This window comes from Ischnura elegans, chromosome 6 (genome assembly GCF_921293095.1).
Source record: "Ischnura elegans chromosome 6, ioIscEleg1.1, whole genome shotgun sequence".
Classification (NCBI taxonomy): Eukaryota; Metazoa; Arthropoda; class Insecta; order Odonata; family Coenagrionidae; genus Ischnura; species Ischnura elegans.
The window spans coordinates 35,502,484-35,646,662 of NC_060251.1; the positions used below are offsets into that span (position 1 = coordinate 35,502,484).

At 38.1% G+C, this 144,179-nt stretch overlaps 4 protein-coding genes across 4 annotated transcripts; 3 read left to right on the forward strand and 1 right to left on the reverse strand.

The window, feature by feature from the left end:
* Positions 1-38,305: 38,305 nt before the first annotated feature.
* Positions 38,306-64,125, forward strand: LOC124160339 (FERM, ARHGEF and pleckstrin domain-containing protein 1). The gene is made up of 9 exons (XM_046536177.1): positions 38,306-38,574; positions 40,653-40,870; positions 42,730-42,834; positions 43,404-43,626; positions 44,086-44,209; positions 45,987-46,074; positions 47,945-48,100; positions 60,960-61,120; positions 64,047-64,125. Exons 2-9 carry the CDS (start codon positions 40,697-40,699, stop codon positions 64,123-64,125), a joined length of 1,110 nt encoding a protein of 369 aa, XP_046392133.1. The 5' UTR covers positions 38,306-38,574; positions 40,653-40,696.
* A 3,773-nt stretch (positions 64,126-67,898) lies between these two features.
* On the forward strand, positions 67,899-73,451 carry LOC124161352 (serine/arginine repetitive matrix protein 1-like). The gene has a single exon (XM_046537666.1). The coding sequence runs from the start codon at positions 67,899-67,901 to the stop codon at positions 71,460-71,462; it is 3,564 nt and encodes a 1,187-aa protein (XP_046393622.1). The 3' UTR covers positions 71,463-73,451.
* A 1,445-nt stretch (positions 73,452-74,896) lies between these two features.
* On the forward strand, positions 74,897-110,982 carry LOC124161353 (FERM, ARHGEF and pleckstrin domain-containing protein 1-like). Its single transcript, XM_046537667.1, has 16 exons — positions 74,897-74,912; positions 78,106-78,304; positions 84,428-84,569; positions 89,979-90,068; positions 91,500-91,636; positions 91,724-91,808; positions 92,009-92,195; positions 95,929-96,038; positions 100,027-100,170; positions 104,717-104,883; positions 105,938-106,042; positions 107,012-107,145; positions 107,625-107,836; positions 109,005-109,112; positions 109,576-109,727; positions 110,877-110,982. The coding sequence occupies exons 1-16, from the start codon at positions 74,897-74,899 to the stop codon at positions 110,980-110,982; spliced, it is 2,094 nt and encodes a 697-aa protein (XP_046393623.1).
* A 22,051-nt stretch (positions 110,983-133,033) lies between these two features.
* On the reverse strand, positions 133,034-139,136 carry LOC124161354 (piggyBac transposable element-derived protein 2-like). Its single transcript, XM_046537669.1, has 4 exons — positions 138,931-139,136; positions 137,947-138,081; positions 137,038-137,823; positions 133,034-133,317 (listed from the first exon to the last, which is right to left on the reverse strand). The coding sequence occupies exons 1-4, from the start codon at positions 138,956-138,958 to the stop codon at positions 133,034-133,036; spliced, it is 1,233 nt and encodes a 410-aa protein (XP_046393625.1). The 5' UTR covers positions 138,959-139,136.
* Between the last annotated feature and the right edge of the window lie 5,043 nt (positions 139,137-144,179).

The window sequence follows — 144,179 nt, forward strand, 5'->3', positions numbered from 1 at the left end:
CCCCCTCTTGGCGTAATCTGCACCCGGGTGCCATCAATTGTGGAGGATAATGGGTGTCCGGCTGATGCGACTGGTGCTCATCAATTGGAAGCACTCGGCTAAGACGGAGAGGACATCGCAGCGCTTAGTTAGTGGGTGCGGCGTTTGATTGGTCCTCTCTCTCTCAACCGAACGCCGCCGCAGAGCTATGAATCGTCTCATCTGCGGCCTGCTCTTCGTCCCCTTGGAGACGGTGTCGCATTGTCTAGCATAGACAAAGACGCGTTTCTATCTACAGAGTGGCATTCACAGTAAAGGGCGCGTCCTGGACTGAATTCCATGCGGAGAAAGGTCGTCTATCCTAGTAAAGATAAGCAAGAGCAATCGAGTTAGTTGCGCAGGAACAAAATTCTGAGGTTTGTGTGGAAACTCCAAACTTCGTTGCTACTATTTTTGCAAATGGAAAAAGGCTGGATTGAACAACACAGTGTATTTAAAAAAAAATAAGTTGTAAACTTTCCATTAAAATCCTGGCATTTCTCTTCGTGAGTCCTTAATGAAGTACAACTCGTCAACTTACGCTTTTAAGGAATCAGCCAATCAGTCACATCGGGGATCATGAGATCTGGAATTTACCATTTCATTCTTCGTTGCTTGCGCTTGAAAATCTCTTCTAGATTCTATCATATTCGATACCGACAGGCGTACCGTTGTTTATCGCAGACGTTTTGAATTGACTACAAAACGAGCGTCTTGTAAACAGAAACCGCGGTATTTATCTGTATTTCTCCCTTTATTTACCTTTTAGCTCACGTATGGCTAAATACTGTGTGGGCGATTAATAAATTTTAGGGGTATTTTACCGCGTCATTGTCAAGTGGCCCCAAAGTTTCCCGACCGATGCTGGTCAATTTTTTCCTGTTCGCGGTGCGGCGTAATAACCCAAAAAAAATTAATCACCAGGACGGCCACCAACGAAATTTTTAATGAAGAAAACAAATACTGTATTGTTAACTTCGTTTACTTGAAGTAATTTTTCGTGCGTTCGAGTTAGAAACGTGAATTTCGAGACAAATGCAACGGGAAGTCGTATATCTGTTTTAAAACTCCCGGTATTAGACCAGTTCTTTTGCTTCCACTGCCATAACATACGCATGTTTTCCCTGTCTTCATTTTTATGCGCAGATGGTCTAAAGTAACCGGGGTTTTCATTAATTTGTTCCCAAAATTTTGTAATTAAAGTGAACCCGCCCCTTTTTTCGCTCCCTAACGTGTTTTTCTGACCCTGTGAGATAATTTCTAAATGCTAACAACTTTGGCGCTCAGCTGGCGGGGTCGACGCGTGGTATTTGAGTTGCTGTTGAGAATACCTCTCGCACGATGGATGTTGTCCATTCGTCAATTCATCTCCCTTCCAACCTTTCCTCTTTCCTTGCGCCCACACCCTCCTCTGGCCGACTCACAGCTTCCCATGCTTCGCCCTAATGAACCTGACGGCTTACGCGAAAACCCTCAAAAAATTTCTCCCCTACCCGACTCCTCCTCCATTCCAACGCTTAATCTTTTAACACACATCTACAGAACTTTTTGAATTTCTCGTGAGTTTCTTGTATGACTGTCTATTACTTATACCACTTCTTTAATACAGAAGTAATTTCTACTTTTAATTTGACTTCTTAAATAATAATTGAAAAGAAATGGTATGAGTAATAGACTTCCAAGAATGCAATACCACGTTGTTGAACATGAAATAGTGATTTTTTTATCCGGAGTGTTAAAATTTAATAATTGTGAAGTTGGATTAAAATAATATTTGGGTATTTCTGTACCTAACCTTTTGGAAGTTCCCCAGGATAAAAAAATAGATTTTCCTAATGATTTAAAGGCACTAATTGGAAAATTGTTGGAAGTTATGCATGGATTATTGTTCGCTTTTAAATCAGTATTTTTTTATTATGCCAAAAAATGGCTTTTTAGTCATATAAAACGAGGACTAAATTTAGTGCTCGACCGAAGAATTGCTCGTTGTATTTGTGAACGCATATAAAAATTAAGATTCCTTACATTGTCAGTTAATTTATTTAAATAAACGAATTAATTGCCAAGATACATATTTTTTACAGGTGTCTCAACTTTTGAGGACACTGAGGAAATTTTAGTTCTGAAGACGCACACCTCCCGCTCGACTGGGCGTATTTTGTCATATTTCTTCATGCTGTACTGGTTTGAAACTTTACTCTCTATGGTATCAAAATAAACATTTTCAGGGTTCAGGCTTTGCCTGCATCTCAAATACGCTAACTGTACGTGCGAGAGTAGACTAAAGTAAAATATTCTAACTTTAAAAGTAGGCAAATTTTAATTAGTCTACTCCTCATACCTTGAAAAATCAAGATGACAGCGTGAATTTGAAGTAATTCGAAACAAAAAAGTCCATTCGACCGGGGATGACGTGGAAAGATATTTATCTCCCCTGAATGTGGAAAGATATTGTGGAAGACGTCATTCGTATTTAGCTAAATTAACTGGTAAAAAAACTAGAAACTCACTTTACATGATACAGGCCCAGTGATAGTTTTCGTGATTCTCCAAAACTCCTACTTCGTGAGTTATGGGACTTGTGTGAAGGGGTTTTTATGTCCCGCTTGTTATTTAAATGACACTTTGGACCATATTCAAGCAGTTGACGCCTTACCCCACAAATTTAGCTGGACACAGCTCGTGAGAGGCTTATATAATAATTATTGAAGATTTTTTGTTCTAAATAAAAAAAACTCGTTCATTTTTCGTATATTAGAATATTTCGTTTCGCATTACTTCATATTCACGCTGTCATCTTGAATTTTTCAAGGAATAAGGAGTGCACTGTGTTTAACATTTGCCTATTTTTAATGTTTGAATATTTTATCTCAGTATTTTCTCGTATGCATCGTACATGCTTTCCTCAATATCAAGGAGAAATGTCATTTATATTTCTGAAAACGTATTGTTGGGACTTACTTACTGGCCTAAACGAGGTGAAAATTAAGTTCGGATAAAATCGAACAAAAACTTTTCTTCCTACAAATTAACTTTTAATCGTCGACTAGTTTCGATACCCTGTACCTTCTTCACGACTAGTGATGAAACAGTGATATTGATGATACAGTCAACTAATCCGATACTAGTAGGAAGCAAAGTTTTTTCTTAATTTTCCAAACTTGACATTCTAAAACGTAAACTATTCAGTACACAAGGTGAAAATTGTCACGGCTGAGAAGTTTATGCGTATCGTGATGTATGGATTTACGTTTTCTTAAACGCTCGCAGAACCGTCGGCAGAATCGGTGAGCAATTTTCCTGCTAATTGGAAAAGAGAAGCAAGGAATGCGAGCGATGGTGTGGACGTGAAGTCTCGGTTTCGCTCGAGAAAATAGGGAATTTCACACGTCATTAGGCACAGGGGCTCGGGGATAGAGGCGCCCATTGCTGTTTCCACCCACTAGGACCAGGGAGCATGGCGTGGAAGCCGAAGATGTTTTCGAAGATCCAGCGGAACCGACCAGGGCTTTCATTTTTAATTTTATTGAGAGCTTTTACCAACCCTTTCAAGAAATGATGCTTGTTGAGTAGTACTCGACTCCCTAATGTAGTCACCAAGATTTTACGTAATACATAGGAATTACGTACATACATACGTAATACATCCGGTGTTTTTAGTGCCCAGGGACCCAGTACTTAGTGAAGTGAAAATAATTTAATTGTTAATGTATGCGTAAGTGCGTAGACCAAAAACATAGTGAGAGCGCATATCCCAGCAAACACTTTTACACCGAAGTGATTAATAGGCAAGTGTAATATCCTTCCATGATTTCTTTTTTGAGCAAGTTAAGAGGTGTGCCTTCCCAGCAGGATTCACCATGGCAGGAGTTGTCTGATATGACGTAAGAAATAGCTGTGAGAAAACGTCGCAAAGGACGCGTCAGACGCAAGCGAAAGCAGCACTACGAGGTTTAGGAGCCTATTCTTATTTTGAGAGGCCCACTTTGGTTGCAATCCCTGCTGCCGTATGGAAATGTATTGCGGACAGACAAACAGACATCCTCTTTTATATATAATATAATTATTATATTATATTATAAGTAATATTATAATATATTTTATATATAAAGTTTTAACACGTGTCAGTATCCTCTTCAGAACTGAAAGTGTATTTTCCGCAGAAAGTTAGCGTTTGCCTCATTTTTCTACAGAAGTAAAATTGAAAAATATTAATCCGCTTTAAAAAAATTTTATATCTTATGGAATGTATAGGATACGATAAAAGCGGGCGTCCAACACTTTGAGACACTCAGATGAGAAAATGATAAATTAGCAAATATATCATACATGATACCCTGGTACTTAAAAGGGTGTAGCAGTCATTACAAATTACAGTAATCTTTAGTCGGATGATTTTCAGGAGATTTTTCATCGAAAGAGAAAAAAGCGTTGGTACTTGTCCACTGATTTTAACTAAGCGTTTCAGTTCCAGATTTTTTAACCCGTACCTGATTTTTGTAAATTCATAGGTAAATTCATTGATATTACAACACAAACAGTAATAATAAGAGTGGAAAAGCATAACATTTTTTTGTTCTTTCGGTGATGAAGTTCCCTGTGCTGCAGCCTGTCTCTGTCAATTCCTATTTATTCCAAATACCTATTGTGAGAGTTTTTCTTATGAAAGTTTATCATAATGGTATCCTTAATGACTCAGGAAGCAATATGCCCGTATTTATATTTCCTGCATTTCCTTTTTCATATTCAATTGCATACTTATTGAGAGTTTAATTTCGGTGAGGATGAGGACTTAATTGTGTGCTTCATTGGTTCAAATTTTTCATTATTTTACATGAGTTCATAGCCCTTACGGTGCAAATAAGTTTATGGATTAAGAATGAAAAGAGTAAAACAAATATGACCAATGAACAATGGACAAATTTTCCCCATGCTGCCATCAACTTTATGGACTTTTATTTTTTCGTGTTTTATTTCTACCTATAAACTTAAAATTTTAATCTCTATCATTATCACGTACCACTTTGTAATGATTCAATTTTTCGTAGTTTATTGTTTTTTTCCACCTATCTCGAGAGCGCTGAGTTATTTTTTTACCAGAATCTCTTCATTTTTTCCTTCCTACGTGTTCTCCACTCTCGGATCATCATGACTTTAATACGTTACTTTAATACTTTACGTTTAAAAATACGTTTAATACTTTACGTGAGATACTTTGTGCTCCTACCTTCCTGTATTTTATGGAGTAGGAGAAGATGATAGGCTCTTCCTAGAAACTTCTGCTTTAATAATGTCGCTACATGGAACATGCAAGCCTTCAAAGATTTCTTGAAAATCCTGCATAAAAAGGCATGAGGCAAGTTGTTTGTGAACATTATAATATGAGATAGTAAATTAGGAAACGCAAACTTCAACCTTTTTTAACTATTAAAATTACTTTCAACGCTTATTGCGTCATTGTCAAGTATTGCTACAGGTAGAGAGACCAGTATTTGTCAAGTTAGTGGAAATTGATATAACGATAACCTTCTTTTATAGTTTTATTTTGTAACCTAGAAATGTTGGAAAAGGAGATTTTTCTGGAAATGATAAGACGAAGGGGCAGTGACGAACTTCCTTAGGATTCCAAAAGAAAGATATGTAAAGCAATATTCACAACTTATTATGAGTTGGAGTAAGTTATGATAGTTGATTCATCATATTCTGTGAGATAAAGCACCATTATTTATTTCCAGGAATTTTATCGTTTTCAGTTCGTAATGTTTGTGATGTCATGAGAGCGGAAGTTATTGGGGGTCCTAGTGCTTACTTATGGCTCCCACTAATGATAAATGACGGCGCTGCGTCTTATCTCAGCTCTTCTGCTGCGCAAGTATCTTATTGCGATAGCGTACGAGATAGCTCTTTCATCAACTTAAGACAAATTGATGGTCAGTTGGCCATTAGATTCAATGGGGTGCAATTGATCGCTCCCTAAGTCAGTGGCTCGTCACGTCATGTGTGTTTTTATTTTCAACCTAATGGAGGAATTTTATAAAAATATTAACAGTGGACACGGGGGAAAATTATGTCGTTGAATCCGTCGGCTACTCTTGTAAGTCTTTCCGATAATTACAAAGTCTTGTCTATCAATTAACGGAGTGAGAAGCGAAGGGATAGGTGATTTTTTTCTCTAACCAGAGTGAGGTACAGAAATTGATAGAAGAAGTATACAAAAACTTGGTGGCCAAGGGATACGAGTGAGTCTAGGGTCTGTGCTGACATCGAGTGGTAAATCAAATGTATTACTAAATGATATCTATTTTATCTCGTTTGTTGTGTTCGCCTAATTTCCGTACCTAACTCCGTTCAGAAAAAAATTACTTATATCCCTTGGCTTCGCACCACCTCAATGGTATCAGGGAAGGGAACAGATAGGCGGACTCACAAAAAGGACCCAAATGTGTGTACAAAAGAACCAGAGTCAAATACATTCTACCACCTTTGAAACTTTTATAGAGGTGATCGGCCATCAAACACCACTCCATTCACTAGTTTAATGTTTAAAATTAATCTAAATTTGGAATAAATTTGTGACTAAGGTTTGACTTTACTAGCTTGAATTTATGGAGACTTTCCGTCGAAAGGATAAAAAGCGTTTGTAATTGCCACATTTTTTATTTTTCGAACGACGCCTATCAATTCTAGATGTATTCACCCGTACTTGGTGATGATTTATCGGTATTGATACGCGTCGCGCATATAATAAAAATCGTGGAAAAGTTTAAAATAGATTAGTTCTTTTGGTGAACTACCGTCACGGACCTATTTTGTTTCGCGTTTATTTCTTTATAGACCCTTGAAAACTTAATCTTTGCTATTACCACGTACCACTATTTGATTATTGTGATATTCATTATAATTTTGGAATTATTGAAGAGTTCGTCGATATCCTATGCTTTTGGATTTAGCCACTTTTGAGCGCTCCTTTATACTCATAAATGATTTACGGGAGACGCCGCAATTGGTGTTTGTTTTGGAAACTATAATTTCAAGCAACATCGAAGCTTTTACGCAAGCATTTTGTGATCGTGGAACTCTCTCTCGCTTTTTTTGCCTTTTTTTCGGTTCCACCCACGTTTTTTTTAGTCATCGCGAGAAGCGCTACACGAGAAGGCTATCAGCGTCCCCAGGATCCCCAGCCCTCCAGTGTGAGTGCATGGGTGACTGGGAAAAGGGACACCACTCACCGTAATCACCCTCTCGCAATTCCCGGCTCATCAATTACGTCGCCATTCTCAAAAGAGGGTGGGGAGGGGGAGGGAGCGAAGGGGAAATAGATAGAAAAAAGAAAGTCGAGTAGCGTTGTAGCGTCGCGAACGGGATAGTCGTGTCGAAGCCTCTGAGATATGGAGGCCGGCCCATTCTTTTTTGTATATTCTTAAGGGGATAGTATGGATAATTTTAGACATGACGTTATTTGGGCTGGCAATATTTGGTTTCCTTATGCCTGAATCATAAGATCATTTTATCACTCATTTCCGAGTTATCACTCGCAAATGATCGTCGCCGGCAATTGTTTTTCCCATCCCATCCCATCCCAAGGATTCCCATCACTTTTTTCATCACTTGTTCGGTCGCTTTTTCCGTCGCTGATACCGTCACTAAAACGCCATATCAGCCAATCAGAACGCATTCCCGCATAGAGCGATGGCAGCGCAACGTTTGACAATCGTGGGAACGACATAGATAAACAAACACGCTGTATATTTTCGTTATGCGGGTCCTATGACAACAAGCTGTGATATCGGAAGTGATGCGAAAGGCGTCGGCGGGAGGGACCGTGTGATTCAGAAAAATGATCACTGGAGCGGTCACTTTTCCCGTCGCGACGAAAAAAATGATCGTGTGATTCAGGCTTTATAATAGTTATAAAATTTATCAAATAATCGCTTCTAATTGATCATGGCTCGTTTTATGTGATTTTTATCCATTATATTAGCAAGTCGTTCAAATCACGTCCATCGGAATTTTTTAATAGTTGTTTGTAATATTGGATAGAAATAAATAGATGATAATAATATAAATTAATAATATCGCGTTAAGTAATTCTAATGCTTTCTGTTGTCGCACGCCTAATTTCCAGAGACTATTCAATTTCATCTAAAACACTAATGCAGTCGAGAAGTCTGTGGTATTATATAAGGGTGGATTTTAAGGTATTTTTACCATACAACAATTTTCAGTTTCGTCGCTTCCCGCAGCATCCTTTATCATCCGATTCCAATGGACGTGGTTTGAATGACGTGCTAATGTAATGGATAAAAATCACATAAAACGAGCCGTGAGCCATTAGTAGCGATTGTTTGATAGATGTCATATATATTAAAGTTTATTGAACTTTGTCATTGGAATGTCATTGGAAACACTTTTCCCGCGCTTCACGTAGGCTGTCTAAATAAAGGCGAGTAAGAGCAAAACTTAGCTATCTGGAAGCGTTATATTCTTAATTTTCAATCTTTCAACTTTCTTTTGGTACATTTGCTATCCTTTCCGGGAAGAAGACAAGTTTTCTACCTTATGAGATCGATTTATTGGATCTTTCCTTGCTTTATTCAACCATCTCCTCGAAAACAAACTTCTACTACACCGTGAAAACAGTAAAAAATCAACTGAATTGAAAAAATAACTGATAAAAATCCTGTAAAAATACCTAATCTGATGTAAAAATGAATGCAAAAGTACGCCTTAACAACAGTAAAATACTTCCCTAAATTGAACGAATGACTGACAAAAATTCTGTAAAAATACATTTTGTGCTGTAAAAATATTTGAGTAAATTAAGTGGAATATGAGGAGGTTACAGGAGGTTGTGTTCCAGCCAGTTTTATCTTGGATGCTCCAGCTGTTTAATTGTGACAAATCGGCCTTAGGCGAGAACCGCGAAAAGGGGTGATCACTTCTTATCTCCCCCCCTGTTTCTCTCTCGCAAACTTGCGGCCTTTCTCCCTCTTCTGTTTCAGTTCCCTCCGTCTCTCGTTACGAACCCCTCTCTCATCTCCCACGCAATCCTTAAGTGTTCTTGACCACTCTGTGGGTGGGAGTCATTGTTTCATCGTGAGCCGACTTGATGGAACGGTCCTCCTCACTTTCCTCAAGTACAGTTGCGCGGTGGACTCAAAGTAATATGTATCTAAAAATTTTATTTTTTTTAAAGACGTATACGCAGAAGAAAGCTTAACAGTCCTCTTGATAGCTTACGTAGTATTCGACGACTTTTGTATTGAAAAAGATTATTTTCCAGATACATGTTGTCGCTGGTGAATAAGTGGCATTGAAGGAATAATTGGTACGGTTTTCTTTGCCAACTACATAATTCGTCTTATGAATCCAATGGATTTTGATGCACCCAGCTAATAACCGCAGTTAGTTATTGAGGGGGTGGCTCGTTCCTTGGCGGAGTTGTGAAGAAGCCGGGGAATTTCAACTACAGAGTTAATTGAGAAATCACATTGTCTTCGAAACTGCATGCGTGCATTTAAGCTCCAAACATGATATTCTCGATTTTTTTTCATTTTTATAAACTATAGATGTAATGCTGTTCGATCACATAAATTAATAATGTATAATCTGCGTGCAGATCAAGCATAAAATAATAAATGCCATAGTGGTTTACTATATTCTGCATTAGATATATGTCATGAAATTTTTGTATTTTTTTATAGTAATTCTTTTGCTGTGTCCAATTTCATAGTAAAAGTATCCAGTCGGGTAGAAATATCTTCAGAATGCCTAAGAAATTTATGTTTAACTTTTACAGTCAATTTGTTGAGGTATTCCTTCGAAGTGGTTCCCAGTGGCTGAACCATAGCATTATGTTGGATAAATATATGAAAAAAGAATGTTTTATGTCCTCGGTTTGGTCACTTCCCGTGGAAATCTCATTGGAAAATGGATATTTATCAGCTTTTAATGGAATAAATTTGCTACTTTTTTCCTCGCAGCCAACTTTCAGCAATATATTTACTCTGATCTAATGATAGCACGCAGTATACTTCTTCCTTCTTATTGAAAATTAAATATGATAGAAATTAAATGTTCGAAGTTACAGGGTTTAAATATGGTCTATTTTAAAGGAATCTATCCACAAAAATTTTCCATTTTCTAGTCAAGCCACGGAGTAACTGATAGGTTAGGAGTATGTTCAATGCAAATAAAAATTCGATCGGAAATTTTGTTTTTAGTTAGTGGAACAGTCACATAGAAGGGGAAGTATCAGTGGCGCCGACTCCATGGGGTCTGAGGGGGCCCGAGGCCCCCCAAAAATACGTTACAGATGTGAGGAAAAAATGTGTCAGGCTAGTCAATTTTCCCCGGAGTTTCCAAACGTCGAGATTCGAGTGCTCAGGGTTCTTATGTTGATCATATAAACTTCTAGAATGCTTAAAAAACTTAAAATTCACTACTTATAAAATTTACCGGGGCAAGGTCCTCGGTTTGGGCCCCCCAATATTTTTTGTAAGTCGGCACCTGGGAAGTATCAGGGTTTTTATGAAATATATTCATATGTATTTCTTTTTCTCACTTTTTCAACTGCCATAATGTTGATTAATGTCTCGGAGTATAGTTCTAAGAACGATATGCAAAACTTTTTTGCCAGCACATCGATGTAATTTTTATATCTCTCTCAGGGCTAGGAATTAATATGATTTAATATTTTCATGGTATTAGGCTCAACTATGTGGAAGTTAATACACGAAAATGAAAAGGAGACTTCGTTGATTTCCACTGATTTATTTCTTCCGGCGATTTAATACATTTTTTTTAATTCTGAGTAAGATATAAATATTATATCGCAAAACGTTGGCAAAACATTTTGTATATCCCTCGTAGACGTATACTCCGAGTCGTTAATCAACATTAAAATATTGAGGTCAATAAAAAGAAAAAAAAATCAATCGATTCGCCGCAATGATTCTGCACCTGGGGTCTTTCTACTTCACCTCTCTTTTTGTGTTACTGCGCGGTCACCTTGAGAGCGATATTTATTTACTTAATGAACCATGGACAATCCCGAGCATGCGATGCATTCCCTCGCGGCGTACACGATGACGTCATCCACGCTCTCAGCCCCGCGAAAGCATGCCATCTCTCGGATAGCGGCAGGCAGACTTGCTATTTCTTTTTCGCTCCGCTTGCATCTCCACTCTAGGGCGCGCGGGGTCGGCGACCCCCTATAAGTCGCTACACAAGGTGTATCGCGGCGTGTCCGTCTCGTAATGCGACGGCGTATATGGAGAGACCGATGACACATGTGCGCGCCCCTTTGGCATCTGTCCTTGGCGGAGGTTACGAGAGGCATAGGGGCACGTTTCGATCGCAGTAATCGAGTTCAAACGGTTAACGAGGGCGGCCGAGCGAGACGTCTGGCCGGAGGATTAAGCCCTCACGCTCCCGGTCGGACTGGACGGCGACGGGTGACTCTTGCACAGAGAGAGGAAAGTGACAGTCTCCCTTCGAGACTTCAGCGGTGATCGTGAAGGGAAGGTAGGGATGGAATAAAATGTGCGGGGCGCGCCTTGAAAATTTCGCCATATATACGATAGGTCCATGTCAATATTTAACTGTACCTAAAATTTGAATTTTTTCCAATTTTCTCAGATGTAATCAAGACACAATAAATAAGGTCTATTCTCTCTCACGAATTGATTCAACCAGAAGGTTTGTTTGTTTTAGTCAGTATAGAACTCATTTCTAAGTAAGTGATAAGTTTGTGAATTTCTCGCTTTCTATAGGTATAGGGGCCAGTTTATTTTTTCCCCTGGGTCAACTCGCTCTTCGAGAATTTAGAGATTTTTTAGCAGATACCAAGCGCTTTGCTCATTGAGCTAACACCCTCCATAAGGTCTGTGTCACATACCCGAGAACTTTCAAAATGATAACGAAAGTTTTAAAAAGACGACCTTACCAAAAAGACTGGTCGAGAGAGAGAGCGATGCCTCATGAGATGAAATATCAAAGTTTTGTGGGTTGCGGATTCTGCAGGCGCTAAAAAAAGTATACATCGCGCGTAGGCTTGTGCGAAACAACGCAACTTGGCCTATTCTGACACTGTTCAATTTGTAAAATAATATACCCGTTTCACGTTGTTCTGTTCATTGTTCATGAAATCGAATGGTTAAAATATTATCAGAGCTAATTACAGAGCTCCCACTCAACCGTCACAACCTTAAAGACGTGAATTTCGTCTACCGTGAAAAAAAAACCTGTGATAAGCCGTGAATTTCGTCATAAAACCTTAAAAATCCCTCAAAATTGATTGTAGAACAACCCGGTACGCTCCAATAAGTAGCCCAACCCATTGTACCACTACGCTCTCCTTTCTTTTAATGCCCCATATGTTGATATTAGCAAGAGTCAACTTTATTCTAGAGTATAGAGAGATTAATTTTCCTCTTCTATTCTTGATCTTGTTTAATAACTTTTTATGATATTTCTTGGAGTTTAACTCCAAGAAATATCATAAAAAGTTATAGAGAGATTGGAGCAATCTCGTGAGACACTGTCACTTCTTGCCCTTGAGCCCCTTGAGTTTTGGATATTGAAGCAAAATGGGCATTTGAGACAAGCAAGCTTTTCCATGACAACACACTCCAGCTCATTTTCTCAGTTCAACGTTCTGTTCAGCGGATTCTTGAAAGCTTCCACCCATAATCCACAACAAAACAAGGCGGTGGCTCTCGTCTCAAGTGACCGTTGAATACATTTCACCAGGATGCCGGACAAGTGCGAAGGGTCGCCCGATGTCCGGGAGGAATGGAGTAAGTTGGTGCGCGTCCAGGTGATCGCTTTATCACATCATTGGGCTATCCCTGGCGTAGCTGGAAAACCATACTAATATAAGCGGAGTGTGGGTCTCATTAGGAAGCGTTTGTGCGTTGGAAATGTTTTTCTGTAGTAATCGCTTAACTTGAAGCGCAGCTTTTTCTTATGAACATCTCATTGCATTACTTTGACTAGGTGCTAACTGAAACCACAAACTTTTCAAGAAAAGTTTATCTATCTCTTTCTGTTGCTCCATCTATGGCAAGATACAATTAAAGTTTAGAATCATAATTTTACTCTTTCTTCTATTTTCCTTCGTACTGCATGGGAAAAAAACAATTTTTCATCATGATTTTGCTTCAAATAAAGTTTCTTCATGTAACGCCACTTACAACCGAAATGTTTGTTAAGAAATCTGTCAAAAAAACCCAAAAAAATTTATCTAAAGGAGATGCTCGCCTATTTTACATGGTATAATTCTGTATTCCACGCCATCACCTGGGTGATATATGATGCGACAAATTGCTTTCTGAATTTCAGATACTCTCGAGTCTTTTTAAAAATATGTATTGTAATGTTTATTCAATAGTAAGCATTACAATATATATTTATTATTCATTCAATTAATAATTAAATTTTTATACGCATTCAATGACTTCTCTGCGTGGCACATGGCCTATTTTTGCTACATACATTGAATGATATCTTTAATGTGAGCATTATTTCGAACATTCACCGGACGTAACCAGGAGGGTGGTTAATTCCTTGAAGAGCCAATGAACGTAAGCTTATGGTATTTATGAGGTCATTTCTCAATATCGGCGACTGCTCTCAACAATAAAAAAATGTATTTTGTAAGGTAATGTCTTCCATACTATTTTTAGTACTTAGCACGATGGGGAATTCGAAATTTCCACGGATTACTTAAAAAAAGAGTTGAGATGGGTTGAATTTTCCTTTGTGCCATGTGCACCGCTGGTCCCGATACGCCGGTGTCGTTTATTGCACTCCGTCCGGTATGTTTTCACGCTCTCTCCACGAGATAATAAGGGCCGCAGAAGGGAATCCAGAGTTCCCTCAGTTCTCAATCTTTTTGGCTTGTGTTCTTATCTCGGCCGTTAGATGTGGGGCTCCAATTGTCCGTTAACTAGAGCTGTGCTGATAGCCCTTGATGGTGGTCGTCAGACTCCGGCTCGGAATTGTTGCCAAAAAATTCCGGCAACCTGGGGCCCTATCCACTAAGGCAATCTCTCGGATAGTTCGTGGTTGGTTCTCGGAAAGACGTCATAATTTCGGAATGAGCTATCCACTGAGGTCTATCCGAACTTTCCGCCTCGGAAACTTGTCCGAGAGCGGCCGAAAGGACGGAGAGTCTCGGAAAAAGACTTTCCGTTTCTCGGAATCGGAAAGTGATGCGCCTGTTGATAAGTTATGGAATATTTTTAACGCAAAAGTGCTGCTGCAGAAGCTGGTAAGAAATCACAAGTAATTTGCAACACTGGCACGGTATGTGTTTTAAAAATGAAAAGAAATGGATGATTATGTGCGTAGTTAGGAATCAAATAAAGTTACAGGCGATACCAGTTAAAAGCGTTATAGCCTTGAAAGGCATTGACTATTTTCAACGATGCAGTATAGTTGGCATAATGGATAGCATAAAATCGCCTCCGAGTGACGGAAACGGAAAGTTCGATTCCGAAGTCTCGGAAACGAGGAGACGTGGTATGGATAGGGCTCAACTACAAGTCAGTGGCACAACAACACCCGGAATCACGAGGCGGAGCAAACTCATTAAAATATCTATTCAAGCTAACAAATCGGGTGAAGGAGAGGAGGAAAATCAGTAAATAAAATTCCGCCCAAATAGGGGCGAGCGTGATCGTTGAGCGGATGGGCAAGTTTCTTTTCAATGATTTCTCGGCATATAAATAACTTGTATTCCTTTTTATGCATGTAGATGCGGTTACTTCCCATTCACGTATATTTTAAAGCATGTAAAAAAAAATTTTCTTCCAGTACCCTATAGGAATACTTTCCTCGTAAGACAAACATCTTAACAAAAATCTGTGGCGCGGCAACCACTGGAATCGCGGAAAAACTCATTGAAATATTTATTCAAGCTAGCAAGGAGAAAAGACGATAGCCGCCGCCTTGTTTTGCTGTAGATTATTCGTGGAAGATTTCAAGAATCCGATAAACAGAACGATGAACTGAGAGAATGAGCTGGAGTGTGTGGTCATGGAAAAGCTTGGTTGTCTCAAATGCCCATTTCGTTCCAATATCCAAAACTCAAGGGCAAGAAGCGAGAGTGTCTCACGAGATTGCACTAATCTGTCTATACTCCATCAAGACAACTAAGAAGTTTCATCTTCTCCTTGCGATATTTTCAAAATCAGTGGGGAAACGCTGGGGATGCAGGTGCAAATATTTTTTCAAGTCGGGTGATGTCCATCATGAAGTGAACCATAACCTCCGATTTCCGTGGCGTGGTAGCCCACTTTGCAATCGTGCTTGAGGTCCCCTGCTCCCTCGCTATCTTCGAGTTGTTGCGCCCGTGCTACAGGGCGTTGAATGAGAGTGTTGTCTTTTTTACGGATGAGCACCAATGATAATTTGAGTGTTTTGTATAAGATTTCAAATTGCTCCAAATTAGCTCTGGTAGTGCTACGTGAGAATGAGAACGTTTCAACTGCAAGTTTCAACATGTTTGAATCTGCAAAATGCGTATTTGAATTACTGTATGATGGTTTCGATCTTTTTACCTTTTTTCCGAGCCGTGCCTGGCCCCAGGGCGATAAGTCCCCGGACGACCATTGGGATTTTTCAGCGACTTCTATTTCCCTTTGACCCTGAAGTATGGGCGTACCTAGCGAGGGTAGCAGGGGGCAGCTGCCCCCTCTTTAGGAGAACGAGTAAATTTTGTTCAGAACGATTGTTTTTTTTATATCCAAGAAAAGTGATATTAGTATAAAGCATGTAATTTAAGTAAACATTTTTTTTCTCGAGCAAATTAATTTAAAAACTAATGAAGGACTGATATAATTTTCTTGAAATTTTAGTTTCCTTAACTTTTTCTGTGTTTCAACTCCAACGACCACGGCTTGCCCGCTTCTAGTTTTGATCCTGGGTACGCCCTGCACTGAAGCGCGTGAACTATAAACTGAAAGAACACTCGAGACCCCTTCATTCTAACCCCCCCCCCTCCTAGGTTTCGTCATAAAAGCTTACTCGCCTACTACCCAACTATGAAAGAATTTGGTGGTGAGCTGCGGTAAACCAATATTAGGATTCTTGACTAGTGATAATTATGACCCAAATGTATCTTCTCACTTATTTTGAGGGGTGGGGGATTTGCTCGTCGGGGCCCTTTGACAACGATCCCGCCGGGGCCCTCGGGTAACCAGTCCGCCACCCCTGGCTGTGAGTAACGTTTACTCTCCACCTGCGATTGATCCTCCCATCGCCCGGCGCGCGGCGCGGCGTTTCGCTCGCTAAGTTTGCATTGAAACTTCCGCGGGCGGCCGCTCTCGTTGTTATCTCGCTGGCGCCCCAGTCGCATCCGTGTGGCTTCCTCCCACTCATTCCCCGGCATTCCTATGTCTGAGCCACCTCCGAGCGTGGATTAGCCGACTCGCAGCAGTGCTACCCTGTCGCCTGGAGGAATCGGACATCCCTGTAGTGGTTGCGCCGGCAAAATTTCTTGTGATCTCCGCGGTGGATTATTAATGCCTCTTGTGTGACATGTTCAAGTGCGTCCTGAAGGAGTTACTCGCTTATGTTCACTTGAGGAGAATTCGGCCTACAATTTAGTGATAACAGTTCATCTTATAATTTGCCGCATGCCGTTGACCGTTGCGGCACTGTGCGTTGGTGTGGTGTTTCTAGATTTGATGTCCCGTGCGCCCCTGTGTAGTTGACGATGAAGATGCAGCACGATTCCTGGGCAGTCTTTGTCTCAAAGGAAAGTCAACCGACAGTAGTTGATTCGCCCGTGTGAAATCGTTATCTTCAGAGTCTCCGGCCGAAAAGTGAAGGATTGAAGGTGGGAGTGGAATGTTTACAGGAGATAAACTCGAGGAATTTTCATTTATTGGATGATTTGCGTCCGGAATCCTCTTGGTGAGTCCCTGTCACTACGGCTGTTTCTGTAAACCATGTCTTGTGTGATCTTTCTAGTTATCAATAGCTATCAAGGGCTAATCCAGGATATTTTTCTGGGGAGGCACAAGGGCCTGATAGGCAAACTATCCTCTCATATTTGAGATTAAAAACAACAAAATTATCATGCAAAATATTCTCTTTATTTTAATATGGAAGTTATTAATATGAAAATTGAATGATTGAGGCTCCGTAATACACAAAACAAAACGACCGTGATTATTGTATCCTTTGAACTGTATTAAAAATCTTGTCTTCTTTTTGAGCGTCTCCGGGGGGAGGGGGGAGAACGTGCCTCCGTGCCCTCCCCTCCCAGGAATTTCGTTCGGGGGATCCAAAACCAGTGGAGAAAATTTTTGAAAAAAAATGGTACTAAGTAATGAGTTTTGAACTAAGCTTAACACTTTTCATGACCGAAAAACTTTATTTGTTAAAGAAGTATTTTGTAAATTCATGATTTTTCATTATTTTTTTTTCTTTTATGGAGGAAAATAATTGTGATTGTATATTTCTGGGGGGTCCGGACCCCCTGGACCCCCCTGGCTACGCCGCTGCTCCCGTAAAGCCGCCTATGATAGCTACGTATAATTCGATTGTGCGATAATATTCATCCATGTGGCACACACTGATTAGCCTCTCCCATGAGCACTATTAATCTACAGGAAAAACATGGTGGTATCTATCTTATTTGAACGAGCTATGAGTGAAACTCGTTAGGTTCCGATTTTTTTAAAGTCCATCCCTCGTCTTCCTTCCTCAATACTTTAATATCGATTGGTTCACCAATTAGCAAGTTGAGATACTTTGTAGCGATTTTTATTTGCATCACCGCTGATTTTAATCGCTTTGGCTTGATAAAAATCTAGAATTTGCTTACTTTGTGACAATTTAATTTTTACAATACATGTTTTTTTCTTTTTTACTCATCTATTGCCAATGCAGTACGACAATCGTTATCGTTTTGTACTCTATCACTCAGTATCTATACTCAAGTTACTCTATCACTCCAGTTGTTTCTATAATTTCCATAATGATCGTTTCTCACATGTTATAATTGTGCAAAATTTACCACTTCATTTAAACACTTTTTAGGTTATCAGTACGTTCGTTTTGTTTTGCGTATTACGCGGCTCAATCATTTAATTTCATCTATGAATAAAGAGAATTTCTCGTACAATAATTGCTTTAAGTTGTTTTTAATCTCAAATATGAGAAGACCATTGCATGTCAGACCCTTCACAAAAAAATCCTGGATCCGCCCTTGGTAATGTCACTATGTTAGGTTGGGTATCTCTGTAAACCATTTCCTCTGTGATATTCTCACTTATCGATACCGATTATTCGATTGAGCGATGATAATTCATCCATGTGGCTCACACTGATGAACCTTTCCGATGAGCACTATGAATCTACAGGAAGAAAAATCATGGCATCTAATTTATCCAAGCTATCGATGAAAATTGATAGGTTATGACACCAACCGTCTCGTCTTCCTTTCTCATTGCTTTAATATCGATTGGTTCACCACTTAGCAATTTGAGGTAGTTTTTATCGATTTTTATTCGCCTAGTGCTCGTTCACTGCTAATTTTAGGCTTCATAAATTCTCAAATTTGTTTACAATGTGACAATTTTATGTTGATATCCTTTTTTACTGATCTATTGGGAAATTATTACGACAATAGTTTTTTTCTGAGTCACTCTATCACTCTATTTTTTTCTATAATTTCCATAAAGTTCGGTTCCCACTTGTTTTAAACGTTTCAGCATTTCTCTTTCTCACTTTATAAATGCACCACTTCATTTGAAGCTATTTCATTGGATGCTAATGGAGTACTTTGGAGCAATTTTGTGGTTGTTTAAAAAAATTGGAAGGGTGATCAACAATTTTATGAGGGTGTTTTTCGATTCACAGTTTGTACATGATTATAATTCTAAAACTGAAGCTATCCTGTAACTCATTTTGATTTTCAGTGGTTATTTAAGTATTTTAGTTTATTATTAAAGCTCTTGACTATGTAGAAAACCTTGACGGAGAAAATTATATTCTTTAGACGGTAAAAGAGGAAGAGAGTTAGGCTAAAATCTTTTGGATCATAAGTTTTTTATCATGGTCAATTCATTTTTGGACAACTATTTTTTGATTGGGTGTGGAAATCAAGGAAAAGTGTGGAATGTTGAAAATGAACCTTTTAATTATTACTTGCGGTGTGTGAACGCACGGATCATTGGACTTTTTTTCGACCCTTTTAGATGGCAATAAAATACGGATACGACCTTTCATTAAAATGCATATCATCTATTACATTCCCGGTCACTCACCCACCTGAAGAGGAGAATTCTCCTGACACCTTCTGCCAATGCTCCCTTATGTCTCCCTTATGTGTGTCTTGGAGATGCGGCTGCAAGGTCATTAACGGTGGAAATTTCTCATGCTTTCGGAGGGGGAGACGGAGCAGGGTCTAGTGGTGGGGCCTGAGCCTTCTTAATCATCCTTTACCCCCGTCGTAATAATTAACTATATATTATTTAATAGATATTTAATATTTATATTCAGGGTTCCCACTCAACCGTGAAAACCTTAAAACCGTGAACAAGCCGTGATTTCGTCAACCGTGAAAAAACCTGAAAATAGTCGTGAAATTCGTCGTAAAACGTTAAAAACCTCTCAAACTTGATTGTAGATCTACGATTGACGGATCAAAAGAAAAATCGATATGTGGGTCATATTTAAGGTCAGTCACTCGCAGACACTGTCCACGCATTTATCCCCACACGTATATTCGAAGTGCAATTATTGGTCCGTGTGCCATGACGACACATTGATCTTGAGCCTGCGATTGGAAGACCGGTAACCAAAGTGCTCATTAACCCTGGCGAGAAATCAGACACCTCTTCACTTCCCTATCACCCTCCATTTTCTCACTCACAACCTTTAGCCGGCCCTAAATTTTGCTAACGATAGGCGACGTCATAAGAGCACTTTCATTGCTGCGTTTGCATTCCTGGCGTTTATCGCTTTCGCTATATTTTTCGTTGACGTGCGGCCAGTGATTTGTATGTGATCAATATTTCTTCCTAAAATGGCTTATCAACAGACCGTGAATTTGACGCAATTTAGACCGTGAAAACCTGGAAAAAACCGTTATAATTTAGTTAGGGTGGAAACCCTGATATCGTTCCCTATAAATTGGGCTAAAATTATGAAAATCTAATGACGAGCAAGACTCATCATTTCATCGTGAGGGGTTAATTAAAATGTATCTCATCTATTGCATTCGCGGTCACTCAGCCCACCTGAAGTAGAAAGATCTCATGACACCATCTGCCAGGCTCCCTTGTGGTGTGTCTCGGAGATGTGGCTGCAAGGTCATTAACGGTTGACATTTCTCGTCTCGTCGGGGAAGACGAAGCGGTGTAAAGTGGTCGGGCTGAGCCTTGGTCATCTCCCCTTACCCCCGTCGGAATAATTTACTTCCTCCCTTTTCTCAGACCCTTCCTCCCAAGACGGCAAATTTGTACGAACTTGTCCGTCTTTGTCTTGGAGGCTTTTCTCCCTTCTTCCATCCCTCTCGCGTCAGCCCCGCCCTAGCTTTCTCCCCCCAAATTTCACTTCCTTCCGTCCCTTACCACTATTCGTCCCTTTTACGACTCCGGCAGAGAAAGTTTTATTATTTCTTCGTCTCCGCCTTCTCCATCTCACCCCCCCCCCCCGAGACCTTTTGTCATCCACACGTTACTACTGTTTTCGCGTTTTCTTCGTCTCTTCCTTCTTTTTTTCGACTCATCCCGGTCTTTAAATTGGTTTTGTGAAAGTATCTCTCGAGTCGAGCTCTCCAAACGCTGCTGTAATACTGGAGGCAATTATTGTTTAGTACTGAACCGATAAAAAGTTTTAATTTTTCCGGCCTTCGCAAGCATTGAGAGACAATATAACATTTATTTTCTCGACAAAAAAAGGTCCAATTGCAATTGAATTCCCTGTGATTTTTTTTAAGTAGAGGCATTAAGTTTTTCATATGGACTATTACAGTAAATAATGCGTACTTTTTTGGCTTTAGTAAATAAATTCAACTACATATCACTTTCGTATTATATCTTCAAAGACAGCTCATTGTTGCGTCTTCCTTCTATTCAATGCAAAATTATTGCTTCTCTTCAGAGACCTCCTTGCTGAAAAATCCACGATAAATTCATAGATGGTGTAAAAATTGCCGCTGGATATTAAAATGGATATAATGCATTAAAATAGACGTGACGCGTTGCGAAAGTCAGTATGTGAAATTTATAAATGTTTCTCTTGTTTTTATTGTTTCTCTCGGACCTGATAATATGCTGTAATACTGGAGGATGTCCTAATATAATGTACTCCGTGTCACTGTTAGAGGTGTTTGTTCTTAATTACTCGAGCAATCTAGGCCTAGCACGTATTCTTCGTATTTTTAGCGGCTCTCAGCCTATTTGGTGTAGGGCCTGTGTAATGCTCTCTGTTCGCTCGTATGTGTGTAATGCTCTCGTTCGCTTCAATCCGTAAAATATCTAGGAGTTAGACTCAATAATGATCTATCGTGGAATAAACATATTCGGGAAATAACCGGTCAAACTTATCGTAAAATGGGTTTTGTTAAAAGAATATTAGGAAAGTGCGACGACAAATTGAGAGAAATTAGCCACTTTTCCCTCGTTAGACCCCATTTAGAATACGCTGCCAGCGTTTGCGACCCTCATGAAAAAGGCATAGACAGTTATAACGGTTAGAACGCGTGCAAAGAAGAGCTGGCAGGTACGTGAAAGGTCGTTACTAGAGTCTTGTGAGTGTAACTGACCTGTTAGATATACTCGGATATGAATCTCTGTCAGACCGTGAACTGAAAAATAGACTAAACCTTGAAGATAAATTCAAGAGCAGTGTCTTTTGTAACGAAGTTAGCCATGTCTTACGGACGCCAACATACTTCGGAAGATCAGTTCATACAAATAAAATAAGAGAGATAGACTGTATAACAGACAGATTCAGAATCTTTTTTCCACGTTCAATAAGAGATTTTAACGGCAGCGATAGAACTCATAAATAGATTAGATGTCTTGTAGTGGAGCCTACTAACCTATGTAAAACTTAATGCATGTTTCTTAATTTTATTATTATTTACGACAGCATACGGTAGTATAATTTGTTAGTATGCGTGACATTTTTTGGACTCCGTGGTGTGCATGCGGGAGTCCCATTGCATGCTGTTGATTGATCACCCCCTGCCAAACACCCTAGAGGTGGCTCGCAGGGTATTATGCAGATGTAGATGTAGCTGTGGTTAACGGGTCGCTCATATTTTCATTCTATTTTATTTAATATACGAATTGAATCTTAATCCGAATCTGCGCCGGATCCCATATGCTTGAGTATTCGAGGGCCTGCCTGACGAGTGCAAAATAGCGCCTCTCATTTTTTTCCGATGGCCTTCCCGCCAGGGGAGCAGCTAGGAATTAAGCCTGGGGGGGGGGGGTTTAGGTGTAACTAATACGGGAGTGTGTGGGGGTATGGAATACCCACCAGGATAAGCGGTAGGTGCGAGATTAATAAATTGTGGACATTTAAGATAAATGATTCAAAATGGTGAGTTTTACAGCTTTCCGAGGGATGTTTATTAATCCTTACACTATTCTATTAGTAATATCAATCCAATTAAGTAATATGGATTAAAGTCAAAAATTTCTCTGAGCTCTGGGGGGGGGTTTATCCCCCAAAACCCCCCCTCGCTGAGACACTGCTTCCCACAACACGCTTTACGAATCCTAGTATCTTTGGGAGTCTGCCATAAATATATCTTATTGTCATTCCACAGTATAGAGTAGTAGCCGTAGGTTCCGTTCCACAACAGGCTTGAATTTATTTTGAATCCCAGATATTTGACTTCATCACTCCCCAGTATATGAGCTACGTCCACAACGCATATATGAGGGTTGTTAGATGTGAAATGCAAAAACTATTCTTCAGTGCATATTTTAAAGTATACCGGGACTAGCCGCGGTGATAACTTTTACGGGAGTCACCCGCAATGCACAATTGTGCGAAAGATCCACAGAGAAAAAATCGTTCGCCTTGACCGGGATTCGAACCCGGTCAAGGCGAATGATTTTTTCTCTGTGGATCTTTCGCACGATTCAGTGCATATGCTGATTTTTAGTTCATCCTCTGTGCTCCACGCATGAACGTTGTTTTGATGCGGTGAGAGGATTTTTTTAGCAAGTCTTCGCCATTTCGCGATAGATGGCGGCATTCTCATCAAATAAACCTGTCGCACTGCTGATTCGAGAGCTGATGTCATATATACGTACGCAGTGTATTTAAGCCTGTATGTATTACTGTGTATACGGAATGATTCTCACATCCTAAATTAGGTAAGGGAATGTCCGTAAATTCCACGGAGAAAAAAATTATTCGCCTTGACCGGGATTTGAACCAGGATCCCCTGATTTCCAGTATAGTGCTTTAGCCAGTTATCGACACGTCATTCCCTTCTTTGGAAATTTGTGTGAAAGTTTACATGACTGATGCACTCGACCATAAGTTGAGAGATTAGGGTTCGAATCCAGGGCAAGGCGAATGAACTTTTTCTCAGGGGAATTCCCGCACATTTCGTGCATGGCGGGTTACTCCGTGAAGTTATCACCGTGGCTATTTCCGGTATACCTAAATTAGGTGAGTAAAGCTAGGAGCGCGTCGAAGATATCAAATCAAACCCCATTTTTTCCCCGTCTCTCCTTCATTTCGTAAAAAAATTGCTTCCTGACTTATTTCGCTCCTCTACCTTCGTTAACCTGTCTTTTTTTATCCCACAAATGTCTTTTCCTCCCTCCCACCTTTTTTTTACTTCCAGGGTATTTACTCTCGTACACTTTTTCTCCTCCTCAATTTCCGGGGCCTTTAAAAAAAAAGAAATACGTTCTCCCTCTCTCTATCTCTTTCACTCTTCTGCTCTATTCTCTCTCTTCCCCTTTCTTTTCCTCATTAATATTCCTCCCCATTTCCTCGCTGCCTTGCCTAATTCTCTTCTCCACTCCAGCCGGCGCTAACCTTTTCACCCGCTCATCCGTTCCTTCGGCTAATTTCCCAGACTGCCGTCGAATGCAGCGCCGTTTTTGGCTTAAAACAAGACTGGTAAAAGGGGGGTTTGAGATGGCGTCGACGTAATTACGTGTTTCCTCGAAAGGGTCAGGGTCCCGTTGTCAGGGTTTAGTTTAGGGTGGAATTCGGATTCTTGCGAGAAGCATGAGGAGGGTGGATTTCGATGCGGAAAACATGGATAAGACATTGAATTCCTAAAGGAGAGTTACCATTATTTGGATGTGATAATTTATAATTTTCATTCTGCCTTGTTGATGGGGTATGCAGGGCCGGTTCAAAGTGGGGGCTGAAGGGATTCGGGGCCTAGGCTACCCACCAAACATGAACCTTCCGCCAATATCTACATCTACATAAAACCTCGCAAGCCGCCTAAAAGGTGTGCGGCAGGAGGTGTTAGGACACCAGCCGTTTACAAATGAAAAGGAAGTGCTCTAAGGAAATTGCGACAAGCATTCATTAAAGTCCTTTACGGTTCGAGGGAAAAACGGATTCCCATATCTAACCGTTCGTCAAAATATCGCTTTATTTCTGTCGGACCTGGAAATATACTGGTGCTCTAGTATTATGTTCTCCGTTTCGCTCTCATAGATATCCATTCTCAATTGCTCAAGCAATCTAAGCCTAATGCGCAGTCTCTGAGTCTCCAGCGGCTCCCAGCCTAATTCGCTTAACATCTGCGTAACGCTGTCTGTACGCCCGTACCAGTTTTTGACGAAACGCGCAGCCTTCCTTTGCATTTTATTTAGTTCGCGGATTAAGTCCTTCTGCACCGGATCCCATACGCTCGCTGCATATTCAAGGTGCGGTCGGGCGAAGCGAAATAGCACCTTTCTTTTACTTTCTCATCCGTAAATCTTCCCACAATACGCTTGACGAATCCTAATTTATTCAGGGTTATGACGCAAATATTGAGAGGTTTCGAAGAAAAGCAGGGTTGTTTTTTTAGTTAAATGTGGTCGTCAACGCGGTATCATCGCCGAATTTGCTGCACGAATATCAAGGAAAGTCCCTTTATTGTAATTCATTGGCTATATGTATATATATTATCAATAAATTTGCTGAAAATTGTTACTTGAATATCCTGCTGTTACTTCACGAATTGAAAACTCCTGGAATCAATGGCCCCCCCAAGTAATAGTTGAAAATGGTCCTTTATATTCGTTATAAAATATTATTCAATACCACTGTGATAATATCATAAAGGGTGAATAATATATGGACCCATATTTTAATTTTTTCACCAACACCGTGGAAACGTGAGATAAAAAATTCAAAAACGCGTTTGTCTATTCTAGGCAATAGGATCTTTACAATTTTTTAGTATTCATAAATGTAGGAATGTCACTGTGGATTCATTCAATGAATTTATAACTTTTTGCCTTCATCGTGGTTTAATGTCACTTATTTTACTTCGTCTCTCCGATTATTTATTCACGATTCATAATTTCTGAACTACCACTATTTAACGCAGTGAATTTTAACCATTTAATATCATCGCACACTTGTTATTTATTGTGGATTTTTGAGCCACCCTTTGTAAGATTTTTAGGGAACGGATTTCGACGTGGAAAACATGGATAAAACATTGAATTCCTAAGCGAGAGGTAACCCATGATTTGGATGTGATAATTTTCATTCTGCCTCGTTAATGGGATATTATATCTCGCTTGTTGTCGTAACACTAGAGTTATACTAGAGAATGGTTCTCTATATTTGTAAAAAAATAGTATGCAATGCCGCTTTGATAATAAAATACAGAGCAAAGAATATATGGACGGATAAATATGTATTTTTTTGGCCAACACCATGGAAACGTGAGAGAAAAAACTCAAAGAACAATCGTTTGACTATTGTAAACTATAGGATCTATATTATAGGTTTTTGTTCATAAATATCTGAGTACCACCTGGGATTTATTAAATGAATCATGTGACTTTCTTTGCCTTCATCACGATTCTCTTTCTCTTGTTTTTACTTTGTCCCTCCGAAGATTTATTCGCGACTATCTATTACTTAGTCACCGCTTTTTTTCTCATTGAATTTCAACCATTTAATATCGCTTCACGTTTATTGTGTATTATTTTGCCAGATATGTAAAATTTATATCATTGCTTGAACTAACGGATTTCTTTCCTTCTTTCTCGAAGTTTGGTATCATTTAAATAAATTTCAAATAATATCAGTTTATAGTCTCGAATAGTCAAAGAACTTAATTAACTAATCATAATTATTTTATAAATATCAATTCCAAATAAATACTTTGTGTGATTAATTACAGAGAAGATAACAGCTACGAAATATATTTAACACGGAACTCAAGCCCCTATTTCTCGCTCTCTGCCTCGCCTTTGTATATGAACATGATGTTTTTAGATAGCTAAATAACTTCTGGGCCCATTTCATAGTAACTGTGGCCTGACAGCCGCCGGAGGGGGTGAAAAAATTCGACTATCCAAATTTTCTATTTCTTCCTTCCCTATCTTGGACTAGACTGATGGAGTCCACGCAAGAGTTGGCAATTATTTACGCTTGTTTCTTTTGCTTTCCTTAATAGGGTTTTATCGATGTGTCCATTTCCTTTTTTACTGGTTGACAAGATAATTAGCTACCAACACCCGTGACCGGGTTAACAAAATGAGTGACGTATACCAAGGGGATCTTCTCGCCTCGGCTGAAATTCTTGAGCAGAAAAAAGAAAGGAAAAGAGAAGTGATGCGGAAGGACATATCTGTCTCTTTGGAAGTGGGAGAGAGAGGGAGATTTTTGCTCGCTTTTGAATTCTGCGAAGTATTTTAAAGGAATAATGCGTCATCTTTCTCTACCTTAAGGAAGGAGTTTGTAAACCACGTAGCATGTGGCGGTTATTCAACGCATCATTGCAAATTCCATAGGATTTATCATTAAGATAATTATCCGAAATTGAATTTTTATCGCGTTAAGGAGCAGCATTAAATGATAAGCCTATTATTTCTCGTTGTATATAGCTTCGTACATCGCATGTGGTTTGCGGTACAATATGCCAGAAATTTCCATTTTTTTAAAGAAAAATTGCAAAATGGTGGGAATATGATGGGTATATTAAGGATTGTCGGAGAAAGCGTTATTTTGTTTGAGGGTTTTTGAAAGGGAAGGAAAGAAAACCTTCCAGAATGAGGGTACCACGTATGTCTTTTGTCATCTAATTGTAAGTCTAGAATTTGTAAGTGGCCCCTCAGAAAATTGTCCCACTAAATCATAACGTTTAAATTTTAATCATAATAATAGTACTGAATTTTATTAGATTTTCTTCTCATTTCATTTAAGAATCAAACCTTTCGTAAATTTGGATCACATTCGTTAAAGAAAAAGAGTATCACTAATCATCTGATCAAAAAAAGTTTATCTTACTTTATTATCGCACACCATGGTTAGTACATCTACATCTATATTCTACCCCTCAAGTCGTCTAATAAGCGTGTGGAAGGAGATGTTAGGACACCAGCCATTTGCACATAAAAAGTAAATGCTCTTAACAAAATTACGACGCATTTATTAAGGTCCTTTATGGTTCGGGGGAAAAAGGAATTCGCGTATCTATCCGTTCGGAATAATATCTCTCTTAATTTATCGCTTCTGTCGGACTTGGAGATATAGTGGTGCTCTAATATTATGTTCTCCGTGTCGCTCTTAAAGATATCCATTCTCAATTGTTTAAGCAATATAAGCCTAGCGCGCAGCCTCCGAGTCTCCAGCGGCTCCCAGCCTAATTCGCTTAAAATCTGAGTAACGCTGTCTGCACCCCCGTAGCAGTTTTGCAGTATCTTAGAAACTGAGGGCATTGTGTAGCTATTAAGTATGTTGTGCTATATTGGGTAGGAAAACATGCTTTACTAGTGTCCTTCATTCATCACCCCGGCGGAGAATTGGTATCTTTAGAAAAAATTCCTTTCCCATCGAGATAGAACTTTAAGCAATATGCATAATTAGCTGACATTGGCCTCGGTGACGGAGTGGTAGAGCATCTCAGTTGTCATCCCAAGGATAGCAGGTTCGACTCCCGCCTGGGTAGGTTGCCCCTATGCAGGACATGGGTGTTTTTGATTGTAAATTGTTGAATAATCCCCGTCATAAAAGGACAAACTTAAGCTGTTTTCGGGGCAAATGGCTGATAAAATAAAAATAAAATATTCTAGCCGCCGAAGCAACTTAATTTCCTTTCCCGGTCCTTCCTCATACTGAGTTCAGTCTTGCGTCGCCGAAGTTTTACATCATGGGATCCCTAGCTAAGCCATATCGTAATGGATGAGGCTGTGCGAGTAAAGGTCTTTGTTATCTCTGTCATCTGACCAAACACAATGCCTCTAGTTCACTTTCGCCAGAAATGCGCTCGAACTCTGCTCCCGGCTGGATGTCGTAATACGCTCGGAAAAATGAGCCACCCAATCATTGATTAATTGGCCTTTTAAGATCATCAGGGGGGCGTGAACATCCTTTTTCAAACGAAATTTTGCTGACAGCTGGTTGGATCACGTGGTCTAATTTCATTCAAGATGGCGTATCTTATAGCTTAACACAAAAGTACTCTCGGGAAATTACGCAACAGGCCATTTAATGCATCCCGTTGACCGCAGTGCAATTGACTCATGAACCACTCTGAGGTCATTATCACGAAAAAAAATGCACTTGCTATTTCCCGTCGTTATCCATCTGATGTTTGGTCTAGTTCCATTTGCATGGTGGGCCAACACTATTTTTTTCCTTTTTTGTTAAAATTTTTGTTGATATCTGTAGTTTAGTACCGAAAAAAAGAACCCTATAAGTTACACAAAAATTGTTTTCTCTTTAATGGGCTTAGGTTTTCTGTCTCTCATTTTATGCAGTGAAAGAAGGAATGACGAAGGATATATGTACTCCAGAAAGAAAAACAAAAACGAAACGAAAAACCCGGACACCGGCCAAATAAAAAATAATGAAGAACGCTGATAAGCCATAGCAACAATATCACCAAATCTTATAGTAACATTGTCGCTGGTTATCAGGTGTTGTACAGAGTTACGAACCCAAGGTGTAATGGGGTAAATGTGGACTGACTGAAATTTTCCCGAAGCCTACTCAGAGAAGGAACGTATGTTATTGCCATGGGGAAATTTTTACTGTCTCTCATAAAGTATTTGGTTTTTTCGGGCTATTGAAGAAAAAATACGTATATGCTAAGGGTCTGTACGACTCAAAAAAGGACATAAGTAATTCATGAGCTAATTTTTTAAATATAGGGTAACTTTTCAGTTTTTTCGCGTTTAAATTTCAAAATATCACATTAGATCAGTCCAAGTAGTTCACATTTGAATAATAGTCGTCGCAGACTGTAAATTGGAAAATTGGGCTTTGAATTTTAACTTTCCATTAATTTTAGGATTATTTAGAGAAACTCTAGCTATTCGTTCCGCGCTATTTTCCTTCTGAAGCTGACATGACATAGGTGCACTACTTAACGTTCTAAAAGTTCTTTTTGAGTCGTGTCAACCCGAGTTGATTGTGATCTGACAGTGGATTAAGTCTTCACGGTGTCCGGTGGTAGGCTTCTCATAAAAATTCCTCTTCCTCCGTGAACATTTCACGAGTTCACTTATCCATCTTTGCCGTTTTCTGATGGATATATCATAACGCTTATATAATTAATTTATTGGTGCTCAATAAGCAAGGCCCTTTTAAAATCCAATCTCTGACTTAGATACATGGCAATAATACAAAATATGATAGCACCACTTACGCTCAGTAAGGGGGCCCCCCTTGCCAAGGAGGCCGGGATGCCTGTTTATGTATCTAAGTCAGAGATTGGATTGCAAAACAATATCTTTACTCTTATCGTAATAAAAAATAGTCAATTCACATTCAAAGTCAAAGAAATTTTTGATTTAACTACAAACTACGCTTGATACTATACACATATGCATGACAATGTCATCTTACGATGTAAAAAAGTAACAATTGTGGTTCTGCAATGTTCGGCAATGCAGGCGGTCCCGCAAGAGGCGCCCCCATCTGTATCCAACACTACTTCCAAAACAGTAGCGGATACAGAAAAAACTCAAGGGGGGCGCAAAATATATCTTGAGATATCTATACTTTTGTCGTAATGACAAATAATATAGTCACATGCAAAGTTTAAGATATTTTAACTTAAACTTATAATACGCATGTACACAACAATCCCATTTAATGATTTAAAAAAAGTTAAAATTGTGGTTCAGCAATGTTTGGAGATGCGGACGGCCCCGCTAGGGGGGGAGGGGACGCGCGCCCCCTGCGCCCCCCATAAGTGTCCGCCACTGTTCCGGTAGCCACACATATCTCTCCGGCAGTTTGAACGATATACGCCGCCCTCTATTTTAATCGAATGACAGCAACGAGCTTATATCACTACCTCCGTATCTTCCCATTCTCTATGGTTGGGAGTGGCAGACAAGTTGAGATTTGATTACTGTAAATCCTCAAACTATTTGTAATGCCTTGGTCTTGTTACATCTTTCCGCAGCGGCAGATAGTCATACAGGAAGCGCGTAATGGGGCAAAGCGGTACCTTGGAAGCTATAATCTATGTTTTGCAACCAGCTCTCTATCATTCAAAGCTTTTCCTTACGCCGTATCTCTTACTATGACGAGTTGACATAGTTTTCGTGAGAGTAAACCGATAATTCTAGTCGCGTTTACATCCTGCCATTCTTGAGTAAGCATAGTTAGTTTTCTACATGACCTTATTTATGCCCTATAGTCCTCTTAATTTTTTAGAAACGTTAATTATTGTTTTTATTTATTTTTATTCACAAATTATCTTTATATTTAATTATTCATTTTCATTTTTGTGTGTAAAATGTCTTGAAGAAATGAGATTAATTTATCGCCTAAACTCTTGGAAAGACCTGGTTTTTGTTTATCAAATAATCATATCGTGAATAAAGTCGGCTGCATTGAAGCACAGTAGACTAAATATAGTTTATGATACGATACGCATCCTAATCCCATGGCTATATTCCATCCTTTAGTATTTGTGTCATCCAGATCTCATAAGTTTCCCATTCATGATATGATTGCTATACTTTTCCCTGTTGAAGAGGAACTTGGAAACGAATGAGAATTCTTCAGAGGATTTTTGGAAGCATCTCAACCCTAACCATACGTTATTGTCTTTTCAAACATCTTTCCTGAAGCCCTGTTCTCATCCTATCCAAGCTTACTACTTGCGGTCCTCAATTACTTCGATCCCTATATTTTTCCTTCGGCTCGCTGTCTTTCCTCGACCGATTTTCTCTCCGTAATAAGATCTGGGAAAAGTTTTCATTTTAATTAAAGTCGTAATTTTTTTCTTGAAAAAATATTCATCTCGAATATTGGCTGCGAAATTTTATTTTGAGACAAAAGCCGTATCCGTAATTTCATTTCTGTTTCATATCATACCATTCGCTCTTGCTGAATGATAATTAATTACTTTTAATTAGGTAATTAGAATGAAGAAGAATGAGATTGTTATCTCTTCATTTACTTTCTTTTAGTTGCGAATTTATACTCTCAGCTCACAAGCAATTTCATGCGATGTATCCGAGGCTGGGAATACTTTAATTTTTATTGTTAAAATAAATTAATTCCTCGAGTTTTTTCCCTTAAATAAGTCGCTTGTTTTGATGCCGTTTATCTTTATCGTAGTCCTTAAAATGGACCATTGTTGCATCGTGAATGAAGAAATATATATTTCTCAATGATTAAAAAAATTTAACTCCCGATTTTGCAGTAACGGAGTCTTTTACCATTTTTTTTACTGATAATTGTGATAAGAGTTTGGAAAATAATGAGACCCATTTTTTATGTTCCTCAATCCATCGCCTGCCTCTCGAGCTATTCGCGACGAAGAATCGACGATTTAACCCTATCCCAAATAAGTTGATGACGTCATTTCGGGCGTGCCTCCACTTCTCAGCTATTCCTTGGTCTTGTGCATGGTCTCGAGTGGTTCGTTGATGTTTTATTTCCTGTGAGCTGTCCATTCCCGCAGAAAAAGGTTCTTCTTGATCGAGTATGGATACAGAACTCTAATTACATAACGACTCATGAAAATTGTGCGAAAAATTATCCGTACATTTATTTCACAACAAGAAGAGAATGGCTGACTGTTGAATGTATTTTTTCGTGGCGGCTTCTTCTCTTCTGAAGCTTTCTCTCTCATCTACTGCATTCTGAAAATGAATTGCGATTGCTGGTTTGAGTGGAGAAACCCATTGCACTCGTCTCAGAACTCGGAGAATGTTTGCAATATATTTTCAGTTGACGCTTCCAATTATGTGGGATAACAATGTATGCACTTGAAGAAAAGGGAAATGATATGAATTCACGTCAAAATTTCTATTCAAACTCTAAGTTGTTTGAGCTAAATATATTTTTATATTTAATAAGTTAATTTTCCTGCAATTTTTCAAGCCACGTGAACTATTCCGTCTTACTTCTCTTAATGCTCAGTGCAGGTGCTATTTCGCACTCGTCCGATCACACCTTGAATATGCAGCGAGCATATGGAATCCGATTCATGAAGACTTAATCCGTGAACTGAATTAAATGCAAAGGAAACGATTCGTCAAAAACAGCTACAGGCGAATTCGATTGCTTGCTAATTATGTTGGGAGCCGCTACGGAATTGGAGGCTGCACGCAAGACTTAGATTGCTTAAACAATTGAGAATAGATATCTTTAAGAGCAACACGGAGAAATCATATTAGGGCCCCACCATTTTTCCGCGTCCGACAGAAGCGATGAATTAAAAGAGATATTTTTCCAAACGGATAGGTGTAGGATTTTGTTTTTTCCGCGAACCATAAATGACTTGGATAAATGCTAGTCGTAATTTTGCTTGAGCATTGATTTTTATGATAAATGGCTGGTGTCATAGCATCCCCTTCCACCAGTTTCGGATCTATGGGGGAGGGGATAATGAGAATATTGGGTCGAAACACACATTAGATAGAATCGAAAGTTTTGGTGGTTGCTAGTGATGAGCGGGACTGTGATTTTCCGATCACTTCAATACCTGTGACTGCTACTCATCAGCACGGTGATTCTTAACTGTGATTGCGATCACCGAGGTGAATCACTCGGGGATGAAGAAGGCGGTGATTTGTGGCGCTGCTATTCCTGCTACTCTGTCCAATTCCAAGGAATGAGCTCTCCTCAAAAGGACCGAATTAACTTATAGAAAATTGTAAAATTAGGCAAAATATTTTTTTTGAGGGAATAGTTCTGATTCCGAGTTTATATTACGATAATTGAGTAAATTTGATGTGGTAAAAGAATTGGTTAGGGGCAATCATTAAAATCCCGTCAGCATTTTTTAAACATATTTTATAATCAAACCATCATAATTCAAACCTTTAGCTGTATATTTCGTACAGAATAACTTATTTATCACAATAGATGAATAAGACATCCCTATATTACTATTGGTAGCATCATGGTAGCTGCCGAAGCTAACTTCACCGTATTCACAGTCGCAGTGATTTCGAGTATTTGGTGATTTAGTCACCGGCAGTGATCGGCTACTTCTCTTCAATCACAGGTATCGATGTATCACATATCACCAATATCAGTAGCAGCCAGAGCTATCTTCACCGAATCCAGTGATTGAATCACCGATCACAGTGATTTCGAATATTGAATCACCGACAGTGACTGCTACTTTTCAGTAACGGTGATTCAATCACAGTTAGCGATATATCGCTCATCACTAGTGGTTGCTACTTTGTACAGTAAATAGTTATATTTTACGATGTACTTATCTACTTTATGGAATCGAAATGCAAATTATCTTTAAACTTAGGGCCTATTTTACACGCTTTTGGTATGTTACAATCCAGTAGCAGATCCAGAAAGGGGCTAGGGGAGGCTGTAGCCCCTCCTTGGGTATACAATTTACAATGGATAAAATTGTAATTTTGTTCGGATCCTCACTACTACTGGGAGGTTACCCCCCACCCCCTCTTGTCCTTATCCTGGATCCGATATTGCCTGCCACACTCCTTTTTTAGACGGCTTGCGGGGTAGTACTTAGATGAATACAGCTCCTCTCAATCGTGTGACTAAAAACTTGCTATACGAGAAGTGGATAGAACTTCCGTATCGATATGTTTTCTCTCTCGTTTCCATCACTTGTACTCAAGTCGGCTCTGACGTTGACTGCAACGCATCACGCAGCCTCAAACAAGGTTTTCACACACCGCTCGGCTACTCATTAAACTGTTTGTTCCTTTAATTGAGAGCTTCCCCTTTACGCATCACCCGTCCAACTCAGGGGAGCTAGCGTTAAAAGAGTACTAACTACCTATTAGCTGTCCGAGATAAAATAAAACGTTGCAGTCCAGTGATAACGCGCCTCGACGAGCACCACGATTTTTTTACTCGAGTCCTTTTGTTTTGCTTCTCTCTTCTCCCAGTTTCTGTTACTTTCTCTCGCGTTTCATCTCTCAACTCCACAGTTCGTAATGTAACCTGCTTTTTCTTTGCCAAAAATGAAAATAAATGGCCTGTTTGCAGTAGCGGATCATGGTTAGGGACAAGGGGGGGCTAAGTACGTGGAGGGTAACTCACTTCTCCTCGAAGGTTACCCCGTCAATTAGCCAACAAGTGCGGCGTTAAATTCGTTTATCATAAATTGAGGAGAACAGTATTTTTTTAATTCCTATCCTAGCTACGAATTTTGTTGACTCGATTTATTTTCACCGTTGTGGCTGTGGCGTCTGTATGCTTAATTTAAAACTAGATTCTACTGTTGTTATTTTATTTGAAATGACTATAATATGAATTTCGGTTCCATTTTTAAGCGCACTTGAAACTACAAAATCTGCATTGATCGTATTACCTTCCAAGGCTTTGTTTAATTGCCTTTACGTCGATAATTGATGAGTATTTATACAATTTTAGTGTTCCGAATTAAATGGTTATTTGTTTCTGGCGATTAAATGACTCGTATTAATTCAGAAAAATGATTGCTCTCGTTTATTCGCTGGCTGGTAATTTATCGATAATATGTATTTTCAGGTCAACTCTAGTCTTTGGGGAGGAATTATTGAGGAAATCTGGGCGCTAAAAATTTTTTTTGTTATTTTTAATCAAGCTCTAGATTAAATTTTTTTACCTCCTGCGACAGTAATTCCAAATTTTCAAATCCATTGAAGGTTTTGATGGTAAAGTATGTTGTGGAAGTTGGGCCCCGAACCTCATGCAGAAGTATATTTCCGCTTGTGTGGGGGATAATTTATGTAATAGTTATCAGAGAGTAGCAATTCCTCGTTTTTAGATACGCAATCATCGTTACCTTGTTTAAATTCTAGAGTGTATGCTTTAATATTATTCATTCTGGATTTTAGTGCCGTGAACTATCAGAGCGACCGAAATGGGACGCAAATTATCGACGCTATTTTAAATTTATTTCACATTTAATTTATCCATTCAACGCCCATTATCCGGCCTTGAATTTGTTTGTCGTAATTTTAAGGGCAGTAGCTTGGTAGAATTTTTACATCCACATCGAAACATAAAAACAGAATCGAAAAATTCTTATCTATCACAATAATAACGTAAGATTAACCTGAAATTTTGTAATATTTCCCTCGAAAACGTGAAATTATGCATGAATTTTTCTATTGTGATCGGTGGGGCACCCTGTTCAGTAACTGCCTTTAAACTTCGAGTTTAGCTCGTTATTTTACTGAGCGGCAAAGAAAGCGAAAAGGTTCAGCGATGGGCGTCTAAACTGTGGGCTGTGGTTTAAAGCTGGTTAGGAGTCAGTTTACATCCCTGTCTTGCGAGTAGTTAAGGCCATTTTCTCTCCTCATGTGGTACTTACAGGCAATTTTAAAGGCTAAGTATTATAAAATAGCAAATTTCATGTCCAATTCAATTCCTTGGGTTAGTGGTTTCGTGAATAGTTAGATTCCTTTACTTTAACCCTATTCTTGGCGATTATCCCAGGAGCCTGCGGCAGTGGCGTAGCCAGGAATTTTTTTCGGGGGCTGGGGGAACCAAAACCAGGGGTCCCGGGGAAAATAAAAAAAACAGGAGTGCTTGGTAGAGGGTTTTAAACTAATTTTAACACTTTTCATAATCGAAAAAAACTTCATTTTCAGATAAATATTTTGTAAATATATGATTTTTCAATATTTTGTTTTCTCTTATGATAATTCAAAGTATCTGTGTTTTTATATTTCGGGGGGGGGGGGGGGGGGGAGGGGTCCGGACCCCCTCCTTTCTACGCCACTGGCCTACGGTGTTTTTATAGGTGCCTCCCACGTTGTGCGGAGAAGAGCTTCCGAACTTGGCAATATGCAAAAGAAAATAAAAAGATAGTATGCTTTGCCCGGAAGTGGAAAATAGGCTTAATTCGGCAGCCATCTGGTCTCTTTCTCCTTCGGATTCCTTCCCCCAATGGGGGATGAGTTTTCGGTCAGGGGATTTTGAGGCCGAGCCAGAAAGATTTGATTACGGGGTAGCCGCAGCCAATGGTTGCTATCGCGGAGTGAATCCAATCGATGCCCGGCCAAACCCCTATAATACTCTTTTCTCCAGGGCGAGAGTTATCAAACTTCGCCTTTCCGTCCCTAACTGTTCTTGAGGGAAACCATTGGAACTAAAGTGGAAACCGCTCCCCCTCAGAGTTCGGCTATTTGAGGGTTAAAAGGCCCCCTGGAGCCGTTGGAGATACCTACAAAGAAAAGATTTTTAATGAAAATTATGATTGCAAAATAGTGCATTGGCCATTTATTGAAGGAGGTTGGTGCGATAAACGAAGTGCACGTTTATTTATTGAAATTTACTAAGCATAAATTTCTAATTATATTTCATCGACTGAGGGCCAGGGCCAGGCTTTCAAGCTATATTTTCGTGGTATTAACTTTCGAAAAATATGCATTATTATACGGGATCTTATGCCAGTACTCATCCAAGCATAAAAAATGTTGATTAATATGAGTGCAATATAAGTTTTTCAATGAAAAACTATAGTTTCACTGAGAATAATTTCTGGGGCCTAAGTATGCATCATGTTTCTAGTTTTATGCAAACCAAATACTCCATAAAAATTGTGGAAAGTTGCTCCCTAAAATTTAAATATGAATCCACCACCACATGATAACCTCTATCTCATTATTAATACAATGACTTGAATGAAGTTAACTAGAAAAGTAGATTATAATTATTATGTTGTTTGAGTTTAACTCGCTAAATCTATCTTTCCGGCGAAAGTTTTCAAACTATCGAAAGCATCATCGTAAATTTTGTCGACCTATTGGCTATTAGTGAGTTGGATTATCCTTGGTAGATTGGGCTACTGCATGGGACTACTACTACTACTGGTAAGGTTAATCGTCCTACAGAGGGGATGGAGTGCCGTAGGTGATTGTAGCGTCATTCAACAACCAAGCGTATAGTATCGCGATTCACCGCAAATTTTTCCACCATCGACCTACCAGTACAAACCAGAGTCATCGACAAGGTATGCTCACAGCGAGTGAATCAATGAAATGCCTGTAAAGCAATTACATCTGGTGGAACGCCCATGCTAATTTCATGACAATAGATACATTATTAGCTATGAAGTACGTTTGAATGGCAAAAAAATGAAACATGGCACCATGTGCATATCATTACACAACTAAAATTACTAGAAATCACAATTTTTTTATAAAATCATTCTTTAAAGTGGTGAAACATGACGATGCTCGATTGACTTAAATTGCTTACCAGGCCTGTACGAAGCTTTTCATTCGCATGTAAGTACACTATTGACCATATTTCTTCAATGATTAAAGATCGATTGGATGATAAAGGCACCCGCGTGGGCTGGTGCCTGAAACTGCTTTAGGTATCTTAACTGAGACACAAGCCCTCATCTTGGAAAGCCTTCATGCTAGCGTCCTCAGTAACCTCATTCCTCCTGATTTGAAAATGAAAACGGATTGATGAATATTTCTCTGATTCGTATGAACGAGGCTATTTATGGTTTCTCGTCCCCATTAGTGATTTTTAAATACTTCGATCAGTGTACGCTTATTTGAAAAATTCATCTTGCAATCATTAATATCAGAGCAAGGTTAAAAAGCAAAGTTTTGATCATATTTCGTATCGCGCGCGGTTACTCTTTGGGTGGCGATCGCCATGCACCCTAGATTCAGTGGTGTCAATTTCGCTTAAGTAGCTGTGCCGCTGTGGTGTAAACAAATCGTAATGCCGTCCCGTGACGATGTAGGTTATTGTTAATTGTTTGAGATATGGAGGGAGAAAAGAAGCTTGTTGAATGGTTCGAATTAATCATAGCTCGAAAATTATTGACTAGTGTTATGGATCTACAAGTGTTTGCATGTGCCATCGCTATCGTTGTATTTCAAACAAGATCAAGTTTATCGATGCTCGATTGACTTAAATTGCTTACCAGACCTGTACGAACCTTTTCATTTGCATGTAAGTACACTATTGATCATATTTCTTCAATGATTAAAGATCGATTGGATGATAAAGGCACCCGCGTGGGCTGGTGCCTGAAACTGCTTTAGGTATCGTAACTAATTGTTCCATGGGTTCGCATGTAGCGCAGGTTTGAGGGTTGACGAGCTGCATTTTCGAAGTCGCCTCATGTATCTAACTGCGCAGTAATTTGTGTCCAAAGGAGTTGAGGATTTTGGGTCAGGATGGAAACTGTTGTGAATCTCATATTTCCCGGTATTTGTATTGATTGTGCCTATAAGAATGAGATTGGTAACTTGTTTTTGATGGGAAGCGGAAAGTTATGTTTCACCACTTTAAAGAATGATTTTATTAAAAAAAATTGTGATTTCTAGTAATTTTAGTTGTGTAATGATATGCACATGGTGCCATGTTTCATTTTTTTGCTATTCAAACGTACTTCGTAGCTAATAATGTATCTATTGTCATGAAATTAGCATGGGCGTTACACCAGATGTAATTGGTTTACTGGCATTTCATTGATTCACTCGCTGTGAGCATGCCTTGTTGATGACACTGGTAATTTCCCTTACCACCAGCCCTGATGTTGTGGGTTAATATCCCTCCTAGCGAGTTGCTTCTACTTCTAGGGCAAGGATGTGTGTTTATGCATTGATAACTTATTATAAGAGGGGGGGAAAATGCCCAAATTAAGCTTCATAAGCATGACCATTATTGCCGTGAGTGTGCATCGCGAATAATCTCACGCTGAATCGACCGGAATACTATGAATCTATTTGTTCATGTCCCTACATTCTCCTGCTCTTTATTTCCCACCAATGAAATGAAGAATTCTCATTTTTCTACCCCTGCTCACCTTAACACAATTTAGCTTTCAATGGAGTGGTTGCATAAGAGTATTTCACAGAAAGAAGAGTAAAAGTTGCTGAAAGGAAGATTATGTTAGCAATCTTTTACGATTGTCTTTTTATTCCTTTCTCTAGATTAGGGAAGATATTGAAATCTTCTGCATTCTATTTGAATTCTTCTTCTTAATTCTTCCAGTAATTTTTCACAAAAGAAAAATTTCATGACATTGTTCTGGGAACCAATCATCATTAAAGATATTATGTTGGAAAACTTCTCTGTTAACCTTTTGTTCAGTGATTGGCATGTTAGAGTAGGCATAATAACCTTTGAGCTATTATAATAAAAAAGAGCACCTATCTGCCCTAATAAATGGGAAAGCTCAAACATATATAGTCAAAAGAGACAAATAATCTGTTCATGTCCATTCTCTCACCACTTTTTGCTCTTGTCTCTGTCTGATTTTTTTCTGAATTTTTGGTTCCCCCATTCTATTGAAGTATTTGTTGTTGGGTAGTTGAAAGATAAGTTTAAAGGAGATAAGAGAAAAGTACGAAAAAGATCGTGGTGGAGCGTTCTGAGGAATGGCCATTGAAATGATATGCTGTTAATTCAATGCACTGCTATTGGAATATGGGTAACCAATGTTCTACAGTTTGTGTTTACTCGATTGATAAGGATGTGTTTTCAGTTTATCTAGATGTAATTGAAGCTCCACAGTGAAAATAATTCTTTGTTTTATTCCTCTGAATTTATTGGATTGGCTATGTTTTGTGCAAGTTGCCTTTTGCAAACACTTGGGACGTACATTCGCAAAATTTTCATGATCTCAGTTATGAACAGCTATGCATTCCTGCAAGCATTTTACTGAGATCATGAAAATTTTGAGAATGTACGCCCCAAGTGTTTGCAACACTTGGCAACTATTTGGGGGTTAATGCCTCTCCTTTGGAGTTTCTTCTACTCCCAGGGTAAGGATGATTATGTATGGGTTATTGTAAGAGGGGGCAAAAGTACCCTAAATATGCTTCATAAACTAGCAACTGAACTAAACATGCTAATATTAACTTACAAAACATTTTCAGTCAACTTAAATTCTTATGCAAGGTCTGGATGAATTTACTTTGATCTGAAATAATTTATTTTATGCATCCAGCCTTCAATTCATGCTAAAAATATGGTAGGATTTTGATTCTTGTGATTAATTTTGACTCTCGCCTGCTCCTCAGGTAGGCGTGACAAGTGAGGCGGTCGCAGCTCTCGGCCGTTCAGAATGACATCGGAGCTGGTGGGGGGAGGCTGTGCCGGGGGTGGGGTTGGAGACGGCGGTGGCGGAGGTGGATCGCGGGCGACGCCCCCCTCGCCCGGCACCCCCAAGAAGGGTGGCAAAATGATGGCCGTGAGGGTCCAAATGCTTGATGACTCCGTCACCATGTTCCAAGTGCAGGTAAATAGCCCACCCATTCATCCATTTGCGGCAAAGTAGCTGCACGGCATTTAATTCCATGCACGTTATTGCAGATAATGTCTTAAACATAAAACCTGGGTCATGGTATTTGTGGTAATTCTCATTATGATAGTTTTTAATGAAAGGTAGAGCTATTGTGGCAGGTCAGGGAAATATAATGATCTATTTGACATTTTTCAGAATAGGGTGGTTTCCTATTATTTTTTTATTGCCTAAATCGAAAGATTATTGCTCCTGGAGTACGTATTTCAAGCTTTTAGTTTTTTAAATGACAATATCTAATTTTCACAATTAAATGAAAAGTGAAAATTTTCAAGCGCGCAAAAATGTGACGGGTAAGTATGAATGCCGGGAAATCTCCGTGTGACGTCATTCTGGTTCCCTCTGCCACAAGTGAGGTGACCTTGGGACGAGGCTTTGAGCAATGATACGATGGAGGATGCTAGCAGGTACCATGCTAGCTGGTAGTGCTTGGCTTAAATAAGGATTATTAATACCTTATCAAATGAAGAAAACTTTCTGACCTTTGGCAGTTTTAATAGGTGATTATTAAGAGATGTTTCCCTGAGCTCTGTGCCTCATGCATGCATTGGTAACCTCAGACGATGTAAAACTCCCATCCACTCGTTTAGAAACTAGGTCCCTGTGACGTCACGTGGAGTGGCATCGCATGGGTGCTAATCTGGCCTTTTTCAAATGAGGATAAAATTTACCCTTGCCATTCATCTAAACTGGTATTTCTAAAACCAAATAATTTTTATATTATGAATACACTAATGGTGGGTAACGAATTGCAATCAATGCCTTTCGTTTTCTTTAATGAAGGAATCTACCCTATTATAATGTGCCTGCATGCTTGAAAAATAATGGCTTTCATGAGTTTAAACAGTATGGAATGGCATTCATGGAGTTAATGTGAGAAATTTTTTCATGTTTTCTAAATTCCTTTTGGTCAATATCACAGCTCCATAACTTGAGACAAGTCCTAACTCATGGAAAGGAGGAGTGGAATGAATTGGGGTAATTGGCCCTTCAAATTTGGCATGCTCTGGTGGTGTTTATCTACAACCCACTGTAGAAATGATTTTTATTTTAGAGTTTGTATTTTCTCACTCAGAGATGAATTTAATCGTCATATAAGGCACTAATCTCTTTTAGTCGCTCTTATTACTTTTTGTGAATGTTCAGTGTTCACAACCTCACACTTGTTGCTATTAGACAAAGCAGAAGTTTATGAATTTTGTCACAGAAAAAGGAATACTGGACCAAATTAAAGGTCATCTATCTTGTACAAGACATTGCAATCCTGTAAAGATTTTGGGAATCTAATGGTTGATTCAACCTAAGGATTTTATCCAAGAAATTTTCTCGAATAAATTATGGAAATGCATGGCAACTCTTTTTAATGTTGAATAGAATTTCAGAAAAAATATTTTATGATTCGAGTATAATTTCATAGTTTTTGAATGCATATTCTCGGTATGCTTCAGCTAAATAAGGCAGCCACTTGATTGGGACAACAGGTGCCAGTCTTGATATTTTTACTACTGACTGGAATCTACTGAAAATTTTTAAACCATCTCTGTTGCATTCGTTATAAGCATTAGAGCGTGCTTTCATTTTGCAAGTATAATAACTCTTCTATAATGATGAGGGTGTGACACCTTGAGTTATAGCTTTTGAGTACATAATGTGAATCCTAGTTATGGTGGCTTAAAGTTATTGTTTGGTTCTGATTTAGATAAATTCAATATTCATACTCAGCAGTAAATTATTATATGAAATGTATATAGTGTAAGTCCTCCTGGAAATAATTAATATATCTTATTTTGAAACAGGCTAAGGCTGTGGGTCGAGTCCTCTTTGACCAGGTCTGCAAGCAGCTTAATCTTTTGGAGGCAGACTATTTTGGACTAGAATACCAGGAACTTGGTGGCACAAGGGTGAGCTGAGTTTTTTGATTAGAGAAAACTGGGAAACAAACTTTTTGTGACCCGAAGTCTTTTGGTAGCATGTCAGCGTTAAAATTCCCTAAAGTTCATATTTTAAGAAACACGAAGAATTATTTGCTTTCTTTCAGGATTACTTAAAATTACATCATGCATATGGCTCGACTCTTACAATTATGTACATCTGTGTATAAATTCTCATTCTGAATCAATCATTTACTATGTTGGTGATTATTGTTGTTTGTGTAAGCAGAGGTGCAATTCTTACCTCCAAGTTTGTTTTGTATAAGCATCATACTGTAATAATTCCAGCTTTTTATCCAGTAATATGAATGCCACTATCAGTGATGCTTAGTGATTCAGCTGCTCCTTGGTTTGATATCCTTGTAATCTTGTGATGTATGGAAATATTTATCATGGTAGGGGTTGCATAAAATCATTTTCCAGTTAAGTTTCTGATGATTGGCTAAATTATTTTGATGCAAAATTATGAGTAGTGAAATATGAAGCCTTTTTTCTTTTGTGAGCTATGATTTAATGGTGACACTCTTATTTATTTGCAGTATTGGCTGGATCTGGAGAAACCAGTCAGTCGTCAAGTGGGTCTTACCTTACCTGAATGCCTTCTGAGGTTTTGTGTAAAATTCTACACTCCAGATCCTGCGCAGCTGGAAGAGGAATTTACGAGATATTTATTCTGCTTACAAGTGAAACGTGACCTTGCACAGGGCCTTATTCTTTGCAATGATAATACGGCAGCTCTCATGGCTTCTTATATTGTCCAAGGTAAGCGGATATCCTAGTGATGTAATGCCTTATCCTGTGAAATTCGTTTATCCTTCCCAGTTTCAGATTCCTTTTTTTCTTGATTGTGTCACCAAAAAATTGTGCTGTTTCTCTGTATTCCTTTATGTTCTGATCATATTCCTGTGCCCATTATTTACTTGATGTAGTGTAGATGGTTTTGGTCTAAACATGAAAAATCAATGTGATGATAAATATTTCATCCAAGCAGTAAGCGTGATGGAATAGCTGAAATTTTTGCTGTCAGAATCCTGTGTGCATAATTCAGTTTGCCTAATTTTTTATTGATAATTTACTAATTTTTCCATGCCTCTATTTTTTTAAATTTTTTTATCAAATTGTTGGTCTATCTGAAGTTGTGATTTTTAACTTAAATTTGGAGTGTTTCCAAAATTTCTCTGGGTAATTGATGATTATAAAATGTATTTCAATTTTTTTCAGCTGAGTGTGGAGATTATGTTGTTGAAGATTATCCTGATCATACATACCTCTCAACCTACAAATTCGTCCCTCATCAAGATTCAGAACTAGAAAGGCGGATAATGGAAAACCATAAGAAGCATGCGTAAGTTAATACCCTGCTCTTTGTTCTTTCTAGTCTATATTGGCATAGAGGGTGCAGTGATGGATTAAGCCCTGTAGTTCTGAAGATATCAATCTGTAAGGTGGCTATCGGATGAAAGTTTTGATTTAACCAGCCCAAAAAAATTAAAACTCACAATGAGGAACTTGCATGGGTCGTAGATTGCTCTAAAAACTATTTTAAATAAGTCAAATGGATACATTAGCTCGCAAAAATACCTTCAGTTTGTCTATTCAACATCAAAAGAAATAAAAAAATTGTATTTAAAATCGAGAAAAATTTCTCTGAGCCGACCACTGCGCGAAGACACCCGAGCGTTGCCGAGGCCTGGCGTGACGTCATAGGTGCCTAAACAACCGTAGGGAGTTGGGAAATACGCTGAGCGCATGGTGTAAAATTTGTTTTGAGGGATTATTTAGCCGCTCATCGTCAATTTATTTCGTTCTGTTATTCTTGGGCAAGTTTTCCTATTGCTATTGCACCTAGATTATCACTTGGGATATAAATAATGCGGCATTGGGATGATGAAGTACAAGCGTTTCACTTCGTATGTTTTAGTTATCAGAAAAATGGATGATAACGTTGCCACTCGTTCGAATAGTACACCTGAAATTCATCTACATCTACATAATACCCCGCAAGCCGCCTAAAAGGCGTGTGGCATGGGGTGTTAGAACACCAGACTTTTTTTAGGACACCAAAAATTGATGCCACGACCCTCATGGAATTTGTTAAGACAAATTATTGCTATACGTCGGCGGCAAATCGAGGTGTAAAAGAAACTTGTAATACTGGAGGATAACGATCGTAAGCTGTGCTGTTGAATTTGGCAACGCCGAATTAGCGGAGAAGGTAGTCCTATCCGTCCTACGGTACGAATTCACAGCAAAACAGTCTGCACACAACCCACATGGGAGATCGCGAATCGGTTCCGCTGCCAACACGCACACAAGCTACAACCTATTTCAATAATATAGGTAAATCCACAAACAATATACTAGCATATACCATAAAAATATACTGGGAAATAGGCAAATACTTTTATCAAAAACTGGAAGTCACTGTCACATTCTGATATTCATCACGTACAACTTACAATAACAGAACTCGTTATGATGAAAACAACTATTTATTCACTGATTTAAACCCTTAAATTAGCCCACACAAGTGACACAGGTGACTTTTCTCACTACTATTCGTTGAAATAATGGAATAACAAACTTGACACACAGTTTTTATTTCAATAGCGTGATCGTGAAATGTCATATCTACGGTGAACAACGGAGATTAGCACGCCTCTGACAATTTTTACCCTACTGTTAGACATTTATCGATAGCGTAATAGCAATTATTACAATTCAATCACGATGGAACACTGATAACTCTTGGCCGATATTTTTCAACCTTGTCAAACTTTGTGCATTACAACCACTGGCACTGTGATTATTAGCAGTAGCTTAACGGGAGATGTCACGTTGAAAATAACACTATTTTGGCACAAAAATGTTCCTAGATGCCTCCAATCAGTGAGCAAAAGTTGCATTGATTGGAATTCACCCCATAATACAAGCAAAGACAGTCCTAAGTGATGAATTGAGTGTTGAGCTAACTTGTCAGAAATAAGTAATGTCGGTGAAATCTTGAGTGATTGCCCTTTTTATTTTGTTTCGTGGGCCTCATTTGTGTGTGAAATTATATCATACTTTTAGATGTTTTACTCAGATAAATTATTATACTCATAAATGTTTCCTTGTCACAGGGGGCAGTCTCCTGCCGAAGCTGACCTCAATTTATTAGAAACTGCTAGGAGGTGTGAGTTGTATGGGATGAAGATGCATCCGGCGAAGGTAATTTTTATTTTATTTTTTATCCTTAGTAAAAAGGAATATGGAAAATGTGTACATTCATCTGTTCCTCCCCTTCCTTCATGGCAAAAGCAACCTTCAAAGCTTCCAGTTGCCTCCTCTGCATATTGATGCCACATGCTTTTGTTAAAAATGAGTGAATGTTAATAATTTGCCTTTCTGTTGAAAACCAATCTTTGATTTGCAAATAAGCTAAATTTTTTTCAGGGGATAGTTTCTTCTTTTTAATTTTTTAGAACTTTTAGTGGGTGATTAATTTTTTTTTTCATTTTCAATGGTTATTGCACAACTATTCCAAGCTCCATTCAAATCTAAAGAAACGATTGTTTTCAAGTAGGTAGTATCTATTTTCTAGGGTCAAATTTTTTCATTATATAAGTATGCTGTATCATGATTGTTAGAAATGTTCCCCTGGTGAAGACGGCTTTTGGTGGATATGGAATAGACTAATTTATATACTTATCTCATCAATGAATCCTTTTCCTCTCACTTCATTTACTGCCTATTGCTGTATTTTTGGTGCTTCTCCATTAAGAATATTCTTTCTTCTCCTTTTCTCCTCCTGTATTTTCTATTTTTTGCTCTCATAGGTTTCACCTAGAGCATAATAAAAAATATTCATTCATTCAATCTTTTTGATGAAACTTTCATCTTTCTTGGGCTTCATCAACGTATCAACCATCTTGAGAACTGCATTATTTGCCTTCTTCTCTGTTCATGAAAACATTGTTCATCCTTGGGGTTGTACTAAATAAGCTGCTGGACAAACATGATTGAAACTGACCATCCAACAAAGTCACTGAAAATGTCTTAATTATTTCTTTCTCCAACATTTTTTCTGACAACTACACGATCAGATGATGTTGTTTCTGTCCATGCTTTTCGTAATTCCCATTTTTTTAATGTTGAACAGAATATACTCTGGTAGATGTTTACATTTTGAGGCATGGAATGATAACTTTTTAAGAAGAAAGCCATATTTTTAATAAATGAACCATTATTGAATTCAATGATGGTGGTGCAATCTTCCTCCATCTGGTTTATTTTAACTTGTTTCGTGCTGCAAATTTTGAAACAAAGTCACCCATTGGGCCAAAGTGTTTTTCACTTTCCTTTTGCTTTAATAATTAGGTCCTTTACGTTTGAGTTTTTTGGGTCCATTCAGCTATGTGTACCATGCCGATCATGTCATTTATGGCACCGAAATAGCTGTGACCAATGGCATCCTCTTCACAGCGGACATAGTCATAGGGCACATTACTGCAGAGATTGGTATAAAAAAATACTCCACAGATCTCAAACTCGGCAGACCACATAACACTCGTTCACTCCAAAAAATGTAAAGATAAACAACGCCTTCTGGCCCCTTTGGCTAGGGTCGCTTCTCATGCAGATGTTTTATGGTACTCTATGAATGAAAACTGAGGAGAAACCCAGAGTGCCCTCCATAAAAAGCATGAACTGGAAGGGGTAGTCATTCACGCGGTTTGTGAGATGTTTTCTGTCTTGGTTTCTATGGCAAGACCGAAAGACCCGAGGCAAAATTGGTGTCTTGTTTCCAAGCATAGAACGAGTGGCCAAAAAAGTGACTCATTCATCGGTCATTATGACCAAAGGAGCGTGAAGATGAAGTAGGCATTTCGATCATTATGACTGAACTGGCAGTGAGCATGTTAACCATGATGTTTTGTATGCTCAGAGAGTTTATATATACCTAATTGTGATAATTGTTGCCAAATGCATTTAGTAATCAATACCTGTATTTAAAACGTAAAGAGTTATTTATTTTGCTCACTTCTGTGGCTGTGCAAAAATATCTTTCTGACCCTAATGTTCTTATTCATTTATACAGGATCACGAAGGAGTCCCTTTGAACTTAGCTGTGGCACACATGGGGATTGTAGTATTCCAGAACTACACCAAAATCAACACATTTTCTTGGGCTAAAATACGAAAAATTAGTTTTAAGAGAAAGCGGTTTTTGGTGAAGCTTCATCCTGAAGGCTATGTAAGTACATATAAAGTTTTTATGAGGGAAATGTCTTCTGTGGCACACTTGAATCGCACAGTTCTGCCCACGTTTTATAGATTCATATGTGTACCCTTGAAGTGTAGTGTAATGAGGCTATGAAGCTAATTAGCTACGATGTGATAGCAATTAGATGTCGTATGAAAAAATATGCAGCCTAAAACCTTTCATTACCATTTTCCACATCCTTATACATTCTACTTTCAGTCTCTCTTCTTATGATGTCTTTTTATGTACACATTTTTTTAAATAATTACAGATGTTAATAGGTATTTTTCACATAAGTTGTCAGATAAAACAATTTATAAATCAAAGTGGATCTGGAATATTCCACCTGAGCTACTTTACTTGAACCACTGTTCCTCTATATGATGACTTTTTCTCTTCTGGATAGCTGATTTTGAACCCCATGAGTTATGAATAATCCTCTTTGGCTTATACTACTTAGGAGTACTTTGGCTTATAATACGTAGGTAGCTATTAAGGAGTGACATTAATTTACTTCAAGTTTTAATTTGAAATTGGCGCCAGTATCTATGGTGATTCCTGTCAAAAGCGTAAAATCCTGGAAAATCATATTTAGTCTTGGTAAGAAGCATTGATAGTAACTTGGTAGGAGATTTTCCTCATTTTTAAAATTGAAATTATCTCTCTTTGATGCTTCTTGTTAATATCCCTTCAATTTTTGTGTGGAATTGTACCATTTCATTGTCATTTATCATTTTTTTGTGGTAGTGTATTGCAGAACTGTGATGAAAAAACTTCTAGTCTTTGTATAATGGTGTTAATAATTTGATGATAGATTTAAATATTCAATCAAAATTTGTAAGTATGTACCCATTTTTTCTCTATTTCCTCAGGCAATATTTTTGATGCAAATAAATATATTCAGGGATTTTTTTACTCCTTGTATGACTGAGCTCTGAAACATGAGAAGATTGTTAGATTTTGGTGACGATAGCTTTTAAACTGTCATCTTTTGTAAACTGAAAAAGTTGGTTCTCTTGGAGTTGAAGGCAATCGTTAAATGCGTTGATTTTCTCATTAAAGGCTGGCATGATTAATTTACTACATATTCATTTTCTTAGAGATATGGTGCCTTTCATATATGAATTGTTGTCAGTTTTTTTATAATGATGCCCATGTTCTTCTTCAACTAAATGCGTCTCATTTTCTAGTTCTCGTTAATCTGGCCTGTGAGCTACTGGCCCATGAATAGGGTAGTTTCCTTCATTGAAGAAAACGAAAGGCATTGATTGCGATTCGTTACCCACCATTAGTGTATTCATAATACACAAATTATTTTGTTTTAAAAATACCGGTTTAGACGAATGGCAAGGGCCAAATTTTATCCTCATTTCAAAAAGGCCAGATTGGCGCCCATGCGATACCACTCCACGTGACGTCACAGGGACCTAGTTTCTACACGAGAGGATAGGAGTTATACATCGTCTGAGGTTACCAATGCATGCAAGAGGCACAGAGCTCAGGGGAACATGTCTTAATAATAACCTATTAAAACTGGCCAAGGTCGGAAAGTTTTCTTCGTTTGATAAGGTATTAATAAACCTTTTTTAAGCCAAGCACTACCAGATAGCATGGTACTCAGCTACCCGCTAGCATCCTGCGTCGTATCAGCGCTCAGAGCCTCTCCAAGGTCACCTCACAAGGAGGGAGGGGGAACCAGAAATGCGTCACATGGACTTTTTCCCCATCATTCCTACTTACGCGTCGCGTTTTCGCGCGCTTGAAATTTTTCACTTCTCATTTAATCGCGAAAAATAGATATCGTCATTTAAAAATCTAAAAGCGTGAAATACGTACTCCAGGAGTAATAATCTTTCGATTTAGGCAATAAAAAATAATAGGAAACCACCCTATTGTCAATTTCATAAAAAAATACAACAGTTTATTTGTTTTAGTAGTAAACATTAAGGAAGAAGCATGAATTATACTGCAATTAAATTATTTGAACTTTGTTTACGGGTATTATAATATTAGTTCGATACATTTAATTTTGAAAAATCATATTAACCCCTAAGGGACATTTGAAATTCTGAATATGTAGTTTTGTATGAAAGACAATCCATCTTTTAGTGAACCCACTTAAAGCTAGGTTTCTGCTGCAATGAATATGTATTTTGCCCAGTAACACATTCAATGCGGGCCCGATATTCATTAAAGTAGTCAAATACGGCCTTTATAATTAGATGGAAAAATAGAGGGAGCCTTCCGTGCCATAACTTCCGTTCAAATATGTACTGCTTTTTACAAAGGGCGCACAGGGTGTGATATAGGAAAGCTTGCTGAAGGCCATACATGCGATTGGAAGACTTGGAAGTGGATGTTTGTCATGTATGGAGGCAGAGAAAGGGTTCCCAGCCAGACCGGCAGAGCACGTCAATTGATGTGCTCCGTATCTTGGCTTGGAGGGGACCACGTCAATTGATGTCCTCCGCACTGAATGTGTTAATAAGGGAGATCTCATTTCGCTTGTCTTGTAGGCATTTCTGTATTTAAATTTAACCTTTACCAAGTAGTTACCAACCAACCTAAATGGTTAAAACGCCGATGTCCTTTTCTTGAGCTAATGTCAAGTCTTTTTAATGTGTAGGTAATGACAGGGATCCTATTCTTCAGTAGCTCTGAAATAAGATTTACCTATCATAAGGTGGCAGGAATGAAATTTATATTATATAATTCCATGATTACTAGTGATTAAATTAGGATATTCATTGATGAAAAATAATGATGTTATTAGTACGAGTGAACTTGAGAGATAAAATATATGGGAATCAAACATATTGTCTCCCCTCTAAATTGTGCTCTTGTTAAGGCATGATGTTATATTTTGTTGTCATCATGACAATTGCTGTCTGGGTTAGTGTCACGAGAAGTACAATGTGAGCATTATTGTTTCTGTGATTTTTCTGTTGTGAGTGTGACAAAAAATTGTGTGTGTGGTGCAATTTCTATTTAATTTACGAATATTTATGGTTTTGCAGCCTTTTGCATCTTCCTCTCTCTTAAAATATTCATAATTTTTTGATCCTAGTTCATGCTGTATTTTTTCAGGTTTCACCAGCTATAATTTAGTGCCATCGAACAATGCATTTTGACACTTGTCCATTTAGTCCTATATCAGGTCAATCTGTTAACTAACATCAAAATGATCACAAATTTCCCTTTTCTTTCAGTGTCATTAATGCAATTTATCAGTTCTCTAAAACGTTGATTTTTTTATATCATTAACACTTCAGTGTTACAGCTAAAATGACCTGATGAAACATAGACTTTAATGCTGAATCTGCAGTTCTGAATGTGTTTTCTAATGTTCCGTTTTCCTTTTTGTTGTTTCTTTGTTTCATGTGTTATCTGCTGGGGTCTACTAGACTGAGGTAAAAATCACTCAGTTTTGCTGTAACAAGTGCATTACTAATGAAGCATTGTCGGACTTTGCATTTTTGCACTGTGTTGGTTAATTAATGCTTTGTCATGTTTCTCTTAATTTCAGATGTAGCTAACAAATTCATTGTCTTTTTCCATCGAAATAAACACTAACAAAGGTGATTTAAATAAGCACATCTAACATGGAAATTGGGAATTGTTTTCTCAAATTAATACAATTTTTACTCCCTCTGTTAGTAAAAGAAATTTTTTCTGCTATATTTATTCTGGTTAAAGTAGTAATTATTGACTGTTTCAATTAAGCGAATCATAAAATATTTATGAATGAAAACTTGATCAATCTGTAAACTAACAGATTGTCTTGACGGAAGTCACCTTTAAATGTGTAATCAGTTAAATTCAGCGAATAACTCATCAAAAAAATTAAAATCCTTTTTTTAATCTTGCTTCAGTGACTACTAATGCTTTTTATGCTGTATAATATTAACAGAACATGCTGCATGTTATGAATTGCTTGCAAAACCTTATGAAAGTTTGATATCCCTATGAAAATGTGAGTTTTCAAGACTAACTGATATTTTAAATACTATTGATGCGGCTAAATTCCTTGCCAAGCAAGGTATCATTCTCATATAATTTTAATTAATTTCTTTATTAAGAAGGACCCATAAAAAATTTGTTTGCATTTATAAACAATAGTTTGCCTGCTTGACATTGTCATAGAATCAAAGTAAATGTGTTGTGAAAATTTTATCGTCAAAATTAATAATGTTAGAGTAGTTCATGTTGTTAATTACAGAAATGTTTGTTTTGCAGTTCCTTTAGATTAGCTTAAATAAAAATGAACAATCCTGTGTACCTCATAAAAACACTTAGTGTGACTAGGGTCTTCGGAATGCTCCTCTGTCGTGTATACCATAGAGACACTGAATGTTATTTCAAAAATTTACCCTCTATCCATTATTGTACATGACACACTGCATATGGAGATGTCATCCTGATGTTGAGATTCCATGATTTGTTATAGTTGTAATGTTCTCTACCTTATCATCATTAAAATTGCGATCTCTAAAAAACTTGAGATTTTTGTATTAGCAAAATGTTTAATTTAAATTAAAAATAATATGCTAGTAAATGAATCAGAAGTTAAATAGAATATTAAAGCCATCATTTTAAACTCTTTGATGTTAATTTTTCTTCATAGTGAAATTAATGACACCGCTGTAATTAGGCCAGTTGATAAACCTTGTACTAGTTGTTAACATATAAAAACTGTGACCTACATTTGTAGTCTATATGCTTCCGTTATTTTAAATGGTAGAACAGATATGCATGCAACATCATCAAAAGAACAAGGCCATATGTCCAGTTCAGTTTAGTGCCAGTTTGTATACACCCTTCTCCGAAATTGTTCTCAGAATGATGAATTGAGATGTCATTGGATACAACCTCATTTTGACCACTAATTTTTTGTAGCCTTTAGTGGCATAAATTAGTTAGTTAAATAGCATGCTGATTAGTAATTATTAGTGATGTAATGTATATTATTTTGCTCATCAAGCATTGTTGCAGTAGGTCATGGTGAGAAGTTAGCCTTGACAAATGCGAAATATATTTTTATAACCCTTTTATCAGCAACCTCTCCATCTATCTTTTTGTTTTACATACATCTTCCACATATTTTAGGGCAAGAGCAATAAATTTTATTCAACTATACAGTACAAATTATATTTTTCCTTTGAGAAAATATTTGGTGTTCATTGTCTTATTTTTGTTATAGCTGGAAATATCTGCCATTTATCTTGTAATGATTGTATTTTTTCGAGTTATTGAAAGTGCATAGTCATCAAGCAAGGTTTAGTCTGCAATGACTTTGAATTTAGGGTTGTATGTTGGATGTTGGTACAGTGAGGGTTACTGTATTTGATTGCGTTCACGATACACCTCAAGTGGGACAGGCACATTATTATAGAGTATCGAAGGTCATCATTTTTCATAATTTTATTTTTTTGTTGAATTATGTATGTATATGTATGTATCGAATTTTATTAAAGTAATTCATGTTGTTGCAAATAGTAATTTAGGAGATTCATTTCATGGAAGAATATTGAGTGATTTTCCATTGGATTTCTATGGTTAAATTATTGCTTAGGTTACATGAGAAATGAATTTGTACTTCTAAGTGATGGTTTACATTTACTTAGTAGATGAATCCACGGAATAGGATGCCTGAAAAGCGTAATACATGAATTGTTTTGAATACATGAAGTCAGTACCCATTTCTGTCATAGCAGTTTTTTTTTTCAATAGTTTTTTTCATTCGTAAGTAATTTTATAGCTATGAAGGTAGTGTTTGGAAATACATATATGATATCGGTGATTTTATGTGCAAATTCTCTTTATCCTCTCTCTCCAGAGAGATTAACTATGCTATCAGTTTAACTCCATCGAATGTTGTGACACGGATATACTTTTGGCTAACATTTTGGGACAATGCGTAGTTCTAGCATATGACAAATGCTTATTTAGATACAAAATGGTAGATGTTGAAATAGCTTAATGGTAGTGTAATTGATAATAATATTCTGAAAACATGTAGTGTGTATGTATTTGTATTTAGTTGTTATAATTACTGGGAGAAGTAGGTTTTCTGTCTATATATAGTGATGGAATGCATGCTGGCAAACTGAAGTACTGCGATAAAATTTGGCTTATGCTTACGTGAAAAATTGAAGTTTTGAAGTGTCGTGAAATATGTGTTGACGTTTGAAAATGGCTTTTTAAGAATTGTATTTCCTCATATACACTGAAGTGGGAAATATTTAGGTATTCTATCTTAGTCCTTACCTTTATTAACATCAAATTTTGTAATTGCTCTGTAAATGCAGAGATTTATGACTTATAAAACATGTTTTTGCTGTTTCTTAGAATACAGGTATATTTGTATGTTTTAATTAATATTCTCTATGAGAATTTATTGCAATTAACGAAGGGTATACTTGTGGCATCATTACTATGAAGCCTGGTCATTCAAAATATTTATTTATTCTGGAGTATTCTCTGGGAAGGGAAGTTTCATGTAGCACTTTAGGTTATAAGGATACTTCATTATAACAAATTTATGTTAAGTGATGTGATAATGTGGTTAACTCCTCAGCATAACAATTTTGTTCACAGTGGTCTGGAACTACAGCTTGTATTTGTGAAGGCCATTGGAGTTTTTATTTATGTACATTTTATGCTCCATTCTGTATGTGAAAAACTAATTAAGAATTATCCATGGAAGACTGCCAGTATTCCACTGATGAATATCAGCCTTAACCTCTCGAGCTTGTGCGACGCAGCGTATGCGTCCTCCCTATTCCGTTCTTATATAGTGCTTTAATCATAGGTACAGTAGACTCCCGATTATCCGGGCTAATGATGGGGAGGGACGGCACGAATAATCGGAAAACACGGATAACCCAAACTTCAAATCCAATGTCTTGTAATGATCATAATTTATGTAAAACAAACAATATATTATTATTTATGCCATTATTCTGCTTTATTAGCGTGCTTCCCGGACTCAATGAGAGCTTTCTTCGCCAGTTCGCGATCTTTTTAGCGGCAATAACATGGTTGTACTCGTATTATTAATGCTCCATGTAAGGCCTGGTTTCGAAAACCACACTATCGTAGCTGTGTGATCGCGGATACAGAAAAGTGATTTGCACAAACGCTTCAAAACAACTGCTCGACGTCGGAAACTACATCGTCAGGCACCACGCCACGCAGTCGCGTCTCGCACAAGTTGCCCGGGTTGCAACTGCTGCCGGACGTGTATCCGTGATCACGGAGTGCGTTCGCGCACTGCTAGGCTTGGAAAACACGAACTCGGTGATCCCTTGAATGCAGCTAGCGCGCGATCGCTTCCGTTTTACGAACGGGATTCTGATGGAAATGATAAGCCTGGTGTATCCAAGCATTAATGCAGTAATTCCGATAATTTTGGGTCCAATTTTATTTTTTTATAAGATCGCGGGAAAAATTGAGCGAGAGTTAAAATCATGCACGGATAATCCGCAACCCGGATAAACCGCAGCCGGATAATCGGGAGTCTGCTGTATTTAAATGACCCAAGGTACTTTTATTTAAAGGCACTGAAGATTTTGTGCAGACATTAAGTAAAATATTTTTAGTGTCATAATCGCTCACCGAAAAAAATTTCAAAATATAACAACTCTAAAAAATTGTTTGAACTTGATAATTATTTCTACGCACTTAAAATTTTCAGAGCCGTTTACTTTTGCCTGCTGCCTGTATCAGATGGTTAGTAATTCACCAGTTTGTGGTGTTGCTCAAAACAGGGTCCTATACAGGTTCCTGGGCAGTTTTTACATCTGAATCTTGTCTCATATCTCTTTGCGTTTCCCTCACTTATGACGCACTTTCTTCTTTCTACCTTATATGTTTCAGTTTGTGGGTTTTGTTGAATAAAATGCCATCTGGTCAATAGAGCACATTCCGTATCAGTATCCTTAGGCCGCTCTTTGCACTGTTCTAAATTCTCTCCTGCTCTGATTTTGTTCACTAAGATGAAATTATTCACTTAATGGCAAAATTTTATAGTGGAAAGGATCTCTTTTTACGACTTCCTTCCTCTTTCTCTCTACAAAAAAGAGAAATTTGGTGAGCAATGAAAACCTTTCCTTGAAAATAATGGAGTTTCTAATACATTTTTTCCAATAAAATACATTCTGAAGCTTTGCGTCTTAATTTTTTCCGTCGATGTGAGCAAACCTAGAAATACTCTTATTTCCTCCTGAGTTTTGGGAACTCACTTTTGAAAGCAAGTATTTTTTCCTTTTTAATTTCCTTCATAAATTTTCATGCGGTTTGTCTCAGTCACCATAATTCTAATTATTTCACTATCAAAAAATAACTCAAAATATGCTAAGGGATCTTCTTTACACAGCGATAATTTTTTTATAACTAACTCACTCGCAATTTTTTACACTAAAGCACACAACTCACAGAAAAATGAGATGGTGTAAATATTTGAACCTTACAGGGAGGGGAACCTTTGAATCTTTGAACTATACAGTCAAGGGATTATCCAATTGAAACCTCGGTTGAGGTATCAGAACATTCTGCACTCTTTTCTTCCAGAGCGTCAAGCTCATGCTCATCGAACAACTCATTAGAGCTTGAAGGCATGGTCAACTAAGGAAGGGTTCAGGGACCAAGGCTGAAAATAAATGAAACCAAAGCAAACATAGGTGTGAAAAAACCCCAACCCTAAGCTTCAAATGCCGTTTATGAGATACCAGATGCTGGCAGGTCTTCAAGGTTTCGATAAGCATTGAGTGGCAACACCCAGACAGTCCCTGCCTTCACCATCATTGCCTCAATGTTGATGAGTTAATCTTTAATTTTATAAATCAAAGCAGGTAGCTAAAGCTTGTTCCTTACTTGGAATGACTGGCATAAAGAAAAAGAAGTGTGGTGCCCCAAAAAATTTTCTGGTAATGCCTTTGTATAAAGCTCGAAATAAAAATTGAAAAAAAAAAAGGTTTGTAGGAGTATGTTCTCCCTACAGAAAACTTACTAGTTGATGCCAAAAGATTGACTTAAATTAGGTCAACATGCATATACGATTGATTAAATTGCTATTCAAGATGGAGGATTGTAGAATGGTCCCATTCAAAGAGGTTAATGGTTGATAATTTAATTTACATGTCTATTGTCCGCATCTGACTAATGCCCAAGCCTTAAAACATTCCGAGGAATGAGGAATTTTTAAATCTTTCACTTCTTAAATATATTTATCTCATTGTATCTTCATTTGTCTATCTACTGTAGGAAGTAGGGTCTTGCTAAATATCTATGACATACATTTAAGATTCAGTCATCATTACATTTCTTATAACATTTTATTTTTAAAATCAAACAATTTACTGTCCACCATTATGAACAATGACCAAATTGAGGTTGCCTGGTCTAAGTTCATTTAGTTTTGATTTTTGTTTGCCAGCTTTTTAAAATTACACATTTTTGAGGTTTTATGCTTAGTTGTGTATTGTATGTGCCATAAGTATGTGGAAAATATTTTGTGGTAAAAATTTTGGCTCGTGATCTTTCCTTGTAATCATCACAAATTATAAAGTCAAGTTGGCAAACCTCCGCATCAAAAACTTTTAGCCCATTATCACTAGGTGTATGATCCAGCCAAAGTCCTGAGATGCTTGCCAGCATGATAGCTTTTAATGAATTAGCATGCTGGTTAATAAGCATGATGTCTACCAAACTCATTTGCTTTATTTCATGATAGATTGGGAGCTAGAATACTTTAAAGTATTCTTTAGAGCATAGACCCCCTTGACCAATCATGTAGGCCTCTCTTCCCCTGGAAGGGACAATGTTCTCACGTGACTTGAGCATCAGGTGGGATCTATTACAGGACAAGCTGCTCTGAATGGCAAGGGTCTTTCTTTGCAGGCAATTTCCGCCCTGTCTGTGATGAATGGTTGGTTTTTTGGTGACATTTCGTTGGTACTGTCTTCGCCAATGTCGTTCATTTGTATGTGGCTCTAATTTCTTTGCATTTTTAAAAATTACCTGTAAATTGACCTTAGAGAGATTCAGCATACATATGGTAGGTTTCCATGAATTGTAATCAAAATTTATGAATGCTGCAATTTCTGTTTATAATGCAGTTGGATTCATTCCCCTTCAAATATTGTATTTCAATTTAACTCCCGGGCTGACTTATCCCTCGTTCGTGTATTTTCCTTGATGACAATATGGCTTTCATTCATTCTATAATTCAGGTTTTTTGCCTAAATTTACCTTTTCCAATGGTTTGCAGAATGCTGAGGTATGAGATTGGTCTAATACAAGGATGGCACTCGATTAACATACATTATTTTGTCTTTAAAATAACACCAACTTCAAGTTAAAATGGCTCCACTTTTAGCCTTAAATAACCCCAACTTTTGCGTGTCTCTAAGTATCAGGTCATTGTATATCCATATGCGGTATGGCTAATCACTCATGTACGGTATTTCACGTGTCGCATAAATAACAAGTTGATTGCCTCATGAAGTTCAATGCACATTTTAGCCATCCAATCTACGTCTTATTGCCGATCATAGTGACCAGCAATGAGACCTCCCATCGTGCTATACTGGTCATATTGACTGGCCACTGAGTGACTTGAGTTCTAGGGGAATTTCTTGTGCCAATTGTTTCCTGGGAGAGATTGGTTTGGTATGGAGTGTGACCCTTAGTGACAAATGGTCACAAAGGCCAATTTACTTCAAAATAGAGTGAAATTCATTTTAGATTATGTAATTTTAATGATATTTTTACTTAACATGAATCAATAACATGTAACTGATGAAAAAATGCTGATAGCATGACAGGAAATATTTATCATTGCGGTCTGCAAGTGAAGTCCTGTGAATTGATAGTGAAATTGAAATGTAAATATAAAAATAGACAAGCATCCAGCCCCTCACATGTAAATTAAAAACATTAGTACATGCACAAAATATGCCTGCCTAAAGTTTTTAACGTCATCACAGGTGGTTTGCTACCAAGTAAGCTCACTGAGAATGGAGCATTGTATTTGAGCGAAGTGTGGCATCCTAAATTTCTCTGGATTCTTTTCAACCAAAGGATGCATAATACAGTAAAACCTCTATTTTGTGAACCTCTTTACATCACGAACATCCATACTTCATACCACCCCTTCGGTCCCATCAGATTTACATGTACATTTATAGGCAAACCTCTTTATCTCGTAAAACCTCCACTTATCGTACCAAGGAGATAGCCTACTACCTCCACAAATCGTACCGAGACAATTAGAGGCCATTGATGCAGCTGCCATTACGTACATGGAATGACATTTTCAGCGATAAATGTTTCACCCTAATTTTTTTAGTACACCTTTAATATGCTGTAATTTTCACGTTACTCATTTGTTGAGGCCATTTTCCATATGAGAGCATACCTCACAGTAAATAAGAAAAAAGGTATCTTACTATTCTAATATTTTAAGTGACTGTTGAATTAAAAGAGATCATATCATTTTTTAACGAATCATGGTAAAAATCATGCGATAGCGCTCGCTTTCTGTAACTATTAAATAAAATATATATGTGCACTAATGCATGCATGTTTGTTTAAACACATAAATATAATGATTTAAAAGACAGTGGTACAATTCATTTCCGAAGGATATGAAAAAATGGTGCCTATCACTGGAACCTCTCTATAGTGAACCTCCATACATCAAATTGCCCAAATTTTGGTCCCCTCCATTACGATGTAAAGAGGTTTTACTGTATTGATGTATTACCTCTATTGAAGAGTAGCCAGTGAATCAAAATGGAGAAATACAATTCCTTATCTATGTTTACTTTTTGCAGATTTCACCATTAAAAAATAACTTTGTGTTACCGTTAGAGATTCCGTTGACTCTTTAAATGTAGCAAACTTCAGGGATTTATTTGAAATCAGTAATGTGAAAAATTCATTTTTAATTTTTTACTCTTTTTATTGCTCAATTAAATATTACCTATGCCCATTTTAATGTAGGACTAGAAATTATGTTTTCCCCAAAAGATAATGTTGGTAAAGAAAGTGGATCATTGGGTTACTGCTATTTTTTAAACTTTCTGCAAATTGTCACTAATTTGCAAAATGTCAGGGGAAATTTTTCTATACTCTTAGGCAGAATGTCAGGAAATTTATTAATCTTGGTTTTTTTAACTGCTATGTACTTCAAAATTATATATAGAGATTACCTGGAATTTTTTTGGTCTCTGTATTATGTTTTTAGCCATTGTACCTCACATCATTGTATCTTTTCTTATAAAGAAACTACATCACTGTATATATTTTTCACTCTTGCTGCTCAATGATTTTTCATAATATGTTAGCTATGGGGTTAATTCTTTACATTTTCCATTTTTACCTGAGATTATTTGCACAATTGTATCTCTCTCTCATAGACTGAGGTGTATTATGTAATCATAGGATGCTGATTTTTTTAAATATGTAGCTAACAATGCTTATTAGAGGGAATTGCAGCTGGCATCCTCCTTATGTTCATAGCAAGTACATGTATTCACCTCCAAAGTCTTGTCTTTAATTTTCAAAATTCTTGTGAGATATTGCTATTGATGAGAGAAATTTTCACTGTGTGGTGTTTTGGTATTTTGTAGCATACATTGCCATTAGAAATTGTTTTGTAATCTTTATTGCTCTATTATGTGTTATTTTTGCATGTGTGCTGGTATTTAAGGAATGGACTTTTTTAATGCTCTCTAACATTTTCTGAAATACTTTTCCCATGAAAATGTAAATTTCTTTAATTTCAAGTTGCCTGTAGTGACGTGGATGGCATCTAAAAATAGTAATGGGATACTCTAATTTTCAGGGTTATTATAAGGACACTGTGGAATTTTTCTTTGAGGGACGAAATGAATGCAAGAACTTCTGGAAGAAATGTGTGGAACACCATGGTTTCTTCAGGTGTTCTACAATCAAGAACACTCCTAGGCAAAAGAAGAGAGTTCTTAGCAGAGGTTCATCATTCAGGTTTGTTTTTATGTTATTGCTTAAGGTAACCTGAAGACTTTTTGCAAGCTAGGCGCATGTGCATGACACTGATTGAAATTTTTCCCAATGGTTTTCATTATGATTGGTAGGCACAGTGTTCTGAATCTGTTGTGTTCAAAATTTTTAGAAGAGCAGAGCACATAGTGAGTCCTCGGAATGAAAAATTTTGAATGCATCAAATTCTAATCACTTTGCCAGCCACTCACTCGTAATTAAAGGGATTGAATTTATTTCCATTATTGTCCGGTGCACCCCCATCACTTCTGTGGGGTAATGTTGTGGACCTTCACCCCTCCTCCACTTACCTTAAATGAAATTAAGAAAATCTTTTTAGTCTCTTGGAGAATCTCTAACTGTAAATTTCAATGGCATAGTGCTCCTTCCCCTTTGGTTGTACCTGTGTATGAAATTCATGGATAATTTTTTTGTAATTAGTGAATGGTAGTATTTAAAATGTGAAAGATATTATTGTTAGTTTCAATGTAAAATTTGAATTAAGGGAAAAATATTGTTCATGCCATAGGGAGTCCTATGCTGTTATGTATCGCCACTCGCTTGCTTTGTTGTTTTTATGTATGCCCGTGTGGGCGAGAGTGTAATTTAAAAAATCCACAGAGGAAAAATAATTTGCCTTGACCGGGATTCGAACCCGGATCCCTTGATTTCCAGCCGAGTGCTTTAGCCAGTTAAGCTTCCAAGGCGTCATTCTCCCCTGTGGAAATTTGTGGACTATACCGCACAAGGTGGTATGGACTGCTGAGCATATTATGCGACTAGCAGTCTAAGTCGTGCGCATGGCACCACAGCCAGAGAGCAAAGCCCGAACTTTGAACACGAAGAGGTGTTCACTCTAGACTTATTTAAGTATACCAGGACTAGCCACAGTGATAACTAGGTGGTGCAGTTGACTCGGTAATTGTTATAACCGTGGCTAGTCCCAGTATACTTAAATGTGAGTATAATTGCTTAACGTTATTGGTTTCGTGGTTGTTGGCCATGGATAAACCCATTGAAATTTTCAAAATTCATCGCCTATATCTAACATGGAGGTATTTCATTGTGTAAACTGTGGCATTAAGAAAATTCTGTGTCATTAATGCAATTTTCAAATATTGCTTTCACGTATGACATCCTTCGATGTTTAAAAGTCAAGTAAGGGCACTTGTTATCAATATAAATAATACAATGATGTGTAATGCAAGGGAAAACCACCACATTGTTATCCCAAGGAGTCGCAACTACTCGCCTCATTTTTATGTAGTGACCTGATGTAATTCTGTCAAGTAAAATATTCCAGAGGTAAACTAGTCCCCGATGCATCTTGGGGCTGAGAGTACAGCAAACCCCTAATAATTCTTGTGCGGTTTATCAATGTGGCGAATGATCCGTGCTTGAGTTTTGCCCTCCTTAGATGTTTCCTACAATTTTTGTAAAAAAATTGGATGCAAAAATAGCACGATTATCATAATTTGATGCAAGGATTCACAAGGCTCATTATTTCTGTCGGAATTCCTTTGATAAAATGTAATATTTTCTTTAATTGCTGACAATGTGGTCCGATCTTGTATTGCAGAAGACAATGAGTGGGGGAAAAAACTCCTGGTTAATTTTAGATTTCTTCAATGCTCACCGTATACAAATAAAATGTTATCTACTATCTTTACGTGCATTTTTCATTTCACAAATGAGCGATTAAAGCTGCAGATTCACATGTTTGAATACAGGCCATGGGAAATGGTGATTTACGTCGCACTCATGAGGTCCTGAGATCTTATTTGCACCCTAGCTTTCACATTGTGATGATTACTTTTTGCTGACATGCTGGAGTAGACTCAGTCAGCAACTAATCAATTGCAATACCTAGGTATTGGTGCACAGAATAATCTTGTTCATGGGAAGGTTAAAGCTGCCTATTGGATAGTGAGGAATCACTTACATTATCTTGCACAATGGTCTTCATCAGGTTATTATGACTCTTTATGTGGTTCATGTAGTTGTCTTGTCCTTTCAGGTTGTTCAGTAGTCTTTTCCCTTCATTTGTAATCCTTCCAGCTGCATTTCCCGTTGTTTTCATGGAATAGGCCTCCCATCTATTTTCTTAAAATCACGATTTCATGTGCTCAAGTTTTTCTTATATCTTGTTCCGCAATCATGTGAATTCCCCATGCAATCATTTTGTCTTATGCATTGCTTAGATGGTGATAGTGCCATTTTGACATTGATGACAGCTAGGACTGCACATTGTAGTTGGAATTGATGATTAAAATTAATCATGAAAAATTTAGTTAACTATTAAATTCAATCATTGCACCATTAAGTTTGTGGAACTCTACTGTGTTATTTTGTTCTACCATGAATGTGTCACGTAATGGCTTTTGACCCAGCAGACAGTAATATTATAAAAGGGGAATGAATTAACTTTTTAACTTGTACTTAATCAGTTTTTTTCAGAAAAGTCACTTTTAACTTTGATGAGTTACTTTTTAAGGTGATTAACTTTAACCTTAATCAATTATTTTTTTGTAACTTTCCCGACTCTGCAGCAAATGTTCTTCCAAACCAAGATTCACTCAAATCTATAGCATTTTTCCTAAAATAAGGAAGGAAATTTAATCTGTTAGAGGGTTAACTAACTATGGCAATTGAAACTTTTGAATATCATGCTGTTTCCATGCAGAACTCTGTTGAGAAGTATTTCAAGGTTCTAAGACTAGAAATTTTAATGAAAAGGAACCTGAAGCAAAATATTTTATTACATTCTGTTGCAGCATATGAAATTTTACTTACTCAATGGGAAAACTTCTTATTTGGGTACTTCTTGAGAGGCTTCTAGTTAGATTAAACTTTTTGTTGGCTACTTGGACTTGCGTTTGTATTAAAAAACACTGTTTTTTGTGGATTTTAGGTATAGTGGGAAGACCCAGAAGCAGATAGTTGAGTATGTTAGAGAAAACTATGTCAAGAGACAAACATTTCAGAGGTAAGTAATTCCAGTAACTTTCTCCTTTAATTTCCATTCATTATAGAATTTGCTCTGAATTGAAGTAGGACTAGTTATTATAATTTGGATGAATGTTGCAAGCATTGCAGTTTTTCTCTATCATTCAGGCTCCAGCTAATTTTTTCATATATTGAAATTGAATTCAGTATATTATTTTGAACTTGCTATATTTTTCTTTGAGGCAGTTTTTTTTAAGATGATAGACTTGTTATTATGCCTCAATCTTGCATCAAAATTGAATAATAAGTTGAATTGTCTGTGTGGCCTGATTTGCAAAAGGATTATTTATTTGGCTGTTTGCTTTTAAATTTAATAGTTGATCATAAATTATTTTAAAATATTTGTTTCATTCAAATAATACTTAACCAAACGAAACATGTGTCTGCTCTAGATTACTAATTTTGGGTTTCATTCATTTGAAATAATTAATTTTTGCATGCAGTAAGCATTGCAGGTTAAATCCCACTGCTTGCACACATTTGAGAAAATAAAAGAGTCTACCATGACATTTTTGAGGACACAGTTTCATTGAACACCAAAAATACAATATCATTTAAGTCATTCCTTAAATATCCCAAGGATAAAACATTTTGATATATTTTCTGCTGTTCAGTCAAAAATAACTGTCTTTTTGACATTGCTAATAAGTTTCCCATTTTGTGTTTAATAAGCTAACTGACTTTATAAAAAAGTGCTCAAGTACGTAAACAGTTCATTTGTGCTTATTAGTTTTCGCTGAATTCCTGGAAAAGTTTTATAACTTTAGGAACTCATTAAAAGTAAACTATTACCTGTCTTTGTTAATTTTTATTGAAAATGTATGGTGTTACAAATTTATTTTGTTTAAATAATTTACTTGTAATTCTTAAATTTAATGACTCATTTCTGTTGTTTTTAAATTGGATTTTTCTCTTTTACACTTACCCAAATAAGCAAAGGCAAGTATAGGTCAACGAAATAAAATAAAATACTATGGCTGCATGAATAATTTCTTAATTTCTTTGTATGGTAACGATGTATATTTTTTGGCATGAGTTAAGCTCTCTTTGCAAGTTGTGTGTGACTCCAATCCTTTTTTGTGTGTTACCTATATACCGATGTTTCTTAAGTGAAAGTTTTTAGTGAAGCATGGTGTCACAAATGCATCTTCATCCAGTGTTACAATTATTTGAGTGTTGCCACTTTGACCTGCTTGTCCAGAAGGGAAGGAGGAGCTGGGGGCAGCTGGAAAGGAGTTGCTGAAATTGTGACAAGCCCTACTTCACTATAGAGCAAATTAGGGGAATAAATTGTAGGATTTATATTTATTTTTTGTTAGTGTGGCTTTTTTCCGCGTGGAATAGGGTTGTTCACCAATCTTTAATTTTTTACATAAATTCGTAAACACATCTGAAGAGGACAAACCATGCAAGTAAGGTGATATCATTTTCAATGCTGCAAACTGCCAAACACTTTCAGGTGTTGCAGATTTTAGTATTCACCAAAACCTCAGGAGTTATTTGGTGATGAAAATGTAGTTTTTTTTTTATAAACTCACCAAAGTTGCGAACAGTGAACAATTGAGTACTAATTCATCACCCGTGAATCTAAATATCCACTGTCATCTCGAATTTGTATAGTCACTCTGTTTTATTTTTATCTTTGTTTCGGCCTAAGTATTGCTTCCTTAGTTTCATAAAAATGTGACCAAGCTTTCATTGATTACATTATTATTTCTACCACTTCACTTGTGAGTACATGCGGATACATGACAATATTGGTTATGCATTGGCAATGTTTATTAGCGAGTGGGAAAATCGATAATTTTGGTTCAATGGTAGAACTTTGAAAATCAGACGTTCTTTGCAAATTCTTTTCAATTAAATTTTTTTACCATGCATTGTGTTAATTCATTTATGAATATTTAATCTGAAAATTTTGTCAGGTGTGAACAACCCTATTGTTCAGATGGCTTCTTTTAAAGTTTAAAGGAAATGAAAAGTGATGGGTATCCAATGGTGATGCTGTTGATAAATAATTATAACAAAAAATTTGGCATCATCTGTGCCTCAGAAATGATACTCTCACTTCCTCTCTTCTCTTCTGCAGGTCACAGTCCTTTCGGCACTCAAGTTCTGTTCATTCAAGCGTAGCCAATGTGGGCACAAGCATATCTGCCCATCCATTGTTGCCGTTGGGAGATAATGCCGTTGGTAGGTGGCAGTACTTGTGCTTGCATGATTTTATGTGTGTCCGTTGCAGGAAAGGTGACTGAATGTATGTATGTATGGCTAGTGAACCAGAATTGAAGATGAATATCCTCTTATAAATGGAAGCATGTCCTTATGTAATAGGTTTTTCCCTTTTTGATAGGTGTTTATGCATGTTGGGTATGTTCTTGTGTTCAGGATTTTATATTCAATGATGTATTTTCCATTTATGTATTTAAATGTTTTTCTTCGTTTCTAATAAAATATGTTAAAGCATTATAGCTGTTAGTGATGGTATGTTTACTCATGTACTTTGTGTAATTTATTTTTGTGTAAATTTTTTCTGTGTATTGCATTCAAATGTATGACGATGATATTATATTTTTTTATGATAATTTATCACTAAAAATATTTGAAAAGTGTCATGTTACCACTTAATGACTCTAGAAAATACGTATTTTCAGCATTTATTTTTTCCTGTGCTAAGAAGATAGTTTATTTAATTTGCTAATTTATTTTTGTTTGAGATCTCATTGGTAGAAAAAATTATTAGTTATGACCTTTATTTTTGTTATTCATGATTTGGTTTGATACTTACGGTATATGATTAGTTTACTTTTAGACTAATTAGAGCCAGCATTATCTTTACTTACATGCTTTAGTTCCTATTTCTTATGTTGGTGCACTTTCCTTTTATCTTGGTGAAAGATAAAACAGGTCAGACATTGGCTTCCTTTTGTTTCATAATCGTAACGTATTAATGCTTAGTTTGTGTCATTTCATCATGTGCATTTGCACCCTTAGTTAATTTCTCACTATTTGTACTGTTTGTTATAATTGTTTTGTATTTTATTTAACTTGCATTATTTTTAACATGTCATTTTAATTTGCAAATGACCTTTTTTGTGCTGTTATCAATTATGAGCACACATACTTATTGTATGCATAATTCATTCAATTTTCAAAAATAGCTTCTCAAATTTAATTCAAGTATCATACAAGTTTGTCTGGTTCCTCATCTTGGACTTAATAATTTAACAATATAGAATGAAACTGGGTTCTTAATTAATTGTCTTTTGTATAACATAGAGTCTCTCCTGACGATAATTACCATAACGTGTCCCCATGTGTAGAAAAATATGCCACTCACACCTTCTCTTGCTATTTAGCTTTGTTAATTTCATGCCCCCGTGCTGTCATACATGGCCTGGATAAGCTTGTGTGGTACAAAGTTAAGAGAATAGGATCATATAACCTGTTTCTAATTTTTCAACTTTTTTACCATCTTGAAATCACTCTTTAAAAGGCATGTCATCAAGCCTTGATTGCATTCAATCAGTCTTCTTTTTCCTATCATCACATATGTTTCATTTTGAATACTATCTATAATGCTTTTGGATATGCTTAACCATCTTTTCTATTTTTGAAATATCATTCATATTGCTGTTGAACATGCTATCCATAGCTGTTATCCTCATTTGATTCTTTATCAAAATGACTTTTTTTAAAATATGTATATGTATGCATACACCCTTGCTAGAAGTTGCTTATCCTCTTTGTTATGACAATGCTCTCCTTGTGCTTAGTGGGAACTCCAGCATCCCTGTCATGTGGATCAATGACGCTGGGCTCGCTGGAGGAAGCACTCCCACAATCCCCAGGAGCCGTGGGAGGGGGGGGGAGTGCAGACTTCGACACCACGGCCCGAGAGGGGGGGCCGGCGGACGAGGAGGATTACGAGGAGGACGGGGAGGAGTGCTACCGGGTGGGCGGGGCAAGGGCCGGGGACACCCCTTCTCTCGCCACAACCTCCCGCCAGGACACCCTGTCTCCACCCACGTCCCTGGCTTCCAGCCCGCAGCACCACTACCCTCAGGTCCTTGGCCCCCTGCACCACCAGGGTATGGCGGGTGTCCAGCAGATGCAGCGTGGGGGTGGAACGAGCACGTATGATGACCCCGAAGAGTGCACCCACCTGAGGCGGGACGAAGAGGAGGAAGAAGAAGAGGACGAGGACGAAGATGCCACGGTTCCTGCCGGGAGACCCATACCGGTTCACCAGCAGAGACGGCTTCAAGGTCAGAATGCAGAAGTCAGCCCTCCCCAGTCCCCACCCCCAATCCCTCCTCCCCCTTTGCCCCATACCTTCCAGACTCGTCCGTTTCGCAGCACCAGCTGTCAGGACCTGGTGCTCGATGAGGATGACGATGGTGGATTAGATGGTTATTGCGAAGACGGAACGCCGGTGGCGGTCACTGATCTGATCTCCCCCAATACGGATGGACAAAGAATCTATTCTAGTAGTTATCCTGGAGGTACAAACAATGGTTCCAGCAGTGGGGGAGAGAGTGATGGTGGTGTAGTTGGTGTACATATGGGTCTCGGTGGTAGTTTGGGTGTAGGGGGAGGTTCTACAGAGGATGGCCTATCTCACGACGATGTCTCCCACGATTCGTACGAACTGCTCGAAAGAGACGAGGACGATGATGATGATGACGATGATGATGAGGATGACCGTGCCGATGCCGAAGAACCTAGGTCACCTCGCTGTGCTGTAGCAGAGCCGGAGATATTCGAATTGGAGGGGACAGAGGACGAGTTGGAATGCGACATGAATATTCTAGACAAGGTTGACAATGGTCATACCCCATTGGGACGCACTAAAAGCGATCCCCTTCCCCCTCCTTCCCTACCCCTTGTTATCCCAAGGCGTCACCACCACATTCTCACACACCAGAAGAGCATAGACTTGACTCCGACCGCAGGGTCCTCGGAGGCAGAAAAGGAAGGTGGTGAGGAGAGTGGAAGTGGCAAGGAGGCATCATCTAGAGTCGATTGGTCAGTTGCCGGGAGCGACGTGGAAATACCGTACATACTCCACAAGCGACACTTGTGCAGCGGTCAAAGCGGGAGCAGCAGTGGTGGCGACCAGGACTTACCCCCACCTCCACCACCTCCGGTACACGTCTCGTCAGTGGATCTGCCGAGTCCCCATCTTATATCGCCCCCTCAGGTTGATGACGAACCCTCGCTAGAACTTCCCAATAAATCGGAGGACATTTCTCCCTTGAAGGATGGCCTCTCTGCTTTCACTCAACCTCCATCTCTGACTGTCCCACCTGCCCCTGCCCCTTCACCAGGTTCCTCATCATCGTCCTCTCCCCCACATCACCTGGCAAAACCAAGCGATGTTGTCTCCCTCATCAGGCTACCACCCGCTCAGATATTTTCCAACAAGGATGACACACTAGACGATGAAGATATTACAATGGGCACATCCATTCCCACTGTGACAGGTGAGGAAAGCTCTGCCATTGAAGACAAGTCCTCTGGTCCTCATCCCGGGTCAAATGTCCCACCCCCAACAGCGGAGAGTGAAAGCACGACGGGAGAAAGCGAAAAGGGTGGGAAGCCACCTCTGCCACCACCAATCCTCAAACCAAGAGGGCGGGCCTTCTCTTCCGGTGATGCTGATGAAAGGAAGAAGACTCAGCCGAATGTCAGCATCGAGCAGCTGACTTCAGATCGGCGGAAAAACCCCGCTTCATCCTCTTCTGGAGATCGGAGGCGTGCAGAAATGGAACGACGGTTCGAATCACGTCGTATGATGCTTTTGGAGAGCAGTGGAAGCTCTAGCCTTGAGGATGTCCCACAAGCTCCGCGATGGAGCCGCCGTGGTAGCCGGGGAGATGGGAACAAGTCCCCAGGAACCCCCAAGGATACAGAGGGAGGTCAGCAGCCGGATGGGGGACCCCCTCGCCGTGGACGCCCAAGCCTGCACTCTTCCCAACATCACCACCCACACGTCCCTCCCCCTATGGCACCACCCCTTTTACGCCCCCCTGTTGGGGGCTGCTGCCCCTCTTTCTCGTTTCCAGCCCGCACCCTTTCAAGGATCTCAGAACGAAGCACCACCAACTCGGAGCCAGACTCTCCTGGGAGATTCACAGGGTCGCCCCCTTACTCGCCACCCTCATCGACCCGCTCCCGCTCCTCGCCTCCCTCCGTGTCCACCTCCTCTTCGGGGGAGGAGAGGCCGGAGGAGGGCGAAGAGGAGGAGGAGGAAGGCGATTCGCTCACGAGCGAGCTGCTGTCGAGCAGCGATCGCCCCCAACCCAGTCTCTGCTCCTCCCCATCCACTTCTTCCTCCTCCCCGTCATCCTCTCGTTCCTCGCCCTCGGTACGGTCGGACCGGAGACTACCACCACCCAAGGAGGAGCCAGGGGCTCCACCCCCCGTGGAAGAACCCTGGCCCTCCCCTCCGCCATCCGCTCGCACCGAGGGTCTCCCTACGCCATCCCCGAGCACAACGGTGGCAACCCCCTGTGAGTCCTCTCAAACCCCAAGGTCGGCTTCATCCTCTTTCTTCTTTGACCCAGCCTCCTCCACTCCGCCGCCCCCATCTTCGTCAGCTTCGTCATTTCTCACATCCCCACGGACGGCCTCTTTTTTCGATCCATCATCCACGGCCTCCCCACACCGGAGACTTTCCTCCTCCTCTTACTTTTTCGGGGACTTGGACTCTCCGCTCCCGCCCCCTGGTGCCACGGCCCCGTCTTCCTCCCACGCCCCCCCGCGGTCACCCCTGTCACCTCTCCCGCCCCCACCGGTCATCACGCTCATGCCACCCCCACCCCCACGACCCCAACCGGAGAAGAGGACGAGTGGGGTGGTTGTGGGACGAGTCGAGACTTATTACGTGGAAGAAGTCCGAGCGGAGGAAGCGTGCAAGGTCGTTTTGGATCCAGTCAGCGGTCAAGAGGTGGAGGAGATAGGGCTGGATCCAATGAGGGGTGGGCCTTGGGAGTGCGGATTTGAGGCCGTTGAGGAAGAGGACGAACTGGAGGAGTTTGCCGAGGAGGCAAAGGAGGATGTGGGCTCTGGGGGTGATGGGTCGTCTTCCTCCTCTGTGGATTTCTCAGCAATAGTCATGGACACGGGACCCAGAGGAACGATAGAGAAACCGAAAAAAAGGAGAATGAGAAGAGACAAAGATTTGGGAATAGTCGAGGGATTGGGTGACGTTATAATGGATTTTGGAGATGATGGAGACTCGCCTACAATCCTGCCACCACCTCCCCCTCCCCCAGTGCGGTACTCTGGGTATATGCCCAAACAGTCGTCTGTCTGACCAATGGGCCTCCCAGTTTTCTGTGTCTCTTTTGCGTTAAATTTGTCTTTCTCCGTGTATTTTTGAATACCAATGTATTTTTATCATTGGTTATTTATTGCTGGGTTTTTGGTTCCTAATTGTGAATATGTTGCACATCGTTGCATGTTAATATATACATATATATCTATATATTTACTGGAAGCCCTTTGAATTGAGAAGAAATATGGAGGGTTTTCGTATGAGGACAATTTCATAGGTTTTTTTTTACAATCAAGATGATGAACTTGATGTACAACCAAAAATGTGATATAGACATGTCAGATTTTTGTGTTGATGCATGTCACTTGGTTGAAAAACCTTACTAACAACAATGAAGGAGATTGCTCAGTCATTCCGCCATGGAAAATTCAGAGGATTCCACATTGAAATCATGGTACAACCTTTCATATTGTCATTTAATCCTATAGGCAACAGTTGCCTAGTTCCTAAGTCTGTTTTGATGCTGTGATTTTATCATTATTCCAATGTGTATAATAAAAGTTAGTCATGCTTTGCTTTTGGAATAAATTGTTCATTACTAAAAGATTTTTATTATGATGCAGTTGAAATAGATTCCAGTTAATATAACTCCAATGAAATTTTATTGTTGTGTGATGTTTAAAGAGCATTAAATATGTTACATTCCTTTCAACAAGAGATTCAACGTCACAACTTGTGACTGAATTTTGAATGTGTGATAAATGAGTCCCAGATGTGAGACTGCACTGCTTGACTTATTCAATGTTTCAGACTGTGATGGGATTGTACAGAATTATTCAAATGAATATTTATTATTTGATGACTGTACAAGCGTAAATAAAAATATAAAAATGTGTAATTGAGACAACAGATAATGGCTTGTGCTGTTAGATGGTGCTATAATTTTTTAAGAGATATAGGATCCACTGATGAACAGTAGACCAGTAGATGTCATTCATAGGTGTTTTTAGGGTTTCACTAGGTGTCAATTCTCTGGAGCGTGTAATCATTTTGAAACAGTTTGAATCATTACTTCATAGATTAATTTTTCAAGTAAATTGGATCATTGCCTTGAGCATGTTTAGATATTCATCTCTCTACAACGTGCCAATGTAAGAATTTACTTACAATTTAAGGAAGTAGTTTAACCAAAATCCATTTAATCGTGTTTATGTGTGGTTTTCGTATTCTTAACAATTTTCCTAACTCTGATTGTTGCATGTTTTTGCTCTTACAAATATTCACGCATAAGACTAATTTCCTACTGTTCCTTGTTTGGTATTAATTAATAGTTGTCTCTCTAATAAGTGTTCATGTGCTTCTGATATTGTTGAAGTTTAAAGGGTGTTTAAAAACCATGCTATATCATTTTTCTGTTTCAACATTAATGTTTGTGTTCATTGACTTGGTGGTTTTAGCATCCCTGTTTTCCTGATCTTTGCATCAATCAAAAATAAGGAATGTGAACGTACATAAAATTTTCAAGGTTTTTCTCGTCTCATTCTTTGTCTCATTTTTTTAAAAGTTAAAAAAAAATACTGTAAATACATCACCCATGTCTTCATGTGTAATGATGCTCAAGTATTTGGTTACGACCATAACTGTGATTGAGTGAAATGAAATGAAACTCATGCTACTGTAAGTCTGGCATTGGTCTTCATCTATGATCGAATTGGAGCCTGACTGATATTTGACTGTGAAAAGCTCAATATTATACTCCTCACTTATATAGAGATTTGACAAGCTTTCCATCTCTCTCATGTTTGATGTCTTTTTATTTATTTTTGCTTTTTCTAACATATAAAAAAAAACCTGGTTAATTTTTTCCCTCCCACTTTCTCTGTTCCTCTTTCTCTCTCTCTCTCTCTAGTTCTTTAAATTAATCTCACATTTTGTGCTTGACCATTCGTGTATGCTGTCTTGGATAATTACACCTTAGCCATGGGCTTCATCAGCTGCCTCCGAAATTTAAGAACGGCTCTATTGCATTTTCAGCTATGGATGGCACATCCTGGCATTACCGTAATGGACTTCCGAACTATCTGGGATAAGCCTGGCACACCCCATTCGACCCCTCTGCCCTCCTCCCGACCAGGCAGTTCTTGAGCCTGCTGAGTGTCTGACCTCGCGTATCCCACTTGGTCTCGAAAGAAAAAAGACTCTGAAAAACTGAAAAGCCCAAAACCTACAAAGCTCTCCCCGTGTGTGTGGTAAGACAAGACCATCGTCAACAGCAAGCCTTTTTTAAACATAAAAAAAACAGTCATTTGGTTTGAAACGAGTTTTCACTAGGTTAGTCTTTCAGGGAGCAGTATACTTATCTATATTATATATTATACTTTTTTGTATGCATCTGAGCAATGCTTTCCATCCGTAAAACTATTTTGTTAGATATATATATTTTTTTCACCATTATTTTCTGCAGTCCATGTTGCAGTATATTGAAATGACGTTTATGTCTGAAATTTGATATGTTTGTTGGCCTTAGCTTGTCTTACCATACAGACATTTGATTATAATTTTTATTTATTTATCCTCTTGCCCCCATTTCCACCAAACTATCCTCGAGTATTTTTATTTTTCATTTTCACACACATTCTGTATTTCCATGCAGTACAATGTGATGTATTTCACTGCCTGCTACATTGATATCCATTATACAATTTGCATGCTTTTTTATTGTTTCATCATTGATATTTAAATTTCATCCATTGTTAAGCATGTGATGTTCAGTTTTTTTGTTGGTACATATGTGTTTTCCTTCCTCAGCTGTCATCATTATCTTCCTGCCGTATAGCAAAAGCTCATTTGCATGGCATTTTGTGTTTATTTTGCTTTAATTAGTAGAATGAGTTTATTTTTTTTGTTTCTTAAGTTTTGCTCCCTGATTAAATGTTTTTTTTTTGGGTAAAAACAGCTGTTTCAGTGACTGTTTGTGTGAGGTTGGCATTTCTACTTGTTGAACAACCTATATCAAGGTATTTAGTTAGGAGAATACTAGCCTTTTTGACTGATTTATACTTCAAATGCACACCTTGTATGAAGAGATGCTGTTTAATAGAGTTTGATTTCAAGCTGAGTGAATCCAAGAAGAGCTAGTCAAATGGCACGTTTTAACATAATTTCTTTGATGAAATTCAGGTATTATTGTGCCAAATTAGTTATATTATGATGCCAAAGAAACATTGTAAACAATGGATAAGGGTATTTAGGATGTAAGATTTTTATGGTGCATTATTGAGGCTGTTTTCCATTTTTTGCAAGTTAAATATTTGATGCATTATATTTATTTTTGGAAAGATTTTTTTTTTATTTTAAGAGTTTGCTTTTTTTGTAGTTACTATTTTGTATTCAAAGAAATACAATCATTGGGGTTATTTCTGGTTGGGTGTGCCAGTAGTCAAATACATAAGTCGCAAGTTGGTTTTGTTGATATGCACGAGAGCATGCGTGAGATATTAATATGTTACCGTGGAGGAGTGTAACTGTGTGCCTGTATGTTAATTATGACAAATGTTGTATCACAACAGCTAGCAACTGCCAAATGTTTGAAAGGAATATTGATTGTAATTAGAAATGTTGAAAAGAATGATTTGATAACAGTGTTACTGTGTAACTGGGGAGTGTGACTGTAATGACAGATTGGGGGCGGGGGTAGAAGAAAAGTACAAATATTTTACACTTTTTATCATAGCAATGGGTGGATGTAGTTAAATCTTAAGCAACAAGTGATCAAGTTGTACATGTGGAAAAAAATATTGAATTTATGTTGTAATCTCCTGTCGTGCATAATTTTCTTTTATCTGCATTTGCTAAATGCTTTTAAATGATTTGGATCTAAACTCTGGTGAAAGAAACTTCAATTGTTGTTTTCAAATGTTATTTTAGCATCTCAAACATCTGTGAATGTGAAAAAGGTTAAAGAAGAGCTATGTGTTGGTATTGTCAAGTGAGAGAAAGAATGAGTGAAAGTGATGTTTAATAACATATTCAACATTTTTATAATGTTTGGTAAGGGTTGAAGTGTCTACAGAACAAAGAATGTGGAAAAAAGTGACTAATGTTAGAGCAAATGAAGTATGAATGTGCCAATTACATTGTGCCAAAGCATTTCAAGATTTTCTGGAATATATGTTGCCAGTTAGACATTTTCTGTATTGCACTTGACTTATTTACTTTTTTTACTTGGCCATTTACAGATATTTTTTCATTCCTTTTAAATGATAAAGCACTTTAAATTAATGTGTTCGTACGCAATTATGAAAATTATGCAGAGATTAACAATGATTCAAAAGCTGCATTTTGCAAATGTATCTGCTAATGATATTCCAGTCAAATTTTGCCATTTTATTCCGCTGTCTTCCTAATGATTGATCTTGGTGAAATAAAATTGGGTAGTGATAAAGATACAATTGGAGTTGGAGGGATGGGAATTTCCTCTTTCACTTTTTTCATCTAGGTAGAGGTAAAAAAATAACTAGATATTGTTGAAATTATCACCAGCTCAATTCTGCGATTTGGTTTTCTTCCTTTTCTGAATATACATGCTGTAACTATTGTATTGTATACTACTACTGTTGAAATTCTTCTCCAAATAATGGAATATTTGTTCCAAGATGTGATTGCTCAAGTATTTTCGTCAGTTTTATGAGCCATGTCAAGAACTTTCATGGGATGAAAAATTTTTGTATTTTTTTATTTATAAGTTTCATATTAATCTCCTCTTGTTGTCGATTTGTGGGAGACAAGACATTTATTTGAGAGAACAATTCAATTGGTTAAGATATCTGTACAGATATAATACTTGCTGATTGTAGTCTAACCTGAGCACTATATTCATCTACAGAAAGGCAATGACTATCGATATTCATGTAGAGAGCATAGAGGTAGACCTCTACTTGTTTTGAATGTTTGTAATTATAATCATGAAAGGATGATTGAGTAAAAGGCTGCTCATTGTTGCACCCTTCCTCCATACCTTTATGTCTCATTCAGGATGGTTGGAGTTTCCCCTGGGGAATGGGACATATCTGCAGTTCAAATGTTACCTTTTTAAGGTGGCATAGCATTGTTTCTTTCCATTTGCAATGGTTACGATACATTTTTGTCATCATCAAAAATTATTGATAAGAGCTTGGAAATGCAAGGATTGTGCAAATGTATTTCCTACAAGCATGTACTTGTGTAAAAACTAGGGTGCAAATTGAATAAATGACACTTTGCCTATAAGTGTTTCATTTCATTTATCTCATTGGACTCCATGGATCATCTCTTTCTCTGGGTATATCATGGTCTTACTACCTTTCATTTTAGCTGTAGTGATACTTAGTACATGATTTTCATTAGCCCATTGGATTAAGGTATTTTCTTTTGGAAAAAGCTTCCTAGTTTTATTCTTTTGTATGTAAAATATAATGCCATCATTTTGAGTAGATGTAGTTGTCCCTGTTGTAATGACTTATTCAAGAATGTTTCAGTACCTATGTAGTTTTCCTGCTTATTTTTTTTTGTATTTTTTCCTAAATGGGTTATGTTGAAGAATAAACCTGAGTTGTCTTCTTACAGAGAAATGACCACTGGTTAATTTGAAAAGATAAATTATGTGAGCATCTTTGCTTTGTATTTGATTTTTGAAGCATTGAAAGTCATAACGGTGTTGAAATTATTTTATTCATGCTTTATTTTTGTAAGAGGCACATGGGCACTTTTTGTTTTGAGGTGTATTCGTTTAGTTGCCCTTATATTTCGTTGACTTGCTCCATAAAACCCTGTACATAATTGGTTGCTTACAACAGTGTCACTAAGGAAGCCTACATATCACCGTACTGTGGAGTTTGTGGAATATAGTGAGTAAAGAACATTTGAATATGTGTCATGTCATGCCTATAGATAATTCCATTGTGAATCTATTCATTTGTTTTGTAATGCATGTGGTTAAACGTTTTTTGTAATTTGTACTGTTTAATTTATCCTTTACATAATGTAAAAATATATGTTGTTATATTTTATGCAATTCTTTGAGAACCTGGGTTTATTTTGCTTTCACTGGATCTTAGCATGTAATTGTGAAAATACTTCATTTTCATCTGGTATGTCTTATGTATTGTCTTTAAAAAAGGGCAAATTAACTTAGCTAATTTAATTTGTAGTGATACAAATTGGCCTTTAGATATTATTCCAACATTTTGTTTATCAGACTGTATTTCAAGCTCCTTTTTGCTTAAATGTATGTTGTTAGTGCTCAAATCATTTACTATGCTAAGAAAAATTTGTGCTAAATTTTTATGGCTATGAATATGTGCTGGCTTATCCCTAGCTTATCAGCTGTCACTGCATATAACAGTGTTGTACCATTAGTGGTGATATATTGTATAATAACTAAAAACTTTTCATCATTTGGAATCATTTCTACTATACTTATTCCAAAACAGTGCTATTACATCCTCAGTAATTATAATTTACTTAGTTTTCCAAAGTTACTTCAAGAATTGTTTTTAAACATCCTCAGGGTGTGGATATTTGTAATATTCAATTGATTTCTGTTATTTGCATTATTGCCATGCTTGCTTATCTATTTCTCAAATTGTAATTGTAGATTCAATAATTGCGATGATTTTTAATTGAGCCAATTATTCTTTTTTAGAAGCTGAAACAACTCCTGTGGTGCCACCCCGGCCAAGTACGGACACTGCGAACTTTGAAAAAAAAGTCAATGGGACCCACAACAATTCCATTAAATCACCCAGCTCTCCTGTATCTCCCGTTGCAACATCACCAGTGAACAAGGCTACGCTGCTGTTGAACAACCACAACAGCCAAATGGTTCAAGTATCTTTTCACAGGTTTGTTTACCATATCTCTTCATCTATGATCTTGTGTATCCCTCCCTTGTTTTTTTCATCTTTTAATGGTTAGACCCCAATTTTTTCTTTGGTTATGTTCTTGAAAGTTGTGATGATAAGATGAAGCCTGGGTTGCTACTCTTCTTGAAAACCTGTGTTTTGTTCCCATCAGTAGTGTTGTTACGATATTCTGTGTGAACATAAGCGGTAATCATGGTGTGCTGTTTTCTGGGCAGTCATAAAACATATATTGTAATTCTGCCACTTGAAAAGAGCAAAATTCTGCCAAAGGAATTGTTTAGGTATAGAGCCACTTCAGAATCATTTTTCCTGTGAATTCAATAAATAAAAATACACTTAAAAATAGAGATGTGCGAATAGTATCCGCGAATACTCGAATACCTCGAATACTAGAAAGTATTCGATATTCGAGGTTTCGAATAGTTATGCGAAAAGTACCGCCTCGAATACCTCGAATACTTTGAATTTCGCGTCATACACTGTCGCACGCACGTCGTTGGTAGTTGACTCGGAAAAATGTAGAGAACTGTAGTCATTAAGTGCTCGCAGCGCCGTTTTACGCAAGTTGACGAATTACATCAAATTCGTGGATTTTAGTGGTGAAAAGATTTCGACGAGGGGAACCAAAAATGGTCAGGTGAAAAAATCCGAAAATCTCCGATTCCCCCCACCACGAGAACCTCAGTGCCGTGGGATAGCAACCTTAGGGCATTTCCCACGATCCGCTATCCCCCTCCATTCAGCACTCGCCTCACCCACTCTGACTCTTTCCTCTTCTCCGAAATCAAACAAAAGGTCCCAGCTCGCGCAGGGATCGCATTACGAAGACCCCTGCTTCGAAAAAAATATCGAGTTACGAGAACAATAAAAACGTGTTTCACGCCCTCCACCCTTTTCTCACCCACTGACCTTTTTCTGGCTACCTGCTTCGAAGTTCCCCATTTCTGGAGGTCAACTGCTGTGTGAGTACCGTGGGATATTTACATTAGCGCATTTCCCAAGATCTGGTATCCCTCTCCATTCAGCACTTTCCTCTTCTTCGAAATAAAAAAAAGGTCACAGCTCGCACAGGGATCATATTACGAAGACCTTAGCTTCGAAAAAATACCAAGTTACACGAGAACAATAGAAACGTGTTTCGGGCCCTCCCTTTTCTCCCCCACTGACCTTTTTTTTCCTACCAGCTTCGAAGTTCCCCATTTCTGTGAAGGTCAACCGCTGCATGAGTCATCTATTAGCACAAAAGGTGTCTAAGAATGACTTTCGTCAATTGATGTTACACCTTTATTGAATTGAAATATTAGTAATGTGCGCGTAATTTCAAAAAGAATAAGACCAAACACGACGTATTTCTAGTTTATTTAAGCATTTTACGCAAAGAAATAAATGTCAAAATAGGACGGAGAATTTGCATTCTGGCAAAACTCGATATGAGCAGCAGAGCTTCTCGGAAGTTGATGCGGTATTTTTTTCCGAAAACATATATCAAGTTACAATTTATGAGTGGTGCTATAAATCTTTATTGTTACAGTCCCAGACAAAGGGATATTTTCTCTGAATATTTGGTTTCTCCCTGATAGCAATTCCAATTCATCTGCTTATCTCGTGAGAACTCCCAAAGATGGACTGAAAATAATTGAAGAAAATCCGGTGGAAAAGAGCTTGTATGTTGCAAAATGCCTCAGATTGTCAGCTAGCGCTTGGCAGCAGGAGTGGGGGTAAAGCGATGTTAGTTGAATTAATTATAGGCCCAATTGTTTCCATAAAATTAAAATATTCATTAATCAGCTAAATTCCTGTTCGAATCATTTAAAGGAAATCAAAATTACCCCCCAAAATCTTGTGTTGCCTGCTGCATAGGCAAACGAGTCAAACATTCCAGCATTCATCATTTAGTATTCGAGGTATTCGAAATTCGAGGTATTCGAATATTCGAGCAATGATTTAATATTCGAATTCGATATTCGAATTCGAGAAATCTGCTATTCGACCCATCTCTACTTAAAAATATTACCAAGTTACTGATGCCATCATGAAACGTGCCACTTTCCATAATCCACTGGGGCACCATTGAGTTCAGCCATTGGAAACTTGACAGTAGCACAGTTTGAATGCATCATAGAGTGAATGCATGAATGATTTGGAAAATCATGACGATAACGTCAGTGTGAGCATGGAATTGGAAAGTTAGAGAATTTCATTGTACTGGGATGTCCAGTCATGGAAGATGAAAAAAGAATTCTAAAATTAGTCATATTTACAATCTTCAAATGTTGATTTTTTCCTTATCCCATTATTCATGTGTATATTTTGGATATTTGAGCATCTTAATGTGATGGGTGACAAGTATAAGCTTTGGAGAGTGGGGAGGGAAGGGAGTGGGAATTTCAGACAGTGGTGATTATTAAATGCATAATTTAAATCCATTTTAACTAGGTAGTTAAATAATTTCATAATATTTATCCATCTCAATCCTTATAATAATGAAATTCCCAGCAAAACATTCTGATGGTGCCCTGACTGTTAAAATTAATATTTATGTTGTAATTTTACTTGGTTTTGTTGTTAGCATTGTGGGCTCAATAAAATGTTATCTCCTCCAAAAATGAATTTTATATTATGGTAGAGTCTTGAAAGCCCAGACTATTGTTGACTGTTGGGTGTGAAATTTCTGGATTATCAGGAAAGGAGTTCAAGCTTGTCAAAGTATATGTTTTTATGTACTTTTGCTAGGATTTTGCTCTTACTTTTATAAAGGATTTCCTACCATTTATTTTGGTACTGTTTCTTTTTGGCTAGGCCCTCTCAATAAGTGAGCAGGGTTCAAATAGGTATTACCGCCATTTATTTTGGTGGTGGTTGTTTTGGCATTGGTTCACTGTCCAGTTCTGACCTCAAGAACCAATGGAGCCAAGAACTAAAGAACTGAACTGACCCATCCTTAATTAGAATCTTATTTTTATCACCCCTCTGTCGTTGAGTATTTGCTGAAAATACAAACATAAGTATGCCATATTTTAAATGCTAAATTAACAGGGAGTTTTAATGTGTCAGTAAAATTCATGGAATATTGGGAAAATTGACCTAAAAATCTGGAAAATATTCTTTGCTATGAAATTCAAATGGTGATATTTCCTCATTCTCCTGCTGTGTGGTGCAATCCCCATGTTGTGGCGATTGAAAGGAGTGTCTTGCAAGAGGGGGTAATAATAATAGTAAACAATTTTATCGGGCGAGATGGGGTGGGAGTTGCTCAGTGTATTTCTGGGATAGGTTAAGTAAAACAAAAGCAAGCTGCAATAAACTGGGACTAATGTAATACGCATGGGTATTATGCAAGGAAGAAATGAAAAAGCATCTGATGGACCCTAAGGCCAACAAAACTTACAAGTATGAATTTGTTGAGTTTACATTCTCAACAATAACTGCGATACATGATAATGTGTGCAGAATTTTTTAAAAATTAAATAAACTAAAAGCGCAGCATCAGCTACAGATGTCATCGCTAACAGCGCATTGCCTGCATCTAGAGGCATCATTGCCAGAAACACCCTTTGCAGCAAAGTGTTTTGTCGGGGAGTAGGTAGTAAAGGAGTACCATTAATACTTTTTAGGATATTCCACTACAATTGGAGTCCTTTCTTCCACGGATTCGGATTTACACTGCAGGCATCACCAGCAATTATGAAGGGAGATAACGGTTTCGTACTTTAAATTATTGTAATCAAACTTCCCCTCAGGGTTCCCACTCAACCGTGAAAACCTTAAAACCGTGAATAAGCCCTGAATTTCTTTTACCGTGAAAAAACCTGGAAATAGCCGTGAATTTTGTCATAAAACCTTAGAAATCTCTCAAACTTGATTTTAGAACTACGATAGACGGATTAAAAGAAAAAAATGGATATTTCAATCATGTTTCAAGGCCGAATCACGTGCAGATATTGTCCATGCATTTACCTGCACACGTGTAATCGAAAGTGCAACTACAGTGAAACCTCGATATAACGACACCCCACGGTGCACTAATAAACACTCGCTATAGCAAATTGTCGCTTTACCGGAGGTGGAGCAAATAATAGCCAATATACCTGTTGCGAACAGATATACAGGAACAGGAGTGGTGCGGCGACAGATAAACATCTATCCGATAAACGTAAGCATAAATCCAGAAGAAAGGCGATGTTTTTTTGCAACACTAAATTTCCTTACTCTAATAACGACCAACTATTCAAACAATTTATAAGCGCCGCACTGAATAAAAATCATGCAAAGCATTGTGTTGTCATCATTATATTTATCGAACGACAGTTTACCACATAAATTTGAGACTGAGCACTCCATTAACTTCATTTCTAACAGATCGCTAGCAATTACAGAGGTTAAGGAGTCTTCATGAAAGTCTTCCGGCGGTGAAACTCTCGCTATGGCGAGAGCCAACACCGAAAGGGTCTCGTAAAAACGAATTTTTTAACACGCTTATTATAGGGTCAATCGACGGTGCATCGGCTATCTCTCGTAATAGCGGGGGTGTCGCTATAGCCCGTACTCGCTTTAACGAGGTTCCACTGTACTAATTGGTCCATGTGTGCCACGACAGCACATTGACCTTAAGCCTGCGATTGGAAGACATTAACCCTAGCAAAAATTCAGGCACTTCTTCACTTCCCTGCCACCCTGCTCTGTCCATTTTCCCACTCACACCCTTTTAGCCGGACATGAATTTTGCTAACGATAGGTGACGTCATGAGAGATAGCACTGTCATTGCTGCGTTTGTATTCAAGGCATCTGTTGTGCTTGTTATATTTGTAGTTAACGTGCGGCTGTTGATTGTTGCGTGATCAATATTTCTGCCTAAAATGCCTTACCTACAAACCGTGAATTTTATGACATTTAGACCGTGAAAACCTGGAAAAAAACCGTGAATTTTATAATGTAGTTAATGTGGGAACCCTGTTCCCAGCATTTGAAGTTCTCGATTCTTGATCTACCGCCTAAATACTCCGCTTCAGCCTTAAGCATAGCCCCTTTCTCAGGAGTTCCCCCAGATTGAAGCTCCTTCTAACTCTTCATGCTCAGCATTTCTCAGGCAATTTTGCTGCGGTGGTTTGTCCTCCTGCACCACTGCAGACCTAATCTTTGCTTTGTTTTTAAAGTTATGAAGAGCATAGTGGAAGATGAGTTAATTACGCCACCATCGCATTGCTCTAGTATTTTCATTTCCTCGCGTACACGTGTTTTGCATTTTTTGGCCATGGTGTCTACCTTCAAATGCTTTCTATTCATGCAACTCACGGATGTGTGGGTGTGCTGTCGACTGCTTTCTGCTGCCCAAAGAGCAAAAGAAGATCGACCATTCGCGGATGTTAATGCCACAATATTTTCACCATAATGAACTGCATGTTTATCGAGCGACAGTTTACCACATGAATTTGAGACTGATCACTCTATGTTAACTTCATTTCCAACAGATCACCAGCAATTACCGATATTAGGGACTCTTGGTGAAGTTTTTCCTCTTCAGAATTGTCATAAACGGATTCATATTCACCCCAATTATTGGCTTCCATTATGTGACATAGAGATTAGGGAAATAACCGATTGTGTATTTCCTGAATGCGCCCAATGACAGATATTGTAAACTATAATCACGTAACAACAGAGCATACACCACGAAAAGCTGAGGAGCCTTGATTGAATAATCCATAGATAAAATTACGATTGATCACGGTAGTCAGAGGTAATGACCAGTAATGACACACGTAATTATTCATGTAAACAACACGTTCAACCGGCATCACAACGATCCTTGGACAATGCAACATGGGAGGTCTCATTATGGGGTGCTTTCCATTCAGGCGACTCTCGTGTCTCGTGTCTCGGTGTGGCAAGTGCTTCCATCAAAATGGCCTCTTAAAACTGAATTTTTTTCGAACATGCTAATCATAGGATCCATTGACGGTGCATCTGCTTTCTCTCATAAAGGCTCTTATAGCTCGTACTCGCTTTATCGAGGTTTCACTGTAAAATATATCTTTCTGCAAGGCCAACTTCATAGTACTCTTTTGAGCTGCACTGTAGAATGTATTTGTTTTTTTTTGCAGTTCTGGAGGTGCTAACTCCCCAGCAGCATCACCAGTTGGCAATAAGGATGAAAGTGTTGGTCCTACTATTTCACCTCCACTATTGGGAAATCTCAGCAAGGCAAGTGGCCAGCCAGATACAGATGGGGATGTTCGGCGAAAGGTTAGACAAGCTAGTATAACTTAAACATCAGTTGAAATGCACATGCCATGTGTAGAATTTTCTTTCAAGGTATATTTTCTTATGGCACTATTTTCTCTCTTCAGACTCTTCTAGAGAGGCTTTTTCAGGATTCCCTGAGGAAAAATTACCCTGCTGTCTTGTTATCATTCACTATCAATTTAGATATAGTGTTTCTTAGAATGTGGGGCGTAGAGAATGATAGGAGGGGTTGATTCTTGTGATGCATGATAATTTGGTCTTTAGTTGTCTGCTTTTTATTCTGAAATTCTTATTTTCACTTCCTGTTTTCTTAATGGCTTTCTTAATTTTTATTATATGGATTGGTGCTATCTATATTTTTTACTTTAAAGTTTCCATCCCATATATTTGATTATTAGTAACATAAATACTGCAGTACCAAATTGAATAGTTGAATTTGCTATATTTTACAAATACTTTTCAATAATTATGCTGTAAATATAATAAATTATATTTCCTGAGCACTATTAAGTATATGTACTTGCATATCAATTTAGCACATGGAAGTTTTGGAAGTACAGTAGAGTACTGATTATCCATTTTAATGAAGGGGAAGCGCAAACAGACAATCTGATGAAACAGATGACTGGTTCTTGGTCATTTTCTAATTAATATGTAGATCCTTTTCACTATATTATATTGGTACGGGTAAGAAAAATAGACAAATAAGACTTCAACAAAGCCTTGAGCAGACTACTGGCCCCTGAAGCTGTCTTGGGTTAGTAAGTGAATGTGAGGATAGCCAGTTTTGTTTATATGTGTCGCAGTATAATAAACATTCAGTTCAATCATAACATTATTGAGGTAGTCCAGCAAACAATTGAAGACATTGGTATTCATGGAAATATTCACAGATCTTTGAAATGTTAACGGAATGCGTTGGGTAGCATGAGAGCCTGTAATGAGAAAATAAAATCCCCTAGTTCTCGTCAGAAGTGCTCATTAGGTGGAACATAGAAAATCCATGAAATAAATGAGGTTGGGCTGTAACAGTGATTCCTTTATTATAAAAGATTCCTTAAATTATCAAAAAAAAAGAAAAATTAGCTTCATGGAGACTCGAACCCAGGGTGCTGATAGCAAAAGTTATGTGCCATGCTCCTTAACACACCCGGCTATGTCATTAGCTGATGATGTGTGCTTACACAATGAGAGTGATACTGGGCCAAATTTTTACTTGCATTTTTCTCTGGAACCCAGGTCAATGGGAAAGAAAGCCATGACACTTTTTCTACATTACCTGTATAATTTCAGAAAATAACAGCAGCATCTTTATCCTGAACATCACTCTTGCAATGTCTCCATGTTAGAAATAATGTATCTGAGGTCTGATATGCATAGACGAGTAACTCTTATACATTCATCATTTATATGTAAACATTGTTTAGCTGATGAGATAAAAACTCATACTGAAGCCACCTTAAATATTTCAATCTTTGCTTTTTTTCCAGAAATTACTTCCCTCACATTCCATCACTGTTTGCCTATCTAATGCTGATTGTACCTATCTTAGCTCATTTTTGTTTGTTTTCCTATTGCTGATACTTCAGTGTCTACAATCTCAACATGTTAGATCTTAGTCAATTCTATTTTTTTATTGCATGTTTTTGCCATAGTGGTATTTTGGGGCTGATTTGCTCACTTCTTTCTTCTTTCATGCCTTATCCATCCTCTTCAAAAATGGTTTTTGATATAGTATGCATGATTCTAGTTACTTTTATGATTGTGACTTTAAAATATCATCATGTTTGAATCATTGAAAGTTGGAAAGATTGTTTTTGGATTAGGTATTAGACTAATGCTGCTTACTCAAATATTAATTCCAAGAAAATTTTTTGAATAGCCATCAATGAACATTTTGGTGCCTTGTTTTGCCATTTTTTTGAAGGTACAGTTAATAATACGAGCGAAAAGTTGCCTATCCATGCGAATATTATGTATTTATTTTTTCAAAACTGATAATGTAATACCTTCTGTTTGCATTTGCTTTATATTTTTGAAATTTCAACTTAAAACAACAAAATTTTCAAGTATGATTTCCAGTCATCAGTCATAATGATTTTTGGCTTTAAAAGCACAGTTTACCAATTGTATCCCCATTTTTAACTGTGCACCCTCATGGACATTACATTTTTTATCACCATTACCATTGAATTTTGCAGTGATACAGTAGAATCCCGATCTATTGTTGCCACATTGATCGTTTCCCCGTTCTATGTTCCTGGTCCCAAGTAAAGTTCCATGTAGGCAATGTAATTTTTTCCTGCATCTATCGTTCCTCGAAGTATCATTTTCCTGCATTGATCCTGTAAAGATCACGGTCCTAATGTATAATTTTCTCCATCATTTGACGAAAATGAGAGGAAATATATATAATGTGTCGTTTATGGCTAATAAGGACAGGCACATAGTTTGAATCTTCCTCAAGAGATGGAATTACCATAGGGAGAAGCTCATTGCGGTGGGAAAGTAACATTAGCCCATTTCCCAAGATCCATTATCCCTCTCTATTCAGCACTTGCCTCCTCCCTCTGATACTTTCCTTATCTCCAAAATCAAATAAAAGGTCCCAGCTCACACAGGGATCATATTACAAAGACGTTAGCTTTGAAAGAAAATATCAAGTTACACGAGCGTAATAGAAATGTGTTTCATGCCTCTCCCATTCTCACCCACTGAACTTTTTCAGCCTACCTGCTTATAAGTGCCCAGTTTCTGGAGGTCAACTGCTGCATGAATCACCTATTAGCCCAAAAGGTGCTGACAGTGAATTTCAGCAATTGCTATTATACAGCACACTCCTGATTATCCAGGCTAATGATGAGGAGAGACAGTACTGATGATTGGAAAACACAGATAACCCAAACTTTCACTAAAATGCCTCGTAATGTTCGTAATTTATGTAAAGCAACAATATATTATTATTTATACAGTTATTATGTTATTTTAGAGTGCTTCCCGGACTCATTGAGAGCTTTCTTCGCCAGTCCGCCATCTTTTTCGTGGCCATAATAAGGTTTTACTCGTATTATTACGGCTCCATATAAGAACAGGTTTCGAAAACCAAGCATCTGTGGCTGCGTGACCACGGATACAGATAAGTGGTTGGCACGAATGCTTCAAAGCCACTGCGCAATGTCAGAAACAACACTTTCAAGCACCACGCCAGGTAGTCGCATTTTGCATAAGTTGCCAGGGTTGCAACTGCTGCGGGATGTGTGTGTGTACTAAGGGGATTCTAATGGAAATAATTGGCCTGGTGTATCCTAGCATTAATATACACTAATTCCGGTGCTTATGCGTCCGATTTTATTTTTTTAAAGATCGCAGAAAACATTGAGAGAGAGTGTAAATCATGCACGGAAAGTCCGCATCATGGGTATACCGCAGCCAGATAATCTGCAATCGGTATGCTGTACTTAGGTATATAAGATTGAAATGTTAGTAAGTAGCACGTAATTCAAAAAAGAATGAGACCAAACATAATGTATTTCAAACGTTATTTAAGTAACTCGATAAGTCTCACTTGTCAGAGTTACTGACGAAGGAATATCTTCTCAGGATATTTTGTTTCTCCACCCTAACAATCCGAATTCATTTGCTCATCTAGTGCTACTACGCTAATTAGAAAAGAATGGGTAAGTTGCCTACTGTTTGGGACAAAAAATTTCATGGGGCAGTCATATGGTCATGCTTCACCCACTGCAGTATGCTACGCCATATGTGATAGCATCAGTTCCGAACTTCACCTCATACGAGTGGTTCCGTACTTCCTTGGGTGGTTTGACTTCAAACCAGCGAGTGCTTTCCGTGTGTGTTTAATAAAGTCAGGTTTCATAATTATTAGTTTTATTTTTATTCGTCTTCGTATCATGGCCCTTCCGAAGAAAGAAGTGAGAACTTTAAAAAATGGACTGAAAATAATTTAAGATGAAGAAAAGAATCTGGGCTAGAAGCACAAGAATATTGGAGAATGTCTCGGGTTGTCCACTAGCACATGACTGTAGGGGTGGGGGTAGAGCGAGCTACCCAGTGAAAACAAGAAGACAGGTACATTTCAAATAATAGATTATTTTTGGACTTAGTGATCCATGTCACTACCAATCAGTGCGCCGGCGAAAGCAGTTGTTTTAGGCATAACATGCACATTGCTCTCCTTAATATGTATACTGGAAATGGCGTTTGATGGATAAGAATGTCTACATCAAACAGAAATCCATAATAGCAGAGTAAATCTGAGTGGATAGCAAACATTTTTTAGTGAGATGGCGTGTTGCATTCGGATATTTGAAGGAGATATTAGTTGAATCAATATGGCCAAAGTGTTTCGATAAAGTACTAGTATTCCTGTAATTAGCTAAAATCGTGTTTGAATGCTTTGACAAATATCATAATTACTTGTTAAAAGAAATAGTGTTTCCTGGGACACAGGCAACCTAGCCGAACATTCTTGCATTGATCATTTTCCAACATTCATCGTTTTTTTCATCCATCTCCTGAAAAACAATAGATCGAGGTTCCACTGTAATCAGAAAGCAAGCCCGTGAAAAATAAGCCATTACTTTTGGCTGTAACATTCTTGAAAAATGGAAGAGGTAAAGCAATGGAGGGGAGTATTCCTAATTAGGTTTGTTTTAATACATCTTGATTTATAAGAACTAGGCATTTATAAGAATTGTGCAACATTGGAAACTGCACTTCCAGACACCACATCATGCATCAATACAGGCAGCTACATGATTCCATGATCACCCAATATGGTTGCACCCTTTTACAATTCATAATGGTTAGAAACAAGAGAAGGTGAGCTAAAGGCAACTATTACAGAATCATGTCATTGAACATTATGTAGTTACAGAGGCTTGATTCTTGTGAAACTGAGCTGAATTAAAAATTACTAGACTTATCTCGCATAAGCATTTAGCTCTTTCAAGCTTCATATAATGATTCATAACATATTCAAGTTGACTAAGCTAAAGCTATGGTGAATTAGGCAATATCATGTGGTTATGTTAAAAACAGATGCCTATTCTTCTTAGAAAGGTCTTCAGCATCAAATGAGCAGTCATCCCTGTTTCTTTTTGAGGAGTAGGAATTTCGTTCTAAAAAATCAATTTGGCTTATGCTGTATTCTTTGATGGCTTTCATAATGCTTTCGTTATTAATTAAATGACATCCTTTGGCACTAACATTATGAGTTGAATTAGATCACGGCTGGGGTAATATTGTGCTGAACAAAACTTCGTAAAAATTTGTGAATAGAAAAGGCTAGATATTATGGAAGGCTAATTGAATGTAGTAATTCATAGCTATCCTGATTTTACATTCAGCTTGCATGGCTGATCTAGCAAAATGTTATTTTCTTTTCAGAAATTCCCAACTGACAGATCTTATTTCATTGCCAAGGAGATGTTGATGACGGAAAGGACTTACAAAAAGGACTTGGAAGTAATCAACCTGGTGAGATAATTTCTAACTTTCATGGGCCATAGCTCTAAAGAATGTGTGTAAACAGCACTAAACTTGGTTGCTCAATGCTGCTCTTCTTTGATTATTTATCAAATACTTAGTTTTTGTACACAATTTGGAATGTTATAGTATTAATTATTTGATTGTAAGAGTTCTTTTTTATCTTCAGTCATGTCGTTTGCACTATAGTAATTGCTGGACCAGGCAATATGATACTGCATGTATCAAAATATTCTCGTTTTTTCAATCCCCCAGTGCATTTTCTCTCCTTAAAACATGATCTCATGTAAAAGGGAAAAGATGATGAGAAACGTTGATGGTAATTGTGTCAGAATTAGGAGATGATTGAAAATTAATTTGTCTTGAACAGTTCTATTTAAACAATTGAAATGAATATACTGCTAGGAATTTGATGACAGTGCAAATAAGTTAGATACAGTTGTATTAATGATGAATCCTGTAAGATTTGATACTTTTAATGGCCCCGAGGCACTTGGTCACTTTTCTTATTATGTAGCTTCTTTTTTGAGTAACTGCCGATAATTCAGCTAATATAGTTTAAATGTATATTTTTTTTAAATTGCCCTTTGCAGTTGTTTTGTTGGCGCATGAGGTAAAGAGGTATACTTTGGATAATAATTCTTATGCAGCATCAAATCTATAGGGATAAACTGGTACGATTAAATAATTATTTTATTTCTCTGTTTTTTTGTCATAATTTCTTTCTTTACAATCAGTATAGTTAATTCCATCAATATAAATGTCATGTAAGCTTAGAATTATCTTCACCTTGATCAGTTGTATTTCTTATCCAATTGTATAAATGGTGAAAAAGCATTGTCATTTTCTGTGTGAAAAAAAACTCTTATTTGTATTCACGTCTAGAACCATAAATATTTGGACATTTTATTTTATTTTGCTTTAGATTTATGTAATTTGTTGTGGTTTTTGTCCTTCTTTGCCAAATTTGAGCATTAATTTCATTCCCAATTGTCTGATTGTGTATGACAAACCGCAATAATTTGCTGTCGTCCCTGGTAGTTTTACAGATTCACCCTTAGAGGTGAGCTCATCCTCACCACCGGGTGGAAATGATAAGAATGAGATGTAGAGGAATTATTTACGAGAGAAGATGACCTTAAGTGAGTGCATACTATCTAAACAGATGTTGTAGTAACCATTATTATCTAGGCTTTTAATGGGAATTCATACACACGGTTTTTGGAAAATTTGCCACTCAATAATGCTCCTGTGATTGCATCCCTATACTCCATGTATTGCAATGCTCTTCTGTATTACAAATTTGATTGGTGCAAAAGGATTTCATCCCTTGTCTTAATTAGGCATGTGTTTTTGTGAGTGATTTAGATTGACTCGAAGGGAATATGTTAAAAATATATGACTTATTTTCTCTCCTTTCAGTGGTTCCGTGAAGAGGTGACAAAAGAGGAAGAGGCCATGCCAGAGGATGCTCTCAATTCTTTGTTCAAATTGATAGATCCCTTGCTTGATGCGCATTCAAATTTTCTTCGGGAGGTAGAATTACGTTTAGCAGCATGGTAGGGCTTTTATTTTATTATTTCAACGTTTGGTAGTTATTTATTCCTCTATCATTTTGGTTTAATTTACATTCTTCCATATTTCAGGGAAGGTAGGACCAATCCGCTCCACAAAAGTGAATCCCAAAAGATAGGTGATGTGATCTTGAAAGGGATGAACTCATTGCTTTCGGTATGTTTTCCGTTTTATTTCGAAATCTTTTAACTATTGATGAAATGTTTGTATTTCTATTCAGTCTTCAAATGGCTGAGTTGTTTCATAATTGCCTAAATTTTGAGTTCTTCAATGTCCCTTGTCATCAGCGTGATTCACTGTAAAGGAGTGATCTAGACCTCTAAACGTTAGTAGTTACAAGTATTTTTTCATTTCAGCTTTATCATGACTTCTTGGGCAAGCATCTTCATGTATTGGAGCAGTTGGATTTAGCTTTCCGCAAAAATAGGAAGTTTGAGCAACTCTACAGAGATTTTGAGCAGCAAAAGATTTGCTACTTGCCAATCACATCATTTGTTCTTAAGCCTCTGCAGAGGTTACTTCACTATCAAAATTTGTTAAATAGTAAGTATGAAATTTTTGGCATTGATTTTTATCCTAATGTTTAAAATTGATGGCATTTAAATTTTAAATGTATAAAAGAATGGACTATAGTGCATATAAGGTAATTCTGCAATAGAAATTTCACTATCGCACAAAAACCTTAGAGGGAATATAATTAGGGAAATATCGAGATAGAAAGGGCCTTAACACGTTGCATACCGGGGTATTTAAATTCCTAAGAACGCCGATTCTGGAAACATGTGCCTATTAGGGCATAATGCCTTTGGTTTAAACATGGTTAAAAAGCTAATGTTTAGAATATAACTTTACCCAATTAACGTTATGATGTATCAATTCATTATGAATAACGAACAACAACTGAAAACGTACTAATGAATACGTATTGTACGCTTTAAAATTGTTTAGGTTGACGCGCCTAAATGACGAGAATCTTCGACATCCGTCCGGAACGTTCAGGAAACATATTTTTCCCGAATGTTCCGGACGGATGAAGAAGATTAAATGACGAGAATTCTCGCCATCCGTATGCAACGTGTTAATATCCCTAACATTACTGCGAGGACAAAATTGCTGGCTAGTAGGCAGTATCATGCTGTATTTTGTAACATCTACTTAAAAAGGTTGAATTCTAATTGAAAGCTTAACACGTTGTGCACCGGGGTATTTAAATGTAGGGGAGAGACACGACGTTCCGGAATTGAGGTGTTAATATCGAAAATAAGTGCTAATTTGGGCAAATTAATAATGGTTTAAATGTGGATGAAAAACTAATGTTTAAAATATATATTTACCCTATTAAGTATTATGATACGCCGATTCATAATAATTCTTGAGCAATAACTGAAAGCGTTTTACTAAATACCTATAGAATGCTTTACAATAGGGTAGTTTCCTTCATCAAAGAAAACGAAAGGCATTGATTGCGATTCGTTACCCACCATTAGTGTATTCATAATACACAAATTATTTGGTTTTTGAAATACCGGTCTAGACGAATGGCAAGGGTCAAATTTTATCCTCATTTGAAAAAGGCCAGATTGGCGCCCATGCGATTCCACTCCGCATGACGTCACAGGGACCTAGTTTCTACACGAGAGGATAGGAGTTACACATCGTCTGAGGTTACCAATGCATGCATGGGGCACAGAGCTCAGGGAAACATGTCTTAATAATCACCTATTAAAACTGGCTAAGTTCGGAAAGTTTTCTTCGTTTGATAAGGTATTAATAAACCTTTTTTAAGCCACGCGCTACCATTCAGCAAGGTACTCAGCTATCCGCTAGCATCCTGCGACGTATCAGCGCTAAGCCTCGCCTCAAGGTCACCTCACCAGGCAGGAGGGGGAACCAGAAATACGACGTACGGAGATATTTCCCGGCATTCATACTTAAGCGTCGCGTTTTCGCGCGCTTGAAAATTTTCGCTTTTCATTTGATCGCGAAAAATAGATTCTGTCATTTAAAAATCTAAAAGCGTGAAATACGTACTCCAGGAGTAATAATCTTTCGATTAAAGCAATAAAAAAATAATAGGAAACCACCCTTGCATTGTTTAAGTTGACTCACCAAAATTACGAAAATCTTCATTATTCATTTGGAACACTTGGAAAAAAATGACGAGAAATCTTGCCATCCGTACGCAACGTCTTAAGCCAATTTCTGTAATGATTTTCCTACAGTCCTCAACTTTTCAAGGTACAATATTGTAAATTTGAAGCAGACTGAAGAATGAAACCCGAAAACTATAGAAGGACAAGATATTGAAGTATATTTTTCAAGAGCTCACAAAAGAAACTAGCATTGCAAAATTTTAAATCTACACGATATTTAGAAAATAATCAGCCCAAAACAAGACGTATTTCAAGCATCATTTAAGTTTGTTGACCATGTTTATAGTGGGTTAGCAAAACCAAAAAAATAAGCTCATAATTTCGGACTGACGTCAGGTTTTGGTTCAATCTTTTAAAATATTTAGCAGACTTGCTAGTTTTTTTAATCCCATGAACATAAAATAATGGATTAAAAAAATTTGATTTTTCGTTTAGTTTTCCCCAATACGCGATTCGTACTTATTAACTTGGCTAAAATGATTAGGGTCAGTTATGGAATTGGCGAGGCAGGTAGCCCAGCCCTATCTTAGCGTGAACGGAGTGGGAGGGCTTCTAATCCGCCATGTCTCACGGGAGCACAGACTAAAAATACGTCAAGAAATGACAAAACACGTGTCCTAGCAAATATATGAATGTGGATAACAAACGTTTCCTCTTCGTTTCCCCGATAAAGAAAAATACTCCTCCAGCCTCTCTCAGGTTAGAAACTTACCCCGTTGCTGGTAGAGATGAACCATGCACTTCCACAGTCAGAGAGCATTCCAAGGGGGTGGGGTAAATAAGAGGGGGATGGGTCCTGCCAGGTTGAGGAAGTGGGGGCCGAATAAAGAGGGGTGCAGTGCCCAGGAGGAAGAGGGGTGGGTAAAGGGCCTACAGCCTTGCCTGAGACTACCTTTGTGGGCCGTGTTTTTTATGAGGCACTCAAGGCCATCACTAGGGAAGGGGAGAAAAGGTAGTGGAGGGGGGTTAGGGATGCATAAGTTGGGTGTCAGGAAGATCAAAAAAAGGCTGTGTGAGAGAGTAAAAAAAGGTTTTGGAAAGAAATATCTCTCGGAATAGGGAAAGGGATAGGAGTGCTACAAGAAAGTTCATGGTTAGAGTTGGAAGTGCCTCTTCATTACGAGTACCCTGCAAAATAAATTGGTGGTAAATAGAGCCCAATATTTAAGATACTTGTCACTTTCATCTATGTCTTCACTGTTGTCATGTGTCTAGTCCCGGCAGCTGCTTCTACTCCACTTAGACACTCGCTAGGCATCGATGGAAGCCCTTAGCACATTTTGGCATGAATTTAGTTCAAGCCCATACCTTACGATTTAGCACTTCCAGGACAAAAGACAGCCAGACACTGCCTCTCTCGTGGATGGATAGCAAGGTAATTACGCGAAAACTCAATGCACAAAATCGTCAAAACCCCATTCAACTTGGCAATAGAGGAGCCATTTCGCCCTCAATATGGGCTCATATGTAAAGTATTATATCATCGGTGATATCCTTACTACATCTCCCCACCTAGTCGTTGACAACCGCAGTATTTTCCCCGACCTTTACCCCCTCCGAAATGTAATGCAACAGGAGTGTGGAGGTGAGTTACCTCATTACATTCCATCCGCTAATCTTAATTCTGATTGGGCTTATGCTCGAAAGTTTTGACTCGAGCTTAGGTAGCAAGGTCACATCCACATCCGTCCTCTCTGGCTCTTGGTGGCATACGAGTGAGGGATACAGGTCGCATTATGTGCCAACCTTACAAGTTTTCACCGACCCTCTTCATCAGTTAAGTGGGGCTCGTGGGTGTCTACATACTTTTGAAAACGATAGTACATTGTCTTCGAGAGATTAAATGTATAAAAAATGGCAATTTTTAACATGTCTGGTGCGGAAGAAGTTAAGCTAATAGTAAATGAATTCTTTAAGTTTACAGCATAACACTTGATTTGCATTTTTTTATTTTCAATAAATCAAGTTTGTGAGCAAATTCATAAGTGAGACATTTTTTTAAAGGAACGTGGTATATCTTCAGAATACATAGCAGTCTACTGGATTCAGTTTCCTTTTTTATTGGAAGGATGTATTGAAACATTATTCACCCAATATATCCTAATGCTGAATTTTTTTCTCAGGATTAATTAAACATTATGGGAAGGATCATCCAGACTATGCTGACTGCATTGCTGCTCAGGAAAAGCTTTCAGAGGTGGTTTCAGATGTTCCTGATATCCTGAGGACATCAGTAAGTACATTCTATTACATTCGTCTTTTGCTGTCTGTTAGACATTTGGTCATCAGACATTCTGTTATATTCATCTTTGGCTATGCAAAATTGAGCTTCATTGGAAGTGGAGTGGAAGTTTAAGTTAATTTGCGTAGTGGGATTAAAATTGTGTTTTGGGTTTTGTTTTTTAACCCATTAAATCCCAAGCATGTTAATAACTTAAAAATTCCAAATATTTTGATGAGTTAGCAATAAAATAGACCCAAATAAGGCAAATTATCGATTTTTATATTTTTATTGTTTTTAGTTTGCGGTTGGTGAAACGTTGCGTACACGCAACGTTGGGAGTTCCCCGGTTCAAATGAGCCGTTTGGCTTATTTTACGGAACTCTATTATTTTTGCAAATAACTCGCTTTTATTGTAACCCAAATACATAATCAACCCAAAATATTGATTAAATTTGGTATTGTTCATGAGATTTAGAGGACCAATCAGTGTGTAAATGAATATTGCACTTTTGGTAATCACTAAACATCTGGCAGCTACAAACTCGGCATGGTCGTCCTGAATTTTTTCGTCACGAACAATATTGTGGCCAACCTTGTCTTTCCTTACTGTATTTCGCAAACTATTTATTCCGTTATGTCCTATGTTATGGCAAGTTTAGTGACTAAAAGTGTAGTTGCTCAAATCGAAACTTGAAGCTTGTACGTGGTAGAAGGTCCATATATCAATAACAGACACTTTGTGACTTCCACAAAGTATTTATAAAAATTTATACTATTTGACCGGATTCGGCTATTACACCATTATAAAGTACAGAGAATATAAAGAAACCGGTCAAATAATAGGAATTTTTATATCGCGGAAGAAACAAAGTGTCTGCTATTGATAATGAGTTATTGCTCCTTCACTTTCACCAAAATATGGCATCATCTTCTCGTCAAAAGATAATTTAAGAGAAATTGTATCAATCCGTAAAAATATTTGGTTGATCTCGCAAAGTATGGACGTATCTTAGAAAACTTATCCCCCTGGTCCAAACTTCTGTTACCAGTCAGGCGTAAGAACATTTTAGGTTCAACAAAATGCTTCCGGGACATCGTTTGACGCACATTAGGAACGCGTCCTAACTCCAGTAATATTTTATGCTAAGGTGTAATAACCACTAAACATTAGAAAGGAAGAAATACCACGCTATTGGAATATTTTCTGAGAATTTCACACACTATGATCACTGGCGATAGTGAACAACTTAGGCTGCAAATGTGAGTTCAGGTTATTTGGAGGGAAAGATTGTTCAACAGACAACCACAGATATAGTAAAAGCAGGTGGAACGGAACATCGCCCCTTCTATATACCGTAATACCCAGATAGCCCTTTACCTGAGTCAATATACCAAGAAATATTTTTCTTGGAATCCCTGTGCATTCATAGTCACTCATAGTTCTCAAAAAATTTCCTTCGAAATGACCTGCACCCTCATTTGGAGCCTTACCAGCTCATTATCGCCAGCGGCCAGTGGGCATGAATTTCTCAGAAAATACTACGATAATGTGATCCCTCTTATCTCTCCATTCCTTTTGCTCACTCGCCAGCCCCCGCTGTGCACGAAGACCCATTGGTGCCGGGTTATCCCCGCCCAGCCTAACTATGCTTTTTACCCTCCCACCACCTTCCCTTTGGACCCTAGTCAACAACATCACGTAAATACGAATTTACGATCTATTTGCTAACCCTCACATACTCACTTCCTTTTTGCATACTTGTCAACTGTGGTAAGCAGATCGTTCTTACCTTAGGATGCCTGTATATCTTGAAATTGCAGACGCCTACAGAAATCATTATATTTTCTGGAAAACTCTATAGCAAAGTTTTTATGCATCCTTTGTTTAGGTCACAGTAAGTTTCCACTATAGCACAAGTAAAGGCTGATTTAATCTTGCTCGATACGTGAAGTTAAAAATATCAAACAGTCACAACTCGGTGAAAACTCACCACCTGCCAAACATCCTAGTAAAGACCCTTCAACACTTATGTAGATGTATATTTAGGACTAAAATACTGTACAATTGCCTGAAACTAAAGTTTTACCATAAATGGGTAACACATTCTTGTTAAGCATTTCATTTTTCAGTCCAAAAAGAAACGCTCTACACGACTACCGCCGCGGCGCACCGTTTCCCTAGATTTCCGGGGTCCTCCCAACGTTGCGTGAACGCAACACTTGCTTTATTCTTAAATAATTTGAAAACCACTTGGTCAAATTCACCCAATTTGTTTCAATGGCCTAGAATACAAATGCATCATTGTATTTGCAGAGAGATATAATCATGGAGTGCCTCAGATTTAACATAATATGTAAACTTAGAAGATAACCTAAAATATTGACTTACATATAAGTGAAAAGGCCATTGTAAAAACAAAAGTTATTAAATTCCTTCCATGAAAAAATTCATAACGTTTTAGAAAGCATTGAACTACCTATGTTAAAAATATTAACTACTTATCTATAATAAATACGGAGAAAAAAAATCGCAAAGTTTGCGTTGCGTTCACGCAACGTTGGGAAGAAATGGGTTAACTGTACAAGTTGTAGTGTGCCCTGGAAAATTTTTAACATTGTATCTTTTTTCAATGTGTTATTTAGGGATGGACGGATCCAGGATTTTTCTTGGATCTGGATTCGGATCGGATCCTTGATTTTCGGAGCCGGATCTTTTGGATCGAAACGCATTTTCAAATTCCTTACGCTGAGATTACCCCGATGATTGTTCAATCTCTTGGAAAGAGTCACACTATGTGCCAGTTGTATTTTGCCTTTTTTTATTTTCCACACTGAAATTCTCCTATGTAACCTCTACGAGAGCTTGCAAATAAAACAGTTCATGAGCAGGACAAGAATCGCATGTGACGGCACATTCGAAGAGGGAATCGGAACTCTTTCCACCCTTATTGGGTGTTGCATTCACTGAAGCTATTATTTAAAATTACGGATCCAGATCCGATGTCTTCTACGACTTTGGATCCGATGTATCCGATGAAGGGATATCCCTGGATATTTGGATCTGAGGTATCGGATCCAACCATCCCTAGTGTTATTGTTTCAGTCCAAACAAGGAGATAATATATATTTTCTATGCTGTCCAGCTGGTGCAGGAAATTCAGTTTAATTCGCATGGCTCGGCTCTCTTGTGGTACTAAGCATAATGAAATTTCAGATTTTATGTTTAAGAATTACTGTGAGGCATTTTCTCTTGACCACTTTGGACCAGAGATGGGAGGAGGCTGGACTTAGTAACTCATCTACAGTGGAAGCTCGGTTTTACTGGTGCTCAAAATCCCCGGAAAATCAGTTTCCTTTAGTCACAGCTTTTCTTTCATAATGATGCTATTTCACTGAGGAGTAAGATCTGCATTTGCCTTAACATACGTATTTGAGCACAATTTTGATGATAAAATATCGCAAAACTATTATTGGCCTTGTTTCCGCAAAATCATGGATCCAAGTCTGTGTGGTGTTCGATGTGTTGCAACGTGATCACGGATCAGTGAAATCAGGAGAGTCACAATTTTATCATGAGTAGCCTCAACATCCAGACTCGTACTAGATGTTGTTGTGATTGGAGCTGAGTTCCATGCTGTGGATGTAAACATATTTCATGTAAAAACGTACTGCATTACATTACCGACTCCAGAAATCTTACTAGTAGCCAGGCAACGAGAGGTCAATCCACCCTCAACTTTGGGTAGGAATGAAGCAAAGACATATTTTTTTGAGGAAATGGCCTTTCAATTGTAAAATAATGAGGCTTTCCATAGTTTTTAATCATAGTATCCATATTTTTTGTGCTACCAGGTGGATATCCCTAAAGTTCCTAATGTAAAAATGGTCTCCTTTAACACAAATTAAAGTGGTGCAAAGGCCCTATGGAATTTAAGTATGTACTCCTTGCGCTAAACAGAGCATGATTGTATTTAATTGATCTTGTGTTTTTATACAGGAAAATTTCGTTCAACTTTGTGAGTTGCAGCGAGACATAGTCGGACTTGATGCACCTCTTGTTCTACCTGGTCGTCAGTTTGTTCGACAAGGATGCCTCATAAAAATCTCTCCGAAGGCCTTGCAACAAAGAATGTTCTTCTTGGTAAGTTGCTAATAATTCTTTGAAACATTGTGGAATACTATTTCACTGCTCTGAAAACTGTAAAAGTATCTTTGTAGTGTAATTTTTCAGTGATTCACTTGTACCTTCACTCAGCATTTATTTGATTTCACTTAGTATATGACTTCTTGTATGGTTGTTAGGTTGCTCTGTGGATTCTAAATTTTTCTTTTCATCAATTTTTCTCTTTTATATGATTGGGGTGAACTAATACCATTTTTGCCAATACCAATTTATTTCTAGATAGATAACCAGGGTTCCCACTCAACCGTGAAAACCTTAAAACCGTGAATTTCGTCTACCGTAAAAAAACCTGGAAAAAGCTGTGAATTTCGCCATGAAACCTTAAAAATATCTCAATATTGATAATAATACCACGATTGCCTGATCAAATTCGACATTTTAGTCATGTTTCATGGTCAGGCACGCGCAGACTCTTAGTCTACGCATTTCTCTACACACGAATATTCGAAGTGTAGTAATTGGTCCATACTATATGACAACACATTGACCGATGTTTTCCATTTTAATGGCGGAAGTCTGTTATTTAGTCTTAGCTTTTCAATTTCTGTAATAGCTTGGGATGGACTTGTATTCGAAAAAGGACGAATGAAATAACTTGCATTTCTAATGGATCCAGAATGAACCATTTACGAAAAATATATATTTTTAGTGAGGTGGCGTGTTCCTTTAGGATACTTGAAAGAGATATTATTCGAATCAACTGCATGACCTATGTGTCTCGATAAAGTACTAGTATTCCTGTAATTGGCTAAAATCTTCTTTGAATCCTTTGACAAATGTCATAATTACGTGCCAAAATCCTGCGTTTCCTGGGACATAGGCAACCTATCCAAACATTCCCGCATGGATCGTTTTCCCGCATTCATCGTTTTCTTCGCCCATAACCCTGAAAAACGATAGATCGAGGTTCCACTGTAATTATATGAAATTGATTTATTGATTTATTACATTCTATAAACAATTGTAATAAATATCTTCCGTGATCTCAGAAAGATAGGGTAAGGGAAATTTGGTTACTGTGCGGTAATAACAACGTGCGCAAAAAACAATCTCTCGGCGAGGAATTAAAAAAGTACTTCCGGTGTTCAGATGGAAGAAGGTCCTAAGGGCATTTGCATAGTAAAGGAGGCCATGGTATTTGGTGTCCGGGTAAGAGCACGGTTGGGTTGGGCCTTTAGTTGGCCCTGAATTTTCCAAACGTTGACGTCATAACAGATATCACTTTTCATTGCTGCGTTTTCATTCGCGGCGTATGTCGCGTACGTTAATTTTTAGTTAATTTAGGCCGGTGATTGTCCTATTGTTGACTTATAAACGCAGCATGAATTTGATGACAAGGAGACCGTGAAAACTCGAAAAAAACTGTGAAAACTTGGAATAAAAACTGTGAAAACCTGGAAAAAATCGTGAATTTCAATATTTAGGTAGAGTGGGAACCCTGATAACAGGGGAGGGGAGGGAAATGAGTTCTTTGACCTCTATAGATAGATGATTCGAAAGGGGTTTCTCAAATGGCCGTAAAAATTTGACACCACTCGTCAGAGGAATAAACAAAAAAAAACGCTTCACCAGAATGCCCTCTTATGGCAGTTTACACAAATAACTTCCACACCAGGGACTACCACAGACACAAGCACACACCCCTGAATGGACACCATAGCAAGGCTGTCGTACCTCACTATGGGGACCTTGGGTTGTAACCTGGGACCCTTCGTAGAGGTAGATGGTCTCTCCTAAGGATGTCAGGTAATTACACACTCACACTTCTGTGGTGGTTTACGGAAATGTTACTTCCCCGCCAGGGACCACCATCCAGCTCTACGAAAGGTCCCAGGTTACAACCCAAGGTCACCTTTGTGAGGTCCGACAGCCTTGTTAAGTTGTCCATTCGGGGGTGTGTGCTAGTGTCTGTAGTAGTCCCTGGTGTGGAAGTACAGTAAATTCCGGTTATTACGCGCCTCACTTTACCGCGGTTTCGGATATACCGCGGGTCTCACCATGTCCCCCGAAATGATTACATTGACCTTTTTTTGAGGTAGGTAACTTTGTGGCGAATTTTATCTCGGCGTGACTACCGACGCGTCGCAACGGCGCTACTTCAAGCGACTGTATTAACGCGGTTGGCGACGTATTCCATACTTTGTTTCGTAGCCATAAAAAAAAACTCGGTAATTCCTGATCGGTCCTTGTGTCTTGTGAAGTCGAGCTGAAAAGTGTGTTGCACGGCTATAATAATTTTCGAGATTCAGGGAGATTGAGATAATTCTCTTTCGTACGTTCGCACCGCGGCGCTCAAACCAAGGTAGGTACTCAATGCCCACAGGCTTCGAGCATTTAATGATGAATGAGCTGTTTTACCTTTGTCTTAGGCTTAATATGAATATGAATATTACTTTTTTACGAAAATTTTCATTGATTTTAGGGTTAAAACGATGTCTGCCAATAGGAAAACTTACACAATTAAAGAAAAGTTGGGCATAATCGACAGAGTGAAGCGCGGTGATTCAAAATCAAGTTTATTCAGGGAGTTTGGTGTTCCTGAAGGAACTATTCGTGGTTGGATGAAATAAGAAGATAAATTACGATCATTTGTTGATCAAGTGGATGACGAAATAGGACTTGATAGAAAAAAGGCCAGATTGAGTGCTGCTGGTGATGTGGATGAATGTTTGTTTACGTGGTTTGTTCAGAAGCGCAGTGAAGGTGTTCCATTATCCGGTCCACTTTTACAAGCACAGGCAATTAAATTAAATAAACAAATAGGTGGTGCTCATGATTTTGTTGCTTCTGCTGGCTGGCTATCGAGGTGGAAAATTCGCCACGGGATAGCGCAAGTTAACATGCAAGGAGAATCTCGTTCCAGTGACTGTGAAGCAGCTAGAGAATTCTGCGGGACTTTACGCAAGATGATTGATGAGGGTGAGTACAATGAAGAGCAACTGTATAACTGCGATGAAACCGCTCTCTACTACAGATTGCTTCCAACAAAATCACTTGATATTAAGAAGTCGGCAAATAAATCCGGAATAAAAATGAGCAAAGAAAGAGTGACTTTATTACTATGCGCGAACAAATCAGGAAGTCACAAGTTAAAACCTGTGTGTATTGGTAAAAATCGAAGTCCTCGGTGCTTCAAGCACGTTAATATGACAGCACTACCCATAAATTACAAAAAAAGTCAGAATGCCTGGATGACTCGAGACATTTTTTATCTTGGTTCAATGAAGATTTTGTTCCATCGGTTAAGAGCCACTTAAGATCAAAAAAGTTAGAAGAGAAGGCACTACTTCTGTTAGATAACTGTCCGGCACATCCGTCTTCTGAGCTTTTGATATCGAGGGATGGTAAAATAGTGGCTTCGTTTTTACAAAAAAATACGACAGCTCTTATTCAGCCCATGGATCAAGGGATAATCAGAGCATTGAAAGCCCACTATCGGCGGGAATTGCTCACTAGTGTCATAAATTCAGAACTGCAGGTACAAGAATAGCTGAAAACAGTCACCCTGAAGAATATGGCTCATATTGGCATGGGAGAAAATAACTTCAGCTACAATCCTAAATTGCTGGTCAAAGTGCGAGTATACAGCGGGCGATAGCATGGAAGACGAAGACGAGTTTTTGGGTTTCACGGAAGAGGACGCACGTGAAGCTTCAGATGTTCTTTCTAATAAACTATTTGTGAGTGATCTCGAGGCCTGGGTTCGCGAAGACGAGGAAACTCCTGTATCTGCTTATAAGAGTGACGAAGAAATTGTGGCTGCAGTCCAGAGCCGCGTAAAAACAGCTGCATCATCGGAAGATGAGAGCGAGAATGAAGAAGACGAATGTGAGGTCGAGATGCCGAAAATTGGCCATTTATTACATAATATAAGTGAATTGATGAATTGGTTGGAGGGACAAAGTGATTGCGATAGTATTCATCTGTTGCACTTGCAAAGCATAAAAATTACGTGACAAAGAAACGCCATCAACTATCGCGGCAAAAGAAAATATCCGACTATTTTAGGAAATCCCGTTAAAGTAGAGCGTCTAAATCATAAAATAAATATATTAATAATGTATTACGCAAATATATTGGCTATAAAAATTACCTTTAAGGATTTTTTTATTGCTTCCCACGCAGTTTCCCGTTATAACGCGGTTGTCCGATAACGCGGGTGTAAACTATGTCCCCCTAGACCTGCGTTATAACCGAATTTTACTGTAATTCATGTAAATGCCATGCCATGCCTGCCTGCCATGGGAGGGCATTCTGGTGAAGTGTTTTTTTTTGTTTATTCCTCTGACGAGTGGTGTCAAATTTTTGCGGCCATTTGAGAACCCTCCTTTTGAATCATCTAAGCAATTCATTTCTATTGCAAAAAGTTTGGCCAAGTGAAAAGGTTCACCTTGAAATATAGCTTTTGTTTTCTGCAGATAAATAATGTAACAGCACTATTAGATTTTTTTCTAATGCTACAGGAAACCTACAGTCTAATGGATGAATCCTTTGATTATTTCAGTTTTCTGACATGCTGCTCTATACAAATAGAGGCCAACACCCGAGCATGCAGTTTAAATTACATGGGCAGTGGCCTTTGAGTGGATTAACTGTTGTTGAGAGTGGCTCAACAGACGAGTCTTCACCTCTTGTTGCTGCTCACAGTTTTACCATTTATGGTGCCAACCGGTAAGAGTAATTATTCCTCTAATTTGATTGTTGAAGAAATGAATTGTTGCATTGAGTTTTGTTGTGTAAATTTAGTTGAATTGAATCTCCTTAAAAATTTCTTACCTTATTTACATGCAATTTGTAACTGAATCTGTCTCTGATTCAAGGAAAACTAAACAGAGAAAAATATACTAATACGACTGTGATGCATTTACAGTTCTTAATATATTATAGTAATGGGTGGATTCGATTCATTGATTCCATGCCAAGTATTGAAATCAAAAAAGAGTATTTACCAGTGTCAAAAATCGATTCCGATTCCAGTAGTGCTTCAAACCACAAATTTGCATAGGACCATGCTTCTAACAGTCATTTGAATTTTCGTTCTGCGTAGTCATAAAAACAAAGCATTCAAATCAGCGTAATGACTATTTCTTACATGCCATAGTGCGGTAGTGCCATTAACCTTACATCAGGTGCAATATTGGAATTGTTGAGTTCAGGAGCAATGCGATGCGCCTGACAGGCACAGATGTGAAAAAACATTTAAATATTAGTATGGCTCAGTGGTACTTCTTTAAAGTTTAAAACACCATAAACAGTGTAGTCGAACACTAATAGGATGTCTTTCGAGCTACGCATAGACCCCTTTACATGCCATCATTCAATCCCATACCGATCCAGCAAGGTGCTATTTAACTTGCTCTGTAGGGTATTAAGTATTATTATATGTAATGTATTTTAACATGTGAATTCTATAAAATTAGTGTTTTTTATTTTGTTATCTTATTTATCTAATAATGCTTTCATTTTACTTTACTATGCCATTATTTTGCTTGATTTGCTGAATAATACGCCACTGATTTGTTGGTATGAATTCGAAAAGTGACAGGCTGCATAGAGTGTGTCAAAACAAAAAGCTCCCATGAGAGTCAAGGGTGTATGCTGCCTAGTGGCACGAAGAAATGAAAAAACACTTGCACTCTACCTGTCAGATCCATTGCGTCCGACGGAAGGTTAAAGATACATGAGTTCGGTTCTGACATTAAGCAGTTATATTTTAAATACACAGTGATGACTTGAGTCACATCCTTGGTCGCTATTGTTCGCCGATGATATCTTCCTTGCCGCCACCACCACCAGACCCAAATTGCAGCAGCGAACTCAACAATGGAAGGTATGACTCGACAACTATGGGTTGCAATTAAACACCAAAGAGACTGAGTACATGGAGTGTGGACCTTAAACTGATGGCATGATCAGCATCGACGGCCAGGGCCTAGTGAAGGTTGAGAAGTTAAAATATTTGGGCTCTGTCATCAGCAATGATGGAAGCACAACTGCCGACACACGAGCTCGAATTAATGCAATATGGCTGAAGTTTCACCAAGTGACTGGTGTGTTGTGTCACCGTCAAATGCCCAACCGATTCAAGGCCAAAGTATACAAGACCGTGGTCCGCCCAGTGGCCTTATATGGAACAGAATGTTGGCCAGCCACAGCAAAACAAGAACAGGCCATGCATGCTATGGAAATGAGGATGCTGCGATGGATCCTAGGCATCTCCCACCTTGATCACGTCATGAATGAAGACATCTGGAAAAGAATCGTAGTTGCACCAGTTTCGGACAAGATGTAGGAGGCTCGACTGCGGTGGTATGGGCATGTGGTATGTAGCGACGAGAAATCCGTGGCGAGAAGAGCAATGTGGCTGAGCCCTGAAGGATGCTGAACACGAGGACGACCTAAGATGCGCTGGCTCGACAGAATCAAGGCAGATATGAAAACTGTCAACGCCACACCAGGATGGATCAAGCCAAGTGGAGAAGACTTGGCTTGGCAAGGCAAGAAACAGTGGACCCTGCAATAGCACGGGACAAATGCTGAGATGAAAAGAATGATGACTTGAGTGATGATTTTGTTAACTGATTCTTTCACAGAGTAATAATTTTTTTATGTGGTTGTTTTGCTACCTGGAATTAAGTGATATTTTTCTTGGAGCCTATGGCATCAGAATTAATAGCATCGATATTGGGAGAATCTGAATCGAAATGTCAGAACCGGAATCAGGATCAAATTATGGAATGGACCCATGAATACTGAACTATCACTACATTATGCTGAATGTACCTATTTTATTTTGCAGCTCTTTACGGGTGGCAGCTCATGGGCAAGAGGAGAAAGACAAATGGCTGGAAGACCTCTATTCCACAATCCAGGCTGCTCGTGAGAGGGGTGCCAGTAATGATGGCCTGCATTACCATAGCCTCAAATCTTGCAGTAAGTGTCCATTGGTTTTGGCTTGAGTTACCAGTAAACATGTACAAAATCAGTGAAAATTTATTGGCCAGAGACCCGCCCTGAAACCTATGCTTGTGTTATCCTGTTATGTTTTTGTTTTTCCTTTTTCAAAGACAAACAAAAAAATTATGTACTCACATTATGCACTTGAATTTGTAATTTAAAATTAACAAAGATACAATGGAATGAAAAGCGAATGGGCAAATTGTGGTATTTAGTGTAGAAAAGGTAAAATGAACATGCCAACATAACTGAATTTGTAATTTAACAAAGTCCTTTGAAGAAATACCATACAAATTCATGAAAATAGGAGATATTATGGAAAAGTGGAAATAGAAAATCTACAATGAATATTAAAAGTAAGAAAACATTTGGTAGCTTCACTTAGCCACTTTATGTCATTCCCCATTTGTATTCCTTGATTGATTTATTTGATTGTATACCTTCAACATATTTAGGTTCGTCGGATGAAGTGCTGGATAAGTCTGGTGTAAGCGATGGCTCTTCTCCTGGAGGACCCATAACCTCTCCAAATCAAAGTTCCACGACTGTTGTTACCTCACCGTCCACAACCACAACATCACCTACGCAGCGAAGCAACACTACTGTCCACGTTTGCTGGCATCGAAATACCAGTATAGGCATGAATGATCAAATGTGTGCCGTAGAGGTATGCATAGATAATTCCTTTTCACTGCATGAAACAAGTGACTTTGTGCGTAGTCATGCACATGGATGCAAGGTTAAATACACCAAGGGTGAAGTTCGCTATGAAAAAACATTTGACCGACAATGAGGGATTCAAACCCAAATCTCCCAATTACTGGTCAGGCATGTTAGTTACACCACCAAGCCATTTTCTCAGAGCAAATTTTACCGAACAAACTTTCATTCATTAAAACCCGTACTGAAGTTCGCTCTGAGGAAATGTCTTGGTGTAACTGGCTAACACACCTGACCAGCAATCGGGAGATCCGGATTCGAATCCTGGCTGAGCCAAATATTTTTTCATGGCAAACTTCATCCTTGGTGTATGCATGTGATTCTTTTTGTATTCCATCTTCCCATGTCATTTCTAACCTTCTTGTTTACTTGAATCATAATCCTGAATGACAGTATAGCGAGTTTTGGCAATTTCCTTGACCTGCTTAATGTGGGCAGAGTTAATAATTGATTTGCTAACCAGCAGGCTTTTCTATTGCTAAGGCCAAGTCCTTTTCTTCCTAGTTTGAAACAAAGAGCCTTTTACAGCACTGGTTATTGGGACTAATGAGGTAATTTATTTTCCTGAGGAGGAGATTTTACCATTAAAATGGTATCATATTGTATTAAATGGTGAGATTTATCATTTCAGTGTAATTTTCAGGAGGGAATTAATCACTTCCCTATCCCTACTTCACTTTCTCCATGTCCCTGAATGTCTGATCAGTTTCTTCACCAATTGAGGAATTGTATTACAGCTACCTGATGGTCACTCTCCAAAACCACTGCAGCCATAAGATGTAGACCAAATGGTAGAACCAAGTGCCCTTTGCTAACATTACCGTATTTATCGGAATATAGTCCCCCTTTTTTTCCAAAAATGCCAGGGGTAAAAGTAAAGGGGGACTAGCGTAGGATACAAGCATATTTTTAAAATTTTTCCTAAAACTGAAGCCTGAAAATTAGGAAGGGGACTAAAAAAGGTATCTAAGGCATTTTTGTTAAGCCTATCTCAATGGCTCTGTTTTGCAGCTATCTAAGCAAACTATAAAGCCAGGAGCATTGTTCTACATTTCAGGCTTTAATAGCTATTACATTCTAAATAATCATAAATTTTTACTTTGGTTTTCTTGCAGAATCAACTCAGTGGTTACTTGCTGCGAAAATTCAAAAACAGTAATGGTTGGCAAAAGCTCTGGGTAGTATTTGCCAATTTCTGCCTCTTCTTCTACAAGAATTTCCAGGTGTGTGAATTATTTTCCTCATATTTTTAAGAACCTTATTTATCTGTTGTATTTCTTGTTTTTTCATGCATTGATTCTGCGGGGAAAAGTATTTTGCCTGTTTAACAGAAGTGCAAAACATGACCTTCTTGAATTCATCCATCAAATTTAATGAATTTCCTCTTAGCTTATTTGTATGTTCTATTCCACCTCTTAATCAATATTCTATTTAGTTTTCATAGTTACTTTGAAACTTAAGTCTGTGATTTTTTTAAAACACTTATACAACTTGATGGATTGCAACCTGTCTTAAAGCATTTATGAAAGTAAATTAGGTACATTTCAACTTATATATTATATAAGCTCTGGGCGTTTAATATATTTCATTTTAATGTTACTAATTACTGCATAATAATTTTTCATATATATTTGAAGATTCCCTGAGACGTTTTCAATTCTGACTTTAGCTTTTTTCTCTCAAAAGGATGATTTCCCTCTTGCGTGTTTACCGCTACTTGGCTACTATGCAAGTTCTCCATCACCATCTGATAATATTCTCAAGGACTATGTGTTCAAACTACAATTCAAAAACCATGTGTACTTCTTCAGAGCTGAAAGTGAATACACATTTGAAAGGTAGGTCTTAAAGATATTCTGTCTCCTCTCTGGGTGGAAGGATGGTCTTAATTTTTAGAATTTACAATGGACTAAAAGCTCACTCTACCAAGTACATATTTCTTTTGAGGAGCAAGTTCATCTCTATGTTTACAATTATTTTTTACATCGGTAATTATGTCATAAGCAGGGAGGACATTCCTATTAATCTGAACTTTCTTTGACAATATCAGTCATCCAGCTTTCTGAAAACGTTTTCCATTTGTTGACAAAACTAGATTCAACTGGAGGTTTTTTTGCCATGATTGTGAAGGGAAATTGATGTAATATTTTCAACAGGAATGTAATGTTTATTAGATAAAACTAACGGATAATGTAATGGATCATAAATAAAATCAACTTCATGTAAAATGTGATGATAGTGAATGCGAGTGTGTGCAAAAACACTCAAATGGATCAGTCTCAAGTAAGCCCGCACCCTCTTGTTACATTGCATTGCATTAATCTCCAATTCATTTTTCCACCAGGCCTCTCTAGCAGAATTCTGTGTTGGGCATGTTTGAGTTTTTATAGGAAAAATAGTACCTTTCACATTGAAGTAAAGTTTTCACTCCTGCATTGTGTCAGTAAATGGGTATTACCACGTTTCTCCTAGCTCAGTGCTTCTGAAATGCTCCTCAAAGTTAAGTTACTTGCTCACTGCCTATCTCTTGCCATGTAAAGTACACCAGTGCGGCATCAAAAGGCTAGAAACTATAATGGATACCATTTTGAGCTTTTTCAAATGAGGTCAAATTGAACCTTGATTTCCAAGTAAACTGGTAATTCAGTCACTAGCAGGTAATTATCACGTTAATGATGGGACACTAGCCGCACTTTATAGATTTTCATTTAACTGATGAAGGAAACTACCGTATTATACTTATTACTACCACAGCTCATGAAATCCTGTAGAATCTCAAATCAGGCATTGCCCAAGTCCCAGCCATGCCAAATTCAGGGTGCTCACCTGTATTGCATTCTAACTGCACACAATTGTATGCTTGTAGAATGTTACATGTGCCAGGCATGTCTTGCATTTGATTTCATGTAAATGTTCCCGTATTCATTTTCAAGATACATAAGATGTGTTGCTTCATTGATTCAAATGCTCTGTCTTGATTCCCAAAGGTGGATGGAGGTCATCAGTAGTGCTACACAGCATGCTGGGCGTCATCGACTTTTCAGCCGCAAAGACAGTGCTATAAACAATGGAGAAGATTCAATGAATGGCTAGGTATCGAATTCGTTTGGTTTGGGCCAATGATTTTGGGAAATGTGTGATGTTGCTGAGATGAATTGTATACCACATTCACTGATGCCATATTTAGTTATGCCGAGTGACTGTGGAATCCCAAGTAAAATCATATTCCATGTGTCAGTATCTTAGTGTTACAGAGTGTTCCAGATTGCTCTTGAGTCTTAAATGGGTGGTGCTCCGGTGCAAGTATGCACTATTTATGTTTAATGAAGCATGTAAGTGGTTTCACCAAAACTGTGAATTGAGGTAGGTTGTTTCCAGTGATTCTGTAAACATATTTTTTCTGTATGTTATTGTGGATGACATACTTGTGTTTTGTTTTTTTTAATGTCCTATAGATGTTTTAATCAAATTCAGAGCAGTTATATCAAATGAATTGGCAGAAGAATCAGTTCCACGAAGCATAGTTATATTTTTGGTGAATATAGGCCTACAATGTACTTGGTACATAAAAAGCAATACAGGCTGGGGTTGAAGATGTCCCTGTGGTGATAGCAATCTATGCTAGATCGTAAGTGATTTACATTTGTGCAATTATATCTGAAAGTACTGTGACGGCTCAAAATTCAATGCAATAACTCTCTGTATCATCTAAATCTAAGAGAAAGAGCTTGTTAAACATAGCATAATTGAGTTCTGGAAAGAGTACTGAAGAAATTACAAAAACTTACCGTTGAATTTATTGTTAAGATTTTTTGGTGTGTGTAAAGAATGTTTTTTGTATGTCTTATCAAGGAAAAATTTTGATGGACATCACAAACTAGAAAAATGAATCAACGATGTACTTCCAATTGGAATATTTCCTTGAGCATACATAGAAGCACCAAAATGGCTGTGTCCAGTTACTGTGCACATATTTATGTGCAATTGATTAATTCAGAATTCATGGGCTATGATTCGCCTCAAAATCTGCTGTCATATTTTGCAAATTGGCCTTCTTTACCTTTGGATATGTTGTATGTATATGATATAATCATGCGTGTAATTCATAGTGTGTGGATCTTATTACTGTTCATTTTTTAATGATGCCTGGATATTTTTAACAATACACAAAGTTTTTATGAGCTCAAAAGCAATAAACCTGCAGCTTAGGAAAATGAGGCTGTACTAATTGCTTGATATGTTATCAGTTAGGGGTGTAATCAAACAGAGGTAGTAATCTAGCCAATCTATGCATCAATGAAGATTTAGAATCAATATTAGATGCATTGCATTTATCTCCAAATGGACTGAAATCTTTGTAAATGGATTTGACTGTTCATTTGCTAGATCCCCCTTGTTTTAAAACGGCTCCAACAGTCAGTTACAGTAATTCTGAAAAATGTGCAGGTGGGCAGAATGAGGCCAAGGGAGATATTTTTTTTCTAGTTGATGAGTTATCAGTTCTGGCTGGAGTGCCTAATTGGTCACACTGTATTCAGTGGAACCTATAATTGCTCATATCTGTTCTGTGAATTTTTTTTCTTTCATATTCAGGAGCAGCTTACTTAAAATAGGTATCCCCACTTGAAATAAGAGCCTACAATTTTGAGAGAAAAATCTTTATTCATAGAATTTTTACGATGTACATAGATATGTAAATTACTTTAGTCTTTTATACAAATGAATTTTTACAGTAGACTTAGTGCTACGGTAATTATTTTCACCAGTGAGTGAAGTATGAATGAGTTCTTAGAAATATGATTGGAGTCAAGGAGAGGAACAAGTTATACTGAAGAACTGGCGACAAGTCTCTGGAATCCTTATTTTCCATCTGTGGAAAATAGTGTAGCCACAGTTAACAAGTTTCAAACATCACAATACAAAAGTCTGAAGGCAAAGATTCATGTCAAATGGTATCCATCTATCAATATTTTGGTCATTTAATGGGAGCTAATTGAAAATTGTTTAGTGGTGTAGTCTGGCTAGGAATATTAAAAAAATGGTGTAAAAACTTGATTACATTAGGGAATACAAAAATAATGCACATGTAGATCAAAAAATTCTTTTTATTGACATATATATATATATATTTTATAGAATTATTTAACAAACTTCGCCCAAAGGCCTTGAGGTGAATTTTAAATTTTTAAAATTTTATGCTGGTAGCACCAGTGTTGAAATTTGAGGAAGTCAGTGGAAACTGATGTCAATTGATGCCATACAGGGTCATGATTTGCATGTCAAAATCTAGTAGGGAAACATTGTTTCGCTTCAACGAAGATATAAATTTGTAATTATTGAAATGAAGTTTTGTGTAAATTCCTGTGATGATGCAAATAAAATTGAGTCATTATTATTGTGAAACTTATTTTATGTCCAAATCCAAATCATCTTTGGGAAAGGTAAAAAGTTGAAACAAGAAATTTTCTGGTTTTCAGATTTCCTGTTGCCTGCTTTTAAGTGTTTTATTTTTCTACCTTGTATCCTTTGCTTTGTATACTCAGTTTTTTTACAATTTTGATACCTGTAATTACGTGTCACAATGTAAAACTGTTGCAGATATCAGGATTAGCCTCTACCCTGATGCAATGCTATATAATGTGGAGCAACCACTCATTGAAGTTTTACTTTTTCTTTCTCAAATCTTTTTCATTCCATCCAGCCATCAATGCCACAAATTTATCATGCTGGCCTAAGTTAGTGTGTGGATTTCACACCAATTTCTAGTGGGTATAAAAGGGCAAGTTTGAATATTTGTTCCCTTGCTTTTTATGTTTCAAACTTTTTGAGGATTAGGTTTTGATTGGCGGAGTGACTGGCAGTGATGTTGTTTTAAAAACACGAATAGTTATGGGGGTAAAATATATTTTTTCCTGCGTTGCTGCAGTTTAAAAATTCCTGATGGTCAGTATAATGTAACTTCCACCCCAAAAGTTACATTGATGAATTAAAACCATTTTTCTCATCAGTGGCTCAACTCAAAATAGGGTCCTTAACTTTGCATCTCATGAATGTAGCTTTAATTAAGTTTTGGTGAATTATTTCCTGTATGTCTCTTTTAATCTATGCCAAATCTTTTGGAGGGAGCATTGAGCTGTCAGGTAAGCAGGTAAATGAGGTCAAACGTTTCCCTTGTTGAACCAAAGGTCCATCCTTGCCATTATTTTCGCCAAACAACAAAATACCTCCTCGAATTCTAGATGATTTGTTAATAGGTGATACAGGTCATTAGCAAATACAATAAATTTTCAAAGAATCAATTCTTGTGGATTATTCTATGCTACCTGTATCACAATCTTTTCCTTAATTACCGGTATATGCATTAAGGTTGATGAATTGAATTTGCCCCTGTAGGTGGGGGGATAAAGAATACACCTGCAGTATCCCTGCTTGTCGTATGAGGCGACTAAAAGGGTGGGACATTTGTCCTAGGTATATGATTGATGGTTGTCTGATCCAAATCCATATTAAATGAGATGACTTCGCCATTCCACGATGGGGTGCCTTGTGCTCCTGGTGCTATGAATTTTTTTTTTTTATAAGATTTTAATGTCAGAAAACAATAAAAAACAGAAACATAATACAAAGTCAGTTCAATGCCCTTAATAAATTTTTACATAACAAAAAAAAAGAAAATTTTGAGTGTAGAAAATATTACACACAGATTTTGACCATTTTTTTAGCTCTTTTTTTCTTCCATTATTTTGAAGTAGGAGGCCTGGGGATTCGAACGTCCGGTCTCACTCACTACACTTCACTCCTCAATGGCCGGACGTCGATCCACCAGGCCACCGTCACTTGCTTCACTCACACTCAAAACACGTCCTAAGAGCTTTTTCTAATGTCCAATATGGTCATATGAAACAAAAATTTTGATTTTTTTTTTTACCGAAATTCCTTTTTATCTTGTAACACCTAGATACAATTATTGACAATTATACATTTCACAAGGTTTACAGTCGATATTAGACCATTCCTTGACAAATTTATCACAACAAAATATTTTGGAGGCCTGGGGACTCGAACACCCGACGCGACCATCTCCTCCGTTTACCGGCCGGGCTTCTATCCACCAGGCCACCACGGTCTCTTATCCAAAACCCAAGAAATTCCTCACTACATACGTGATAGGTCCTTATGATCCATTTTATTTTCTATACCATGATTTATGCTCACCTTTACAAATACAAAATTCAGATCTAATTCTACAATTAGGTGAAGATATACAGCACTCATTAAACCAATATTCACACAGGAAAGAGGTTTTCTTTTTTTTTTCCAGAGGTCAAAATTAATTCCATACATTTAATACACTTAAAAGAACAAAATACATAATATTTCTTTCCTAAAGTTAACACTAAGCATTACACTTCAACCGAAGTAAATCTGAAGTAGTAAGTTTTTTGCATCCTTATTTAAAAATTTTAATTCTTTTTCTTTTACGTTTTTATTTAATTCTCCACTTCCATTTGTGATATCATAAATGTATCTTCCAATTATAAACACCATCACTTCATTTTTGTAAGATGGAAACACTCTAAAATTTAACATTAAAAGATTCAAACTATCTGTATCTCCATCACCAAATAAATTTATATTTTTGAAAACCCTTTTAATTTTTTTCCATTCATCTCTTACACTTAGACAATTGATGAACTTGTGCTTTATATCTTCCGTCACATTACACTGAATGCATTTACCCGATAAATCTTTCCCTATTTTGAACAATTTTTCTTTTGTGTTGACTAAATCATTAACGACATTAAAAATCGCTATTTTATAATCTACTGGCATATTTACCTTTTTCAAATTTTCCCAAGTTTTCTTGTTAGGTCTTTGTTTTAGGCTAATGTCTTTCCTGAGACTGACTAGATATTTGTAAACCTTTTTAGTTACTATCAGCTCAGCCATTTCCATCTTTGGAATGAGCGCTTTTAAATCTTTCACATATGTTTTGAAAATTTCCGTTGATTCCATCGCGTTAAGGGATTTTTTTATCAGAGCTTTTTTCCAGTCATTCTGTCCATCTATGGTCTTTACAATGGCAGAATAAAAAAGGGCTTTCGCCTTGCTGGGAAAATCTATGAGGCCTATTCCCCCCTCACCCCATTTCTGAATGGCTCTTTCTTTAGAAATTTTAAAAATATATTCTTTCCAAATGAAGAAATTTATATATTTTACGATGCTAGCGGCAATGTCATTTGGGGGTGGTAAGACGTGGCCGACATACCACATTTTGCTCAAGGTTTTCAAATTTAATAAGGCCACCCTTTGTAATATATTTAATTTTCGATCGTTTAGTCGGATGCATTCTCCTACCATATGATTTTTTAGGGATTCCCAGTTTTTTCTCCCTGTATTCCCAATATCCCTCTCCCAATGAATCCCCAGAATTTTAATTGTTTCATTCTCCTTCCAAAGGTTTGTACTGAAGGTACCTTCACTTTTTAAATTCAAAAAACTGGTTTTGTCTCTATTTACATTCATTCCTCTAATCTTACTATATGTTTCCAAAACCTCACTTATTATGTTATGATGCTGAGCTTCCCGTGCCAAAATGGTCACGTCGTCAGCATATGCTATTGCCGGCAGCATTCTATTTTCAATGTTTATTCCCAGCCCCCTTTGCACCAGCATATCCAAAAGGGGATTAAGCGGAATGCAGAAAAGCAACATTGACAGAGGACAACCTTGCCTCAAGGATTTTTGCACTGGAATCCATTTGGTATAGACCGATGGTCTAATCTTAATTGTCACTTGGGAGTCATTATATAAGGTTTTTATTAGGTTTATGATGTTAATTGGAAATTTCATTTTCCTCATAACCTCAAAGAGAAAATCCATGTTCACTCTATCGAATGCTTTCTCAAAATCTACCCCTATCAGCTGCAGATTTCTCTCTTCTAAAATATCCTTTGATGTTATGAGGTCCCTAATTATTCCCGTTGCTGTAATAATATTGTCCCCTCCTGTCTTAACCGCAAATTGTAGCGGATGCATGAATTCTTTACTCACTAACATTAATCTATTTTTTATAATTTTTGCCAAAACTTTATAGTCTGTATTCAAAACAGTGATTGGGCGATATTCTTTTATATTTTTCGGGAATTTACACTTTGGAATCAGAATCACCTTCCCCTCCCTCTGAGACTTTGATAAAACACCTTTCCTAATGTTATAGGTGAGGGCCTCAAATAAACTTTTCTATTAAGGTACTAAAAATTATGTAAAATTCCGACCCAAGGCCGTCAGTTCCTGCCGCTTTCCCTGCCTGTAGTTCCAAAATTGCGCCCCTTAAATCACCCAAGGTAAAATCTCCTTCTATGTTTTCAATCCCATCTTCAGAAAGTTTATGATCTAAAGTAAAGTCTTTCTTTTCAATTTTACTGCCCGCCGAGAGCGTGTTTTGGAAATAATTAAACACAAATTCTTTGATCTCATTTTCATCTATTAAGGTAGTGTTGTCGTCTGGACTATAAAGACTTTTTATTTCTGTTTCTACTCTTTCTTTTTGTTCCCTCACGAAGTGAAACAAGGACTTATTTTCTCCCTCCATGTAATCCCTACTGTTTTTAACAGTGCGAAAATCCTGTCGTTCTTTTTCCAGATATTCTAGTTTCTTTTTAATTTTATACGCCATCTCTAGGTTATCTTTTAACCTGAGACAGTCTCTCAGGGCTTTTTTATAAAAATTTAACAAAGATCTGATATTCCTTAGTTTCTTTAAATCCTGTTGGGCGTAAAATTCCCTTGATTTAATTTTAAAGGTTTCCCATTTCAAACCCGGGTTTAAATGTGCAAATCTGCAATTCCACTCCCTCCATTTATTTTTAAAGATCGCTTGCAGATTTTTGTCCTGTAAAAGATTAGTGTTTACTTTGTGAGCACGGCCCAGTTTCGTACGTGAGAGGTTGTTATTTACTAATACTTTTAAAACGACCAAGTTATGGTCGCTACATGTCACTGGGAGGCTTTCCTGTGTCTCCAGGCTAACATCGGAGTTCTTTTGGAGGTAGAACCTGTCAATTTTTTGTGGCATATGTTCTTGTGATCAAGGTATAGTCTATTTGTTCTGAGGCGTCTACTAGCTCATTTGTGTCCACAGCACTAACAGTGTTGAGTAAAATTTTTAGTTCTTTATTTAACGGATAAATTATTTTTTTATCGTTATTGTAGCTATCTTTTGCCTCTGTTATCGCATTAAAATCGCCCCCCAAAATTGTCTTTTTCGTGAAACCATTTAAGTAGAAAGGCAAGGTAGATGAGAAAAACTCCTTCCTCTCTTGGTATAATCTACTGCCCGCCGGAGCATACACATTTATGATTTTTACAATCTTAAAATCCACTACTAATATTCTTCCGTCCGGGCTTAAACAAAAATCAATTGGTTTAAAAGTATTTTTAAATAAAAGGCCAGTTCCCCTATTACCATTAGAATTACATATAAATTTACAATTAGAATTAATACCATTCCAAGAATCTGAAGGAATGACCTCCTGCAACAACAGCATATCAATGTCGTTTACCAAAAAACAATTTATTACATCTTGCACCTTATGCAATGCGGATATACCGCGTTTGTTCAAAGACCCGACTTTTAATTTATTCATGGGGACTCTTTTGAGAATCCCTGATAACTGGCAAAATGACTATGGATGAATGGCAAAAAAACTAATAATTTTCTCCACAAAATCTTTGGCAAGAATAGATAGATGGTTTATTCGAGCGAGGTTGAGACTATAAGTCACCTCTTCTGCCTAACCCCTAGTTATCGTCATTACATTCATACATGAGAAGGTATGTAAACATTTACAATATTATTTTATTATTAATTTTATTTGTCCAGAAGATCATATATAACAGTGAGCCACAGAACATAGATACAGGACACGTCATGAATGTTAAATGAATCATAAAAATGTAACATACTGAACAGTAGATGTAACACAAAACAATTGAACACAATATAACAATAGGTGACATTCACATACATTTATACATATTTTTAGGGATCAATATACAACTCTTGGATGCTGTAGTAAGATTTGTTTGCAAGATATCTTTTTAGGTCAGCTTTAAATCTGTTCATTGAGGAGATGCTCCTAAGTTTGGGGGGAGTGAATTATATATTTTTGAGCCTATAGCTATGGGGCTTGTGTAGGAAAGTTTTCGTCTGTGGAGGGTTATGGGGATGGATGTATGTGATCTAGTTTGGTGATTATGTATATCCTGATTTAGCTTTAGTCTATGAAGGTTGAGTTTAACTAGTACACATAGTTTAAATATGTAGAGACAAGGAAGCGTAAGAATTCCCAGCTTAACAAACAGTAGTCTACATGATTCTCTTCTAGGTATACCCAAAATGGTTCTGAGTGCCCTCTTCTGCTGGAGAAACGTTTTGTTTAGGAGAGTAATTGTTGACCCCCAGAATTCAATGGCATAATTAACTATACTTAGGAAGTTACAGTGATACAGGGTCATTAGTCCTTTATGGGATAGTGAGTTGGTAAGTAATCTCAGACTATATAGGACTGTAGATAATTTTGTACAAAGTTCATTGACGTATATAGACCAAGAACCAGAGTTTTCAATTATTAGACCTAGGAATTTTGTGTTAGTAGTAGGATAGAGTTGGGCATTGTTAAACATCAACTGATTAAAAGTAGCATCATTATTGAATAGCAAGAGTTGAGTTTTTGAGGTATTCAAATTTAGTTTGTTTGCAGCACTCCCATGTCCACACTTGAGTTCAATACCTCCTGACATTGGCAATGTAGATCAGTCATATTACTCGCTGTTATGAGGAAGTTTGCATCATCTGCATACATGATGGGTCTAATGTTGCTGTTTCCGTGTATAAATGAAGGTAGGTCATAGATATATATGAGAAACAAAAGGGGGCCAAGAACACTGCCTTGAGGTACACCTACGTTTATCACCTTAGGGTTGGATTTTCCCACTGAGTCGTGTAATACTAGTTCAACTAGCTGAGTTCTGTTTGTCAAGTATGAATCTAACCATGCCAATGCATTACCTCTCACTCCATAGTTACAACATTTATTTAAGAGGGTTTGATGGTCAACCATATCAAATGCCCTAGAGAAGTCTATGAAGAGAGCAGAAACTTTGTCTCCATTATCAAATGACTCTGAGATGAAAGTCCAGGCATCCAGAAGAGCATTGCCTGTCGACCTACCTTTGCGAAAACCCCACTGAGAGTCAGAGAGAATTGCATTCTTTTCTAGAAAAGAGATCAGCCGGTTATAAAAAATACGCTCAAATACTTTTGATAGCTGAGGCAATAGAGAGATAGGTCGGTAGTTGCCTACATCATTTTTGTCACCCTTGTTTTTATACACAGGTACTATTCGGCTAGGCTTCTGTTGGTCTGGGAAGATACCAGTGGACATCGAGGTGTTAATTAAGTGAGTTAAAGGTTTAACCAATAAGTGTTGGCATTCAGCAAGTATTCTGCCTGGAATCCCATCAATACCTGGGGTTGAGGATTTAAATAAGGTACCTAAACACGATAGGACTTCCTTTTCTTCACAGGGGTGAAGGTAGAGGGATGATACTATGGATGCGTTCTTTACAGTGGAATTAGTACTATGACTGAAAAGTTGATTATTGGGAGATTACAGAAGGCATCATTCACCAGATTGCATATTGTTTTAGAATCAGTGACCAAGGATCCATCGTTATTATAGAATTTAGGGGTAGATGGATTAGCCTTCTTACCAAGCTCTTCCTTAATTATTTTCCAGGTTTCTTTCCTTTTATTGTGAGCATTGGCAATTCGTCCATCGTTGTATGTTCTTTTTGCATGCTTTAGTAGTTTTCGGTATTCACTTTTCAGTTTGAGAAATTCGGTATAATCTTTTTGACTGCAGCCCTTTTTACATCTAGATGATTTTACCTTCAGGATTCGTGAGAGGGTAATTATTGTATCAGTGAGCCAAGGTTTACTTTGATTATTGGCGTGGGTTTTTTCGGTGACTGTGGGTATGCAATAATCAATATGATAGTGTAGTTTGTCATGAAATTGGGTGTATATGTCATTGAAGTTGTTAAGTGAGTATACTCCTTCCCAAGTTTCGATGGCTAAGGAGTGTTTAAGACATGAAAGATATTCAGGTGAGAATAATTTGAAGGTGGATTTCCTAACATCCTTAGATTGTATTTCCAGGTTAAAGTCAGTCATTACCATACAGTGGTCGGATAGACCAGGATCTACAACTAAAGTTGAGGCATTTTCAGAATCAATACTTGTCACCATATAGTCAATTGAAGTTTTGGAAGTGGGCGTCACTCTGGTAGGAACGTCAACAAGACAGTGGAGCCCATAGGACAGGAACAAATTAAACAGGTCTGTACATTGGGGAGAATCCACTAAAGAATCACAATTAAGATCAGCAGTTATAATAATTTTATGCTTCTTAACAAGGGACTCAAGCAGTTTATCCAGTTTGATTAGGAACTCATTGAAGATCCCTGTTGGAGATCTGTAAAGTGACATTATAGCAACACTTCCTGAAGTAGTTTTAACTGTACACACTGCACACTCAAAGTGTTTCTCTTCAACTAGACTGACATAGTCAAGAGACATATGAGAGCTGTGATCAGCCAGTATGCAAGCAACTTCATCTCGAGCCAAAATTAATACACCACCATTCTTATGCACAGAGCGACAAAAAGAACTAACAACATGAAAACCTGGTATACTGAGAGAAGAAATTTCTTCCTTTGACATCCAATGTTCACAAAGATAAACAATGTCTGGGTTATGACTATTTAAAAGCACTTCAAGTTCCAGAACTTTGTTACGTAAACATTGAATGTTTAGGTGCAACACTACCAAATCAGGAAGAACATTAGACCCAATTGATGAGTCGGATGTTGGCTGCCGTATACCTACACTTAGCACTATCTTTCATAACATTATCAATATATAATTTGACTGATAACCGAGAATTTACGTTTGGCACTGTTGTAGGCACTAGTCAGGATTTATTAGCGTCGATATTAGTTACTTGACACTCAGAAGTCGCTCCTCTTTTTGGATAGTTTTTTCCGAAGATAAATTTTTGTATTGCAGTATTTTCTGGCCATAAACTTACATCGTACAGTTTATTGGCGAGATTGAAGTCAGCAGTAATTTTAAAAGATGCATACGGACCCTTGGCTTTGAGAGGTTCATCCTCCACGGAGGACATTAGTTTAGAGTCTAAGTATACCTTTAATGCTTGGGCATCGGCGTCGGGTGCCAGCTTCCAAACGTGGACGTGAGCTTTCCGCGACACTGCTTTAAACGGACAGGAAGAATCGGAGTTGGCCGTACCGTATATCCGAGTTCGGCGACGTTGCTTCCGTGTCTGTGCTTCGGTGAATCCGGTAACCTCATCCAAGGGCTCGTTCCTTGGAACAACAGGAGAGGCCATATCTTGGGATTTCACAGCAGGTATAATGGTGTTGGCGGATGTAGCAGGTTCAGCCGGCGATGAAGTTAATTTTCTCACGGCTAGGATCGTTCGTGCGAGAATCTAGAAGTTGCATAGATGACGTCGTTTTCACCAGTTTCGCATTGCAAGGGTTCTTCAATGTATTAGAAGTGTAATCTCTTCTAATCATTGTGGAGTACTTGTTCCTCTGGGCGATCGAAGATGACTCGGCCATGGCTAGTGGTTTAGTTTGCCTTGGTACGATGGGCGGATTCTCGGCGGTAATGGCACGCAATTGATGCACTTTAACTTTTCACTGCTCGATTTGATTGTTTTGAGTCAAAATAATGTCACAACACAAACTAAGCTTTTTAGCTAGCTCCTCTGCCATTCCTCGGAAGTCATTTTGATTGTCCAACAACCGGTTTAATGATATGTCTATGTTTTGGAAGTGGCGGGAAGCCAGCCCTTCACAGTTTTCGCAACGGTAAATCAATGCGCGGCTATTTGCCAGTGAATTAAAGCAGGATTTTTTTAGATTAGTACACTCTAAATGAAAGTTCCTGCGGCAGTTGAACTCACAACAGATAATATTACTATTTTCGTCAAACTTTTCGGAGCAACTACTACATCGCTCACCAGCGGACGCCATCATGGGTTTAGATGAAATAATAGAAAAATATTCAATTAAAACACACTACTAGTCAAATGTCAAACCAGATAAATGAGATATTAAGGATGATAGGTTAAAATTTCACTTTTATACATGGAAATTTTGTGTGAAAAAGATTTGTTGTGGATTTTGTGGAAAAAACATGAAGATAAGGGAGTAATATCCTTCAGCAAAAAAACTCCACTGCGGGAAAATGCCCATACCAGGAGGAGGGCATGAAAAAACTGCGAAAACCTACTCATTGAAAACTAATGTATTAATACATACAAAATACAACATATTCAATGAGGTACATAGTATACACAAATAGACTGCATGTAAGTTAAGTTTGATGGAAGATTTTACTGCGATCAGCACTCCGCTGCCACAGCCAGAGTGATCGCACTGATAGACTTAAAATTGGGAATGTGATGTAAGGGACTAAGATGAGTCTCCGATCACATCAAAAGTGCCACAGTTAATACAATTTAACTACTCCTGTCGGCGGCTTTGAATGCGGTTGCAATCCCAACAGGAAAGAGAAATACCGCCGAGACGATTAGTAGTCAATCTGAACAGTGCGCACATCTACTTGAGGAAGAACATTTTTTCTCATTTCTCATCTCTACTAGACCCATTGGCGTACAGATGGTCGAGAAGAAGGTCAAAAGGCCATCGGAAGGAGTGTCTGGGGAATCACAGGTCGGGCTGGAAGAAGTTTCGGTAGAAGCCGGTTGGGCTTCTACCTGGGAAGGGCAGGTGCGGGGTTTAGGCAAGGAAGGAATGTCATCTTGGCCCTTTTCAGGATCTCGAGACCATTGGTGTTCGGAGTTGGCGCAGTGACGAAAGTTTTCCCTCGGGCTGATCCTTGGGAATTCTTTTTTTCGCGAGCCAATTTTTTCTGCTGCGCACACTTGTAACCTGCGAGGCCGTGGTAATTGGCTGTATGGTCTTCACTGCAATTAACACACTTAGCTGAAGCGGTGCAGTTTTTTTATACATTCAGCTGTGTTATGTGGCCTGAAGCACTTGACGCAATACGGCTTAATATTACAGTAGTTCCTACTGTGTCCAAAACCCTAGCACTTGCGGCACTGTATCGCGCCTTTAGGCTTTTGATAATGAGAAGCCTTAATTCGCATGCCAAGTAAATACATTGCGGACACTTCAAAGTTGGAATTGACACTTTTCGGCCGTGTGGAATGCATGCTGCCGTGTCGAATGCGTCTCACCGCTACCAACAGATGAATCAATGTTTTCCTCCCCTCCACCTTTTCAGGCACCGTGAAGAAGTTGCGTTTATAGATGTCCTGACTTCCAGAACTCGGAAGTATTAGTTCCATTTTGGGGGGTGGTGCTCGGCTTGTCCTGTAGAGGATTCAATTCGCTCTTTCAATAGGAGAGAGGTCTCGAGACCTATCAAGGCTGTCTATCCAACGCCCCTTTACTCCTCTCGATTGATGCAAGCGAGCAGTTGGATGAAGTGCATTGAATTCTTTTTTCTCATTTTTTTCCACTCATTCGTTGGGTTCTGCGAATTAAAATTGTTAGCCCGGTTAGTTCACTTGCGTCACACACACTTGTTGTACTGGTTAGCTATCCTAAGTCATGTATTACTGCTTAAGCATCTTCTCCCGAGTAGCTTGATAGGCAAGGGACAGTTTTTCATCACCCTCATTCCTTGCAGGGTTGTGGTCCTGTATATCCATAATTTTTTCTAGCTTATCCAACAGCAAGTTAAATGGAACGGGAGCGAGTGGAAGAATGACGTATTCTTCTCCTAATTTATTTGTCAGAACTTAAATGTTTTTAATTACCTTTTTAGAGAATCTCGTGGGTGGTATCGTCTCAATTTTATAACTACCATCCACGAACGTTCAGTTAATACTACATCCCGCTATCTTTCAAACAATATACCACTAGTTAACGGCATCACCTCTTGGCCCCTAATAGAATCCAAACCACAACACAACAAACACACCAGTGAAACCAATAGTTTAGGGGTCCACCATATCCTCTTCTTCCTCCTCCCATCTTGTCAGCGCCTCCCGCGGGCGTAGATAATAGCGGCGAGAGGGTGCGGGAGGGGGGATCACGTAGGGCGGGGGTGATTCGCGACATCCTCTTCTGGGTCGTGATCTGTGAAGATAACTCTGTAGCTATCTGGAGCAAAAATCCTTTGAAGCGAATGCTACTTGAAACTTTTAGTTTAGTAAACCCTAAAAGCATTGAAAAGATCACAATTTATGGGCCACAGTACTACTTTCTTCGACCATTCCACTGTTTTTTCATAATGGAGTTATAGGATAGGTTCATATCCGCTCTGTCAACTCCTTTCATACGTTAACACATTCACTGCTGGGCTGAATTTCTTCAGTCTCCCCGGTGGCTGAAATGCTTTTTTTGATAGACACTTTTTGACTTAAAAAAAATATATCTCAATATTTTTTTTGCATTTTTGACATGGTTTATAAAATATAACGACTTGCGACACAGTGTCGACTGCCGCCGTACGAAAGCCTCTCGAATAGGTTATGCTCATCCAGTCCCGCAGTACGCGAGAATTCCTGCTTGTTTACATTCGCTGTGACATACTGAGTTTGTGGCAGGTTCTGTATTCATCCAGTTTCCTAAGAATTTATATACGGCTTCAATTATTATAGGTTATTTTAGTGTGAGTCATTTTTATGCTTGCGCAAGCGTTCGAAAGTGGCATGCGATCATCTGCGCGTAGATCACCGCCAAGAGTGCGTCCTAGTTTTTTTGGGCACATGCAGAATACATCTCATAAAACAACAGTAATACACCAGTGTATCACTTTAAAATGGTTAATCTGGGTTCCTCGCATATATATAACCAAATAAACATTTATACATGAAATATAAATCATTGCAAAAAAAACATAAAATGTAAAAAAATCCCTGTTCCCGGTTGGATTTTCCAAATAATCTTACTTTTTCGGATTCTCATTTTATTCATGTCAGATCAATAAGAAAAGGTTATGGTAAACTAAAGATATATAGTTCAGATCCAAATCAATTTTACAATAAGATTACACATTTTTTTACCATCCATTACTTTGGGTCATTCTGACAAGAGATAAGTTTATAATTATAAACCATGAATAGGTAATATTTTTTACAAAGAAAAATATGTAAAAAAAATAGTAATACAGTCTTTCATTTGTAGCCATGGAATCGTGCAAAACAGCTTTCAGGACATAATCCTTGTTTGCCTGGACATAGATATTTCTTATAGTAAACACCAAGTAATAGCTCGACTCAACCCGCGTATTTGAATTTTTCCAAATAATGCATTTCTTTCTTATTTTTCTATTTTTTCACTCCGGGGAACTTCTATCGGGACAGGGATATTTTTAACTTGCGATTTTCTACCCATGATTCTAGGGGTGGACGATGTTGATATATCAGTGATTGAATCACACTATCCCGAAATTGCAAGAAAGTCAATTTTTCATTATTTCTGTAAATTTTATACAATAGAAAGGCACTGTTAAGTATAACATGGAATATGTGAACGCTAACTTTGGCATACCAGCGAAGAGTTTTTCTTTCGCAGGGGTAGTATGCTTATTATTGGTCACATCTGTTAACCCCTCCCATAAACTCTTTATATTTTAGAACAGCCGCAGGTTTTTGAGTAACCTTACCAGAGCGGGATTCGTGTTCAGACATACGGGCGCCAAACTCTGCGGACACTACTAGAACGTCACGTTTGTCTCGCCAGTTGAGAACACAGATGCCATCATTAGTATAAGTTGCTTCTACGTTACCAGGATTCAATTTTTTTGCACCAAATCTGACGGGTTACCTTTCCGGTTCGCAACCAAAGATTCCTGTTACGTATGTTTTACGATCTAGACTGAGCGGTCCAACCCCAGAATAATAATTATCCATGTAAATTGCATGACCTACATTTAAGTGATCTTTTATAAGATGTTTCCCGACCTTTTCAACATGGCCCGATCCACCTACTACCTTATCAGCCTAACTACCCTAACTACCCCCCCAGCCATGAGGAAAATAAAATATAAAACCTCAAGAGACGTATGCAGGATTAATCCTCATCGGAAAAGAGAGTACGAGTGTTCGGCGAGTAATTGCACCAATTTACGGGATTGGTTCTTGAAAAACGGCGAGGATAAATTAATATCCGCTAATTTTCACATTACCTCATACGTTGGGGCCTCGCAACGATTTGCGCTGAACATCGAGCGCCTCGCGAGAGCTGGATTTTTCTATTCAGGCGTGCGCGATGTGGCAGTTTGTTGCATATGCGGTCTCGCTCTGGGGTCTTGGGATTCAAGGGATAGTCCAGAGAAGGAACATCGGCGATGGAATCCTTATTGCCCGCTGGTTACGATCCCCGGTACTTATCGGCCTCCATCCATAAATAGAAATGAAATAAGGTGGCATTCAGCCTCAGAGAACAGTAGCATTTTCAGCGATGGACAGCATTCAGCTAGACAGGGCCCTGAGCAGTCATAGAGCGACCGCTCCATTCTATGTGGGTGTGTTTGCTGCTGATGAATTGCCTTATAACTGCCGCCACCCCACTGCTCTAATTGTGAATACCGACCCCTCCTGGAAGCAAGGAGCGCATTGGATAGCGATATTCATTGATGCTAACGGAAAGGGTGAATATTTCGACAGCTACGGAATACGCCCCTTCATCAAAGAGCATATAAACTTTCTCAACAGGGAGAGTTCATCGTGGCGATATAACAGGAAAGAAATCCAGGGGTGGACATCGGTGACTTGCGGACATTATTCATCATTGTTTTTATTTTTCCGTTGCATGGGCTATACGAGAGTTTACTACTTGTTTTAATTCGCGAGCCAGCGGAGAGAACGATTTAGTTATCCACCATATGTACAATATAATTTTTGGGAGGCACTGTAAGTCGAGTTTTGTAAATAAACGGTCAAAATGTACGCAAATAGGCAGGGCACGAGCTCCCCAAAGTTCTACCCAGTGCTAGGCTCGCGCAGCCGCCATCTTGTTTCCCCTCCTACTCCCCCTCTCCAGTCTCCCCCTCCATGGCCCACCCCCCACCACCGGGCGTGAGGGTATATAGAGGCGCCCTCCAGAGGCAGTGCTCACTACCTACTCACACCTAGCATCAGTGTCTCGAGAGCAATGGCCGGAAACGGGGAGACCTTTCGCACGCCCAGGAAACCAACCAGGAGAGGCTCTTCTTCGAGAGGAGGTAGCCGCCCAACCCGCCCCTACTCTCCACGACCACCGAGCAGTGGGAAGTTTCGGCCTCCATCTTATAAGCCATCCTACAGCCCTGATATCCATGCCATCGAAGAGGAGGCGAGGTCGTCGGAGATGGAGAATAGAGCAGCCAACAACCCTAGCGTGCCGGCCGCCGAAGAGGAGGCGAAGTCACCGCAGAGTCAGCGGCCGCGGGACCTAGGAGTTGTTGAATGTGCATATCGCTTGAATTTCTGCGATACCAAGCGAGTTTCAATAGGGTTGGACTTGAAAAACGCGTGCTTCCCCTTCATCGCCATTGCTAAAGTCGGTGGTCAGAGTTTGAAAATAGATTACAGCGACTTTTGTGACTTGATGAAGTGTGAAAGTGTCGTAGCATCGTACTTTTATCGAGATACCGTCCCCCATGCCATCAGCTTCGGGAAAACTGTGTTGAAATTCAAATCTACATTCGGAATCAAGTCTATTGTTCTCGAGGATGTGAATTCATCTCACGATAACAGCGGTGTGTATCTAGCCAAAACGTCTTGGTATGGACTGTTAAACCTTGCCGAGTGTGTTAGACTCCGCTGGGAGGAACGATGTGAGTGGTCTCCACATGCACAAAAAATATTGGACATGTATGCGGACTCTATTTTTAATGCCGTGGATCGTGAGGAGGGCGAAAATCGCGAGTGCATTAGTTGGGAACAAGTGACGGCTGCTAAAGTGAATCTCGATGAGATAACCGACGCGCCGCCATCCTTGAATATTCAAGCGATTGCTGAAGAGATACACTGTATTCTAAAGACTCACGAAGGAAAAAAATTTCTTGTGGAGAATATCGCAGTCACTCATTCAGATTCTCCGGAATATTGAAAATGTTAATTAATCACTCAGTTCGTTTTTATTTCATTTTTGCTGTATCAAACGAATACTGACTCTGAATTGTGTACTGAAAGTGTTTAATAAAATTATATGTGAAATGAACTCTCTGCTTTCTGTGTTTTGTTTGTTTATCCTCCGTCATACCCAACCCCCATCCAACCTTCGACATTTTCCCATACTCCTCCAACGGGAAAATAACGGCCGCTTGCCTAATAGCACCTGCAAACGCGTGAGGGGCTTCCCGTCCCACAAAATTATGACGCCAAGGAGTCTGGACCCCTGAGAGGTGACATGCCAACGAATGGGTAAGGTCCGGGCGGTGCCTGAGAAAAGCGGTAAGTTACAGGGAGGACAGCAAATTCCTCCCAACCACCCCCCGGCTACAAAACCACTTAAAACACCCTCTCGGTTCCATAGAACAAGGGGAGGCGGGGGGCCTAGCGCATCCCACTTTGGCCACTTAGCACTGGTGAGGTATAGGTTATGGCGACAAACAGTCTCAACCCCTCCCCCTTCTCCTCACCCCCCTCGTTTTCAAGTTCCAACGACGTAAGGGCCTCCTTGTCTCCCCCCACTCCTTCCCCCCACCCACCGACGGAGCGGTCAATGACCCCGCCCCCACCTCCTCTTGTCCCCAAGTGACACTGACGCAGAGGTCAATGAACTACCCATCCCTGGTTCTGAAGTGACAGGGATACTACTAAGGTGCCCAGCCATAGAAAAATGGGACCCCAAAGTATTTTAACGGACCAAGAGGAGTCAAGAATTGAAAAGTGGATATTAGAAAAAGCTAAAATAGGCTACCCAATACGTACTAACGATGTGAAAGATGCGGTGCAAAGGATTATGCAAGAAACTGGACGACAAAATCCATTCACGAATGACCGACCAGGAGTGAAATGGATGAAGCTTTTTCTTAAACGACATCCCCAAATAAGCTTCAGGTATGCACAAATACTATCAAAAACTCGTGCAGCTGTTACTGAGGAAACATTAAGGACGTGGTTTTTCGAATTAAAATCGTTCCTAGTGGAAGAGGGCTGCGACGATATTCTATCCGATCCTGAGCGCATTCTTAATTTAGATGAAACGGGAGTCCAGCTGTGCCCAAAATCTGGCAAAGTCTTAGCGGAAAAGGGGACAAGAAATGTCTATGCAATTGAATCGAGTCAAGAGAAAAAGTCCATCACGGCTCTTTGTACCTTTTCCGCGTCTGGACAAGACATATCTCCGACGGTGGTATATCCTTACAAGAAAATCCCTCGAGATATAGCCGCATCAATGCCTGAAAATTTTGTTACTGGAAAAAGTGATAGTGGATGGATGACCAGTGCTACTTTTTATGAGTTCATTGCGAATGCCTTCAAACCTGAGCTAGAAGGAAAGGGGGTGAAATTCCCTGTTCTGTTGCTGTTTGATGGCCATAGTTCGCACATAAACTTACACTTACATGATTTTTGTGTGAAAAACAAAATTATTTTATTCTGCTTGCCAGCGACGCCTCTCATATTATGCAGCCATGTGATGTTGGCATATTCCGACCCCTCAAGAAAGCTTGGAAAGAAACGGTGATAAAACACACCCAAGAGTCCACAAAACCAATTACCAAAATAAATTTCGCTCCATTATTCAAGATAGCCTATGATTCAGCAATGAAACCCGATCTCATAAGAAAATCATTTGAAACTTGTGGTATTTTTCCGTTCAATCCAAACCGTCCAGATTACTCCAAGTGTATGTCGAATAGACACAGAACAATTGCTTATGCACCTGACCAAAATTCAATTGATAGTGCTGCTGAGGGAACCTGTCTTTAAAGAAATTGAAGCCGACATCCCACCAGATATTTTACAACTATTTCAAAATGCTGAAAAATCAGGGAAAAATCCTCCATCCCAAACAGTTTTGTACAACATCTGGAAGAAATTCAAACACAAGACGAATAGTTTAACTGAAATTACCCGCCCACAGGAGCAACCCATTGATGACCCCACAACCAGGTCTTCGACTTATGATGACACGATTTTTGATAGCCTTAATAGTATCCCAATTGAAAATTATGAGAATCTCCAGAATAACGGCGAGATATCTCTTTCATGTAAGACAGGTGTGCTTGAGACCCTCATAATTGAGGAAAACCCGACACAAGTGATCTTCGAGGTTTTTCCAGAAAAGAACCAAGACTCCTTACTTTCGGCGGTTCCAAATTCCTCAAATGATGAATGTTATACCGACAATGAAGTGGCCCCCGTCGAATTCAATTTGAAAAATGGTCGACATCAGCCTCAGAATGTCAATGTCCCGTGTCCAGATTCACCCGAAATACACACTTATGAGACCTCAGAAGAAGAACTAACCCCTTTAGAATCTCGTTCGAATCAGGTAACTTTCAAGAAAAAAGAGTATGAGACAATTTGGAGCAAACACCTGAGTTTCCCACGCATTGCTAAAAGTGACCGAAAAAGAAAAGCAAAGAATAAACCCATATATGCTATAACATCAAAACAGTTTAAAGAACTAAGAGAAGAGGAAATGCAAAAAGAGGCTGACGAAAAAGAGAGGAAAAGAATTCTCCAAGAAGACCGCACAGCCAAGAGAAAGGAAAAGGAACAACAAACGAAAAGGAAATTGCAGGCCCGAGCAGAAGCTCTAGCTTTGAAAATTAAAATGCTAGAGGATAAAGAGAATGTCGAAAATTCCGTTCTCCATCTCCCCGAACCGAAACAGCCGAATAGCACTAAAAGATCATGTAAGAACATTCAGCAAGAAATAGCCACCAAAAAAACAAAAAATAATTATTGACAATATCCAGATTTCATTCAGCAAACTTATGTATCAATACTTATCATAATATAATAATATCATGTTTTTTTAATTATTTAATAATTTTAAAATTAATCTTGAGTGGAAATTTTAAAGTTGGAATGATATACTTGTTGAATACTATTCGAAGCTGTTTGAACTTCTGAATAAAATGATTTAGTTCATGACTTAGTGATGATTTTCATTGGCTTGGACTTTCATTGGTACTACCTGTGGCCATTCACTGGATTTTGTGGACATTCATTGGGTTTTTTTTACGAGTATTTCCTTTCATCGCTGTACTTTTGATCGTTATCCATTTACACCGAGAAGAAAGGTATTAATTTCACACATGAACCTTCAAGACTAAGAAAATTCTATACTGGGGCAATTAGACGACATTTCATTCGTCTAAAATCAAAATTTGTAATTTAACTTCTAAAGTGGACATTCACTGGTGCGATTACCCCTAGTTACAATAGGAAAAATAGCCAATCTCCAAAAATTCATGGCTTTTTCTATGTCGGATGTTGCCGATCCTATTTTCTAGTCAGGATCGGCAACACATAAAATCCCCTTCGATTTTTCACGTAATTTCATTTGCAGATGAATTTAAGCTTTACATCTGGGCTTCAACTGCTCATTTTGAGTAACATAGTGGTCTTTATTTTTCTTACTACCGGGGCATTTAATTTCTACTACAAACTCTTCTGAAATTGTATCAAGAGATGCTGCAAAAAAGGTAAATCCTTGGATAATGTTATACCTGTTTTTTCAAATGAGCGTCCCAATTCTTCCTCAAGCACCTCAAGGACTTGAGGCTCCAGGTAGCAACCCCTTTTCATAGGCAAAGTCTCAGGGGTACGAGCACCCAATATCTGTTCCACCAGAGAACCCTCTACTGTTGAGCACACTGAAGCTTCATGCATATTTGAAGCTGTGATTCGTCCATATCTCAGCTTAGGCCCCAAGGAAATCTCTGCCTGTCTAACTGTGGCCCTTGGTGCTTCCTTCAACACAGTTTCTCTCATATTGTGTGAGCAAAACATGCGGAAATTTTCAAATGTACCGCCACCGTTTTCAATAAAGTTGTGTCCTAATATATTTAGTGACGATTGACATCACCAACTTGTTGACAGTGCTTAAATATTTGCCCTTGTACTTCCTTGTCCTTCCCGGTTTCTATGACTTTCTGGAGAAAATCTGTGGACACTTCGGGGGCTGCTGTACAAGTTCCTGGAGAAAGGATTTTAGCCAGAATGTACTTCATGCTCTTTCCAATATCTGCCAGCTTCAACCTCTTCCAATAGCATTCTGTGGAAGTGGGGGCTGGATCCTCACTTCTTCGATGGACCCACATTATTAGACACACAGTATGCTTGCGTCCTCCTGAAAGAAAACGTTATGTATGAAGTAATCATGAAGTATGTTCATTCTTTTGCATAAATCTGAGGTTATTTTTTTCCAAGCAATTTTTCTCTCTCCTTGATTGTAGTTATTATTTTGTTCTTTGAAAATTCTGATGAATCTGAAGTGACTGTTAAGATGCTTTTAAGCCACAGAATGATACCACCTGAACAGTTATCATTTAGCTCATAGTTAATCAAAAAGTGAGGTATAGGTTGAAGATCTCATTAATTTCTTCAAGAACTTTGGACCTTACGTACGATAGAAATTTGAATATGCGCCTGAAAACCCTTTCTATCTATCAGAACTTATTCCAAGTACAGGTTATATTTTTCATAAGTACACTTGTGAATTTAAACATCAGTAATAGAATATAATTATATTTAATAATTTACTGGTTTAAAGAATGTGTAATTACCGGAAGATGCAGCACAGTCCTGACATTAATCACTTTTTCTTCCTCCTCATCTATGGTGACTTCCACATTATACGATTTGGCTTCCACTCTATGCTCTGGTGTTACCTTAGCCCTAACAGTGCATACTTTCAAATATCTTTTTAGTTGAACGTATCCCACGGCTGAATCGCCGTAATTCTCTCTTCCAGACCTAAGGAATGCAAAGTAAATCAGCGTCACACATGTTCCCCAGTATTTTTCCAAAACGTTAACTTCACTTGTTCCAACGGTGTACCCAGCTCATTATAGGCAATGAGTAAATTACGAGCTACATTAGCTAAATAAGATACAAACCGAGCTCCAGATTATTAGCGAACGAGATATTTGACTTAATGCCAGTATCTTACCTTTCAATTTAGCGACTTCTTAACTCAGCGCCGACGAAATATTCATTGCCGTTGAAGAATACAGCGATCATGAATGAGTCTTCTTTGTGAATATTCCTAGAATGCGCCTTCACGAAGCTGGAGTCAGCCGTCACGAAGTATGCACACCGCAAAATCTTGAAAACTATTACCAACTGTTTCTGATGCCTTCCTTCAAGTTATGAGTCACGTTACTGTTTGTTGTTGCTATGGAACGCCACCGCGCTTCTCGATCCTGGGCGACAGCCTGGTCCTGGAGAAGGCATTATTTCATTTAAAAAGACCTCCTCTTCACCTTAGTCTTTTATTATCTGCAATGACCTCGTTAGAAGTGTATACCTTGTTAATAATTTTAGGTCGGAATGCAATATATGTGCATGAGTCACCGTTTTACAAGACCTTATATATAAATAAACCTTGCAACATTTGCAGCAATAGCAACATAAAATTAATGCAATTGCAATTAATCCAATAATTGACATGAATGGGAGATTATATACTCTCTCAGACTGTTTTTGCTTCCATTCTTTTTCAGACAATAAGTTATCTACCTCTTGCACCTATGACTTGCGTATTTTAAGTCGTCTATATTACTCACAACATGATTCAGGTGAGTATCACTGTTCATGGAATTCACCGTTTCTGCAACATTCCTATCGATAAAACAGTCATATGACAAAATCAACGGCGGAATCACATCCTTGTTGAGAGTTAAACGCAAACTGTGATTGGGTTAAAACTTTTGGTCCGTAGCCTTTACTCTTCTTAATTAACTTGAGCTTTCCAGTTCAATTTATAAGTACGCCCACTGGGTCCTGTTTCTCACGCAAAATGGTAATAGATTCTGGTCTCGCGGACACATATAACCATTCATTACTGTCTAGTTGAGTCCAAAGCGTTTGGTTGAGTATGGCTACTCTTACAGAACAATCAGTTGGAATTTTTCTAATTGACTGAAGCATTTTAGCTTCGCATTCTTCATGCAAGTGCGTAGACAGAATAGGATGCATTTGCTCACTTATTCTCCAATACATATTAATTTTCTTACACTTAGATAAGTCACTCTCAGTAAGCTTAGAATAATACCTTTTTGCAATATCCATAAAAATGTATGGTTTCTCTGGTTGAATAAATGAAAACTTAAAAGCATTCAATTCAGTTCTTATAAGAAATGGAAACACTTAATAAACATTAAACTTTATGTGATCTGTTAATGGTACCTTAATCACATACACGAGAACATTGTGGATAATAACACATCAAATTCAATAACATTTAATAAGGCACTACTATATGCCACACTCATAGGGAATGGAAGGGATAAGTCATTAGGTATCTCATCTCTGCTCCTTTTCATCATCTCAATTATTTCTACCGGAGTAATTACGTGTGGTTGCAATATGCCCTTTTGAGCATTCACTATAGTGCTCACTATCATCTCGTAATCCTGTTCGATTTCATGAATGATGCGGTTCAGTTGCATCATGCGTTTTTCAATAATTATCGTGACTGACAATGGACCAATTTTAGCCTTTAACTTTCCATCCTTCTGGTTTTAGTGATCCTCTACCAGTTTTAAGTTTCTTAAAAGCGCGTCTTCGTTCTCTTGTACCTCCCTAATGGTTGAGTTTATTGTCCTCAAGGTGGCTTTTACTACGGGCATTTGTACCCTGGTGAGCTTTAACCCCTTCAGACCTGAATTAATTTGGGTGGACAAAAAAATTTTTTCTTTTCATATTTTAGATATATGAGCCCTCTCAAAGATTTTCAGCAAGTTTCATGCAATTTCGCCAGTAAATAATAAAGTTAGTGAATGTACAGTATACTGTACATTTGGAATCAAGTGCTGCATACTTTCAGGATACAAGAAAACGGAAACAAAATATCAAAAATAAAAATAGCCTTGCACCATTCAACAGAAGTAATATTTATTTGAAAAATTATATTCATTCACATTATATTCTATATATTAACTTTATTATTCAGTTTTTAGTTTTTTAAACTCAGTTACTTGTGGAAATTCACAAAACAATTTCGCCCTCTGTTTATACAAAGGTGAACTTCACATTTTTTACAAAATATGTGGGACCTTTGGGTACAATTAACGTGCTTGCATCTTGTAGGTTGCTTCTTCCCATCATGCTCAGGCAAATGGTCCACTGAATCCAGCTGGACTTCTCTAAAAGGTCTCTTTTCACAATTCTGCCTTTTAGCAAATACTGGGGATGAGTCACTTGATGGCCTACCACGCTTATTTTCCTGTATCGGTTTGCCTGCCCTAACAAACCCTTCAGCTACTCTTAGCCTAAAGTCTAGTAGGTCCAGTATATTTGATTGTGGTGTGCCAGAATTTTTCCCATCTTCTCTATATTCTAGCCAGCTATTGACTATAGCTAAATCAAGAGCATGAAAAATCATCCTCAACGTCCACTTTTTCGACCGAATGAAAATTCTGTAAAGGCTGACAAGCTGATCCAAAAGGTCGACGCCTCCCATACCATGGTTGTACCTTTTCACTATTTCTGGTCGAGAAACTTCAATATACTTTGAGCTCTTTTTATCCCATCTCTTTACCTTGTCCTCTTCACCAATTCCTATATAATTAGATGCTAACACAACACCCCGGTTATCAAGCCACTTCACCACAACAACATCACCATCAAGACTACTTACTTCTTGACTGTATCCCCTTTCTCTTTTTTTTTCCTTCCTTGTCAGAAATAACAGGTGGATTTGAAAATCTGTTTATTCTAATCGTCCCTGCAGCAAATATTTTTTTTGCCTTTAGAACCTGTAAGAGGTTATATGAAGAAAAATAGTTGTCATAATACAACTCATGCCCAGTCAAGGAAACCCTCTTGCATAAATGCAAAATCACACTTGGGCCTAAACCATACATCTTTTGTACTGAAGGATTTATCTCTGTAGCACTCCCTTGATATATCAAAAAATCATAGGCCAGCCCTGACTTACCGCATAAAAAAAATATTTTTATGCCCCATGGACAAGGTTTTCCTTTCACATATTGTTTCACATTCAGGTGTCCACGAAAAGGAATTATTTGCTCATCAATACAAAGCTTCTTTTCTAGGTCCAGCTCTAAGCATCTTTGCCTGATGACTTCATACATTGGCCTCACCTTCCAAAACCTGTCTGTATTTTTTGGTTTTTTGAGTATATCTACTAAGTGAAGGTTGTTCCTTAGTTGAAAGAACCTATCTCTTGCCATATTATGTTTGAAAATATCAACACCTATTGCACTATCCCAGTACATTCTAACCCGAGGATATTTTAGAGCACCCATCATTATGTGCAGACCTAACAGAGTTTTAATTTCATCAGGAGTGGTAGGCTTAAATGATATGTTATGCTGAAGGGCATACATATTTGTTTTCTCGGACATGTCCTGAATCAATGCATTTGGTAGGTAACGTAAGCAATATTCCAAAGGAGCTAATTTCTCACAGTTTTCCTGATTATGGTTTGTCTCGAAGGAAGCCTCAAATGGAACTAATGATCTGTGTCTCCATTTTATATCAGCGCGCTGGGTCAATGCAATATCATTGAAAATATTTCCATCCAGAGCTTCACCGTCATTGAAGACAGCTGATTCATCTTGGCATACCTCCTCGACCTCATTACTGTTTGGCAGAGATACATCTGCTCCTGAAACAAAATTTCAGTCACATTGACACATTCAATCTATCTCAGGATAAAAATATCTAATCTATATGCATATTCACTAATCACATACAGATGCTGATATTTACAAGAATAGTGTTTACCTACCAACACGATTATATTTATTAGTCAAGCATACTTGAGGCACGCATTCTTCTGCATCACTTAGTTCATCACAATCAGATTCATCTCCTTCCTCAATCAACCTGAGAATCTCTTCTGAATCATTTGGATCAATTTTCACTGTAAATAGCATTTTTTTAAATTAGTTCAGTACATGTGTCATGTATGTATGTAGTTTGAGAAAAGTAGTGATTAAAAATAATTATTTGATTATCTTTTTCATACCCTAATGTATTGTTTCTGTATTTGTCAACAAACCCACAAACTAACTCGAACAACCATTGATTTTGAAACAAAAAATACTTTGTAAACCAAATGAAAAACAGAAAATATTGCATTTCTAATTACATTGTGGTTTGAATAATGCTGTTGTTAAAAAAAATTCAACCAGTGGAGGATAAAATAATGAATCAGCATTTAAAATAGTTTTCGGCCTTTCTGTTGTTATTCCCATTTACTAACTTGTGTCAAGCGAAAGAAACGCAATTAGTTTCATTTATTAGTACATCAACCAATTATCAATAATTACTATTGCTTCTATATTTGGGGCCAATTTATACAAGGTATTTCCCAAGACCGTGCCCATGTAACCATTTTATGATCAACAAACCTATTCCGATAATCTTTATATAGTTATTAATTTTGAGATATAAGTATTAATTCTGATAGTCATTGAAAATTTCAATAATTATACGAAAACAATCCGAAAAGACAACCGAATTTTCACTACTAAAACATTTCTCATTTTACATCTTCCCCAAAACGATCATAACATCAACAACACTTGAGACCTAATGTACAGTATACTGTACATGCATATTTCAGGCACGAATATGCAAAATTGATGCAGTATAAAAACATTCTATTACTTTCAAATATTACTTATATGCTTAATTAACATTTTCAATTAGAGAATCAAAGAATAAATGGGTTTCATATAAAAACATTAAAAATTTAAAATGGGCTTACTTGATCGCAGCTTCTTCCTCTCCGCCATCTTGTTTGTTTATTATTGTTGATTCCATAAATAGGCAATTGGCGGCATGGAAACAACGTTGCACGGTAAACAAAACACTAAAGATATTATTTAAATGCTCAAAAGAGATACAAGAGTCTAAATACGCACATATTAATACAATAAATATGATGTACAGTATACTGTACATTTGGAATGAAAGGGTTAATATACCAGTCTTTTCCGTTTCGAATCTATTGATCTTCTCAGTGCAATATTTTGCATCCGCCTCGTCCTTCGTTCCGAACAAAACTTTGCTTAATGCCCCTATAAAATTAAGAGCACCTCTCTGCATTCTCAGAGGGCTTTCTTGATTACGTGCTAATTGATAAAGCAATTGTTTTTACTACTATTGTCCTTAATCTTCATTGGTACATAAAGCAACATCTGGGTGCAATCTGTAACATTAGTCCATGTATTATTTATATAATCTTGACAAAAACTTATCGTATAATTAGCGTTCTTAAGTAAACTGTCGTACTTAACGTCCATATCTGACAAATTAGCATAAGTAGCGACTTTCCATTTGGAGCTTTATAATTGTGCCTCCCCGTTGTGTTCTTAGTACAGTCCAGCTGAGTCCTCTATTTTTCTCAATTGAAAAATCAATCTCCTTGTCGCTCGCAATGCCGGTAAACAGCAGCAGGAGTCCTCGCACTACCTCCATTTTCATTCCTGCAATGGATTAATAGAATAATTTCAGCCTATTTGCGTGAACCTTCGCGAGTTTTCTTTTCATTTTAATAGTCACAATGACTCCATTTACGCCAATTACTACATAAGGTCCAACCCATTGAGCTGATAGCATCCTCGACCTCCCTCTTCTAAAAGACTCGTCATAGAGGAGTACCTTGTCCCCTTCTTGAAATTCTTCTGCTTTACTTGTCCTATCGTGATACTCTTTTGACTTAAATTTTGACAGAAGAGGCCTTCTTATAGCAGTTAGAAGAGACCTTCTTATTGCATCCTAAGTTTGAGGTCGGCAAGGTAGTCGTCGCATGTGTAACACCTGTCCTTTGGCTCCACGTGAAAGCATCCAGGTATATTCGGTTTCCTACCGAACATCACTTCATAAGGGGTGAGCTTCGTACACGTATGTGGCGTGGTGTCAAAGACAAACCGCGAATGGAATCCATTTATCCCAATTGGTCTGATCACTAGCAAGGCGAAGTGACGAAGGTATTCGATAAGCGTCCTGTGGCTCCTTTCCAGGACGCCATTGCTCTGCGGGTAAAATGCTGTCGTTTGTATCTTTTTAATCTTCAAAATTTTGCACGTTTCCTTAAATGGGTCGCTAATGAAATTTGCTCCCTGATCATTCAATACGGTTAATGGCGTACTATACACGAGGATGATTTTTCTACAAAAGCTAAGTTTGAGAGTTCGTCTTGGAAGGTGAGAAGATATTTAAATCCGCGCTGCGTTACAGGTAGTGGAACCACGATGTCTGAACAGAATTTCTCGAAACAAGCTCGGGCGTTGAAGTAATCTGCATCGGCATTTTGGCCTTACTTCTCGTGAGTTTATTATTCTGACATGCCACGCAACTACATATGTATTCTTCCACATCTTCCTTCATTCCCGGCCATGAGAAGAATAATTTCACCCTCTCATACTTCCTCTTCATTCCTTGATGTCCTCCCACCGGTGAATCGTGGGATTCTTTCAGCATTCTCTTCTTTCTCTCTTCTGAAATCCCATCCTCTTCTTTTTTTCCTTCTTCCGTCTTGGGCAACTGCATTGGTCCTTCATTGAATTCCTCTATTGACTTCTCCTTTTCTTCCTCCGTGACGTCATTTTCACTCGTGCTGTCTTCCTCTTCTCTCTCATCGATGAGCGACATCTTGTGCACATTGCTGAGGGCGTCGGCGTTGAAATTTAATTTTCTTTTCTTGTATACCACTTCGTACTCGTACTCTTCCAACTTGAGTCGCCAATCTTGAGGTAGGGTCCCGGACGTAAAAAAAACAAATGAGGGCCTTGTGGTAAATTACAATTGTAAATTTCCGACCGTAGAGATAAGGTCGAAAATATTTTATCCCTCTTATCATAGCCTACAACTCCTCTATTGTCGAATAGTTCTTCTCTGCTTTGTTGAGGGATCTGCTTTTCCTAATCCACAGGCAAATCATTCCCAATTTCACCTTGCGACAAAACGCAACCCAATGCTTCATTGCTCGCTTCGGTTGTCAGGATGAATTATTGCGAGAAATCTGGATATTTGAGGATCGGCTCCGTGGTCAGAAGAATTTCAATTTTTCAAAACTCGCCTGTTGATTACGGCCCCAATTAAATGGAAGAAATCCCTTCCATAGCTTCCATAGCTTCCAAGAAATCCCTTCAATAGCTTAGTGGTTTTAGACAAAGGGAATTCTTTTACCTTCCTTCCTATGGTTTGACCCCCATCTTCTGAAATTACATGGCCCAGATAATTCACCCTTTTTTCTCAGAAACTCGCACGTATCCGGGTGAAATTTCAGGTTGTTTTCTCTCAACCTGTCTAAAATCTGAGTTTTTCGTTGTGATTCTGCAACGAATTTTCATGGATCATTATATCATCTAATTAGATGAAACATTTGATCCCCTTTAGCCCTTATAAAACAGAAACCATCAAGCGCTGGAATGTCGGCGGCGCCCCTTTCAAACCGAACGGGGTTCGAACGAATACGAACTGCCCGTAAGGACAGCTTAAGGCATTATTCTCCCCGTCTTCTCTTTTCAAGGGGATATGATGGAATCCGCTTGCCAAATCCGGCGTAGAAAAGTAGCTTATTTCACAGCTAGTTAAGGATTTCATTAATGTTTTTGAAGCGGATACATATCCCCTGCCGAGATGGCTTTCTTGTGTCCTCCACAATCCTCCACCTTTTCTCTCCGTATGCATCCAATTTCTTTGGGACGACTAAAATGGGCGAGTTCCACGCGCTTCATAGGACTTCATTCTTATCATTCAGAGCATCGTTTGCCTGACAGTAAGAAACACCCAGTGTTTCACATGCCTATTTAATATTTTCATTTATATCACGAATGTAGTTGAAATGCTCATCCCTTCTGTATAAAACAGAATTGAAGATAAGACGAGATTTTGGAAAAAGTTTTTTAAATTCACGTATCAGGCAGTAGATTTCACCCATCACTTCTTCAGGACACTTTGATTTCTTTACATTTTCGTGCCGACGTGGACAGCAATCACATCAGGTTGGATAGGACTTTTCTTCTTTACCTCATTGACTTTCCATTTCAGTTGATCCACCCTTATTCCCGGAAAAACTGTCTTAGAGGCTCCGGGTATATTTACGTGTTTAATTATAGAATCCCCAATCAACAACATATTTCCATCATAATTGTCATGGGAAACTGATTCAGTGATCTTTCAACACGGCACCTGAGTCGGCTTAGCTAACTTGTAATGCGTTTTAGTGATACTAAGTGAACGACCTTTGCGGGGATTTTGTTTCCGCCTTGTTAAAAGAGTGGTTTCATCGTCACATACCTCCTCTGCTGATTATTTAACATCCGTTAAGGCTTCAAATCTGTTTTTAGTCACTAAAACTGGAGAATCAGAATCAGTCCCAGGGTGATACCGCGCGACTCTTGACTTATGATTCGTGATAGTTGACCACCGATTGTTACGAAAGGAACTTCCCGTTCCAGTCTCGCCTTCTCTTCTTCCAGGAATATATTCTTTTCACGTTATATGCTCATACTTGCAATATATTGGATATCATTTTGTCCTTTGAGGCAAGTTTGTAGGCAGCGTCTTTCTCTTCGAGAATGCACGAGGAGCATAGCCATGCATTTTCCTCATGTATGTCCGATAAATCAACTTGGGCACATCTAGAATGAACCTACAGTGCACAAGCATCACATCTCACACCTTTAACAACCCTTTTCGAGCAGAATTTACACGTCTTGACTGCTAAATGTTTGAGTTTTATTAGCCACACCATCAACAACTACAGAGCTACTCGGCGCCATCTTGAATTCCTCTAAAAAGTTACCTCAACCAGCTGCACGCGAAGTGATTAGAGGGCAAATTTTTTATCGTGTTTTTCCTGTGAACAACATATGAATTTAGGACTGCGGCATTCAATAGTCTCCTAAATAACTTCATGCACCACTTGTTATGGCGCATTCTTTCCATTAGGCACGAATACAATAACAGGTCATTGAAATTCACCCCATCAATGAATTTATTATAACCTAACACACAAACAGACTTCCGAGTCCCTTTTTTGTCTTTCAATACTATTCCCATTTCGTAGGATCCCCAATTATAAATAAAAATAACCACACAGGAAGTGCACCCGACGAGAATTTCAACACACTGCCTGAAATACCACCACGCAGCATAAACGGTTCTAGTGGACCGTGGTTTCGAAGCTCCATCAAGAGACGAGAAAATATTACGTTGACGCCTGGTATACGCTGACTGTTTAGATGGAATCTTATCTTCGTTGATTACTATGCAATAAAGAAGGAAAAAATAAATGTAGAGCGAAGCACATGGTCTCTTCGCTTTGGACTAACCAGGCGGACCAAACACACTTGGAGCTTGAGGTGATGACACACTTGGAGAAGACCGAGAAAGGGCTATGAGCTCATAAGGAAGATACAGGTGCGGTCTGGGGTGATTGGGGGCCCTCGGTTGACGCTCATGATGATCTCAACCCCCTCCCTCAGTGGAGGATTCGTCCGACAACCCCTTCCCTCCGGATTATTTTAGGATATTGTTTGCCGGGTAATGGATTTTGAAAACAAGATAAAATTTTGTAAGAAAAAATGTAATGAGAAGTAGGAACTTCACATCATAAAAATTTGATTTTATACTATGGTTCAATCATCTATTTAGTGAATTTGCTTCTTGAAAGTGCCATGACATTAATGAACCTCTAAAATTACCTCTTCAAATAACGCTTTTAAAGAACAAAAGTAAAAATGTAAAATATTATGAAGCAAATTTTGGGGCAAGATAAAGACTTTTGGTTGATATGAGTTAACTATATCTAATTAATTTTTGCGTGGCATATAGATGTAGTCACAAGAACGTAGCTTTTATCCATACTAGTTGCCTATAGTTTTAAAGTGTAGATAAAAACGTGTGAAAAAATTGATTGACTAATTTTGTAGAAAAATTTAAGCCTGAATTAACAAAAATATTTCGAACTATTTTTTAAGGATAATTTTAACGATTTTTTTTCGT

Bases quoted from the DNA above. Each gene is read 5' to 3' on its own strand.
- LOC124160339 (XM_046536177.1), top strand. From the start codon at position 40,697: ATGACATCGGAGCTGGTGGGGGGAGGCTGTGCCGGGGGTGGGGTTGGA. The intron at 40,871-42,729 runs GTAAATAGCCCA...ATTTTGAAACAG, and splicing joins TCACCATGTTCCAAGTGCAG to GCTAAGGCTGTGGGTCGAGT. The intron at 48,101-60,959 runs GTAAGTACATAT...TCTAATTTTCAG, and splicing joins AGCTTCATCCTGAAGGCTAT to GGTTATTATAAGGACACTGT.
- LOC124161352 (XM_046537666.1), top strand. From the start codon at position 67,899: ATGCTCTCCTTGTGCTTAGTGGGAACTCCAGCATCCCTGTCATGTGGA.
- LOC124161353 (XM_046537667.1), top strand. The intron at 104,884-105,937 runs GTAAGAGTAATT...TTAAATACACAG, and splicing joins ACCATTTATGGTGCCAACCG to TGATGACTTGAGTCACATCC. The intron at 109,113-109,575 runs GTGTGTGAATTA...TTCTCTCAAAAG, and splicing joins TCTTCTACAAGAATTTCCAG to GATGATTTCCCTCTTGCGTG.
- LOC124161354 (XM_046537669.1), bottom strand. From the start codon at position 138,958: ATGGCGGAGAGGAAGAAGCTGCGATCAA. The intron at 137,824-137,946 runs GTAGGTAAACAC...ATTTTGTTTCAG, and splicing joins TAATAAATATAATCGTGTTG to GAGCAGATGTATCTCTGCCA. The intron at 133,318-137,037 runs GTGTGATTTTGC...GTTTTCTTTCAG, and splicing joins GATGTATGGTTTAGGCCCAA to GAGGACGCAAGCATACTGTG.